We start from the raw sequence: 129240 nt of genomic DNA, 5'->3' as shown, positions 1-129240 counted from the left end.
AACTTACATTACATTCTTTTACCAGTCAGTTATAGGCCTAATTAATATAGGCTATTAAATTTTTTGTTTTAATGTATTTTGTTTTGCTCAATTTTATATTAAGTTGTATTGTATTTTATTGAAAAGCAAGACAAATTTTTAAAAGCAAATTTTGACTATTCAGTTTGTGCAATAGTGAAAAAAATAGCTTAATAAATAGAAGAAATGCAAAAACCATGTTCGGTGTTCGGTATTATTCGGCCTTCGGCCAAGTGTTTCACATCATGTTCGGCTTCGACTTCGGCCAAGAATGTTAGATTCGGTGCATCCCGAATTGTTGTCCCTTTGGTTGCTAGAAATGCGCTTCATCCATTTTTCAGGTGCGTTGTCACCTGCGTCTTAGCATCTTTCCCCCTTTCAGTGATATATGTTTATCTTTTTCTCTACTTAAAAGAAAGTGAAGGGGTGAAATAATTAACACAAATGTTGCCTTTGTAGCACTATACATCTCTCTTTATAACTTTTACAGTCCTAAATAGAAAAAAGGTCACTTTGAAATCGGTTAACTAACAGAGCTTTAGTCTGTGTTTTAATGTACAGTAACCATGTTACATTTCATTTGTTTTATTTTCATGTTTTCATAAAGGTCATTTTGTAATTTGTAAGTCTTACCTCAGATATTCGAGCATTTCATCTCAGTTCCTGCGCTCGCGCAGCAGAGTTTGTAACGGTTTTGAGCTGGGCCACGGGCGCGAGAGACATTTGAAAGCAAGACTTCGTTCGAGGGGAAGTCGAGTTGAAATATCCCACTTCCGACCTCGTAGCGTTCCAGTCAAATACTTTACAGTTTCTTAACGTTTCGCATAAGTTAGCTCTATAATGTCACTACAAGCATTTTGGATCATGTAACGCGTCTCCCTGCGCTCGTGCTTGATTGATCTGCCCTGAGTTCATAAATCGTATGTTCGATTATGAGCGCAGTTTCCGATGTTATTTCCAAGTAGTATTTGGGAAGAAGCATTGCTTGAACGTAGCACTGGCTCTTGAACTCATAAGTCTATGTCATTTTTGATGTTTGAAATAAGTTAAAACGATTGGAGAGGTTTTTCCTCTGTGTTTTTCATAGGGAAATGACATGTTTATTGTTTGAGATGGTGGTGTCCACCTCTCAAATTGTTTGTGTATTTTAATTTTTTATATATTAATCTTTAAATATGACTAATGTAAATGTAAACTAAAGTAGGCTAAAATGATTATAATAAAATTATATTAATAAGGATAATAATAACATCAACAACTAAACAGCAGAAAATCTAGTCCATCTCAGAAAAGGTTCAAAAAGGAACCTTGGTAACAGGCCAGGTTCTAATTTGAACCCTTTTGCCACAACAGAGGTTCTAAAAAGAACTTCTAACAGTATACCAAATAACAAAGGTTACTTATAGAACTTATAAGTTCAACTTTGAACCTTTTTAATTATTAGAAGTTCATATTTGAACTTTAAAGTTCTTTTTCTAACTCTAAAGGTTCAATCTCTTCTAAGACTTCAACTTGGCATGGCGCTATACTGTATGTTAAGATCAAGTGTTTGGTTTCCAGAGAACGTATGCACAACATCTATACTTGAATGCACTCTCGCTTTCAATAAAGCATCTGCCAAATGTAACAGATTTAAAAATAAATTGCTTTTATGCTCACATTGATTCCCTATTGGGGTGATGTTGAATATGAAACTCCGGATGTTATTTGAGATAAACTTCTGCCTTTTAAGAAGCGGAAGTGTTGATAAAGACTCATAGCAGTGCATGTAATGAATCAGCCAGCCCTGTCATCTTAATGCTTCAATGTTAGCAGCCATGCAGATTGATGTGACCTTTGTTTAACCAAGCCATGATAGAAAGCATTTCAGCCTTTTCTCAGAGATATTATCCAGCCATTACACAGCTGTTCCCCGGCACATTTAATAGCAGCAGTATGTGGGAGAAAGAGAGTGATATAGACACAAGCAATTCGATAAGAGACGAGCAATTTGGCATTCTAGAAAAAGACTTCAGGTTAAGATTTGACAAAACATAATTTTAATGAATGACATGTAGACACAACAACCTTATATTGAATTGTTTTATATTGAACTTAATGCACATCAATGTTTTTTGTTAAAGCTTATCTCGGTGCTTCTGTTTCTGCTGCTGTCTTTTGTAGACCCTGTAGAAAATGATTTTTTGTCTAAATTGTTTCAGTTCCTCCTGTGGTTGAGAGTATCAACATATCTCGAAACTAATCTCACAATAGTGACAAAAACTAAATACAGAGTTTCGACTGACCGTCACACTTTTGACTGGTAATTTTTCTGTGGTTATATCTTACCAAAAGTTGAGCCCATGCAACAATAACATTGTCAGAATCAGCTTTATTAGGCAAACAAAGAAACATTTATAGGCCCATGATTCATACATGCTCAATACATTGTGTCATGGGTGCATTGCATTATTATTATTCTAGTCAAACATACTGTGTACATAGCCTACATACCAGTTTGCTTGCTTCATCTTCCTGTTCCGGTGCCACCTGTGGGCAGAGATCACTATGAAGTCATTGTTTGAAATATTTTAAAGGAACTTGGTGTGCATTCCATTCATTCAATAGTTCCCCTCAAATTCTCGTTTCAATATCTGAGTTCAGGCATCACAGAGAATGCCTGAGAAGCAAGTTTATTCAAAGAGCTTTTGCAAAAAGAGAAAACTGAAACTACTATGATGAATGCTGTCTTTGTTGCCATACTTCAGTTGTTTACTTCTCTGGTTGAAAGAAAAGGTTTGATTAGAGGATATCAGATGCTCCTCAGATGCTGCTATCAGATTTCCATAAATAAAAATATAATGGCCAGTTTGCTCCATTAGCAGGAGATGATAAAAAATGTTTTGTGGAGTAGGGTTTTTCTTTCTCTAAAATTGTAAAAATTGTACAAAAAACTAGTGAACAGCATTTGAGAGGCATTTACTGGAGAGAGTCTGCCACCTCGTGGCTGTTTAGAAGAGATGCTGGAGCTATGACATCATCAAGCGAAAGTGGACAAAGGTCATTGCAGCACGGTAGGGGAGATTGCTAACCAAAACAGGATTAGGCATGTACTCAAAATATCTTTATGAATCAGATCAAAACATGAACTCATGTGTGCAGATATGCATTCAGCTTTATGCGAGCCATCCTAAACCCTATTTGTCAAAGGAAGCAAGACGAGAGACGCCCATCGGAAGGGTGCCTCTCTCTGTGTTCCTTAGCGAGTATAAATAGTCACTTCCTCTCAGGCAATTCCATCGCCAGTTCTGTCAGGGAGGGTGTGCTTGTAGTCGGACAGAGTCCCACCCAGAGTTGTGGGGTCAGAGAGCTTCAAACAGTCAGAAACATCTTAGTGACAGGCCACTCATCCTCATAATGCACACAATGTAGTTCACTTCCTGTGTCAGTAACAAACCTCCCAAATCACTGCTTCAAAATACATCTTATCTACTAAGAAACCTTCTTTTACCTAAGCTTTTGCATTTTTTTCTGATAAATGTTGGCCCATGCATTGCTAGAGTGGGGAATGCTTTACAATAAGGTTGTATTTGTTAGCATTAGTTAATGCATTAGCTAACTTGAACCAACAATACTTATACAGCATTTATTTATCAAAGATCCAGTTTATGAAATTTAGTGACATCCATTGGTGAAGTTGCGAATTGCAACCAACGGCTCACTCCCCCCACCCCTTCCCCATCCCTTTCGAAGCACCACAGCGGCTCTCACAGAACAAAGATGTTGTCAGTTTTTCGCTTCTTTGCCGAAGGCGATAACATCTTTACGAAACACGCTCTGTAAAGCAGTTTGTCTATTTAGGGCTACTGTAGAAACAACATGTTTCCATGTAAGGAATTCCATGTAAGGGGACCTGCGCGGCGTATGTAGATAAAAATAGCATATTCTAAGATAATAAAAACTTTTTTCATTATGTAAGGTTTTATACACATCTGAAGACATAGTTATGTACAGTATATTATATTGCATTTCTGTCACTAGATCCTGCAAAAAAGTACACACAGCACCTTACTGTCAACTGCTCATTTCTCAACAAACTGCTGAGGTGCAATTTCAGTCATACCGTGACTCACATATCTGGACAAGCTCTTGTTCCTCTGCAGTGCAGCCATAGCGTCCTCTGTCTAGCTGTGGTGTTTTTGAGCCAGAGAGAGCAAACATCCCACTCCCAGCCTCAGGCTGGGCTCCAGCTGAGAGTGTAGGATGTTTACACTCCCTGATGCTCACAGGCTTACCAAGACATGCTGTCCATGACCATGAATCGATAGGAAAAAATCTCTCGGGTTACGAACACCTTAATGTCCAGTTTCTATCAATGAATATTCAGTCATGGTTTGTGAATTACAGTGTGGAGGCGATGTGTCTATTGACAGTGACAGAAGCAAAATGATACACCTTCGAAACTACAGTACAACAACAGATGTGAGGCTCAGCAACGGGGGCCCGATGGCCCGGGTCCAACGTGAGAGACTTTCAGGCCAGTTGACAGAACTGTGACTTGCCCGTATATTGGCAAATGTTTACGCTCTTGTTTCAGTGGTCATGCATTTGTTCATTGTGTGCATGCTTTGGATTTCTGTGATGTCTTGACAATGTTGTTGCGACTTCTGCTGGTGACAAATGTTTGAAGTTGTGAGAGTGTTTTGTGGGAGTTTTGGAAGCTTTAGTTAGAATGGGTTGAAAATGATAAACAAATCATGTTTTGCACCATTTGTTATTTTCCAGCAGTGTTTATAACGTTTGTAGCTGTCATGGAGTTATGTTATAGCTGGAAAAACGTCCAGCTATTGTTGCAAATTAAAAGAATACTACATTTTGTCTTGAAAGATGTATCTTGTCTAAAAGACATTGTTTCAAATCACTTTTTTGTTGTGTAGCAAACTGGTGCTATGTAGTAATGTGCTCAATAGCAAACCACTTTTATATTCTTACATTGAATTAACATTAGAGCCGATGAATGAAAGGCATCGGAGGAAGGTACATCACTGGCGTGCCTTTCAGGAATCTGGTCATGCTGGTCATTACACTTCGAGATAATCTGACCGCTCTATTTATAGAGACACATTCCTCAAATATGCCGACTACTGACTGGTTCCACTCGGGGGGTAGAATGACCGCTGGGAGAGTTTGTTTGTGTGAGTAAACAGAAGTCAAGAGGTTCAAGAGTCGATGTCCTATGGGATAGCGGAGAGGTGGGGGCACTAGACGCTCCCACGGATCAGCGTCATCCGAGCAGCCTCTGCGTCACTGCTGGCTCTGGTCCAGCTTACCCCTCCTCCCTCCTAAAGGATGTGACCGCTCCCAGCCTCTGTGAACTGGCTTGAATGAGAGCTTTTCACATTCTTCAGTGCTCTTTCCTCTCATTGGACAAGATGACGGTCTCCTTCTGCCCCCTTCACTTAATCTTCTGGGTAAAGTCATCAGACTTGGTGGCAGCCTATAGGCATAAAGAAGGGAGGAGGGAAAAAAAACACAGAGAAAGAAAGAGTGATTGAGTTTACACGGAAGGGGAACAACATGGGACAGAGTGATTAAACTGGTGGGACTGGAAAAAGAAAAGAATGATAAAAGTCTAGTGCTTAGTGAAGGCAGGCACAAGGGTTTAAGTATTGCAACAGATATTATTGTAATAAATCTTAATTAAATAAATGTTTCAATGTGAGAATTTTGATGTGAATAATATAGAAGTCATTACAAATATTTGGACACTTATTTTGTTAAATAGTAAGTGACTGTGGCTTTCTAGAATGTATTACACCATGGCCAACCAAACATGATGTGATAAGATTCAAGCAGCAAACAACAGAATCACAGACTCTCAGTGCATATTTAATATATGTGAAGGTTTTTGGACCAATGAGATTTTGTTGGAACTACAGCATAACGTTCTTTTGAGTCGTGTTTGGTTAATATTAGATGTAATTCGAATGGAAACGTAATACAATTTTTCTGGCACATCAACAATTGTAGTTTACAGTAAATAGGAAAATCTTTGACCATCTTTTATAAATGTTTGGAATATTTTATCAAGGTTAAACTCTAAGAATTGTCAGTTTCAATTTTTAGTCCAAGACGACTGATGACTTTTGTGCACACTCAAGCTTTGTTGGTGCACTTGTGTATTTCATCATTTGCTTTGACAATTTTCCATTGTTTTGTATAGATCCTGGACTTTAAATGTATATGGTGTACAGCGTTTTGTTAAACCTCAATTTATAGCCAGCAATACAATTCCAAATGTAGCTATTACCATATAGTTCTTTACAGCATTTCAACAATATGTAACAATTATTATTAGTTTAATCTTAATGAAGTACCTACTCTTTCTTTCTATTTCATATGTACTAATTGGTTTTGTAACTCTGTCTCCTCGCCACCAATAAGCTGGTGTGTGGTGGGCGTTCTGGCACAATATGACCGTCAAATCATCCAGGTTGATGCTGCACATTGGTGGTGCTTGATGAGATTCCCCTTTCCATGTAAAGCGCTTTGAGTACCCAGAAAAGCGCTATATAAATGTAACAAATTATTATTATTATTTTATGAACTCTTATAAATTTATAAAAACATTCCAGTTGCTCACTTACGTAATACAACTTACAACTTAATTTCAATGAAAAGTTTGTTTTCAGCCAATCACTATAAAGAAACAATACAAGGAATATATTTAGATATATATGTCATTTAGATATATTTTGTATGTTAGATATATTAGAGTGTTGTTGTTATATTAGGCCACATTAAAGATTTCCCAGAGGACTGTCTCATCCCAGGACAGGGTAAGAGAGCTGTCCAGAGTGCTGAAACTGGGTGCTCATTAAATCTGTCACCTTGACATACTAGTGATCACCAAGCCCCATATATTTTCATTATCAGTGGAATTACATAAATCTGGGATAAACATGTTTTTACGGAACAACAAATGTATCAGAGTGAAGCAAAACAATAGAGTAGTCAAAGTATTCGCTCTGTGAATGGACTCCGAAAGCTTGAAAGTTTTTCCTGTGCTGACCCAAGCTGTTCATCAGTATCATGTTTCCATGCTTTCATCGCAGGCCCTGTGGGATCTTTCATGCAGGAGGTGGGAAAGCGAGATTCCCGCGCTCTCTGGATCTGCGTTACAGGCCTTTGAAACTCTAAGAAGGAGTGACCTGGAGCTGGGCGGCTCGGCTAATCTGGGTTTTAGCGCTCCGCAGGTGTCGGGGTGGAATGTGATTTACATGATTGAAAGTGTTAATCTGACACAAATGGCAACCGTGGATTTCTGATTTTGACATTCGGCCTCTAGAGACAGCATTGGTCTTGCCTAATCTTGTAGGTCAGAGACTCATCCCTGTCGGCTCTCGAACCACTGTTTGCTTTTGACGTACCACAGAGGGATCCATTTCAGCCTGACTTAGTTCACACCGCTACACTATTGCAGCTGCTTTAGATGGAAATCAACATGGCTGAAACAGTCCACTGTTGGTGTGGTTCACTGTTTTAGATCATTTAAATGACAAATAAACTCTGGATGGTGAAAACATTTTGATGTTGACTCATCTGTGTATGCAGGCTACAATCTCAGGTAGACAGATTTTTTACCTTATTGAAACAAATCATGGGTTTGTTTGAAACAGATGACATTTATGGATTGGGTATGCCTGTGTATATCCATGTTCTCGAGGTTCCAGGTGAGAGTAACAGCAGTTGGCTGCTGCAAACATCCGACTGAAAGCTCCATCTTAAGCATCAGCTTCCAGTCAAGGATGTTTACAGTAGCCTGTACTGCCAACTGTTCGTACATACACATAGCGATGACTTCAACCTCCTGACATACTAAAACGTTTATCATAAAAAGAAATTAGGATTTACTCCAATCCAACTGGACATTAATTCATACAAGTCATATTTTGCATAGGGATGCACCGAAATGAAAATTCTTGGCCGAAGCCGAACATGATGTGAAACACTTCGAATAATACCGAACACCGAACATGTTTTTTTGCATTTCTTCTATTTATTAAGCTATTTTTTTCACTATTGCACAAACTGAATAGTCAAAATGTGCTTTTTATAATTTGTCTGGCTTTTCAATAAAATACAATACAACTTAATATAAAATTGAGCAAAACAAAGTAAATTCAAACAAAAAATTGAGCCCTCTCCCTTCATGAATAGCCTATATTAATTAGGCCTATAACTGACTGTTAAAAGAATGTAATGTAAGTTACTCTGTACCCCTACAACAAAACAGTTCATTAAAAACTGTTATTCCACATTAGGCCTATAAGCTAAAAATACACATGTCTGGTTTATTATCTCCGTGGGGACAGTCCATAGACGTAATGAGTTGTATACTGTACAAACTGTATATCCCCTACCCCTAACCCTAAAGATCATAGAAAACTTTTTACACTTTAGATTTTAAAAAAATATCGTTCTGCACAATTTATAAGCTTTTTTGCCCATGGGGACCTCAATTTTGGTCCCCACAGTGACACGAGTCTCCATGTGTTGGTGTGCATTCAGGTTTAGGTCCCCACCGGGATATAAAAACATGAACATGCACACACACACATACATGCGCACACACACACACACACACACACAGCCAAAATGTTTGTGGCAGTAATAAAGCGCACGCATGTCTCTGTCTCTCTCTCTCTGCGCTGGTTGCTGCTTGATCGTATCACGAGTCATGTTCGGTAAAATTTATTCGGCCACTTCACACATTCTTGCGTTTTTTGCTATTTTCGGCCGAACATTTTCGGTGGCCGAACATTCGGTGCATCCCTAATTTGCACTGTAATGCCCAGGAAAAGGTGATTGGCCCTATTAACTATGAGGTGCGGCTTTAAAATCTCTTCGTGTTTATGGAGATACAGTCATTCAGGCTAGGTTTAGTCCACCTTATGTCCGTGTGACACTGGTTACCATGACAGAAGAAAAATGTTGTATTTACTTTGAAAACAGTGAAAGTCAGCGGGTGCCATTTGTTTTGCCACAACACTCCCACAAAGGGCCAATCTGATGAAGCTTCACACGCAACGAACCCTGCTGACTGCAAACGTCCCCTAAACACAAACAGCAGACCAGCTTCCTGCCAACCCCCTCCAATCACAAAGCATCCATCTCTGTGTTTACTCTCTAAACGTAGCCGTTAGGAGCCCTGTGTTGTGAGGGCTGAGACAGCAAATTTCCTCAAGACGGTCTCAACTCCCTTTATTGCTGGTCACAATAATCAAAATGACCTCTGTAAGGACATCGTCAGGAATGCAGACCTGCACTCAAAATCGATAAATAAACTATTTTCTGTCATCAGTTTTACTTTCCTTTCAACAGTCTTCCAAAACTAGAAATGTGTGGGTTTGTGATCTACGTATGTGTGACAATGAGTTTTTGAACTCACTCTCTAATTCTTTTTTTTTTTTACTTTAGTTCAGTTTCCAGAGTTACGAAAATGTTTTTTGTTTGTTAAAAATTTGGGATTTACTACATGCAATCAATTGCAACTCATTTACAACATCAAGTCTGTTTCCTATGCTTAAATATTCCAAGAATATTTTTAAAAATATTTAATCCAAAAATTATTTTGAAAGAATATGCAGGTGTCCAAAAGTCTGAAACTGTATTGAAATAGAAAAAATTCAATGTATTCAATGTTCAATTGTAAATGGTAATATCATTTGTAATGACTTGCAATGCAATGTGTTCCTTATGACACCCTACCGAATCAGCGGCGTCAGTCAGTAGCATGTGCTGCCGGCTAATTAACTGGATGTTAATGAGAATTGTGTGTGTACATTTAACAGTGTGTTGAGATTGTGTATAGGGTCTGCCCTCCAATGCAAAGACTCCCAGGGTTCCATATCCCTCCCAGTGTTCAGGTCACGACGGGAACAAAGCAAACTTTATCAGAGCACTGCAATCCCACATTCCGCAGATTCTTAGCACTTGGCAACCACATAGCATGTAGTAAGGCAGAGACATACAGAGAGAGGGAATGGGGGAAGGGGTCGAGAGAAAGGAAAGAGGCCGAGACTAACAAAAAAAGCAAGAGATCTGGCTAGGAGTCTGAAGACCTCCACCCAAACAAGGCCTCTGATCATATCAATTGTTGGCAACGGTTGTTGTGTCACTGACGCTAAGCGGTTTCACAGTTAACAGCCGTTTTGACACTAAAAACAACTTAAGTCCTAAGTTAAGTTTCTTGTGACGAGGACATAATGTCATAATTAACAATACTTTAATGTTCAAAACTCTCATGACAACTCTTTGATCATTCTGTCTGTGTGGTTCATCCTAGGCTTTGATTGGATCAAATCTGGCTGCATAACCCTACTATGCTCTTCAAATGCAATGCATTCCAATGCAGGGCAAAGTTACATGAAGGTCATGAGGATAAGGCTCTACAATTTCATACATTCCATAACATCTTCATCACTCCCTTCTCTTCATCCTCTTGTTACTCTTACTTTGCCAGAATGCAATGCATCAAATAGATCAAATAGATGCAGACATCAAAGGAGTCAATGTGGACAATAAAGTAGAAACCTCAAAATAGGGATGAATATATAGATCCTGATGGTTGAAATTTTGTGATCTTCCTGTGAGAGCCACTTCGGTTTCCAGATCAACCACCTCATAAAAGCATTCTTCTCTAATGCAGACTCAATCTACATTTCTCATGATGGCAGATGCCCTATGGGACAGATTTCTTGCCTGCATAAGTCAACATCTAGAATCCTGTTTTGACTTTAACAGGCCACAACTTACTTTTAAAAACGTTAAAAAAGATAAATGGCATTGGTCCTACAATGTCCTACAAACTCAAGTTTATGCTAATAGCCACATACAGTAAATCTATGGATAACAACTACAGAACAAGTATGGATCTCCCTTGTTGTTTTTATAAAGTTCCTCACCGTTCTTCACTTTATCTGGTTATGATCTTAATCCTAAACTTCAATCAAATTTACTTGTTGATCTTCCCTTTCAGGTGTTTCTGGTATGCACTGTCCTATTGCCATTCTTTCGGGATGCACTTGGGATGAGCGAAAAACATTTTTGACCCAAATTGTGTTCCTTTATGATTATTTCATACAGGCTCACTCGTTTCCGTTCTCTCACGTTTCTCTAACTTTCTCTCCTTTATTTTCTTCTTTCCAGGAACCAAAAACCGCCTGAAGCCGAATCAGCTGTGCAGTGGCCTCTCTGACATTGCTGAAGGTCACACTCCTTTGCACTCGCCAGGCAGATAAACACAGTTCCTAGATTCCAGGCACGAAACACACAGCAAGAGAACAAGTCATCTGTGTCGCCAGAACACTGATTAACAGAAAAAGCTAACTCTCAGAGGTCAACAGGAAGTCATGCCACCCCAACACTTACACCCTACTGCCTGCTTTGCGTCATAGACCTATTTCACAGTGTGACGTGTACAAACCGGAAGTAGGGTCAACGCTTGTCCGGTCAATGCTCTAGCTCCATTCACTACACAGAACAGTTGCGGAGACCAGAAGAAGTTAGGCATGTAGCGCTCCCTTTATGCTGATTTGTCTAACATATATCAGACCTTGATAATAAATAAATCGCTCAAAAAACAATGTTTTTGTCATTTTTGTTTTCCCTATTTTTACATCTCCCAGTAAACCACGAATAAATCAGACAACATATGCTACTTTTGTTTTTGGTAAATAAAATAAATGCCTGTGAGAAAACAAGTTGAATGAATGAATGAACGAATGGCTATGGCAGCAGTGCGGCCGGAAAAAGTATTTCCCTACTTCCGGTCGCCGCCGCCATATTGTGAAAGAGGCGTATTGAAGATGTGAGGGAACAGTAATGAAATCTAGACTGAGGACGGCTTCCTTAATAAGTCAGGTGTAAGCAAAAAATAAAGCGTCTAAAAATGCGTTTTAACATATTTTCACTGTGCCATCTATATGGGTGTATGCCAACCAAACCAACTACAATACCAGCACATAGTGAGAGTACAATCTTCATAGTTAACAGACACAAAAACTCATAATTTTAGGAGGTAATAAAAACATGTTAACTAATGAAGTTATTTTATTGTTAGAGATAAATTAACTAATATAAAGTAACGTACTGTTGCACTGGTGTATTAGTGAGATATGAAGAAAATGTTGGCCCACACATTCCTGCATCTGTTCAAAGACAAAACGTTACAACCCACACCACAAAATCTGTATGTTTTGGAAATTTGACATGAAAGGCTTTTTTCCAAATAAACCCACCGGATTTTAGTATCACCACATGCCCATCAACAGAAATCTATACTTTCAAAACTTCTTTCAAAAAACGTTAACCATGTTTTAAGCTTATTCTGATTTAAAATGATTCAAATAAACTCAAATGCACAGTAGCTTACAGTTAAACCAGTTCGTTTATAATTGGGTCATTTCCTGAACACAGCTGTGCAGACTCGAATTGCCCTTTTTTAAAACAGTTTTGTTTTTGTTTTGTTTAAATAAATGAAAAGTTAGCAATATAAACACACACAACTGCATATGGACTGTCACTGACCACTTACCAAAGTTAAAAGTAAATGCGTGTGTTTCTGTGAAAAGTCCGTCCGTCGATCAAACTTGGTCTTCGCAGATGTCTGTGACTCTTTCATCAGCGCTGGCGGCGCACACATGCCGCAGTTTAACAAAGTTAACATTTAAACGTCCAGAAAGGATGCCATATTCACTTCGACTGATCCTCGTCCTGCTCCTTGACCTTTTAACGTGACAGTGTTTTCACGACAGTCTTTTTCGTGTGTTTTACACTTCTTCAAAACAAGTAGCCTACGTTGTATCGAGATCTACTACATGCGCGTCCTTTTTCGCGGCGACGGGACAAACTAGAAAGCGAGCGATATAACCGAAGCTGTACAAACAGCTGTCTACACACCTGAGATTAAAACGAAGCTTTTTAGGTCCTAAATGTCGTTTCTAAATTCCCGTTTAGATGCGGCTTTGGAGGCAATAATAAAGCTTTTCAAGATGACAATTTTGAGAATGGGGTTCTTGACTTCGTCGTCCGAGCAGCCCGTAAATCTGTCACCCACTCCGGACAATCTGTCACCTCTGACTTTTTCTATGCGGATTGCTGAGTGTCGCCCCGCCCCTTTTGTCATCGCTGTTTCTTGCTGACCAATGGGCGAGCGCAGCGCTCTCATCGATGATCGTGCCAGCGTTCGCATGCACCGCCTTTGACCCTTTGACCGCTGAGCTTTTCAATTTTCCTAGATTTTAGTTTGTCAAATTAGCTTTATGTAGACATGCTTAAGTTTAGAGCTTTATTTTCATATAAATTGTGTGGATATATGCATAGGTTTTTTTCAGAATTGTATACATTCATTATTCTGCACACACCTGCATTTTCTTAAATCTTTCTAGAAATTATTCTGTTTGTAGTTTGCTCTTTTTATAAATTAATATCTGTATGGAAAAAATAAAATCAAACCATGATAAATATAGTTTTATTAAATCTATAAAATAAAAAATCATTTGGTAAATTAAATGACAATGGACAGAGGTCAAATATTTCTGACGTGTCTCTGAGAGGACAAAAGTTTATGCTGTTTTGCATGCTCCCATCATGCTAAATATTTTGATCACAAACTGACCGCCAAGGGCAGAAAAACAGTTTTTTAGCATGTAGATCATTATAAAGACAATACCGTTGGAACTTGCAAGCTGGCTTATGTGTTGACACAATAAGCAGGAGCTTGTGTACTTAAACTGTCATGAGGGTCAGGGCATTTCCATGACAACACAACACTGATGTTATCAATATCTGGGCTGTCAACGTAAAATAGCTCAAGAACGACATTCACCCAAAAATATATATTTTCTGCAAATTTGAACCTTCTAACAGATATTTCTTGCTTTGATTGTGTCAACCATCACAATCGTTTTAAAATGTGTGATGATGTTAACATTTTACAACACTTAAAAGTGTTACGAGTTACAAAGTTTCTTCTGACACAGTTCCAAAAAAAATAGATAATTATGAAATGTGTCCTGATATCAAAATGATTTATTTAATAAACACAATAACATAGCAAGACAACAAACACAGTTCTCTTTAAGGATAAATATGGAAAGATACGCTGCACCACTTCAGGAATGATTCATGATTTCTGTTCTTTAAATCAGGTATGAAAGCAATTCAGTTCAGGTCTGGCAAGAAATTATTACAAAACAGTTGTTAAATAAATATTTTAGTAAATACGAAAATCGTATTTTCTAACTTTGATTACATTTTGTAGAGTTATGTGATTACAGAACACTCCCACTTACTGTACCTTACAAATTACCCGTTTACTAAAAAATATGATTTACCGCCATCTAGTGGAGAACAAGCAATGCTACAACTAAGGAGTGTCTAATTTACCTGTATTTTACGTTTTTAACATTGCACTTAATTCCTTAAAATCTGCTCCTCAAAAACTCACAATAAGGCATATGCAAATACAGATTTTCTTGTATGCATATTTAATTGTGTATTCCATATTGATTGTAGAAAAATATTGCGTTATTATGGTGTTTGAGGATGGATTTGTTCATTGTGTATTGTTCTGTTCTTATACACATATAGGCTCAATGAAGTCCTCCCCATGGTACAATCCATAGTGGAGTTGGTCCTGCTGAGCAGCTGCCCATACCATCTGTAAACTGCTGAATCGAGCTGCCCAGGTCCCTTTCAGATCTACCACTACCACCCCGCCCAGACCATTCACCCGCTCCTTCATATACTCAAGGGCCAAGTCACTTGCTTCCTGTGGGCTTTTACCTAGAGAACAGGAAAAAAACACTTAATTCAACCATAAAGGTGTGTGTAAAATAATTGTTAGCAAATTGCATAATGCATGATAATACAGAACGTTTCTGTAAACATTCCAGATAATCAAATTTCAGGAAGTGAAGTGCATAACAAGGAAGTTGATGATTTAAGAGCTGTGGATTGTATATACTTAATCACAGGTGAGGCACAATAAATCTTATCAACACCTTTTCCATATCAACATACACTTACATCTGCTGCTTGAGCACAACAAATGCCTCTGTCTTTCCACACACTCGAGACAAAAACATGCCCACACAGAAAAGAAACAAATTCAATGGATTTCACATACTGGCTACCATGACACCTGGGTTAAAGAGAAGCCATGTTGTATTCTTTTTTGGGTTACACAGGAATGTTCTTTGCCTTCTCAAAAGAACATTTCTGGGCTCAAAATGTTCAAACAGCAGAGACAGGTTAATCTTTACTTTATGAGCACTATGTTTTACATAATGCATTGTGTCAGTCTGACCAAACTTGTTTTAGTTAGTCCCATGAGGGGAGCAAATGTTCACCTAAACCAGACTTGAGGTCAAGCGTTTTAATGAGGTCCTCGATCTCCAGTTAATGTGTAGCTGCAGTAATTTAAGCCATTTATTCACAGACTAAAGTGCTGTCGGGCAAACATTGTCTTACAGCTAATCATAAACACAACAAACAATCTACAGGATTTATCTGTTGCTGCAATGTCACTGTTTAAAAATCACATTTTTATTACAAATGCACCTATTGTGACATATTAATTACCTGTGTGGCCAGTTAAACTATTTTGCTTCTATAAGACATATGATATCATTACTGTAATTTTCACCCCAAAAAACCCACAACAAACTAAAATGTGATCAGGACACAAAGCAAAGCTTTTGCTCATGATATTTTTTAATGACATATTATTAATATGCAATCTTTTAAATGGACTAGTTAGATTACATATTAAATACCTTCATTCTCCCGGATCTCTCGCAAACCCTCCTCCACCCCGTCTCCTCTCCATACCTCTACAGCTCAGCACCGGGGGATAGCCCGGATCAGGGCTCACTCCGGGCCCGGGACCCTTTCCCCGTTCAAGGGGCGGGCGTTCCGAGCTCGGTAGTATTTGGAGAGCTCGGAACCCTCACCCCGGGACAGCTCGCCAAATACGCATACTATCCGTCCCACCTTAATTATCTGTGAGGCGAACTCGTGAACTACAATTTAAAAGCTTCTTTCCAATTATAAAAAGTCTCATGCTCACAATCCAGACATCCTCCAAGCTCATTTTTAATACAGTTGATTGCTACCCATTCTGTGACACATGACTTGGCCAATGAGCTACTCTAACTTGCCAAGATATAAAAAGAAGAGAACTCAGTGGTTGTAGGGTTAGGACGCACAGACTTGTGCTGTTCTTGTAACATGCCTTGCTCCATGTGGAAGAGAATGAGTCTAGACAGAGTGACCTTCATGATGGCCTCCCCATGGCCTGTGGTTGAGACAGCCCCAATCAGGTTATCTGCATAACCCCCACACCCTGAGAAACAGAAACAGAGAAACAGACCCTGAGAGACATCTTTCCTATACACGTACACACTGCAGAATTTTATCAGCAACAAACCTGTTGCTCCAGAAAAACCTGCACCTGTTGGAAGCAAAAAGTGATGTGTGTACAAGAATAAAGCAGCTCTAATAACATTACTATTATGTTCCAACAGCAAAAAATATAGCTTTTATATACTGAACTTAATACATACATACTTGAGTTCAACACTTTAATATATTTATTAAATTGAGTAACATCAATGGTTAACAATAGGTCCTATTAGTAGCTTTTTTGTGTTTTACTCACTTAATACCAGCAAACTCTGTTCGCCCTGTTCTATTTTTATCATTAACTACTTTGTGTATGTGATTCCCACAGGTTAAAGTGTGTCCCGAGAGAATGTGTATGTGGAGAGTGATGCAGTTGTGTGCTGTACTGGGGATTAGATCTGTGGTTTGAATATTAACTCAGCAGGCAACAAGCTCTCACGAGCAGCTGAACATTACACACATTCTTTCTTGTCCAAAGGTCCAAGTTCAAAGTCTGTCACATCAACTGCTGAAGTGTATTAGTAAAATAAAAGACCCTTCAGACACACTACAAAGAATTACGAACTTACCAACAGACGGTGTGTCTCCTACACGACCTTCCATTTGATTTATCAGTCCACCAGTGGATGTGGCACAGGCAGTATTTCCCTCTTTGTCCACGGCCACTGCACCCACTGTTCCCATCTTGCCTCTGAAAAAAACACATGCAAACAAATTCACAAACGTAATTGTAAAAAATGTAATTAAATTACATTACGGGCTCTACAACAATGCAACAACATGAGGGTAAGTAAATTAATTTTGGAATTTTCATTTTGTTTATATTTACATTTTTGCATTTGGCAGACGCTTTTAGCCTAAGCAACATGTAGTGCAAACACACAAACTTTTGTTACAGGAACATTTGCGTATTCTTTTTATCCATGACATTTTGATGGTTGAATATCCTATGCTAAAGTTAAAGGAATAGTTCACTTTCAAAATGAAAATTCTGTCATCATTTACTCACCCTGTCCTCATTTTAAACCTGTGTGATTTTCTTTCTTCTTCAAAACACAAAAGAAGATATTTTGAAAAATGTTGAAATGACTAGAGGGTGAGTAAATAACGACAGATTTTTACATTTTGTAGGTGAACTATTCCTTTAAACACTAATGAAATGTTCCCACGTCTTACATAATGTATTATTAACTATATGAAATGCCCAAAACAATATCTGCAGCACTTTGTTAAAAGTTTTCATTACAGCTTCATTACATAAAAGCTTTACATTTGGCATTCCACAGGGTTGGCATCTGGCTGCAGGTTCTTCTTCCAGCGCATTCTGGCATAGTCTGTGATGAGTGACTCTTCAGGCACTTCCGGTACACCCATGGCTCTAGCAAACTTAGAAGCTCCTTCAGCTGTCAGGCACAAGTGATTGGTCTCCAGAGAAAAGACAGACGTCATCAGATCAAGTATTTGTCCCATTGTCCCATATTTGTCTGATTTTTTATCTTACAAGCGTAACTGTTTTGCATTTGAGAAGTCATAATTAGTCATAAGTAATAATTCTTATTACAATAATACCTTCTCCATGACAAGCCTGGCCAGTTGCACTGGGTTAGCCACCCTCCTGACTGCTGACACAGAACCACTGGCTAGAGTTCTCCCATCCATCACAAGAGCATCCATCTCCACCTCCCCCTTCACATTTAGGTCTGACCCTCGACCTGTGTTGTATAGACAAAGAATGACAGGTTGCATGTAATGAATTATAACATTTTATTTTATATATAATGAAGTAAGATATTATGTTAAATATAATAAAAGTGTACCTGCATTATACACTGGATTATTCTCCAGCAGGGTCACGGTTTCTACCACAGCATCCATGGCACTACCACCCGCCTGGAGGATGGCATACCCAGCTCTAACCGCATCCCTCACCCCGACAGAGGAGAGATCAGCCCTGTCCTTAGGAACATGACCAGCGCCTCCATGCACTACTATCACAGGCAGCATATCTGACCTGTCAATTCAGCGTTGAGACACCATTCAAGGATAGGATTTTAGACAGTGTGGTGAAGTTAGTTCAAGCATTCAGTATAATGTTTGTTAAAATTCTAGCAAAGTCTTTTATGGTTGACTTGACATATTCACGTCAAACTGACCGTCTTGCGTTAAGAGATTTTTTTAAAGTGGTGTAATAATCTAATAAATGGATTGATGATGCGGGATTAAAATTGTCTTCAGAAATGTAATCTATGTGCTATGCAAAGGATAGGTTCTGTAAAAATGTGTCGTGTAGTTGTTTGTATTCTTGATGTGAAATAGGTGCCAAACATTAAACACACTCAATTTCAGTTACAATCTGAACGTTTATACTACAGTTCCAGCGTCTAAACGATGCCATTGTCACAGCTGAACTGACAACAAATCGTGAAACAAACCGATGCGGAACTGTTAAAATGTAACAATTTATAATTTCGTGCAAGGTTTATAATAAACGTCTATATCACGTCTAAAGATGCGTTTGCTTTTAAAATGAAAATGCATTAGTGAACAAAATTTTCCTCACCGGATTAACGATAGAATATCACATCAACAAATAAAGCGCAAAGTAGCATGTCCTTATGTGATGTTGTATCACAAAAACGAGATTTGCGGCGCCGCAAGATCCTACTGGTGGATGACATCAAAGTACCGCGAGAGCGATTCGAAAAATTACAAAAAGTTTGGTTTCGAAACGCTCTCGCGGTACTTTGATGTCATCCGTCTGTCGGATCTTCAATTCGAACAAGCCTATCATCATGGACCCATATAGGCCTACGTAATTTCAACCGCAAGCCAAAATAAAAGTCGTCTCGTCAGACGAATGATGTGGTTGTTGCCACTAGAATTTATTGGGCTGGAAGTAGGCCTAATGAAAGAACGAATGTATACAATAATTAACGTTTTATATGTCAACACAGATTAAATGCTATTTTAAATTTAGTCAAAGACAAGATATTTTTAATGCATAACGTTAGTTCACTTTTCTCATGAAACATGTTTTGACGACATGCTAAGAACTCATTTTCCATGTTATGTTACATATGCATCTTTGTTTGAGTTATCAAAAAATTACAGGCGCTGTAAATTGATCCTAAAATCACAGTTTGCTGTGTTTAAGCGCCTGATTTATTTCTTATCCGCTACATGCCTTGGGATATTTATGTAAATTCAAGTAGAGTGGCACGTTTTGTAACAAGTTTAGTTTCAAGTTTTTGATGTACATGATCATTCCTTAATCAAACTAGTTTGAACAACATTCCTTTCACATGTTTAACCACCCTTACGAAAATTAACCATGGTTTTTTTTGTGGTACAAGTGTTTTTTTTTGGTACATTGATTACTTAGGGCAAAGCCATGGTTTTACTACAGTAACCATCGTTTACTATGGTTTTTACAAAAAACATGGTTTTCGTTATTTTGTGATAACCATTGTTTTACTACAGTAACCATGTTTTTTGTTTTTGTTTTAACTGTAGTATAACCATTTAATTTTCGTAAGGGCATGTTGTGTCATGAATTAACACGATTCTTGTAACCTACTGTAGTTTAAATATACTGCCCTCATCCACGGGCTTTGGAATCTAAAAGCGTCAGCTGCAGGTATGGCACGCGCGTCACCAACTCTCTGTGATTGGAGAGAGAAAATAGGATGCTCTGTGCTCGTACACCAAGCCCCCATTCTCAAATGAGAGTGCGCGTCTCCGTCTAGAGGAAGCGTGCGCGCGCTTGAGGGGCTGCGGTCCCATTGACTATTCCGTCTCCCTGACACCGGCAGCATCAGCACCAGCACCAGCACCGCGGACTCGGTAAACACAGCGCCGCACGGACTCCGCCTTTGCTCCCATCATCCCGCCAAGAGTCCAAGCTCCGAGGCAGCTTCATCTCTCGCCGGAGAACAAAGGCAGGACCCTCGTCGATTTATATATCCTTCGGATCAGATATGGACTACCCTTAACTGGAACTGGAGGGGAGAGGCAGGCGGGCGGGCGGGGGGTGGGGGGGAGACAGAGAGGAGAAAAAGCCGTATAGGAAGAGAAGCACAACCGTGGGTGCCCGCAACGATGAAAGGTTCGCCACGCTTGCGAGAACCGCAGATAAGCCATCGGACTATGTCCTGAATAGCGGTTTACATAGCTGGGATTGTGTACCGATCATACGAGCCGCCAAGCAGGGGTAAAATATGTCCGCCTCGGTGGGGCCCCGCGGCGGCCCTCGCCCACCCACCAAGCAAAGCTCAATTTCCGAGCTCCCGGACCTCAGTCACCTTACCGAGGAGGAGAGGGAAATTATCATGGCTGTGATGGTTCGGCAAAAGGAAGAAGAGGCGAAGGATGAGGCCATGTTAAAGTAAGGCATCATTCTTTATTGGGATACTCATTCAAGCCAGTGGTAGGCTAGCCGTGTGGCTTAATGAAGACTGTAGGAAAACAGGTTGTGCTTGTTTTCGTAGGTATTTTGACATACCCTACTAATAAAGCTAGCAGGCTGTACACTTGCACCTGAGCCCCTGTATGTGTGTGTGTGTGTGTGTGGGGGGGGGGGGATGTGTATGTAAGTTTGGGTATGTACATTATAGCATTTCTATCTGTACGGTATCTCCCATTTCTCTTCTTATGAAGATCGTGGTACTGTCACGGATGAGCACCGCTTAATACTGTATATCAAAGATGTACGTTAGACCGTTAGACTTCTGCGATATAAAACTATAATAACTTAAGCCGTAAAGTCCTGCTCATTGCTGCGTGGAGAGATACATTGCCAGGTGACCGGTCACAGGTGTAACGCTGTTAAAGGGAGAGAGGGGCGTGTCGACACGCGAGAACTAACCAGCATCCCACGATTGCTACAGAATGAACTTGCTTCGCAGTGTTAGTTCTATTTAGCAGTCACGTTTTGAATGACGTTTTGTCACGCCACGTGTTGACACGTTTTAGGTTATTCGATTGATCGTGCTATTAAACCAGGTTATTGGATGCTGTGTAGCATACGGCTCACGGTATATGTCGGGATTCTCGCCTGGTCACGACAATATTTCCATGCCTCGATCGTCATCGTTACCGTCAGCATCCTTAACCCGTTCAATGAAAGTTGCTTCGATAGTAGTGTTAACGTCACCCACAGAAGCTTGTGTAAAAGCATCGCTCATGGACATGATGTTTTCTCTCGATCATTTGTCTTTCCGCCCTAAATCCATCTTGATCGTTTATTACACCGTCGACTTTACACTGCACACTGATTCGACTGGGTTTTCTCTTCACGATCTTTCAAACGTTCAGGGATTTCTTAGCAAACGGAGGTTATTTTTAATGTCCAGCTGTGGTTTATCAATGCCGTTTCTGGATCTTGAGTGTGAAGATTGGTTCTGGGCTTCCTGTCCACCTGCCATTAAATGACATCATTGCTCAGATTACATTAGTTATGATCCACCTTGAGATTTGAAATCAGATTTAAGTGCTTAAATTGGTTCACTCAGCATCTACAATCAATAACTTAACCACTTGTTTTCCCATAGTGCACATATGAATTAGAGTGCATTTATTTAATTTCTATTTTAGTCTTTGTGTTTACATATTTGCATTAAGTATGTTCAGAGATAGGATTGATCAAATGATCACTGAAGATATTATTGTGTGTTTCTTAAAGGCCATACAGGTCACCATAAAATAATTCTCAATATGGAAAAAGCAGGTGCACATGTGGACAACCTCTCACTTTCATTTGTTCTTGTCTGACGTTAGCTTTGGTGAACATTTGCTCTCTATAACAGAACCTCTGTCCTGCAGTCAAAGCTAGAGGTCAGACGATAATATGTCTACTATATAATAATGGGTGTGCTAGTTTAATATGCTTAAGAGTTGTTTACAAAAAAAAGATGTTATGATGTTATGAAAACAAGATAGAAGTTAACCCCTATAACTTGCACAGGACCCAGGATGGAAAATTGTTTTTAATCGTGTCTTTGTTTTACTTTATTATTCAATCAACTATCACAAACTATGCATCATTGAAAAGCTGAAACATTTGACATTTATGTTCTGAATTAGTTTTTGTAATCAATAGAATGTTCTAACATGTGGCGCTTATATAAGAGGTTAATAAGTTACGCTTTATTTCAGAAAGAATCACTGTCTAACTAGGGTCTTTTGCTTGTTTTGCAGAGAGGAGATGCCCATACAAGCTAAAACTGTAAACTTGGTTGGGAACAAGAAACCGCCTCAGCAGAATGACATCAGGTAAAAAACTCAAGTTTACCTGCAGAAGTTAAAAACTCCCTTGTGGTCTAATGTAAATAATTGATGAACATCATAAAGCTGGTGCTTGTATTCCTCAGTCTTATTTCTGTTTATGTATGTAATAGGTTGCTTATTGATTTCTTTAGCACATGTGTATTAGTTATCCTATGTTCTGTTCAGGCTGTTTTAAATGTTACTATAAGACTGTGGTCTTGACAATGTGCCTCAAAATGAAGGAGTTACACATGATATTGAAAGAGAGAAAGGTCAAGCTTTACCTCAAGGAGGTGCTCTATGCTGTAGGGTTTGTCATGAATCAAGATGGATAGACCTGTTTGAAAATGAGGGTGGTGAGCATCGTTGTGTCGTGAATGCTGTCAGCTGTAGTGACCTTGTTGTGTAACCGTGTTATGAATGAAAACCTTTTTCTCAGCCACATTATTATTTTCCTGAATAAACAAATACTGGTACCTGGTACTGATACTGTGATGCTGCTTTAAAGTGTTGCTGACTGACATATTTATGCACGCTAGTATTTCCTTGTTTGGGATAACTGTGGTATACAGTATAAAAAGAGAATTGAGAATATCTCTCACTCTTTGGTATCTGGAGGGGTCAGAGGATCTGAAAGGCTTAGGATTAGGGGGCAAGTTGGCCAAAGCACATCTGTTCTCTGTGGAATCCCTGGATGTGGTCATTTGTGATGTCATCATACATTTCTTGTCCCAATCAGTCTGAGGCAAAATGCATTTGTGTTTATTATAAAAACGGAGAAAGAACGATCTGGATTACTGTTGTACCACAAAGCAAACACATACAGGTTTTCCTGGTTAAATTTACTTGATCAACTGCCAGACTTCTGGCCTAGAAAGGTTGTTCACGATCGAGGATGGGATTTAGTACATTGAGTGAATCTGAGTCAGGTCTATTCTTCAAAAGATCAAAGAAAGAGTTGCTCTTATTGTGACGTTCTCTTGAGTCCCACTCCTCCTCCAGCCTGTACTTCTGTCTTAAACAGACGAATTGACAAAATCCCTTAAAATAAGAAGAGGAACGTAATAATAGATACATAAATAAATGCAAAGGCATATCACACAGTAGTGCCTTTCAATAGCACCCTAGTCCATACATTAGCACCCACCGGAGAAAAAGCTTTCCGAATCCATTTGCTTTCACCCACCAGCAGATCTCAGAAGGATGAGCGTGAGCTCATGGGTTGGCATGTGCTAAAGTCATGCTCCTAATGCTCAATCTCGCACTCAATTACTCTCCCAGTTGTTCAGTCTATCCCTTTAACTATCCCTTTAAGACCTATCTAATTTCATTACATTGTAAATTATTACTTATTATTTAGGTTCATTCATACTGCTTCCGCAAAAACTCAATCTGAGATTATCTGAGGTATAAACAGAGCAAGAAGGACACTGGAATAGAAATTAACTGAGGCCTAATATGGCATGAATGAAGATTACGTGAATAAAAATGAGTGCATTGAAACAAATGTTGTTTGGACATTTTAATTAAATGTATGAACAGGCCCACACGAACATGTCAGCATATCCCGTTTAGAGATGCACGCTCCTCTGAGGTGTGTGTGTGAACGCTGTTTCTTCACAACAAGGAGAGTGGGGAGTCCATCTGTTCCTCCAGTTGGTTAGCTGTGTTAGGACACACACACATTTCCTCGTCAACTCACAAAAATATGCACTCAAGCCGACAGGGACCCCTCACCATGCACTGCAATAATATACCCATCCTTGCGCCGTGATATCAGCGACCCGGGGTGAACCGCAGGCTGGTTTAAGTGTTTTGGTGTATAATGGCTCTGCTAGGGAAGTATGACATTTTAACACAGAAACACACAGTGAAGTAAAGGGAATTACAGCCAGCATCTGTCATCGCATCGCTTGGGAGGATGTTGGGAGCTGTTTACACATAAACACACACACACACACACACACACACACACACACACACACACACACACACACACACACACACAGGGCAGCAGGACTTTCCCATAGCATGGCACAGGGTCCGCGGGCACTCTTTTATAACTAACATTATGTCCTAACCAGGTGTGATACAACCAGGTTCCATTCATAGTCATTTATCTGTCCACACTGAACATGAGTATGCGTATACGCTTTGAGATGTGTAGGGTACCCAGTGGGATGCAATATAAACAGAACCAAGCGGTAAAGAAAATGTCTTGTCACTGATACAGTCTTAGTTGGTTAGGATTAAAACTTTAATTTACATGTAAGCTTTTAGTCTGTGTTGCTTCATTGCATCATGCCAGTTTAGACCTGTGTTGGGTTATGTGATACCAGCAAAACCTTTCCTTAGATACTTAGCGCTGCACATGGCATTAGTTGGGTGAGACTGGCACAACTAATCCAACTGGAGGTGTGACAGGCAAAATCAGCATTATGAGTCATTGTTTTGCGCATCTGTCTTAAGGAAGCCACACAGTGGATTTAAGTTGGTGGTTTCCAGATCAACAGCATGTCATGATCATTACCGTCAACCCTCCTGTGGGAATTTCTTCTGAGGATAAGCAAATTCGTAGCGTGTGCAGGCATGCTGGGACACTTACTGTGCCCAACACCTCCACTTTTCTTTTAGTAATTTGTCAAATGTTGTCAGTGACAAAAAAAAGTGTAAAAAGTGAGCTGGTAAGAGCGAAGATGGGGTCGGATCCAACAGTACAATCCCAGAATGCATAGCAATTCAAGTTCAGTGAAAATTTTAATTCAAGCTGGGGAACATACAGCCTATGTCTCAATCAGCTCCCTTGTTCAGTAGTCAAGGCACTGACCAGGGAGTCTCATTCTCTGCTGGATTTTGTCTCATTCTCAAAATCCAGCAGTGCACTGAAACGATCGTTCCCTAAAAATTTCCACAATGCACTGCTAAGACCAGAGAGCATCGATGCTCCCTATGTTCCCTTACCGGAAATCACGTGACAAGTTTTGAAGACGTTTAACCAAAATCGCAGGAGCCAACTCGATTAACTTTAATTTAACGCGATATAACTTTTGAAAAGACAAATGCCTATTTTATGATATGTATAAACAAACGTTGCTAGACAGGCAGGCAACACAACAGTTAAATTTAATAATCGGCCAAATTTGTGCACTGATATTTAACAGAATAATGAAAGTGTTTCTCATACAGTATGTACTTCAACCAGTATTTAAAAAAATAAAGTCAGAGAGATGTCGGTTTTGCATGTTGTTGATTAATACCAGCTGTGAAGTATCACAACGTGCTTAAGCAGTCATGTCACAGGAAAATAAGTGAACGGTGTCCCAATGAGAGGGAGCCAGGGTCCTTAACAGTGCCCGGACCCGTGTACACGATATACTGATTCACGATCTCGGGAGCTGATCGAGACACAGGGACAGTAATAATAAGAAATGTTAAGTATAATAATTATTATTATTTTGAACTATATTATTATAATTGTTATTTTGTATATTTTACTTGTATCTGATCTGTTTTCCTTTTATATTTTAGGTTTGGCAAGCAACAAATAGTAAAAGTATTAAGAAAAATGTCAGGATAGGTGGAAGAACCCAAGTGCAGGCAGCAGTTAAGGGGTTAATGAAATAATATTTATTTAAACGCAAAACAAAGACCCACGAGGGGGTAAAATAACAAGAACAAAGGGATTAATAATCAGAGAACGTAGACTAACTAAAACTGGACTAAACAACACTTGACAAACACTTACACTAGACTCGACTGGGATAAACTCTCGTGCAGGAACTAGACGTAATGTCATCCACAACAAGGAACGAAATGAACTCGCACAGGATAGAAGACACAAGGGCATTATATAAGGGCATTATATAAGGGAACTAACAAAGGAAAATTAAGAAGGGACAGGTGTCGGGGATGAAACACTGATGGAAAGCTAAACGAGAGAATGAGAGGGGCGGGGCCAAAGACGAGACCGGAGAGACCGCACATTATGTCATAACAGACAATAATGTGCTTCTCTCCACACTAAACAAGAGGTTCTGCCATGATCCTGCCACAAGACCAAGAAAGACATGACATGAAGCAGAATCATGAGTCAAAATCTGTAACTGTAACAAAGTAGCTGAATATAATGATCATTTTAAACTATTTTCATTGTAGGCTTACCAAGCAGTACAGCTGCTTGAGCATTCTGGTTGTTGTTTACCTTTGATCTTAAAGTGACAGTTCACCCAAAAATAAAAATTCTGTCATCATTTACTCACCCTCGAGTTGTTACACAAATCTGTATAAATGTCTTTGTTCTGATGAACACAAAGAAAGATATTTGGACGAATGCTTATAAACAAACAGTTCTAGGGCACTATTGGCCATAGTAGGAAAAACGGCAATGGTAGTCAAAAGTTCCCCAGAATTGTTTGCTTTCCTATATTCTTTAAAATATCATCTTTTGTGTTCAACAGAACAAATTTACAAAGACATTTTTCCAACTATGGTAGTCAATGGTGGCCAAGAACTGTTTGGTTACAAGCATTCTTCCAAATATCTTTCTCTGTGTTCATCAGAACAAAGAAATTTATACAGATTTGGAACAACTTGAGGGTGAGTAAAAGATGACAGAATTTTCATTTTTGGGTGATCTGTCCCTTTAACTTCAAATGTATCTGCTTATTTGGATTTTTGTCTCTGAATATTTACTGTAGTGTACACAGATAAAGTGTACATTATTTTATTAATTTTATTGCATCTCATAAGCTTTGTGGCGAGCCGTCAGCCTTCAGTATGTCCTCTCATAACTGTCGTCTTTTTCTGTCTGTTGTATGGTTTTAATTAGCTAACTCTTCACTTAGTCAGTCAGACAGACAGACAGTCACGCAGTGAAGTGTGGCCTCAACACCTGGAGCTTCAGATACACAGCATTCCCGTGGAGAAATGTGTTTCTCGGGATCTTGTGTAGTCACTGTTCTCTCTCTTTTTTCCACAGCAGAGTGTCACTTTCCTCAGGCATCATCAGTTTTACTCCTGAGCTGGACAAAAAGCTATGGCTCTGTGTTCATTTTGCACCAATGATTTTTTTAATCGCCCAGAGAGGAGATGCGTGTATATGCATCCATTTATGGAGAACAGCACATAATGCGTGGCCTTATAGTAGTAAGTAACGTAATTGGTGTGTGAGGTGATCTGATTTTTAGTCCTACGGCCATTAAGTTTCAGAGGGATTTATGATCACCATTATGTCTTGGATGAACAGAGAGATTTTCAGCTCTCTGTTTGCCTATTTATAGACGTGTTTTGTCTTAATGACATGGCTGCCATGCGTGTGGATAGGCATATGGTGGTTTTTCCATTTTTTTTTCTCTTTGCTTATTTTTGCTCGGCCTCATGGGACGACTCCATCTGAGAGTGGATTCTGTCAGAGATTTGCAGGCAGTCTAAGCTGCTCTGCTATTGAAAAGTGTCCATTCCAGCCTTCACACATTACTCGTGCGCTACTGCCCATACACTTAGAGCAGGGTTTTTCCTGCATAGAGAAATTGGAGGCGGCCGCCTCCGTCAAATGTTGTGCCGCCTCAGGCTCTCGCCAAAATTATGTTGTAAAAGAAATGCTGCGTGCATTTAACAGACTGTCATTTGTAACTGCAGTTGCGACATTACGCCACAGTGGAGGCGCTGTTTCGTTATCAGCACACTGAGGCGCTAAAAAGAGTTGCAGAACAAGAGCCAGCCTGTGTTTAACGGCTGTTTGTTTTGCATCCAACTGCGTTTAATTTCTTGAAATTTATTAAATTAACATGACGTACATCATTGTAATGTTTTTAGCTGTGCAGTTGGATCGTTGGATCATTGAATCATCGTATACTGTATGCAGCGAGTTCGCCAGTATGAACGCACATTGCGTTCAGAACGACTCTCACACGAATTACTCATTTGAACCGATTCATTTAAACTATTGAACTTTTCAGTCACTAGCGAATATAAGAGATCCTTGAATCATTTCAAGTGAACCACAGAGAATGCAAGATGTGAATGAGCTTTGCTCATTTAGAAAGACTGGTTAATTCAGTTGGCTATTGTGGGCTGAAAAGTTAGTTGTCAAACTCAAAGTCACTTTGGTTAAGCCACTTAAAGGTACGGTAGGCTTACGTGTGTGTGTACAAGATCAGGATGGCACCACCTCCGCCTCCTTTTGAGCCAGGAAAAACCCTGACTTAGAGGGACCAAGGTTGTAAGAGGAAATATTAAAGTGATACACACAGACCTTATTTAGGGATTGACTATCCTTTTAAATGTGTTAAATAAGACTGAGTGGAATTGTCATGATCATTAAACTTTTTTTAAGTTAAAGCATCCTTGGAACAAAACAAGACAGAACTGCATGCCCTCATAGAATGCCGACAATAAGAGACTTAATAATATTACAAAAATTATATATTATACATATTATAGACAGTACATATATTATATGTATATATATACGCTCTGAAAACGAACAACGTCTTGTGGTGCCATCCCAAAAAGGTAAAAAATCTCTCTTGTGTACCTTCTCGGGATCGGTTCCACTGCCCGCTGCTACAAGATCAGCAGATTCTGTAGCCATCTTTAAGAACCGTCTGAAAACACATCTCTTCCATCAACACCTGACTGATCAGTTCTGACTTCTATCTCTTTTCTACTCTTTCAAAAAAAAAAAAAAACGTAGCTCTGTATACTGTGATGGGCTATATGAGACCAGTTTTCTTTTATTGCACTTATGCTTTTTGTTGTCCTTATGTTGTTCCAATTGCTTCCATTGTTTCCCTCATCTGTAAGTCGCTTTGGATAAAAGCATCTGCTAAATGACTAAATGTAAATGTAAATATATAATATATATAGCATATATAATAAATATACATTGCTTACAGATATAAAGTAGCTAATTCTCTTAAATTTTAGAATGCATTTGTCTTTGCATCTGCATTTGATTGTCAGAGCATCCAGCAGTGGAACATCCGTGACGTCCCTCTCATATCTTCCTTCCTGTGTCTCTCAGCACTAGCAGGAGAAAATGTCATTAGCGAGGCCCGAAGGCTCCTCCTGCCCGCTCACAGACTCTCTTCTTTGTAATGTCCTCTTCCTGCTCCACAGCGTTAGAGCTAGGACTCATGGGATTGCTTGGGTGACAACCAGACTCAGAGAGGAAAGCTCTGGGAAGTGGGTTGTTCTTAGGGGCTGGTAACCGTGGTGCCAAGTGCCCAGGGAACACTCCCAAGCACATAAGACTGTATTTAGATCCACATCTTTTTTCAAGGGGTCAGTCATGGCCTAATGGTTAGAGAGTCGGACTCGTGACCAGAAGGGCCGGCGGGTAACGACTGAGGTGCCCTTGAGCAAGGCACCAACCCCTACTTGCTCCCCGGGCGCTGCAGTGATAGCTGCCCACTGCTCCGGGTGTACGTGTGTTCACCACTTGCTGTGCGTGTGTTCACTACTCTCTGGATGGGTTAAATGCAGAGGTCACATTTCGGGTATGGGTTACCATATCTGACTAATAGGTCACTTTCACTTCACTTTTTCACTTCACTTTCACTTTTCACTTTTTGTCTGTTTGCTTAGGATTTCTGTATTTGAAATGTATCTGTATATGAAATTGAAGCCTGAGGGATATGGTGGTGGTGTGTTAAAACGTAATTTGACATCTCTACCGACTCCGAGCTCATCAGGAAAGCCTACATATACTTTTCGTTAAAAGGGCCAGTTGTGTTGTGTAATTAAGCAATTGCAAATCTTATAAAACAGAAAAATTGTAGCATGGTTGCATATGACAATGCGGTGCAATATGCTGTGATTGATGCACGTAATATACTACAAAAGAGCAACACAATAATGGAGAACAGCAAAAAATAAAGCGGGAGAAGAGAATCAAGTTTACAATTAGTTTGTAGTTTATGTTGGTGCATGAAAGAAAACAAGAAGTTGTGAGTTTTTAAACACGCAATTTGCATATACTGTATAAGTATCTGTTGTGTGCACTGACACCGGATTCCACTCCAACTGTTTGTAGCCTGCACTCCCTGTGATGACTGGTGCCTAATGTGTGTTTGTGTGTATTTGCACAGCTTGTGTTTGTGTGTATGTATATGTGTTTTTAGCATCATGGCATGCTATAGCCTGTTGTGTGTTTAATCCCGAGCCTCCGCTGGACAGCGTTGGTCCTGTAGATGCACAGCTAGGCCATATGGACACCTTTACCAGGAGAGCCCAGCATTCACCGCTCCACTTCTACCACCACTGCACATATTCTCCATCTGTTTCCTCCCACCTCTCTCTCTTTCTCTCCCCCCTCTGCATCCCTCCATCTCACACCCCTCCCTCCCACTCAAATCTATTTGTAAATGGGTAATTCACAGCAGGGTAAAAATAGACATCATCATCTCATGTACAGTCTAATTAATTATGGGTCTCTATTTTGCTGAGGGGTATTAAAGGCCGACAGGTTTATTAAGTGTTTTCATGAGGTTTGTTAAGTGAAACAGTAGCCGGTCAAAGCAAAGGAAACAAGTAATCATTTGGATTATTGACAGAGCGGAGTGGCCACTTGAGGAGATGTCTCGGTAAACTTTACACACACACTCTCTCTGTGTTCCTTAAAGCAATATCCCAAATTTAAATTTGTTCATTTAATAAATATAATAACATTTAATTAAGTATAAATATTTAATATAAATCCCATTTCTATTCACATTGTTGTACCCTCCTTGACTAGTACAATGTTCACATGTTCTTTCTTGCATTGCTGTAACCATTTTTCTAATACTTTCATATCTTTATTCCTTTCTGCTCACCTTTTCTCTCTCTACCTCTCTCACTCATGGATTTTAAGCTTGGCTCCATTCATTATTAAAGGGCCGCTGTCTAATCAGCGCAGAGTTGCTGCCGTCACCAGGGGGTTCTGGGAAATGTTATTGTCCTGGCACTGTGCAACTCCTCCACTCTGTGCTGTGTATGAGAAGGTCTGTTGTTCTTGGAATGAAAGCATCCTGGAAAAAGTTAGTCTATTTTAAAAGAAACAAATAAAAATGTTTTGGACTGAATCCTCTTACAGCCTATACGGTGTATCTTTACACAATGCTGCTATAATGGCACATTATTCCGTTTTTATGGAACTGTAGACTTAAATGGTTAGTTCAGCTATAAACACTATGCACCCTCAGATTTCACTCTGTTTTTCACCCAGAAATGTTTTATGACTTGCAATGTGGAATATGAGTCATATGGACTTATATGGATACATTTATGGTGTTGCAGGCTCTTTCTGGTTATAACCCAGCTATTCCTTAATATACATTAAATCACAGCAGTTTGTTTATATAGCATCTTTGGATTTCCCCAAATTTTTCTTGGGGGAAAAATGACCAAAAGACAGAAGAGCACTGGCGTTAACTGGGTCTTATTTACGGACATTGGTGTTACTGTATCTTTAAGAGAGGCCCTCTCTGAGTTTATGGAGGAACCAGCATCCTCCCCCCCCCCCTACTCTCTGCTGCATCTCCAGTTTGGCATAATGAGGACACCACTGTACACTTGCTTCTCTCCACCTGTCCTCTGGGAGGCAGCGGCTAGTCACGTGACATGCACAACACTCCTCTGCGTGCTCATCATATTTGTCATGTGACCTCTGTATTCTGTGCTATCATCTCTAGTGGTCATGTGAATAAGAGCTCATATTTCATAATGCTGAAAAAACGGTGCTTTGCTTTTTAATGCCAGTGAGGTTTCTTTAACTACAGGCAATTTTGGCCCTTTGGAATATTTAGGAAACAAACTTTTAATTCACCATGCACCAACATTGTCAAAGAGGGCATGTATCACAGGGAAATTCTGCAATTTTTTTAAATTATGCATTTTTGTTTTGTGATAACAATGACATTTTGAACATCTTTGGAATGTAATTGCAGACTCCTTTATCGTGCAGTGATTGTTTTCAAATGTATCATATGTTTCAAAAGTATTTTATGTGTTCCTTAAACAAGCAAGTATTATTTACACCCTTTTCAATAAATCTACATAATTACAGCTTAACTGGTAATAGCACTAAATGAAAACATATTCTCTTGATTTACCTTGATTTTTTTATTTTTATTTACAAACTTCATTGAGGAAAAATGTTGGTTGTAATAGAAATGACCACAATTTGAGTAAATACTGATGTAAATCATTTTCAGACACATACATACAAATTAGTTTAGTTATTTCGGTCTATGTTGACGTGATCATACTTTTTAAAGTGTTTTATTATTTTATGACTTAAGATGAAATATGAGTCTTAGACAAGGGTAAAAAAACAACCATAACATCTATACATTAAAAGGCATTTTAGTAACAAAAATAATTGGCAAACAAAATTGAATGTGAACTCCAAAGTAACGGAACCATAAATTATACCACGTAATATCTCAGCAAAACGTGTACAAGAATCCACGAAACTGAATGAATGCACGAACATGCACAAAGACTTACAGATAACAAACCCTACCCTCATATCGATTAAAATGTGCTTTTTAAAGCTCAAATTTCTGCAGCAAAAGGGATACTCCAACAAAATACCTACTAAACCATCATCTGCCATTTATACTGTGTGTGACAATCGCTTCAAACCCACAGCCAGATGTTTTCGTTCACAGATAATGTAACAAATATTATTAATCTTGCAATATTTATACATCTGGCTTGGGCAGATGAGATTATTATGTGACTGTTAAAATAAAAATTAATAATTGCCAATTTATTGGCATATGTCGATAATAAAGACCTCCCTACTACCATTTACCTTACCATACGCTTTATTATTAAACACCTGTTAGGCATTTTTTTAAATGGTTTCTTCATTTTGTTGAAAATAAATGCCTGTATGATCTAATATGTGATGTGAAAATATAGACAAGCTAAAGGTGGATTCGAACCTGCAACGCGATAGTGTCAAAAATTACTAGTTATGCGTCTCACCCACTACACCATTGAAGGTTATGATGACTGAGTGTCGTTTTTACACTTTAAAATATACATGCTTGTGACGCCCATGCTAAAAATATACAGTGGTCTAAAATATTTTGATTATCTTTAATAAGCATCAATATGCACACTTTGTTTCCATTGTTTTGTCTGAATAGCGCCACCCCTGCTTTTATCCATAGCGACTTACAGTGCATTATATTTACAGGCTATATATTTTTTATCAGTATGTGTGTTCCCTAGGAAACAAACCCACAACATTTTAAGAAAAAAAGGAAATAAAAAACAGAGTTAATAGAGACACAATGCTATAGAAACTATTGAGAGGGGGAATGTGGGAGGGAACCGGCACCATAGTCTTGCCACATGGCTGGTCTGCAGTGTTAGCAGGGGGCAGTATACTGTCAACACACTCCACAGTGGGAAAGTTCCGGTAGAGGCAGGGCTCAACCGTGGCACTGTTGCTGGTGCCATATGGTGCCACTCAGACAGGATGGCAACCCCCATCCTCAGCTTCAGTGCCTTGGTGATTAGAAATAATGCGTTGGCAAACTGTACTGGAGCCCAGTCTGAAAAGCCAGAGCCAACACACACTTTGAGGCCGGACCTTGGGCATCCATGCCGTTATCTGGAGAATGGTCAGAACCGGATATTTTAGCAGTACGAGACAGAGTGGTAGGAAACTGTGAGGCGGAAACTAATACTATAAAATAATTGGATGAAATAACTTGTTTGAAGTGAGTGTCACTCACAATCTCGCTCCAAACAATGTTAATACAAAATGTGTCACTGTCTTAAAGGGATAATTCATTATTTATTCACCTTCATGTCATTTCAAACCTGTATGAATTTCTTCTGCAAAACACAAAAGAAGACATTTTAAAGAATGCTGGTACCCAAACAAAACTGAGGGCCATTGACTTCCATTGTATAGACACAACCATTCTCAAAATATCTTCTTTTGTGTTTCACAGAAGAGAGAGTTATATAGGCTACAAGTTTGAACCACATGATGGTGATGATTTGAAATTTTATTTTTGAGTACTACCTAAAACATTAAAAACGTAAATTATAATATTTAAAGCAATATTCTAATAAATAATATGAGAAACTAATATAACAGAGTCTGTAAGAAGAAAGTGTGAGATTAAATATGTGTGAAGAAAAATATAACATGAACATTTTTATTGTGTGTCATTTAATTTCCATTCCAGCTTTAATTTTGTCAAATTTCAATTCAAACACTGTAAAATAGTATTTAATTGTGATTGAAACATGCAATACAAGTATTATGACAGTACTGGTTAAAAACAAGCTACTGTATTAAAAGCTTTTACAGAGTTTGACAATCTTTTTAGAGACTCTTGCATGCAGAGTCATTCTTAAGACATGGAGTAACATTTGTTTTTGTCAGCTCTCCCGAATGATTGTTTCCTTGTCAACCCCTCACTGGGCTCAACAATACCATTTCCAAATCAGTTACTGGCACTGCTTGTATGTATGGAAGTAGGGATGCACCGAATGTACCGAATATAGCAAAAAACGCAAGTTCGGTATTCGGCCGAATGTGTGAAGTGGCCGAATAAATTTTACCGAACATGACTCGTGATACGATCAAGCAGCAACCAGCGCAGAGAGAGAGAGAGAGAGAGAGAGAGAGAGAGAGAGAGAGAGAGAGAGAGAGAGAGAGAAACGCGTGCAAACATTTTGGCTGTGTGTGTGCGTGGAGCATTTTAAGGTGTCAGAGAAAGACACAGCACGGGACTTGCCGCACCGAAGTAAATTTCCGAATGAAAGCGTCTTTACCGGTCGGTAACTTTACTTCAGACGGGAGCGGGCTGTCTGACAGTAGCCCCGCCGTTCGCGACATCATTTGACATCATACAGTGGTCGCGTGCACACAGTTCCCTGTACTAAACAACTTGTCAAAGTATGTTCTGTGCACCTTCTGAGAGAACAGTGACAGTCAGCTTTTGTGGGCGGAGTTTGGAGGAGAGACGTGATCTGAAATGGTTGTCAGTCAGCATCCGTCAGAATTGCTTGCATTGGATGTTTTTTTTCTCAAATCATTTTGCAATGTAGCCTATAATAATCCAACAGTTTTAGTTCATTCGTATTTTTATTTTATGGCCTAATGTGGAATGACACTTTTTAAAGAACTGTTTTGTTGTAGGGGTACAGAGTAACGTACATTACATTCTTTTAGTAATCAGTTATAGGCCTAATTAATATAGGCTATTCATGAAGGGAGAGGGCTCAATTTTTTGTTTGAATTTACTTTGTTTTGCTCAATTTTATATTAAGTTGTATTGTATTTTATTGAAAAGCCAGACAAATTATAAAAAGCACATTTTGACTATTCAGTTTGTGCAATAGTGAAAAAAATGGCTTAATAAATAGAAGAAATGCAAAAAACCATGTTCGGTGTTCGGTATTATTCGAAGTGTTTCACATCATGTTCGGCTTCGGCCAAGAATTTTCGTTTCGGAGCATCCCTAGAAGTAAGCACTGCTAAAACATAACCCCAAATAATTCAGTTCTTTTAAACCCCATTTATTTGAAGGCGTCTGCCTGCAGAAATCAATCATGCATGACGCTGCCTCTGTCTGGAAGGTGGGCTTAATTTCTAAATTGGACGGGAGTGATTTTCTCACTGCCTTCCTGGCTCTTTCACACGTACTTTGATGTATTTCCGCTCCCTTTCAAACATTGATCTCCAGGTGAGGGGATAAATAATTCCACTTTGGCCTCTCTCTTTTGGCCCATTTGAAAAGGGGAATTTACCCGCGGCTGGATTTATGAGCCAAAGCCTTTTAAAACATGGAGTTTACCAGCAGCTGTTTAATGCAAAACATGTGTAGCTGCCATATCATAAAAGTACTGCATTCATTTATGGGGCTAAATTTAGCTAGTTTTTTTCAAGGGTAATGAGACCATTTTCTTTCTTATAGGTGTTTAATGTAAGTGAGGTTCAAGGGATAGTTCACCCCCCCAAAAAAACTGTCATCATTTATTCACCCTCATGTCATTCAAAACCTGTATATGAGTCTTTCTTCTGTAGAACACAAAAGAAGAGGTTCTGAGAAATGTCACAGCGGTTTTGTCAATACAATCGAAGTCAATGGGGGCCAGTGTGGTTTGGTTACCAACGTTCTTCAAAATATCTTCTTTTGTGTTCTGCAGAAGAAAGAAAGTCATACAGGTTTGAAAGGACAAAATGATAAAAGATGTTTCATTTTTGGGTAAACTATCACTTTAAGTGACAGAATAAGATGCTGTCACTCTGTATTGTTCAATATACTTTGAGCTTTTCCTGTTAAACATATCACCACTGGAAAATCCAGGTTTGGAACATGGTGGCTGGTTTCTAGTATCCTTGATTAGCAACCATGTACCAAAAACCAGGTTGACCACCTTAAGATGACCAGTTAGTTGGTGTGTTGCTGGTCCAAGCTACAGTATGAGCTACCATGTTTTTAACATGTGTGCCATCTTAAACTGGATTTTCCAGCGGGAATAGTAGACTGCAGTAACTGAGAATAATGTATTGTGGAACTTTTTTGTATTGGCTTCAGAATTGTCCTCTTGTGTTAGAGGATAAGTGGAGCTGCTAGCAAGAGCTTGTGAGCTGCATTTACGGCTTCATCTCCAGCTGCCAGCTTGCGTTGTTCCCTCATAAATGCACATTTGTCCCAACATTCACTATAAATGAAGCTTCATTTAAACTGATTCAACCACAGCAGAACTTTCACTACTTCTCTGTCTTTCATACAACATTCTGACACACAAACTGAATTTAGGCCTGTGTAGGTAGCTGTGGTGCCCAGCAAACATGATAAATGGGTCACTGTGTGAAGTGTGTGGGCCTTTCTGACACTTCCTCAAAAATACATTGAGTTACGGTTTTAGGTTATTATGAGTGACTGACATTTGTTTAATTTCAAACGTTTCCATGTGTTTGCACTGTCACAGGCAGACAATGTCACTCCTCAGATGTTGTTGTCACAGAGGCCAGCGCTGTGTCCGAGTACTTCATAGGTGAACAGTGTGCACAGTATGCTAAATAAGTAGGATGTCAGAATACTCGTAATTCCTGATAGCAAAATATTCACATATTATCTGAATTGAAAACTTCATCTGTTTGCTATCCCACAGGAACTGAGAAACTGTCAGATTTAAAAAGCTGACTAAAAAAATTGTGGACAGCTGTGAGCATGTGACTGTTTAAGTGTAAATGCTGTAGTTATCAAGATCTGGTTAAATTGTGCTTTTTTAACATTAACCATGTAAATATTTGTAGTTGTTATAAAAGATATGGATCATAGGACAATGCCAGTGACAGATGTAGTATGTATTTATGCCACACACTGCATACATAAATATTTTCGCTGTTGGGCAAAAACATTGTAAATGAATGTAATTTTTTTATTTATATATTTTTATTTACAATTGTTCACCCTTTATGTCTGTGCCTTCATTGGTCACCCTTCATGTTTTGCCAGTATTCAACTTATGAAAATGAGCTTGTCAATTTTGACAATGTAGTATTTCATTATTAAAAAATATTTGTATAATTATTTTTATATTTTACTATTTTAATTATAAAAAAAGTTTTTTTTCCCATTTTCTGAAAGTAGCTGTTTTGGAAATGTTTCTGCCTGACGGTCAAGAAGTTCCTTATTATACATTTAATACATATAATGAAAGTATATTGGGATGCAGCCCTGGTGTCATCATTTTGGGAAAACCCTATAAAATTTGTTCCATGATGCCCCTCCTCTACCATCTTAATTAGAGCTTCCACATACCTTAATTACACCAAGTTCTATGCTAATGCACGAGTCCTGTGTGAATTGCTTGCCGTTTCTTGCAGACTCTGTGCCTGATTTGCATTTCACAAAAGGTTTACTTCTATTCCTGGACAAGAGAGAGCGAGAGAGAAAGGGAGAGAGAGAAGTAAATGATTTGTGATGGGGAAGAGGGGTTTGTTTAAGTAAAGTAAAGCTGTGGTTCACTTTCGTGTAACCTTGTGCTTCACTCATGAGTCTTTGTTCTTATGTGCTGTCTCAATTATGGTGAGGCTGGGCTGCCTTCCTGAATATGATTTCCTGCTCAGAATATAAAGCACTTTCATATTTTCCTTTACAACGCCAAGCTCAATGTATGTCTCAGTTTGTGCTGAAAATTTGCTGCTCTGTCTCTCAGAAGTTTGTTAACTGAAGTTTTGTGTTTTGTTGCTGTGCTTTAATTAGCATGTTGACAGCACGCAGTGTTTTAGCTGTCTTACAGTTTGTAAGGAAAACGTCTTGGTTACGTATGTAACCTCAGTTCCCTGATGGAGGGAACGTGACGTTGTGTCGAACCGACAGAATGGGGTTTGGACTTGAGAACCTATCATCTCAGATTGTACTTTTAAAAGGTCAATGAACTTGTCTCCGCCCCGTACATACGGGCATAAAAGGAAGATGGCGTGCCCATTCATTCACCTTTTGGGCTGAGGAACCTGAGAAGCATTCTCGGTCGCTGCAGCAGACGGCGAAGCATTGTGGCATGAAGGACACAACGTCTCGTTCCCTCCATCAGGGAACTGAGGTTACATACGTAACCAAGACATTCCCTTTCTGTCGGTCTCTCCCGACAGATGTTGTGTCGAACAGAATGGGGTTCCTATACGAAACGCCATGGCGCTGCGCCACATAACGACTTCCAGCGGAGTGACACTGACTGTGGTGTAGTAAGGCATCAGTTGCGTGAGTCACGATGAGAGGCTCTTACTAACGGCCGTACAGGCAGAGGCCTTTGCTACTCTAGAGCCGAGATAGCTGCCCGGCACCATAAGGAACACTGGGAAGCACTACCCCCTCGCCTGAGGGGGACCACTACGGAGACCACATCTGCCGTAGGGAGATAATATGTGGAAAACCTACATGGTCTCACCAGTGGGGAGATCTCTTGGGAGTAGTAGTGCGAGGCACCAACTAGGGGTTGCACAGATGCGGTGGAGTCCACCGAGGGGAGGTCACAGGTTCGCCAACAGGGGAAGCAAGAGTGAGGAAACGTCAGACGGACTACCCAAGGAGGGGGAGTCACTACGTGTGGATACTAGCTCAGGTATAGGGGTTCACCCCTTCTGCTGTCCTCCAAAACAGACAAAGAGCTGCTCAGAGCTTCTGAAGCTCTGCGTGCGATCCAAGTAGAGGCACAGGGCACGTACTGGACACAACACAGTAGGGGTTGGGTCTTCCTCCCCAGGGGGGAGCACCTGCAAGTTCACCACCTGGTCCCTGAAGGGAGTGGTGGGAACTTTGGGCACGTAGCCAGGCCGGGGTCTCAGCACCACGTGGGAGGGAGATAGATTGCTCTCTAACCTTTCCTGAAGGAGGGACAGCACGACACCGATCTCACAATTCTGTGGGCTTCACTCGCCTAGTGGCTGGGGTTCTTGCCTGAGTGATCGTGCTCACGACTGCGGGAGGCAGGTCACTCAGGATCTCCTCGTCCCGTCCAGGAGCCAGACGTGGAGGTTCCAGGGGTCTGGTCTCGGTTGCCAGACCGTGCCCTTCCCCTGAGAAAGAAGGTCCTTCATCATGGGAATTGGCCAGGGGAGAGTTGTCGTCAGAAGCGTTAGCTCTGAGAACCAAGTCTAGTTGGGCCAGTAGGGCGCAACTAACAGACCTTGGTGCTCCTCTTCCCTGACCATGCACAGGACCTCTTGGACCACCAGAGTTGACATCGTTCGACCCAGCGTGCGCAGTTCCTGCATAACCGCTGGGTCGGGTTTTCCCTCGTCCAGCTGTTTCAATGCCTTAGCCTGCAGGATGGCCATGGCATGAAGTGCGGAGGCAGCTTGACCCACAGCAGTGTAAGCTTTCGACACCAGAGATGAAGAAAACTCACACGCTTTGGGAGAGAACCTTGGTCAGTCCCTCCAGGGTGCGGCCGTGTGCAGGCACAAATGTACCACGATGGCACGCTCAACCTGGGGTACATCGACGTAGCCCTTAACTGCTCTGGTGTCGAGGGAAGTCAGGGCAACCGAGCTTGTTTTCCGTGAATGCGCCGAAAATGGGCGGCCACTACACTCCGTATCCAGGTACCAAGACTCCATCCGTGATTGCTGCGGGGAAGGCAGTGCAACCCGAGGCTCGTGGCGGCCCGGGTAAGCATGGCTGACATCTCCGCGTCAGACTCATCCTGGGCTCGACCGACTGAAGCCGGGAGCTCCAGGGAGTCATCAGCGTCTGATGCCAGGAAGTCGCCATCCGATGCTGTGACGGAAATCTCATCCTCTGCACGCTGATGTGTGGATCCGCTATGGGACGGTCTACTGCCGCCCATCGGAGACAGGTTAGGTAGGTGAGCGCAACGGAGCCTGGACGGTCCGCGGCATTGCTGCGACGGGTTAACGTCCATGGGAACACTGATATCACCATCGCCGCTGCAGACGGCTTGGCAGCTGTCGCGGAACTGGAAGCAAAGATGTTGTGGCCAAAAAGAACACAGCCAACTGTGACCGCAATGCCTTGATAGACATGTGCTCGCAGTGCAGACATGCCGTATCCATGAACGCTACAAGCATGCTGGTGACCCAGGCATGTGATGCAGGTATCATGCCTGTCAGGCTCGAGTACGAGGTGGTCACATCCAAGATTACAGCGGCGAGACATGCCTGGCGACAAGCTGTAAGAAATTTCAGTTCTTTTAGAAATTTGCTCTAATAGACACCTTCGGCTCGCTACCGAAACGCCCAGGGGAATCCAGTAGTACTCAGAGATAATTCGCTCAGCATTAGCTTCGCAGGTTCCGAAGAACAAAAAGAGAATGAATGGGCATGCCATCTTCCTTTTATACCCGTATGTACGGGGCGGAGACTGGCATGCCATGCCATTCGCCAAGTTCATTGGCCTTTTAAAAGTACAATCAGAGATGATAAGTTCTCAAGTTCAAACCCCATTCTGTCGGTTCGACACAACGTCAAGAGACCGACAGAAAGGGAACATCATTTAAAGGAGCAATGTGGAGATTTTAGCGGCATATGGTGGTGAAGGTTGTGAATTGCAACCAACAGCTCACTCCACCCCCCTTTTGGAAGCACTACGGCAGATCTCACAGGAGGACAAAGATGTTATTGCATTTTCGCTTCTTTGCCGAAGGAGATAACATATTTACGACACGCGCTCTGTAGAGCAGTTTGTCCATTTAGGGCTACTGTAGAAACAACATGGCGAATTCCATGCAAGGGGACCCGCAGTATTTAGCTTATTTTAAGGTAATAAAAACATTACACTTCATTATGTAAGGTCTTTATACACCTCTGAAGACATAGTTATGGATACTATATTGCATTTCTGTCAATAGATCCTCCAAAAAATTACACACAGCACCTATAAGAAGTTTAGCATCTTCTGAGATATGTTTCTCAAGCAAACATCTAATGGGTCATATGCTGAGATCTGCCAATATACCAAAAAATAGAATAAAAAAATCAGAGATTTCAATATAAACTCATTTCATAAAAACATTTCATATTGAATTCTTGTAAGACCTACATTTTTCTAATTCATATAAATTATACGGTCCTTTACTTTTGTGGCATTAACAATGGTTTTAATTGTGTTGGCCCTATCATCCACTTTGAATACATTCTGTCTCCTAAAATTCCTATGAATAAAAAAAACAGCTTTTTATCTTTTGACACACTGGAAATGTTTGCTGGTGATGATGTTGAGGAGCAGGAGAGCAGTAGGGTGCACAGGGGGAGGGAGACCTGGGTTAGGACTGCAGGCAGGTAGGATCTGGTTGTCTTTCTCTTGAGCAAATTCTGTTTGGCTGGTCGCACGTTCATCACTTCCGTAGGTAGAGTTTTCTTTTAACACCATGTAGGTTGCTTATTTTAATATACAGTACGTCATAAGGTATCGTCATGGCGGGGGAGTCTGTGAAGAAGAGCACATTAGTGTAAGTAAAGCTGTGGATAGATTAATGCATGATTAACACTTCAGTGAAGAGGTCTGTGGTAGTGCCAAATGTTTTACTGTAGATTGTTTAAGTGTAGAATTTTGTTGCTTAAGTTAAAGCATGAATCCAATTTCCTGTGAGCTTTATTCAGTTATTGTAAAGCATATTGATCGACTATTGATCTGAAGTCTTGGGGGACGTCTCACCCTCAATGTCCTTGCTGTTTACAGCCTTGATTGTAGCTGCTTCTTAATGGTGTTCTTGTTTGCTTAAGACCTTTTTCTTCGACAGTGAACTTATCACTGCTGAGTTTTACTTTTGTCATTTTGTGTCAAAATAAAGGTTCAGTTCAACTTAAGTTTGAATGTTTTTACAGTAGTGGTTCTTAACCTTTTTTACTGTAAGTCTCCCCCCTTTTTGAAGCCCCCCACATTTACAATTTCTACCCAATGTATTATTCTAGAGAGCTTGGGATGACTTGAAAGTTGTATGTACATTTTAGAAGTAACGAAACACCAAGAAATACCTTGATTTTTTTGCCTTATTCTATTGCATGATATTATGCCTTATTTGAAAACATTCAAGTCGCCTTGAGGCCCCCTTGAAAAGCTTCCTGGTTGAGAAACACATGTACATTACAGTAAAACGTTATTATAATAATATGTCCTTCATTCCTTTCCAGTTTGCACCAGCAGTTTGCCACCTACAAAGAGCAGGTGAGGCAGATTGGGCAGGAGCCCCAGCAGAGGCAGCCGAGTCAACACAAGGATGACGCCCCCACCTGTGGCATCTGCCACAAGACCAAGTTTGCTAATGGCTGCGGTAACCTGTGCTCCTACTGCCAGACGAAGTTCTGTGCCCGGTGCGGGGGAAGAGTCTCTCTGCGTTCCAATAACGTAAGTAACGCCTGTATACTATCAGCACTCCACTTCCTCGACCTGTGTCCATCTGATTCCCAGACATTTAAGCAGGGACGAGGAGAGAAAAGCAAGCCGGTCGCAGATCATTGAGTGCATGTGAAAAAGGTTAATTGGGCATTAGTCAGAGGAAATGATGCTGCTGGTCAGCGGGGGGTCGCCATACAGACACACTCTGGGATGCTCGGGTCGGTGCTGAGTCTCCACAGGGGTGACGTACCACGCAAAGGGAAGCACCTGAACTGGTGGCCCACCTCCTGGAGAGTGATATTTACCTTCACTTTCTGTTCTCTCTGCTGAGTCCAGAGAGCTAATTAGTGTTCAGTCATTATAAGTGCAGTGTGGGGAGTCAACAGAAGGAGAGAATAAGCTCACAGACAGTGGTGCTAGATTAGGAGGTGAGGTCAGTGAGCCAGAAATGGGGTAAATGTAATTAATATAAAACACACACATTTAGTTAATAAATGTATTACACCTGGGCATTGAGAGTAAATGTGTAACGTTTTAAGCTACACATACTGTTTATATGAACATTTTCAGAACACTTGAGTATACAAAAATATAATTTTACAAATTTAAACCTTTTTCTTTACAATCTAAATTGAAATTTATTTTAAAAAATGTGTTTGAAATGGATGACTTTGACTGAAAAATTTAAAAAGAAGCAACCAATAGGAGCACAGAATATATGTGAACTTCAGCATTGTTTACTGTAAAAAGCGTCATAGGGTGAAACCCAAAAAGCTGCTTGATAAAATGCCAAGAAAACATTTCTTCAAATTCTAAGCAAAAGCGGACTACACTGAAGATGCTAAAATATAACAAGTTTCATTTGTTTCATTTCGATTTTTATAGTCGCAACACAATTCTCGCTGTTCGACCTGATCTCACGGAATTTGTAACTATTTTAGGAGGTGGCTTATTCATATGAATTTGTACGTTGTGAATCGTACAAAAAACGTGCGATTACTAGAAAAAAAACATTCTGAAACCCCGCCCCCTTAACGTCACTGGCGTGAAAGCAAATCATACTAAAATGTACGAATGACATCGTATGAATTCATGCTAATTAGCCAATATTAGCCACATGGAAAAATAGTTACAGTACGTTTTTGCCATGAGATTGTATAGAATTGTTCCCTTTGTGTTATTCCACAGTTTTGATGAGCTTACTATTTTTCTATATTTTCTATATTTCGTTCTAAAACTTTTTACCGTTGCTTACAGAGAGAGAAAGCGAGAGAGTCACGATACCGTAAGATGAACCACATTAAAGATGAATTTGACTGGTAGTGTATTTTCAACAGATATCACAATAATATCGGTACCAATTGTGTGGTGAAAAATCTAATGTTGCGACAGCCCATAGATAATGGCGATGTAATGGAGAGAATCAGAGATGACGTATTTTTGTAGGCTAACCCGGAAGTAAGTGCTAGCGCTGGTTTCCTCAACCAAAAGCCTATGCATTTTTCCCATAGACTTTTGGAAGATTGCAAAAAACAAGCTCCGTGGTTAAGTGACCTATTTGTCGAGTATGATGACCCACACCCGAAATGTGACCTCTGCATTTAACCCATCCAGAGAGTAGTGAACACACGTACACCCAGAGCAATGGGCAGCTATCACTGCAGCGCCCGGGGAGCAAGTAGGGGTAAGGTGCCTTGCTCAAGGGCACCTTAGTCGTTACCCGCCGGCCCTGAGGATCGAACCAGCAACCTTCTGGTCACAAGTCTGACTCTCTAACCATTACTGCCCTTTTAGTAAAGGATTTTGTCTATCAAGATAATCTTTACAAATTAACACAACATTCATTACTTTTGAACCCAAAATACAATCGGCAGAAGTAAAAAGCTAACACGATGCAATAAACAGACTACACTTAAGGTCGCTCGATATCAACGTCACCTCCACCAAGCCTCCGACAACTCCTTCAAACTTTATTAAAAATGTGTTCCCTAGTAAGTAATTACTCCGTGAATGAATCCGCATCTACGTTTTAAGACATTTGTGCCCATGTTGCATTATTTGTGAACTTTACTGTATATGCGCGATGACGTCTAACGTCCTTGGCAAAGGAAGTAGTTGCTTTTAGCAACTTGTTAGCAACCGCCGTTTTTAAGACACAATAAGGCTTTAAAAATCACAAGGGGGTTAAAATTTGTGTGGTTTATGACAGAATAAAACGTGAAAATATTTAGATGTTTTGTCACAGACCTTCGGTCGACTTATCAAAAACTCATTCAAAAAACCTATAGACTTTGGAGCGATAGACTCGCTCCAAACTCGCTTCCGGGTTTTGCATACAAAAATACGTCATCTCTTAGCCTCCCTATGTCTCTTGATTGTGGATAGGTGCTGCCCTCAGGTTAGTTTCACAGAAATGAGCAGATGTTGTTCATCTGAGCCCTTTGGCGTGTGCTATTAATGAGAGTGGCACACTTGATAATGGAGTTGCTGGATGCCTATACGTTAAACATAGAGCTATACCGACTCTGGTGGACTGGAAACAGTATACCTAACACCAATGGAATGCATTTAATAGCTCCGTTGTTTGAGTAGCCTGAGACCCGTCTAAAGTGAACAGACCTGCATTTTTTAGTGCAGCTTTTGAGAAATCACAACAACATCTCATCCCATTCCATTTCCTGATGTTGTATTACGGAAGGTGGACATTTTTATATGATTTTGCCATCTGATACATATTGTGAAGATCATTGTTAGTTCTTCTGTAGTATGAAAATCTTCATCTTTTGTCTACTCATGCTCACGAGTCATCATAACGTACCTTCCCTTACTTTTTTTTTGCTTATATCCTTAAGATTTACTTACAGTATGATCTTATAAGAACCAATTGGAGAAAAGTGACTGTTGACAATATGACAAGAAGCAAACAAAAAAATGGCACAGTGTATACCAAGTGTTTCTGTGTGCTTTTTGTTTGCATTGGACAGGTGTGTCTGTAATTATAGTAACATTTTTGCGTCTGTGTGTATTCTTAGTGTGGTGACTCAGAAGAAATAAGACCTACTAAGTGAAGTCTAATGTTCTCGTTTTCAGCGATCCATTAGCTACCTTTATTTCCACTGAGAATTTTTCAGTAAAACACAAGCTGCACCTCCCTGCTTTGCCCTGTGGGTGGCAACATACCTGCAGATTTACACCACCATATGGTGCAGGTGCATAGTCATACAGGCGTGATCTGTGCTTAAAGATGAGCAAGGGAATAGAAAAAATAGTTTTAAAATACACTGGACACTAACTGGGCAATCTTTGTTGCTGTTAATACCTGTGTGAGCACTTCTGTTATTTGTCCTTGTGTTTTTTGCATATATTCCAATGTGCATCTAAATGGCTTCATGTTTTCTTATCTGATTATAATTTCATAAGTCTCTCTCTCTCTCTTTGTGTTCTTCTTCACCAACTACCCATCCACCATACTTTTCTGTGTCCTGCTGTGCTGCCCTGTGATGCTGGAGAAGAAGGAGGACAAAGTGGTTAGCATTTTCTATTCTCTTAATGTCACTGAAGTGTGAACCCTGATGGGAAACTGTTGTTTTACTCACTCTTCTCATATTCACATCTACAAGCTCTTCATCTGAGAATGAGCTTTTCTCCCGAGGACAAACGGATCGGTCTATAAAGAGCTCACTTATGTGTGTTTTTGGGGCTTATTAGTTAATAATTATTTTTTTCCCCTATGTTGTGTTTCATTGTTCTGTTATTTATTAATTCATTGTTCGTTGAACTGTTGTGTTTGTCAGGTTTATGTGAAAATTAATAGTCTAAATTTCTCATGTCATTGTGAACTTTTTTCTCACATGATCACAAAAAGAACAACTACTTGTGTTGTTGAATGTCCAATATGTTCTTTTTCATATAATTAATTCAATAAAAACAAAAATGTCTTTTTGTGTTTTATGAGAAGAAAAGATACATTTCTATGGGTTTAAATAACAGGGTTAGAAAGTAATGAATAAATACTGCAGAAATCTGCAGTAGTGCATATTGTTCTGGCTTTTGTTGAAACTAGTAACTTGGTATTAGCACCTATTGTATTATTGCTCCTGTATGACATATCGCTTTATTGCTCCCTGAACTCTCTGTAAGTCGCTTTGGATAAAAGTTGCTAAATGTAAATGTAATGACAGAATTTCGATTTTTGGGTCAATTATCTTTGTAAAACAAAAAAAAGATTTACTTCAAGAGTCACGATTCTCTGAGAGCATTATAAGCTTGTATTATATTATGCAATATTATGCAATTGGCTTATTTTGCAATTTGCTATAAGTATCTGTCTTGTGTTAAAGACATTTCTCCTGGAAAGCCAGAAAAAGTATTTAGAAACGGATTTAAATTTTTTATGGAGCAAATGATCATACTTTCAAACCCTGGTACATGAGAATCTCAAGTTAGCTGCATATCTATGGTTGTCATGTCTAACCTATTAGCAGCTTAAACTATTGACTGTTTGCACACTTTTTCTTAGTAGGCTTACCCATAATACGTACACAAATCAGTGTCCTTTGCTTGGGGGCTTAGTAAATCAGGGCCTAAGAATATAGTAAATATACAGTGCAGGTTGTAACAGAAGCACTGTAATATATGTGCACTCTCTGATTCTCCCAGGAGCTTCATTGGTTGATCAGAACAGCGCCATACATTTCAGCACTGCAAAGAGATCCCTGTAAATGCAATTCAGAGCTCATTATCCCAGCGATCATCAGGCTTCTTGGTTTTCTGTGTTGCTCTTCTTTCACCAAGCAAAGTTTCTCTCTGCTGTTTTTGAAGTCAGATTCTTTTCCCTAGGCATTACACTTGCATTTCGATCTCTTGTTCTCCGTTTGTGTTTATTTTCCAAAGATCCATTTCAGACTACGGTTAACCGTGCTGGGCTTTTGCACTGTGCATTTTTTTACACCAGAATTTCTGTTACGGGAAGAAATATGTGATGTGTCATTCCACCTCCCACCCCACCAAAGCGACAACGTGAAATGATTAGTATTGATCTTGCTGCTCTTCCTTTGCATCCGGATGTTTCATTGACTGGCACTTTAGGCCCGTGTCTCTCTGTGAGATGTCTGTCTTTCTTAACAGGACTTTTTGTAGTGAAAATGCAACACACAGATCTGGTTTGAAGACACTTGGGAATCAGCTTAGGTCTTCTGGAAGAAATAATGTGATGCACATATACACAAATAGCCAGAGGCACCATGGGAAGCGTGAAGCCGCTTTATTCATAGATCTCGTCAGTCTGCTTAATTTACAGAAGGTCCAGTGTTTGGAGCGGGAGTGGAGCTAAACTTATCACACTATTGATCTGCCGACGGCTTGTCAAGCAAGAGATATATGCCTCGGTGACGGAAGGGTGAGAGTTGGTTTTGTAACATCAGCAGGGAGCTGTAATATATTATTTACACTATCGATCCGGTATTTAACAATTGGAACAGTCTGTGTACGACGGACAGGTGAATGAGCGTTTCACAAGAAGGCCGGTGGGTGACCGTCTCCGGGTGCTGATGTACTAGCTCATTAGATAAAATGGACAGTAATGTCTTTTGCGGCAGTCTTTCATCCTTATCCAGGATTTATAACATGCTGAATTATGGGTCCAGCTCTGCCTGTTGCCGCCCCAATTCATCAAGCTGTCAGAGGTGGAAGCGTAAACCGCGTTCTCCTTCTTCCCTCCACTCACAGAGCTCAAGCACTCCATTTATCCACCCTGTTTGCGTGGACCAGACACAGGGCGGAAGACCCTGCCTGTCCGCGTCTCACCGAGTGATGGAAATGAAATCAACGAGATGGAGGAAGGGACGGAGGTTGGTGATGAATGACGGACCTTAGGTGCCAGAAAGCAGAATGAGATGATGGGTTGTTGTTAAGTTGCAAACATACAGGAGTTGTTTCAGGATTTGTTATTTTGAGGGTATTGAGACATATCTGTTTCTCTAGCAGCAGTTATTGTTTGATCTGAAGTTAAAATCAGTCGAGACATACGTTAGAGAGATGATGGAAAGTGCGTAATGTTGTCAGGGCCCATATATCCTTCCGCTGGCTCACAGGCAACAGGGCCTTTACTGATCATTAGCAGATGTTAATTAGTTTGATAATGAGCCCATCATTGGGCCTGCAGGAGTTTGATGAGTATACTGCAAGGGGTGAGACTGACCCTCTATACTGCACCTCTTTACTTCCGCTTCTGTCACATGTCCCTCGCAAACCCATGGGATGCTTAGATGCATGAAGCCCATGTACTGGATTGAGGTTTGGCTGCTATACAGTAGCTTGTTTTATTGTCACAGCAGAAAACAGATTTTTTTCAATGTAAAACGTTTCAATGTTCCACAAATTTGTTCTAAATTTGAAATAATCTATTGCCACACATATGGTAATGGCACACACATTGTTTGTGTTCTAGTTGTTGTACTTACTTTAATGGGCTGTCTTATTTCTGTTGAGGTGGTCTGGGTGCCAGAAACATTTCTTTTGTATTTTGTATGAATTTTGTATAGCAAGCTAAAAAAAATCCTTTAACTGATTCTGCCAGACATTAGAGGAAAGTCCAAGGTTAGCAGCAGATTCCATCACAAACACTTAAACATAATAACTATAAAATGTGTTATTTTTGACGATTGTTTGGCTATCATTATAAATATTGACCTTCTTCTTGGACCATTAATCATTAAACTGAGCTAATTCACCATAAAAACACCTCATTCACAGTTGTTTTTAAATCATTTTGCTTTAAACATTCTTGCATTGAACATCTATAGGCCTATGACATTTTTAATATCCAACTTCAAATTGCATATAAGTGCCCTTCAAGTGGAAGGGCAGTTCTTGGAGAAATCTCTGTCAGAGATAACATTTTTAATTTAAAGTGTTAAATTAACACATTTTGTAAAAAGTGGAATAGCCTGTGAAGTCTATTACTGTCTGTTAACACAGTCAGATTTCCTCAACCAGTTTGTTTAAACTTATTAAAACTGCAGCCTCATAATGTCTTGTCGTCTGTGACCTGATTGAAAATCTCTCTCTCATTCTGTCTACAGTACTGGACAGTAGGACAATGTTGTGGGTTGTGGATAGGGGTTGGTATCAGAGGGTTGTAATCCGTGTGAGGAGGGTCAGGTCTGTGCCTGACAGCTGGGGATTCTGCTGTTGATTTAGTTACGATTAGTTTGGATCTCAGCCAGCCGTGTTCAATCCCAACATAATGCTTTTTCATTGTAAGTGACCTGCCCCTCTCGCCCTCTCTGTACTATATAGAACAATGCCACCTCTGAATATGCACCAGTCATCCTTACAACGTGAACAGCCAGCAGTCTGTCTTTCTTTTTGCGCCACATGAAAGTAAAAAAAATTCTTGCATCACTGATAGAGACAAATCTCATTTCACTGGTGTTTCAAATAGAGGCAAAAAACCCAGTTGTAAAATCCTCTGTTGTCTGTCTGTAATCTAACATTTGATATGCATAATTGTCTCCCCTTATCTAGTTATGCGCATCCACAAATAAAATCTGCTGACTTTTTTGGCTTTTCATATGCTGGTTTTGAGGAAAAAGTCTGGATAATTCTGCAGAATGAATTTGCTAATTTGTGTAAAAGGAGCTGAGTGCTACACTCCTATTTCTGGAAAAAGCTTATAGTTAACAGTAATATTTGTACAAATATTTAGGAAAAGTAAAAAAAAATATGGGATAACCTCAATTTTTATCACAGTTTTCATGTGTCTTGTCATGCTGTCAGTCTTTCACATTGCTGTTGGATGACTTTGTCACTCCTGAGGTTTAATTTTGTTGAAATTCAACAGACACTGGACTGGAATGGACACAATACATCTAGAAATGCTGATTAAATGAAAATTTTGAATGGTCTCTTATTTTCCCCTTAATATTTATTTATAATATATTATTAATATTTATAACATAAAATAGCATAAGAGCAATTTATTAGGGCAGATAGGTCATGTCGTAAGGCGGATCTGAACCCGCATCATCCATGTGCGCACTTAAGCTCCATGGTTATTTTAATGAATCTGCCAAAAGACTCACCAACTCCCAAGTTATTGGTTTGGATCGTTTTCATCCACCACTGAGCAAGGTTAATTTCCTCTCTACAAAAATAGAAATCTGTAGGAAATGTTTTGGAATGAAGCCTTTCTAGTGTACTGGAACTAATGTCCCTTCAAGAAAAAGTTTTACTACTTATTCAAAGTTTGGATGGGGGAAATAATCCAAAATATATTGGTTAGATCAGAAAGAGAAAAGATGAAAGTGAGAAGTAAACGGAAAGTAGGACAGGAGTTCTGGTGGCAGGTGGTACATGTGAACATTTCGTTTTCCGACTATAACGCTGAGTGTGTTTGTCTGGCATGGGCATGAGCACCAGAAGGCTGTGTGTGTACGTAAGCTTATACGTGCGTGTGTGTGTATATTTGCGTGTTTGCGTGTAAGATCATTTGCTTGGCCTTGCATCTGCGGGATCAACGGTACGGTAGTCTTTGCTCAGTTATGCGGCGAGCTGGGGAATTTTTTTAACATATCCCCATTGGTGCTGGGCGGCTGCCTGGATAAATATAGAAGTGTTGATGCGTGTCTCTCCCTCACTCACTCTCTCTCCTCTCACAACCTCCCAAGCTTTTAATCAAAAGCAATCTGGAGGAGGAAAGTGGAAAAAAGGAAAAAATATTTGGAATGTGCCAAGGTCTTTTGTGTTCCTCGCTCCTGATTCTCCTACTGAAGAAGGCAGCAGGCAGGCTATCTGTGGATGTGGGTGTGGAGGAGGGTTATGAAGGATAGCATCACTAATGCTTGCATGTAGCAGGGCACGACCCTCCATGTTTTTCCCCACAGTTCCTGCAAATCTTCCCACAGTGACCACGGTTAATGCGTTCGTGCTGTGGGCATGTGATTACAACCCACGACCCTTACAATTTCGAGTCACAACCTCTGTTTCAACAACACCGACCATCTGTCAGCTAGCATTATTATCTTATGTGCATTGTTTTCCGCATTAATCCCTGTGAGCACAACAGTTTTGTTTCTGTCTACACAATTTCGTCTATTTTTTTCAGTTTTTTTCAAGTTCACACCTCCTCCTGCCTACATTATCAGTTTTGTCTGTCAGACCTGAGTCATGTATCGCAGGCTTGCAGCATCTCTGTGAGATTAGCTTGTTTTAGAGCACCTCGGGTTTTATTTTTGATGATGAAGAATACCTCCTTCCTGGATGAATAAGAGAAGTTTAGCTGACAATTTTGGACGTCTAGGGATAGTCCACGAAAAAGAAACATTCTGTCATTATTTGCTACCCTTATTTTATTATTTTACAAAGTTCTTCACACTGATAGAACTAAAAACTATTTACTCAAAGATTCTTTTAAGAACAATTTCTGTATTTTTTATAATCTAAAGAACCTTTGGACACTACAAAGAACCTTTTGTAACCCTTATTCTTCTTCAAATCTGAAAGGTTCTTCAGATGTAAAAGGTTCGGGCAAAAATGGTTCTTGTATGACATCACGAAGGACCTTTTTTGTTAAGAGTGTACAGACTGATGTCACTAAAACGATTATTTAAAAAAATTAGAAATCTGTCTTTTACTCACCATCGTGTGACAAGTGATATCAAGTGTGAATCCAGAACACAAAAGAAGGTCATTGAATTGAATTGAATTTGTTAAAATATAAAAAATAATACTAATAAATTATATTAGTACCAGGTATTCATTATATTATCTTTTATCTTTTTTAATATATTATAATTTTTTATATTATAATTTTTTGTATAAAAAAGTAATACCAGTTTGGAAGGAAGTGAGGGTGAATATATGACTTTCAGTTTTATTTTGCGGTGAACTGCTTCTTTAAGGTGTTATTGTATTATAGAAACCTAGTAATTTGTAATTTATAATTTGTATGACTATAGTAATTTGTATTTATTTCTGGGCAGGTAATGTGGGTATGTAACCAGTGCCGTCGGCAACAGGATATGCTCACTAAATCAGGAGACTGGTTTTCCAGCCAAGGACCCAAGCCTGCAGAGCTGGGGTTAGCGGTAAGTGAACCAGCCATGTGTGGAGACCCCGCTGGGGTGAAGAAGGTGCGCTCTCGGTCTCAGAACCCTCTCGGCTCTTCCGTTTCCACTGCCCATGACACCCAACGTCCTGCCCTGACTGACCCCAGCAAAGGCCCCTCTACTGGAGCAACCGATACATCACGCTCGCGCAGTGAGCCTCCACAAGATAGGTACTCTTCAGCCTCTCTCACTCAATACAATGCATTAGTAATATTACAGTGAAATGCTTTTTTAGATTGATTTTAAAGTGAACTTTATAGACCAAAAACAACTGAAATTTATTTTTTAGATTAATTTGTTTAATGGTTTAAACCAAAACCAAAAAAATGTTGTTACTATAGCAAAAAACTATGATTATCATAAAGTAACCATTACTGTAATAAATGCGAATTTGATTGTTTCTTAGAAAAAAGCCACCAGCAACCTCTGACCAGAATGGCAAGTCAGGTCCAAGAGGTGAAAGGCGGCGAGGCCTATCCAAACTTCAATCCCAGGTCTCCGAAGATGGGAATCCTGGAGAAAACCGAAGGGAAAGTCGGAGACTGGTAAAGGCTCGATCTCAGGAGCACGGTGATACTGACAAGGGAAGGGCTGAGCCCAGGAGAACTGAAGGGGAACATAGAACACCCAGGGAAAAATGCAGGAGTGACCCAAATGCTCTAAATCACCCGTCCAAGCTCCGACCGGCGGAGTCTGAAAGACGTCTTCAGCCTAAGGCAAGAGAAGCAGGGGAGATGGGGCAGGAGAACAGGGGTGCACGAAAATGGGCGGATGGGCGGCAGGCCTCGTTGGATAGCCAGCAACAGTCCTACGTGCCAGAGAGGACCGTGGGGGGTATAGGTATGCAGGGCACACCTGCCGTGCAGGGTCCTCCCTCTAAAACGAACCACACCCCTCAGCCGCCTGCTCCGGGCTTCCGGGTGGGCCCTGCCATGCCTGCCGGTCCCTCAGAGCTCAGGGAGCCCCAGGAATGGGACAGAAAGTTGCAGCCGAGTCACTTGGACCCCGGCTCGGCTGCGCTGTTGCGCAAATCGAAGCGGCAGAAAGCCGAGAGCATGCTGCGCAATGATTCACTCAGCTCCGACCAATCAGAGTCTCTACGACCGCCCCCGCCCCGCCCCTACAAGAGCAAACGAGGCGGCAACAAGAGGCAAATGTCCGTCAGCAGCTCAGAGGAAGAAGCCGGTTCCACGCCAGAGTACACCAGCTGTGAGGATGTGGAGATTGAGAGCGTAAGCGAGCGAGGTGGCTCAGGTGAATATCTCACACTTACTTTATGCTCTATAGACTATGTGTTTACATCAACACAAACCTCATCAGTAGAGGTTTTACACATCTGTGTTTGGTAAAAATCTTTATCCTTTATCAATAAAGTGAAATGATTGTTGATTCGTGAAACAAAGACAAATGATTTCATTGTATTGAACTGGCGTTAATGCAATGCAAACAAGAATACACTACAACATTTGAAAGCAAAATTAGAGCAAAACAAGGTTAAAAAAGAAAAACAACTGTACAGAACAAAAATGACGTTAAAAATAATAACAATGAGCAGTTCATCTACATGTTTGTTCACAGGTCTTTTTTAAAGAAGAAATTCGTTATAATTGTCAATAAAAAAAAATACTAATGAATTAGATAATATTTGTAGTGTTTATGAACAAATAATATAAAAAATGGATGTTGCCAATTGGTTGCATAACTTCTTATAAAAATTACAAAGTACTGGCATAACACTGAGCTCAAAACAGCAGTTTAACATAACAGTTACTAAAAATGAGTCGTCCAAAACTTCAGAAGTGTACATTTGATCGTTTTTGTCTATTATGACTAATACTGTCCTCACAAACCAAGTTCCAGACATAGTCACCCATCATCTCTTAATCCCACCTTCCCTGTGCTACAGAAATTTCTAGAATTTTCTGTCAGTGACAATTGAAAAATATTTTTTTAAATATATGAAAATTTGTACAGTTTTTATTTATTTGCAATATACCGATATATCGTAATTAATGATACTGTCAAGGATGAGGTGTGGAGAGAACCCAAGCGCAGGCAGGCGGTGGTGAAGGGGTTAACAAGGATTTTATTAAACAAACAAAAACACCCACGATGGGGAAAACTATAACAAAACACGAACTATGAACTTAGGAACAAAAAGGATGAATACAAAACAAAACACTTCCCACGAGGGGGCAAAAGACTAACAAAATAAACTCGACACAACGTCTTACAAAACAACGGATGGGTAAATTAGGCAGGGCACAAAACTCACAAATGACGGACGATGCAAGCAACAGGATCTTGGACAAGAACATGGGAGCACGACCACGGTACAAGAACACACACGTAAACGTAGTACACGCATACACAACGAATCCACGAACACAGGACAAAGAAACAAGAGGGTACATATAGGAAAGACAAACGAGGGATAACGACACGGGCAGGTGTAGAACATCAAACACTCAGGGAAACATAACGAGGAAACGAGATGGCGGGAACAGAGACGAGACACTGGAAAAACACATGAGAGGTAAAAACATAAACATCTCATGGCCTTCCCACATAAAACCCAAGGACTCTGCCCCGATCCCACCACACGACTAGAATTTCATAAACAAGACGGTGGGACCGTGACAGATACGAGCTCAAAATTTACTTGAGCTAAATGTACACTAAAACATTGATGCTACATGAAAATGAATACTCAGAATAAAAACTATAAAAAGGTCGGGCGAAACCAAAATTGTTATCATATACATATTCATATAAATATGCAGTATATCCATATATTTACGAAGTATGAATTATTCTTGACTGGTTGACCAAACCGGTAAGAAGCTTGGTTTATGTGTTTGTGTGGCACTAAGCTGTTAGCTTGGCAAAGTGATTGAAGACAGACTTAAAAGGTCAGTGTATTAACACAAGCCAGGGGTGAAATGTAAACATTTTAGGGTGAACAGGAGAGACAGAGTTAGAGAGAAGGAATGAGAGACTGAAGAGAGGAAAGGAGATTAGGAGGAGCGTAAGCAGTACACAAGCTCACTCTTATCAGAGGAACAGCAGCTGATCAGCTTCAACAATCTCACCTGAATCTTCTTTCTAAAGGACATATTACCAGTAAGTGATTCATTGTATTACTGACCGGTTAATAATATGAAAGATAATCCTAACATTATAGGAAATGATAAAAGCACATATGTGGGTTGGTGTTGATGATGGTGTACTTGATGGAGATGTGTGGTTATCTAGAACAAAAACACCAAGTACAAAGAAATTAGGAAACATTGTCTGTTTATGCATTTATTTGTTCAGACTAAACAATTGATAATTTTTAAACATAATTTTACGCAACTAGAATTCAGAGTACATTACAAATGACATTATATTTTATAGTTTTAATTCATTATAGTATAAAATGTGTTAAGTAGACTAACTTCATGTTATAGCTTTATTATATATTGAGTATTATAGTTGAGCCGCCTCTATATTTACAGTATAGGTCATGGAATGATGTAGTGTTAAGACACTTCAGTAAAAGTCTAAAGAATAATAGCCCTCCCATGAGGCCAGTCCATAACACAACGGGCACTATATTAAACATTTATACCTTGAGACACCTACTTAATATTGATGTATGCAGACCAGTGGCTTTTTATGATTTGCACATGTTTCTCATATGTGCATTAGATGTGTTTCTTCAGGGTGACTTCGTATAATTAGAACTTCCAGGAGTGATAGTTACGTTTTGTTGAATTTTAGAGTGTAGGTTTTTATTTAGAGTAACGTTTTATGGGACAACCCCGAACTAGGTTAGAGAGTTAAAAGTTGAAAAAAGATGTAGCTTATGTAGGTTCTTTGGCATACTTGTAAATAAGCTATTGAGGTCTTTCTGTTCTTCCAGGTAAGTGTTAGTTGTAAGTGCAGGTGCTTCACAACGCCACAAGAGGACACAAGGAAAAAGTTATATTTCCCAGCATGTATGCATGCATTACTAATTATTCATACTATTTTCATTTACATTCATCTGTGCCTTTTATCACATTCCACACATTGTTTCGAACGTACTGTATATAAATAGTCTTAAGGTTAAAATTTCATCATGCTTTCTGTGCATCATGCTTATTTTATAACTCCAGACACTCCAGGTTCTTAGAAAGAACTGGATGGAACCCCGGAAACCTGTATGCACAAGGCACTCATCCATATAACATGCCAACAGTAAATTGAAGGCCAACGTCATGGAAAGCATTGAGACTGCCCATGTGTGTGTGTGTGTGTGTGTGTGTATGCTCAAGCTGTGTGTGTCATCATCTCTTCGTCTGTCCAGGGACTAAATGTAGCTCTTAAGCACAGTGCAAACACACATTGACAGACATAGAGGCCACATCCATCCCCGTCCTCTCTGCTGCTCTGCAGATGGGACGGAGCACAACATATTTTAGAGTGAGATCTTGGCTGCAGGTGCCCCTCTGGAGCCCAAATATTCAATAAGCTGAGTTGTGTGAATGTAAACAAAGCAGATTTGGAGTGTGTTTAGCAGGATACTCTGGGTATTGTAAGGTGGCAGCTCGGTCGGCATACTGTATAAGAACATTTGTGTGTGTGTGTGTTTTAGGTGACTGGGAGTGCTGTCCACTGGACCCCACCCACTGGCATGTAAGTGTTTTTCCATTGCTGTTTGCATTCTATTTTATTTCAATATAGTGTACATTATTTTATTTTTATTACAAAAACACAAACTAAAACATGCACTGATTAATTATTCCTAATACGACTGGGAAATCTGGACTTTTAAGTGACAAAGATTACTCATGAGATTAAAGGTTTAGATCTGAGAAAGTGATTTTGAGCTTGATCGAAATGTATTTGTTTTGCGTGTGTGTGAAGGTGAGGTAAGGGTTAGATGTAATGGGATGGTTCTTTCTCCGATGTGATTAATCTCCGGCTTGTTCTCTTCAGCATCCGGTTACATGGCAGCCCTCCAAGGAAGGTGATCATTTAATTGGCCGAATCACGTTGAGTAAGAGGACGGCCATGCCAAAAGAGGCTGGGGCTATGCTGGGGCTAAAGGTGAGGGGAGAGCCACACACATACATCAAACTCAACGTTACTTCTCTAAAGTGATGTGAGGCCACTGGCTACACCGTATCGGGAACTTCATGCACCAATTCCGCGAATCAAAAATTGTTTACCATTACCTTCAAATTAATACATAAAATATATATTTTATTGTATTTTTGTATGCTGGAAATAGATGTTTTATATTCCACATGCAGAAGCAATTAAATTAACAATAAGTGAAATAGCTATATTAAAGATAAGGTGGTTAGGAAGAATGTGTAATGCAATGAGATGCAATAGTGACCCATGTACAAATGTGGCATATTAATACTTTATACACTGTAAAATGATTTGTTTTTTAAACTTAAAAAATTAAGTTACATGGCTTCCTTAAAATTTATAGTTAATTCAACTTAAAAATATTAGCTAACAATTTTGCATCAAATTCATGTAATAACTAGTATTTTTACTTGAATTTACTCAAACTTTTAAGGCAGCCAGGTAACTTAATTTTTAAGTTGAAACAACTTACTTAATATTTTTTAATAAACTATAGGTGTATTATATATATATATATATATATATTAATATATATATATACACTATAGTAATAGTTTATATATTTATATAAATATATACATATATATATATATATATTATATATATATATATATTAATTCACTGGTTTGAGAGGAATATGTGTAGAAACCGTCTCGGTTACGGATGTAACCTCGGTTCCCTGATGGAGGGAACGAGACGTTGTGTCGAACCGACAGATGGGGTTCGTCCCTGAGAACCAATCACTTCCGACTACTTAGAAAAGGCCAATGAAAATTGGCGAATGAAATTTGCATGCCGGACTCCGCCCCCGGAAAACCGGGTATAAAAGGGAGACGGCGTGCTTCATTCATTCACCTTTGTTCTGAGGAGCCTGAGACCTCTCACGACTGCTGCAGTGGACAGCACGTGTTGTGGCAAGGAGGACACAACGTCTCGTTCCCTCCATCAGGAAACTGAGGTTACATCCGTAACCGAGACGTTCCCTTTCTGTCGGTCTCTCGACGTTGTGTCGAACCGACAGATGGGGTTCCTATGGAAAACGCCATAACACTGTGCCCTGTCACAATCTCTAGCGAAGCGACGGTGACTGGCCTGGGCGTGTCAGCCGTGAGCGCTACCGCGAAATTGTAACCTACCAGTGGGTAGGTAGGGGGTCCCAGAGCTTTCTTGAAAGGTGGGAAGGCCCCTGCCTTCGGCCTCACAGGCGGCGGCCTTGTTTCTCTAACAGCTAGAAGCTTCCTTGTACCGTAAGGCCACTGGGTAAGCGCTACTTCCTCAAGTGGGGGATGCGCTACAGAGACCACTTCCTACCGCAGGGAGGAGTCTAGTGGAGATACCAAAATGGTCTCACCGTAGGGGAGAGCTCGTGGGAAGAATGTGCGGACTGAAGGAGTTAACCGCGAGATGGAGGTCCACCTAGGGACGGTCATGGGTTTCCAAGGTGGGAACCAGCATGAGGATAGATCAGACGGAACCGCCCTGCTGGGGGGGTTGCAACGTCTGGTAGTACTACGTCTGGTTAGAGCTATGTTGCGAAAAACTCAGGTGATACCCTGCCTAAGGGGCAGGGCTGCTCTGCCCAGCCCGCCCGCAGGAGGTGCTTGCTTAGTGATGGATGGAGTGCCTGTTCTTCACCCAGTGGGGGAAGAAGGGAGGCTAGTTTAGTACACCAACCCCCCTAGAAGAAAGGGGGGGAAGGTACTGTCATAGGCGTACACCCTACCGGCCGCCGGTCTTGCCTGATGCCCGCAAGACTTGAGCTGACCGGTTTTACGCGGAGGCTGTAGGACCTCGCGAAGGTGATGGCTGTAGCCCAACCCGAAGCTCTGCAGATGTCTGCCAGAGAGGCGCCTCGAGCCAGTGCCCACGAGGAGGCTATACTCCGTGTGGAGAGAGCTCTCACCCAGTGGGCGCGGGCGATCTTAGGACAGGTACGCCATAGTGATGGCGTCCATGATCCAGTGCGCCAATCTCTGTTTGAGCCGGGCCGGGGTCTCAAGATAGCGTGAGAATGACCGGGCCCGAGTTCTAGGCAATCTGTGGACTCAGAGAATGCTTGTAGTTCCGCTACCCGCTTGAGCGTCCTCCCGAGAGCCGTCTTCATCGTGAAGTGAGAAAGAGCGGCATCTCCGAGGGGCTCCAGGACCACATCAAGGTCGTAAGAGGGTACTGAGCGTGTGTGAGTTGGTAGCCTTCCCGCGCCCCTTAGGAACCAAATGATCAGGTTGTGCTGTCCTAGAGACTACCAGCAACTGGGTCGTGATGAGCGGCAATAGCGGCTACATACACGTTCAGTGTGGAAGGGGAGAGATTACTCTCGAGTCTCAGGAAGGAAAGCACGTTCCCGATCGAGCAACTCCGCGGGACTTCTCTTCGAGAAGAGCACCAGGATGAGAAGAGGCACCACTTATAGGCGTATAGTCGCCTAGTGACCAGGGCCCTAGCCTGAGTGGTGGTCTTAACCGCCGCAGGGGGTAGGCCACTCAGGATCTCCTCGTCCCATCCAGGGGCCAGACATGGGGGTTCCAGAGGTCTGGCCTGGGATGCAATAACGTGCCCTTCCCCTGGGAAAGCAGGTCCTTCGTCAGGGGAATCGGCCGGGGGGAGCTGTCGTCAAGAGCATTAGCTCCGAGAACCAAGTCCAGTTGGGCCAGTATGGCGCAACTAGTACACTTGATGCTCCTCTTCCCTGACCTTGCACAGGGTCTGTGCAATGAGGCTCACTGGGGGGAAGGCGTACTTCCGCTTGTCCCACGGCCAGCTGTGCGCTAGAGCATCCGTGCCGAGGGGGCCTCGGACAGGGAGACTTTAGCGGGCAATGGGTGGTGTCCAGGGAGGCGAAGGGGTCTACCTGAGCCCCCCCGAACTGTATCCAATGAGCTGGACTGCGCGGGGGGTGGAGTTGCCACTCTCCGCGAGGCGTCAACTGACGAGAGAGCACATCGGCTGTCTGGTTCAGGTCGCCTGGGATACGTGTGGCTCGCAGGGAACTGATCACCTGCGGACTCCACAGGAGGAGGCGTCGGGCGAGTCGTGTTAGCTGCCGTGAACGAACGCCACCCTGGCGGTTGATACGCTATGGCAGTTGTGCTGTCCGACCGGGCCAGCAAGTGCTTGTCCTGCATGAGAGGTAGTAGCCCCTCCAGTGCAGGTCGCATATCCAACAACTCTAGGCAATTGATATGCCCGCGCAGGCGGGGGCCCGTCCACCCCCGACATTGCGTGCCCATTGCATACGGCTCCCCCCGTCCGTAGAAAAGGTCATAGAAGACCAAGGGGTTAGGGTGCGTCGGCGGAGGGGCGTAATCACCATCCGCCTGCTGCCGGTGTGCCACGCTCTCCAGGGAACTCGACTCTGTGGCCAGTGTTAGAGCGGTCGCATGTGCATCAACTCGAGGGGTAACACCACCGTCGAGGATGCCATGTGCCCAGGAGCCTCTGAAATTGTTTCAGGGGGACCGCTGACTGCTTGAATTGTTCCAGGCAGTTCAACACTGACTGAGCGCGCTCTGCCGCGCTGTAATGGAGCTGTAATCCTTCCTCTCCAGAGGGGTGGCGACCTCGTCCCGAAGCACGGGAGCATCCTTGCCTCTGACTGTGAGGATGCCCCGAACTTGGGCGGGCATCTTGGGAGTGACCGCATAGCCGAGACGAATCGTATCCCATAGTCACCGTGGCGGTTTGGGGAGCTCTTGTCAGGCTCCCAGGGACCGAGACAGGTAGGCTAGGGGTACGTTCTGCTTCATCGACCTCCCGGGGGTGGTTCAATGGCTGGCAGTGCGGATCCCTCATCGTTGGGGGGCCCCCGGAAAGGAGATCGGCTCTACAGTTTTTCCTGCCTGGCGATGATGTAGCACAACGCACCGTCAATTGAGAGTGCTTAGGCTGATGATTATCCTCGACATTGGGTCTCGCCACAACGTCGAGTAGCCGAACACCGTAGTGTAGAGGGTGAGAGCGGCTGTGATAATATCCAGACGATGATGTTGCACAACGCACCGTCGATTGAGAGTGCTTAGGCTGCTGATTATACTCGACATTGGGTCTCGCCATGACGCAACGTCGAGTTGCCGAACACCGTCATGTAGAGGGTGAGAGCGGCTGTGATAAACACCCAGAGAGAGAGAGAAAAACCTTTAGAAGTGGGTAGTTGGGACGGGGCAGGAACCGTCCCGGATCGACCAACCAGCAACGGAATGGCTGGGGTCAGGGCCAAAAGGTGTTCTCGATCTCCCTGGGGTCTTCCCATGAGGGCCGCTATGGCTTCCGCCGCGGCTGCTGATGGGGTGGTGGTCTCCAGAGGACCAGGGCTGCTGGGAAGCAGAGGGATCTCAACGGCCAGGGGGCGGCCGAGTCGCGGCGGGGGAGGATATGCTTGATATCCTCTGTCTGCTCCTTTTACTGTCGAGAACTGTGGCTCGGCAGTATCACCAATCAGCCCCCCCTTGCGAGATGGGTGCGTCGAGAAAGCAGACTTTCTCGCATTACCCATCTGTGCAAGGTTTGGCCAGAGGTGTCTCTCCTGGACCAGTAAGTCTCTCCAGTAAGTCACCCTCTGATGCTGCAACGGACCTCTCATCATCACGCACCGTTTCCGAATACGTGGTTGAGGAACGAGACGGTGGGACCGTCTCATGGGGAACGGTTAGACGAGCAAGGCGAGGTGCGAATGGTCCGCGAGCCGGTGGCTGACGGATTAGCGCTCACAGTAATCCTCCTATCACCCTCGCTGCTCGTCGTAGCGGGCGGCAGGGCCGTAGTCCTGCCGTCACGGAACGGGAAGCAGACAAGGTGGTGGCTGAGCCCCGTGGGAACACAGCCACCCGTGACGCAACGTCTGAATCGTCAACCGCCCGCAGTGCAGGCAGGACGTATCCACAAGGGCTGCCCCAGCGTACTGGAAGCAGACCTCATGTCCGTCCCCCTCCTCGATGAGTGTGTTGCACCCACGAGAACAGCGGGACATGCCACGCTGGAGAAATTTGCTCTTTTAGAATGCAGACAGTGTGGCACCGTCTGCTAGCTCGAACACCTCTGGAACCGCCGAGATGCCCAGGGGAAGTCGCCGCAGGAAGGGACCGTCCGCTGCACCACGTCGTAGAACCGGCAATCTGGAGTTGCTAAGTAGTAGCGAGAGTTGATCTTCATAAGCGATGGCTCCAAAGAACAAAAGGTGAATGAATGAAGCACGCCGTCTCCCTTTTATACCCGGTTTTCCGGGGGCAGAGTCCAGCATGCAAATTTCATTCGGCAATTTTCATTGGCCTTTTCTAAGTAGTCGGAAGTGATTGGTTCTCAGGGACGAACCCCATCTGTCGGTTCGACACAACGTCGAGAGACCGACAGAAAGGGAACTGAATTTGACCTGAACAGCTTAACATGTGTATTCAAGAAATTAGACAATATGTGACTGCATATATTGTATAGTGTATAAAAACTTGTAGACTTTACCCTTCTTTACTTTATTTGTGTTGGTGCAGGTGGTGGGAGGAAAGGTTACAGAAACTGGGAGACTTGGGGCCTTCATCACCAAAGTCAAAAAAGGAAGTCTAGCTGATGTGGTTGGACATCTACGTTCTGGTGAGACCCACTGTTGTACACTTTTGGAACCACAGAGCAATTGTTTTACAATATCACTTATTATTATTCATAAGGAAGGTGATCCTCAATTTATTTATAATAATGATGTATGAATTATTTTCCACCCCTCACAACACATTCTTTCTGTTTGTAGGTGATGAGGTGCTTCAATGGAATGGTAAAACATTACCAGGATTGACCAAGAAAGAAGTTTACAATATCATTCTGGATTCCCAAACAGAATCACAAGTCGAATTAATAGTTTCAAGGCCAATTGGGTAAGTTTTCCAACACTTACCTGCTCACCCAAACTTATACAGTAGAGTAAGGTTTCCGACTCCCCTAGAAATAACAGGCCTCACTGAAACAGCAAGTAAGCTCAAGGGTTTTTCAAGAACAGAGCTTGATCTCAGTCAGAATGATGTCCATTCACTAAACTAGAGAGAAGACTAGAGGCAATGCTGTAGCTGTGAAATAGATGTTTGTATTGTGTTTAGTTTTCACTGTAAGCCATTATCTCTCTGGCTCTGTTCTCCTGCCTCTTTAAAAAGATATATTCATTGATTTCTCTCCAAACTCTTGCGAAGGGTGTATAAATCTTACCAGTAAGTAAAACAAAGTCTAAGAAGTGGTTTTAGGGCCTCATCCCTGAATTCTCTTCTCATTCACATTTGTCAGCTGTCCCTTAAGCCCTTAGAAAGTGAAGCTTGTGATGTACTGTACACACCTCCCAACTGTCTTCTCTATATAATCCACAAAGTTTGACTAGTTTTTGCTTGTGTGTCATGTGTGAATATCATAATGTTGACAACTGATGTATGGATATTCTTTTTTTTCTTGCAGTGATATTCCACGAATACCAGAAACATCACATCCTCCATTAGAATCTAGTATGTATTGAATCAAACATCATGTTTATATTGGTGTAGTCAGAAAATGGGAACAAATATTCAGCCTGATCACGGAATTTTCATGTTTGGTTCAGTTGTTCCTTTTTTTTTCATTTTCTGCATGTAAACATTATTTTAATAATATGTGATGTTTGCATTGTCTTTCTGTAGCAGGTTCAAGTTCCTTTGAGTCACAGAAGATGGAAAGACCTTCTATATCTGTCCTGTCCCCATCCAGTCCAAGTGGTCTTAGAGATGCCCCTCAGCTACTGCCTGGACAGCTATCGGTCAGTATAGCTACACAAAAGCAATCACATCTTCAGGTTGATTCAACTGTTTGTTTTCCACGGGCTGTTTATAGGTTATCTGTTTATTTGTGTCTTCTAGGTGAAAATGTGGTATGATAAGGTAGGCCATCAGCTGATAGTGAACGTACTACATGCCATAGACCTGCAGCCCAGACAGGATGGACGTCCCAGAAACCCCTACGTTAAAATGTACTTCCTGCCGGATAGAAGGTATTCAGACTTTACAAAAAAGTCCATGATAATTATAAATGGACGATAGGTTACGGTTACGGTAAGGTTTACGGTACAGTGTGTAATTTTTTGGAGGATCTATTAGCAGAAATGCAATATAATATACATAACTATGTCTTAAGAGGTGTATAAATACCTTACATAATGAAGCGTTATGTTTTTATTACCTTAGAATGAACTATTTCTATCTACATACACCGCGGGTCCCCTTACATGGAATTCTCCATGTTGTTTCTACAGTAGCCCTAAACGGACAAACTGCTCTACAGAGTGTATTTTCGTAAATATGTTATCTCCTTCACTAAGCCAAAACGTGACGACATCTTAGTCCTGTGTCAACCACCGTCGTGCTTCGAAAAGGAGGCAGGAGGGGTGGAGTGAGCCGTTGGTTGCATTTCACAACCTCACCACTAGATGCTGCTAAATTTCATACACTGGACCTTTACTTGGTTTTAAAGGGGTCATATGGCGGAAGTACGTGTTTTTCTGTGTTTTTGGTGTGTTATAAGTTGCCCATGCATGTATTATACACGTAAAATTGCACAAATGAAAGTGTGGGAACAAAAGATGCATTCTATCTAAAAGCGAATGCTCAACCAGACTTGCCTGAAACGCCTCGTGTAACCACACCCCGGTGAATCAACGTAACTTCGTAACATGATTTGACTAAGACCGCCCAGATCTACATGTAGATACGGTGGACGTAATTGTAAATCTCATTGTATCGTCTATCAGTACAATTGCTTTGGAATCTGATGTTCCGAATATGGTAAGAGGCGTTACATTTCCGTGAAATGCTTGCAGTATTTGACCAATCACTACGCACTGGTGAACTGGCCAATCATAGCACACCTCGCTTTTCAGAGCGATGAGCTTTGTAAAAAATCAGCGCGTTTCAGAGAGGCGGGGCAAAGAGGAGATACAAACATGCACGGTATGTGGAAAATACAACGTTTTTTAAACTGTAAATGGTGTATACACATTGCGTTACATCTAAAACAAACAATAATATTCGTTTTAGCCGTGCAATATGACTCCTTTAATTCACGGTTTAATATTACCCAACAATGTCATTGTATCACTATGCCTTCTACAACAAATGTTGTTGTTCATAATGTTTTTTAATTAGTGATAAAAGCAAAAGACGGACAAAAACAGTGAAGAAAAGTCTGGAGCCCAAGTGGAACCAGACGTTTGTGTATTCTCACGTGCACAGGCGAGATTTCAGGGAGCACATGTTGGAGATCACTGTGTGGGACCAACCCAAAATTCTGGAGGAGGAGAGCGACTTTCTAGGAGAAGTGTGTAGCATGTGTTACCATTTTACATTTCCTCACACCATAAATTGAGCTCTATAATTGATATTTCAAATATATGTAAGCATTGCATTGTGTCTATTGAGTTATATCTTGTGTATTACTCGCAGCTTTGTTTTTACATTTCTTTGAAAAATGAAAATTACTTTACTTGAAATTATCATCATAAATGGGTGACTCTGTATAATAAGAAATATGGTCAAAAAAACTAATTTCTCCCTCAAATATTTCAGTTTGATGCAATGATCATTTCTGACGCTTCCTGACTTAACATTTTTTACTGTCTGTGAATGTAGATCTTGATCGAGCTGGAGACTGCCCTACTGGATGATAAACCTCACTGGTACAAGCTGCAGACCCATGATGTCTCTTCCATTCCTCTGCCACGCCCCTCGCCATACCTGCCCCGCCGACACACCCACACGGACACGCCCACCAAAAAGCTTCAGCGTAAGTGAAGGGTGTTAAAGGTGGTCAGAAAGTTGAGAATTCACTAAGAATGAATTGTGTCCACACACACCACTGTTTACGTGCATATTGTGCTGTTTTTAGACCCAATTTATACAAAAATGAAGCGGAAGCGTCATTGTAGCGGAAATTTACTGTGGTAATTTTCAGCATTAAAGTAGCATAAGCTGTAGGTCTTGGAATGTGTCCAATCACATTAGTTTTCTTTTAATAACATCAACTACAGTATGATCAGCAGCTCAGCACTGCCTTGTAATATTATTATATTGTAATATTCATGTCTGTTTTGCCTATATGTTTGTGCGGAGGTATGTTTTTGAACAATGTTGCTTTTCAGTCAGTGTGTAGGAGTGTAGCCCATGGGTACGTCCACAACAAGCAACAAGTTATTTCTGTATGCCTTTATACGTGGTTGCTTTTCTAACCGTGGACTGTTTTGTGTGTGCAGTGGTTCACGTCTGTATCTCTGTCTGTTTGTCTCTCTATCTGTCCATCTATCCTTGTGTGTATCTGTCTGTGCAGGCTCTCAGCGTATTACAGAAACAGATTATGATGATGCTATTGGTGTAGGCGCCACAGGTGGGTGAGAGGGGCCGAGGCACTGGCAACCTCGGCACTTCTCTGTGCTTTGTGCTGTAGAATTCTTCAAAAGAGAGAAGCAACCAATAGCTGGCTTTCTGATCCTTTGGAAGTCACCGCTGTTGTCCTGGAGACAATGCACCAGTCATTATGCATCTGGAATATTCATTCATCCCATGTGCTGATGGACTGTTTAAGTCACTGTTACGTGGCATATGAAAATACAAATATTTTTACATAGGGACATTGACTATTTTCAGTATTCTGTCTCCAGTGCTTGTCTCTGTAGTATAGTAGAGTAGACTTGACACACAGTATAACACATTTGCATGGGGAATATGACAAAAGCAGGAAAGTATATGCATAAAAGGACTGCTTCCTTTTTGTGCTACACACTTTATTTTCTCTATGCATGGTAGAAGGTAGAACATGACGTGTTTGTGTTTACCTTGACTTCATTCTCCAACCCATACATAGTCATATACATATATAGTCTCATTTTGGTTTTGGACACCACTGTACTGCCCCCCCATCACCACAATCACATCATTTACATTTGATATATACTTTTAATCAACTTACAAATAAAGAAAAACACAAACAATTCAACAAAAAGGAGACACCAATATTTTAGCATGGAATGTATTCGTTTTTATTGGAAAAACTGCTGTTTTAACCACAATTATGATAAGAACCACAATTATTGACTAAATCAAATAAGAACTAAATGTATAATCTTTGTACGACATTATTGTAACATCTGTCTTGTAAAAATACAGAACATATTTATTATAGAAAACATTACATGAACAATCAAAACTTTATATTATATTGCTGTGCAAGAACAAAAGTCGCCTGAGAGCCAAAGCATATATTTCAATCATCATATATACACCCTCATGTTCTTTCAATAGTCATGAAGAGATTTAATGGTGGGAAATTCGGGAAAACTTACAGATGTGTGATCTCAAGCCTTGTGAGACTGAGTTGAGCTGCAGGGATCAAAAAGAGGCTTTTCTTTATTCTATTATGTGATTTTCAACCAAAAAGGAGAATGAACAAGGTATTTTAGTTGTCTGGCATGTTTTGTTAGACATGATCTAACAACTTGTGTCTATCCTTTTCATTTTGGATGGGTTCTAACATGGGGAATGTAATATGGCAAGCCAAATTTACATTTATCATTACATTTATGCATTTGGCAGACGCTTTTATCCAAAGCGACTTATATAGCATTGTACTATACATTTGTTTCTGACTATGTGCAATCCCCTGGGATCGAACCCATGACCTTGGCGTTGCTAACGCCATGCTCTAACCACTGAGCCACAGGAAAGCTGACAAATGACATTTGTTACGTTTTTGTGTGTGTGTAATCACAGCTATGGAGAACCGATCAAGAGAGAGAGACAGAGACAGAGAGAGGGATCGGGCAACAACGTTAGAGGTTCCTGAGGAGCAGAGACCGACCCAGTATCGCTCGCGGTCAGTGTCCCCACACAGAGAGGAAGAGAGCAGGGCACGGTCCCGCCCACCCAACGTCCCCGCACAGAGGTATGACATCTACCACTGTTAAGAGTGCAGAAACTATACCATTACATACTATATAGTACTTTTGCTGTGTATTTTAACATAAATGTGAAGTTCATTACTTTAAAGTGATAGTTCACCGAAAAATGAAAATTCTGTCATCGTTTACTCACCCTCTTGGTATTTCAAACCGTATGACTTTCTGTCTTCAAAACATCTTCTTTTGTGTTCTGCGGGAAAAAAGAAAGTCATGACAAATGACGATGATGATGACAGAATTTAAATTTTTGGGTGAACAATCAGTTTAAGTTTATTTATCCTTTTCTGATCATATTTGAAAATGCATAATAAAAACCTTTCAGCTTTGAATAATGCTTCTAAATTGATTCATCTCTTCCATGCATCTCTCTACTTTCTTTTTTTAATTTGAGTTATTTATCCATTACTATGGAAAGAATTAATATTTCAGTATTGCATTATAACTTCTCTCTCTTTCTCTCTCTGTAAGGAGTCTGGATGAGGTCCAGCACAGCCGTAGATCACGATCCCCAACACGCTACCATGATCGTGCCCGTGTGCAGGAGAGGGATTATGTAGATGACAGGTAAATTGTGAGAAATGTGTGTACATGTCAAATTAAAAGTGATCTTTTGCTTCCATTACATTATTACTTCTCATCTGTCATTCATACTGAGGGTAAAAACTGATGCTTTTGTGACTTGCGAACCTTCCTAAGGGGCGATTTACATTTCACATTTCGGCGCCACATCGAGATGAAAATAGTTCAACTTTTCAGAGTGCTGCACGCGCACCGCGAGTCATTTGACTAGAGAAAGCGACCCGGTGCGGTTTTAGACGCGAAATGTGAATCGTCCCTATAGCACCATTTTCACATAAGGTGGGTTAGAGCCGATCCATGTTCCTCAAAGTGCTTCATGAAAGCCATTGAATAGAACGTCATCAGAGGGTTTGGTTGGATATAAATTACTCGTATGGCATCTTGTGAAACTTGTATTGTGTTCTTACTGTTCTGGCTTTGAAAGTTGTTACCCTTCCTCTTCTAACATACCCGTTCTGTCCTTTATGTTGCTTGTTTATTGTTTTTTATTTGTTTATTTTCCTGTGTCATCCATCTCCATGGTAATTGCAGTGAGGTCATCTTGATACACAGATCAGTGCGGGGTAGAAGCGCAGAGTGTCTGGACACCCAAAGGTAAAGATAAAGGCCAAAATTGGACCACCTATCCGTGAATCACAGTATTATTGTATTCGGTTTATCGTTGGTGTCATAATCACAATGAATATCATATTCGCTCACCTCATAATCTTAAAACGCTGCATGAATAATCTTGCATCTGTTTTATTTGTCTGACCTTTGGAGTTTAAAATAATTACAATATCCGTGAGTGTTGATGTCTTCTTTCTTGTCAAACCCTTCGCCTTCTAGTCTAAGATTATAGTTGAAAGCAGCTCACTGATGAGAAACATTACAAGTGGAACTTTCCACTTGCTTTTGGCGTACAGCCCAAACGACCAATACCAGCAGTCTCTTCACAACAACAGTTTGGATTCTCAAAATAACAGTCTCATTCTACTCATGTGTTATTTTGACACATTTATTTTTATTCCGCTCGTCACTGACCTCAATAGGAAATTATGAGCTAGCTTAGAAGGACTATCTTCAGTAAATTATTTAAAATGAGGGAGTTGCTTTTTGCTTGCATAAGTGACCTGTGACATGTCCCACTGCTTTTTTGAGTAAGCTAATCGCAGCTGTGATTTTGATCCTTTTTGTTTCCCTTTTGCATGCTTGCATGCTAATGTTGCATTGCCAGGAGTTTATCTAAGTACAGCAGCACACTTCCACCTAAGATGCCTTTATTAGTCAATGGAATTCATAAGGATATTTACAGGTAAGGCACTTTGAAAAAGAATGGCACTTGCAAAGGCATCCTTTCAGACTGATGGGTGTTTTATCCTTTCTGTGAAGCTAAAACACACAGAGTGCTTTTGTTACAAACTAGCTAATGTAATGCAGTATCTCACAGAAGTGAGTACACCCCTCACATTTTTGTAAATATTTTATTATATCTTTTCATGTGACAACACTGAAGAAATGACACCTTAATACAATGTAAAGTAGGGAGTGTACAGCTTGTATAACAGTGCAAATTTGCTGTCCCCTCAAAATTCTCAACTCAACTAGTTTCAACTCAGCTTTTGAGTCAACTCAAAAAACTCAACACACAGCGTTAATGTCTAAACCGCTGGCAACAAAAGTGAGTACACCCCTAAGTGAAAATGTCCAAATTGGGCCCAAAGTAGGGACAGGTACCGAAACCCAGTATTAAACGGGCCCTGGGGCAAAATTATGAAAGACCGGAGCATCGATAAGCTCCGCCCTTATCGGTTCTGCTTTCGGTCCTCAGGAAAAAAAATATTATGTGTTATTGCTACATTAACGTTGTCTTGCACATTTTATCTCAACAATAGTTTCTAATTTTCTAATTTTCAATAACACCAAGAATTTAGTCTTTGGCGCATGCATATTCGTTATTCCCAGCAGAGCGCACGAGGCAGCACGTCGCGTGTCTCTCACGCAGTTTGTGTCTACACAGCGCGCACACACTCGAACCGCCGTACAGAAGAAAGACGCTCTTAATTCGTGACGATGGCAGAGAGAACTAAACGTTCAAAAGTGTGGTTACACTTCACTAAAGTTGATGCTGACAGTGACAACGCTCATTGCCACAAATGCAACAAAACCTTTGCTTGTAAGGGTGGAAACACAAGTTATCTGTCAATGCACATGTCAAAAGTGCATCATGTACAGACAGAGAGATGCACTGTTTTTGACTGCTTAGCCCTTACTTATGCCCCATCTACGTCAGGTATGTATGCTGAATGCTAACAGACATTACTTGAACTCTGACATTCTTTATATATGCTAATGCCCATTCACCCTATTTAAAACAACTGTAAATTCGATCTAACTGGTTTCCATAACCTTAAAATTATGCTAATTCCACATGGGTGAAAGGAAATTACACATTTAATCCATTTTCTATTAACTACTTAAAAAATAAATCAGCCTATATGTGTAATCATTTATTATTACACTGAGAACGTCTCGGATACGACTGTAACCTCCGTTCCCTGATGGAGGGAACGAGACGTTGGGTTTAGAGACAGACTGGGATTTGATCTTGACAACCTATCATCTCCGAGAGGAATTTTAAAACACCAATGGGCTTGGCCAATGGCACACACACGCCAGTCCCCGCCCCGTGCGTACGGGTATAAAGGGGAGGTGGCGGTGGCCATTCACTCATTTTTTGGACTGAGGAACCAAACTCTATTAGTGAGATGCCACCCGGCTCCGTGAGAAACACTGGGGAAACACTGCTCTCCTCGTTGAAGAGTATGCTACGGAGGCCACATCCTACCACAAGGGTAGGTTACATGCGGAGACACCAACATGGTCTCACTGGTGGGGAGAACAACATGTGAAAAATGCGCCAGCCCGAGTAGGGGGAACAGAACCCAGGTGGGGTAACCCACCGGAGAAGAGGTCACAGGTCCTCACAAGAGTGAGGAATTCAACATATGGGATGACCCTGCAGGGGAGTCACTACGTATGGGGCAACAGTCTGAGTTTAGGGGTCCACCTGAGCAGGGGTGACTCTACCAGTACTGGACTTGGTTACAACAGACTGCTCCGCCCGTTCTGTTACCACAATTGCCAGTGCTTAGTGATGGATGGAATGCCTTCACTTCGCCCTAAGGGGGAAGAAGGGAGGCTAAAATAGTGCACTAGACTTGCCTGGAGAGAGGAGAAGGCACTTTCACAGGCATACGCACAACCCAGTTGCCGACCTCACACGCCAGCAGCGTGTAAGACACGGGCTGACACTGGTTCCACGCGGAGGTTGTAAAACCTTGCGAAGGTACTGGGCATAGCCCAACCCGCAGCACTACATATGTCTGCCAGAGAGGCGCCCTGAGCCAGTGCCCATGAGGAGGCTATACCCCGGGTGGAGTGGGCTCTCACTGCAAGCCGGCACGGGTGATCTTGGGACTGGTATGCCAAAGCAATGGCATCCACAATCCAGTGCGCCAATCTCTGTTTGGAGACAGCCCTTCCCTTGTGCTGTCCCCCAAAACAGACAAAGAGCTGCTCAGAGCTTCTAAGGCTCTGCGTGTGGTCCAAGTAGAGGCGCAGTGCGCATACTGGACACAACACATTGGAGGTTGGGTCTTCCTCCCCAGAGGGGAGCGCCTGCAGGTTCGTAACCTGGCCGGGGTCTCAGGATAACGTGAGAACTACCGGGCCGAATTCTAGGCACCCATGGGACACGGAGACTGCCTGGAGGTCCCCACCCTCTTGATAGAAGCATGTGCCAGCAAGAGTGCCGTCTTCATTCTTAGATGAGGGAGACTGGCGTCTCTGAGGGGCTTGAAATGAGCCGTACAAAGGCCCTGTAAGTCCACATTAAGGTCCCAAGAGGGTATGGAGTGCGATCGAGGTGGATTCATCCTTCTCGCGCCCCTAAGGAACCTGGTGACCAGGTCATGTTGGCCGAGAGACTTACCCTCCACGAGATCGTGATGAGCAGCAATAGCGGCTGCATACACTTTCAGCGTGGATGGGGAGAGGTTGCACTCGAGTCTCTCCTGTAGAAAGGCCAACGCTGACCCGATCGGGCAACTCCATGGATTCTCCCCACAGGAAGAACACCAGGACGAAAAGAGATGCCACTTATAAGCGTATAAACGCCTAGTGGCGGGGGCAAAAATGAAAAATGATATATGAGCCCGCCAAATCACAGAGATGCCGATTCGCACAGGACTAATATTATCACAGGACCTCGGTGTCCATCAAAATATAGTAGGTAATTTGTGGGGGAATTTTTACTTTACAAATTACAGACATGGCCGATTCGCACGGGATTGAGATCACAGACAACCTCTGCAATTATTACAAATGACTAGAGTTCCCCAGGTAATACTTATCCCGTGCGAATAGGGCATATCAAGCGATCTCTAACAAAGCAATAGTGACGTATAGTACAAAAATTTTGTACTCACATAAGATTGCTGTGCCATTCCTATCAAATACAATATTGATGGCACAGCACTGCTTTTTAATTTTAGTCTCTCCGCAAATCCAGCGTCGACCTCTGCCTTGTTCACAAAGGAATCCGCAGTGAAATGAATCAAACAAATGCTCAATGTTGTACCCACGTGAGCTGGGACGTCTTTAAAAATAAACTTCAACCACGCATTACTAATGTCGGAATCAGAAGGAAGGTTATACAGCGACTGTATTCTTCCACAACCAGGCGCTGACTGCACAATATTTTGCGATCTTTTTTTTTATGTTCTGCTTTTTTTTATTTTTATATATATGATTTATTTATTGAGTTTTCAACAAAAAGAACAGACACAGACCCTTATATACATCTGAGTGGGTAATATACAACAGCCCAATGAATGAGGTGAGGTAAGCACTAATAACAGAAAGTGGTGTTACTTAGGACAAGAGGATAAAGTTTGTCAATACCCACACAGAATCACAAACCTGTAAACACATTATACCAATGGGGGAAAAGAAACCCCCCCCAAAAAAAGAACGCAAAACAGAACGCAAGACACTTAAAAGACACTAACAAACGAGACATACTGTGTGCTGCTAGAACAGGGAGAGAACGTGAGCCAGCCAGGAGCCACAAGGAGGTGCAATTCAGGGGGCTGTTTAGCCAGTGGGGGGAGCATCCAGCCAGAGGGACCGGACATGCTCTTGAAAGGGTTGCCAAATCTTCACAAATTTTTCATTGGAGCCACGGAGGGAGTGTTTGATTTTCTCTAATTTCATAAAGGATAAGGCATCCCTAATCCAATGGGTGTGGGAGGGGGGAGACGGGTTCTTCCAGTGCATCAGAATGACACGCCTCGCTAATAATGTGAGAAAAGCCACCAGTTCAGTGAAGTAGGATGGGCCTACTAAGGGTGATTGGAGGACTTTGGTAGATGTGATGGCTGAGAGGGAGTCAAATACAGAATTCCAGAACCGAGAGAGAGCTGGGCAGGTCCAAAACATGTGACTAAGGTTAGCTGGTCCTAAGTGACACTTATCGCAATTTGGATCGGTGCCCGGATAAATGTGAGCTAGTTTACTTTTAGACCAGTGGACTTTGCACTGCAAAACCCCATGCCAGGCGCAAAGAGATGATGCATGGACCCACTTCAGAGCGCACTGCCAGACCTCAGGCTCTATCTCTATATTAATGTCCTCGGACCAAATAGTGCACAGTTTATCAGAGGACGAGGATTGGTGTGTAAGGAGAGTGTGGTATAGCTCTGAGATGGTACCTTTAAGGTAGGGGTTAATATTTAAAATAGTGTCAATCAGAGTAGAAGGAGGAATAGCAGGGAAGCCGGGGAAGCGATTGCGAGCAAAGTCTCTGACTTGTAAATACCTGAAGAAGTGGGATTTCTGCAATTTGAATACACCCACTAGTTGGTCAAAGGATGCAAATATTCCCTCAATGTAAAGATGTTTGACAGATACAATCCCACGATCCTCCCAGGCTGCGAAAGCCCGATCATTGATAGAGGGAGTAAACAGAGGGTTAGAATGCACAGGAGATAAAAGAGAAATTGACTGTAACCCCAAATGGCGTTTCAATTCAGTCCAGATCTTGAGACAGTTTTTTACTGTAATATTACTGGAATAAGATAATGGTGATAATGTCAGGGGGAGGCACAAAAGGGACATTAGAGAGGAAGGAGCCACATAGCAACCTCAATCTGCAGCCATGGTGTAGGCTGATTGTTAATGTGATACCAGTGTAGAATAGATCGAATATTAGCGGCCCAGTAATAACATAAAAAGTTTGGTAGTGCTAGTCCACCCATTTCTTTGGGTTTTTGTAGAGTGTCTTTCCGAATTCTGGGAGGTTTTTTGTTCCATATGAACTGAGAGTTCAAGCTGTCGAGTGAGTGGAAAAAATGTTTTGGAATAAAGAGGGGTATAGATTGAAAGAGATAGAGGAATTTGGGAAGCACATTCATTTTAATACAGTTTATCCTGCCAGCGAGAGATAAAGGTATGAGAGACCAACGGTGGCAGTCCTGAGTCAGTCGAGCAAGCAGAGGGGAGAAATTACATTTGAACAAATCAGAGTAATTTCTGGTTACACAGATGCCTAAATATTTGAAATGACTTAAAGACGTCTTAAATGGCAAGTCTGAAAGGGGATAGGCTGCGGCTGCAGCATTGATGGGCATGAGCTCACTTTTCTGAAGATTTAGTTTGATTCAGAGGGCAGCAACCCACAACTCTCTGATACATAGATCAGCATATCTTAATACTTCCATAAACCTATCGCTCCATTCCCACAACTTAACGTTAGTAAACTTTAAGAACAAAAGTTCGAGCAAACATTATAACAATCATAGTAGTCACACATTAAGGCTCAGCTAATGTAATGGCCAGCTGAACATGAGCCTTCAGCCGTAATAGCCTTGCAGTCAAACCGTTGCAAAATATACACAGTGGTAATGTTGATTCCTTCCACTTCCAGTTAGTCAGGCTAGTCAGATGTGAAAGAAAAATAAAATAATAAAATATATATATCCACATATACCCCCACACAACTATATATACCTGGGACAGAAGAGTGAGAGGAGAGATGAAGAAAAACGTATTATATAATATAGATGTATATATAATAAATCATCTATATATATTATATAAATGGGGGTGTGGGGTGTAAATATGTTAACATCGGCCAAAACAATAGATACAGCATAGTCATAAAATATATATATTAAAAGTACAATAATGAGCCGGAGGGCAAGGCCACATAACTTGGTAAGAATGTTAAACGGATGGGATCAGTTAGCCTATATGGCGAGTTTCAGGGGCAGAAAAACAAAGTTTACGGATCGAGACGAAGCACAAAAAAAAAAACTCGCCACGAAGCCATAGACTGCACTGAAAAAATAGTAAGAGGATAAAATAACAAGAGGAAGATATGCCAGATCACGTGCTTATGGCTTTTTGTGTAAACCCTGGACAAACTTGACCGCCGCTGAAGCAGAAAGGAGCCAGGTCTTCTCCCCGTCAGGCATGGTGATGCGCAGCTTCGCTGGGTAAAGGAGAGCCGGCTTGTAGCCGCGCTGAAACAGTTCGGCCATGGAAGTCTTGTACTCGGCGCGCTGCTTTAGCACGTCGGGGCTGTAGTCATCGTAGAAGCGGACCTTATGGCCTTTGTAGGACAGATCACCTAGTCTGCAAGCCTCGCGGATCACCAAGTCTTTAGTTTGGAAGCGATGAAAGCGCAGTATGACGGGCCGTGGTCTCCCTCCTGGCTCAGGCTTTGGTGCGAGGCTCCGGTGCGCCCGGTCCAGCTCAGGGGGTGAAGTGAGGGTCTCTGTTCCGAGGACATCAACGAGGAACTGAGAGAAGAAAGCCGATGGACGAGGGCCCTCGATCGATTCAGGCAGGCCGATGATGCAGATGTTTTGGTGCCTGCTGCGCCCCTCCAGGTCCGCCACTTTGACTGCGAGAGCCTTGTTGTCTCCCTGCAACGCGGCGCAGGCAGTCTCAAGTTGTTGAAGCCGCTGGTCAATCTCGGTGGTGTTAACCTCCAGAGAGCTGACCCGCTGTTCGTGATCTGTCACAGTGGAGTGGATGTTGGAACAATGCACATTGTGAAAAGCGCTATATAAATAAAATTGAATTGAATTGAATTGAATGTTATCCAGCGTAGATGTCAGCGAGTCGAAGGATGACTTGAAATCAGCCGACAGAGCTGCCCTGTGCTCCTCCAGTAACATGCTAATCTCGGACAAAGTTATGCTAGCAGCCGGCGAAGTTTCTTTGTCTTTTTCAGCGGTTTTTCCTTTAGACTTGGACATTGCTAAGTAGTCAGTACAGCTCTATAAGCCTGTTATCAACAGTTTAGAAAAAAAATACTGAAAAATTCAAGGTTTAAAAAGGTAATTAAAAGTGCGTTAGTGGGAGCAAATTGAGCGCGCGTCTACCCTGTGCGTCTCATACCGGAAGTCCAGGTATGTTCTGCTTCTATTTTGCGATCTTTAACGGCATGTTTATTGCTTGCTCGCTCTACCTGGTTCCGTGCAACTTGTGTTACTTCAGTACTGTCAGTGGGTGGGGCTAGAGAAGTAGTCATTAATATTATTCTGTGGAGTCGTTGTTCAACCTATCAATAGATAGGTGCATTCCAGGACGTGGCGTTCACTGGGCCTGGTGTCAATAACAGTTTCAGTAACAAGGGAGTTTTCAGTTCTGACACTTACAGGATGTTCGCTTGAATATGATTCCCTCCCAAATAAAATTGATGTCTTAATTCATGACTCCTTTAATGGCTGTGTTTTGAGTTATTTTGAGGGGACAGCAAATTTACACTGTTATACAAGCTGTACACTCACTACTTTATACTGTAGCAAAGTTTCATTTCTTCAGTGTGGTTTCATGAAAAGATATAATAAAATATTTACAAAAACGTGAGGGGTGTACTCACTTCTGTGAGAACATCGTCACTGTATTTTGTTCTTCCAAAACAAACTGAATGTTTAAAATAATGCAAATGTAAATATAAAAGATGCTGTAGTGGTATTGGATTTGTAAACTTTATAACTTCCCAGGATTTACAATTATAATTTACAAACAGATTGGCAGATATTATAGTTCTTTAACTAGAGATGCCAATAGAGCCAATGGGAATCAGCTGTTAGTAGGTGATAGGGGTAAGGAGTGAGAATCTTGAAGTGATAGTTCACCCAAAAATGAAAATTCTGTCATCATTTACTCACCCTATTGTCGATTTAAAACTTTATGAGTTTATTTTGTCCGCAGAACACAAAAGAAGATATTTTGAAGAGTTGGTAACAGAACTGCACTGGCCCCTATTCACTTCTATTGTATGGACACAAAACCAATGGGTGAATGGGGGCCAGACATTCTTCCAAATATCGTCTTTTGTGTTCTGTGGAAGAAAGTCATATAGGTTTGAAATGACAAGAAGATAAGTAAATGATGACAGAATTTTTTTTTCGAGTGCTATCGCTTTAATGTTAAAGGCGAAATATGTCATTTCTACAACACTAGCTGCACCAAACACAACTGTAATCTGTTTTTTGAAGTGTCATGAATGGACATAACAACACTGACTCAAACAAGTACTTGAGTCTGGGGGTGGGACTACCAGTTTTTTTGACCAATTACAAACAGATGGTATTGAAAAAGTCTTTTTGTGTGTTTGATGGTTCTAGTGGTGCAGAAATTGCAAACTTCAGTGTGATTTCATCAAGTAGATAAAGATAAATCACTGTTCATTGTAAATAGCCATCTTGGCGTATCCTATAGAAAGGTTGTCTAATCTTTTTTGCACAGGGATATCTTTTTTGCCTCTCATTTTCTGTAACTTGTGATTCCTTTTGTTTGCACTTGTTACATTTTTGTTTGTTCAGCTCAACACTACCTGCATGCCTTAAGTCAAAACCACGGCTGTCTGTAGTCACTGCTACTCAACGTTCGGTCACACGAGTTTTTAAGTTCACAGACAAGATCAATTTTAGGTAAGGGGTCGAACATATAAACCCCATTTCATAAATTGAAAACAACACTGAATATCCAAAAGTCCTCAAGAGGCATTAGCTCCCTGTTTAGTGCTTTAAAAAGAAAAAAAATCCCTCGACACATTTAAGCATATCTTCCAACTAAACTTCCTTTCCTTCAAGTGATTGTACAGGTTAAGACTTGCTTTTCACTTTATGTTGAGCCTAACATTTTTGCCTTTTGTCATTTCCCTGTCCACTTTTCTTTCTCCTTCCTACTTCATTGGATGGCATATTGTGACGCTAGGGATCTACAGCCCTCTCTTGACAGGGTTAGAAGTGCTAGTACCAACTGTCTGAGACCAGAATCTAATTCCAATTCACCCGAACGTGACAGGTACATGTTTGTTTAGAAATGGATTATACCAATTTTGTTTAATCTGTCAATGAATAGTTCACCAAATCTGAAAATTCTGCAATTTTTTACCCGCCCTTATGCCAATTCCATGTTTGAAAAGTATAAAGATGTACATTTTAGTATTCTTTTTATGCAACCCTATCAAGCTGACTTCAGAAGATATCCATTGTATGTTTTTTTTACAGTTAAAATAGGAGCATATGGTTTCGGATAGACTTTTCTTTTGGGTGAACTATTCTATTCTATTCTTTTTATTTTGTTTTGTTTCCTTTAATGTTGCACCTTTATTATAACACTCATTGTGTTATGTTAGACAGTAGGAAATCACCTTTGTGTCACACTACTCTGTCATGTTAGTGTCCAGTCTCTCCTGATGTTCACAGCTGTATTTTGTGTTTTTGGTGGCAAGCATTTTTCTAGATTTACTTCGACTATGTAGATGAAAAGGTTTAATTAGCAAATGAGTCCCCTGAATCTGTAACCAATATCAGATTCTCAATATTGACCTCCCGTGTTTCTTCCATCTCCACTTTAAACTCTTTGGGTGTTTGTGGATCACACACACACTCACGCAGGAGCACGCAGTCTCTGCCCCGTACCAGACCCACCAGCCCCAGGATCCTAATTCAGCATGCCTCCCCAGAAGATGACAGGTATCGCTCCTGTCCTCCTTCAGTTCTGTTGCTAACCCTTTCTGCTCTTCTAACCTGTCCGTATAGCCCTACTGCCATTCGGCTCAGTTTTGTAGCTAACCCTCCAGCCCTCTGCTCCCTGTTGCTTCTGACCTATAACTTGTTGTTACCCAGCCCCATGGTTGTAGTGCTCACCTGTGTATTTTGTAGCTCTTAGGCTGCTTGAAAGCTTTAATAAAATGTGGTGTGGCTTTTGTGGTGTGGTTTGTAGTGTAGTGTGCTGTGGATTTGCTTGGTTTTCTGAGGTTGTGCGTTCTTGTTTCTAAATACTTTCTGCAGTTTTTATACTGCGTTCTTTGATATTAGCTTTAGAGGAACTATAAAAATACAGGGACCTCAAAAAGTACAACTGGTCAAAAGTTTAGGATCACTTAACAAAAATGTTTCTCATGATCTTAAAAATCTTTTAATCTGAAGGTTTCAATGTTTGAAATTACCTTTGTAGGCAAAAATATAATTCTGCCAACATTAATTTCTTGCATTTTTTTCTTTATTAAAAACATATTTTTGTAATTTACAACTTGAACCAAATTAATAAAAAGCAGCCAATAAGAGTCCAGCATAGATGAAAATTCTTTCAATACTGTTTAAAAAGCTTCACATGGGTAATAAAATGCCAAGAGTTCAATTTTGTAAATTCTAGTGAAAGGGTGACTACTTTGAAGAAGCTAAAATACAACAGAGTTAATATAGTTTGGACGGTACTAGTTACAACATAGCTGTGCAAATAAACTCATTTATATTTTTTCCATATTTTAGAATAATAGTAAACTCATCAAACCCATGGAATAATACAGTTGTAACTGTATTATTGTATTATTGTAACTGTGTTATGTTGTGACTAAAAGCATTCAAAATAACTGAACTCGTTCTATTTTAGCACCTTCAAAGTATTCACCATTTGACTAGAATTTGCAAAATCGTTCTCTTGGCATTTTTTAAGCCAGCTGCTTGATGTCTCAATCTGGGATGCTTTTTAAACAGTTTTGAAGGCATTTTCATCTATGCTAGACTCTTCTTGGCTGCTTTTTATTCATTATTTTGTCCAAGTAATCCATTAACAAAAAAAATGTAGTCTAGAAAGAAATGAATATGTTGGCAAAATTATATTTTTGTCCACACAAGTAATTTCAAACATTGATTTTTAACAGCATGAGAAACATTTTTTGTCAATTGATCCCAAACTTTTGACCGGTAGTGTAGGCCTACTCCTTAAATGTGGCTTACACCTTAAAATACTTTTTGAGGCTTCTGTATGCATATTGCTCCAGTTCTTGCTATACAGACATTTAACAAACCCTCTTTATTTCTGTTATCACTTATTGACTTATGTTTACCTGTATTCACACCTGAATACTGATTTAAGAGGTTTTGGACAAATTGCATTTAAAGTCAAGAGTCATATCTTTGTGTCCCATATCACTCACTGTGTGTCACATGTATGCGTCTTATATATCATTTTCTTTTGTAGTGAGGATTTTTAAGTGGCACAATTCTGTATTGTTAACATCAGCCCATGCTGTGTCATTGTGTGTGTGTGTGTGTGTGTGTGTGTGTGTGTGTGTGTGTGTGTGTGTGTGTGTGTGTGTGTGTGTGTGTGTGTGTGTGTGTGTGTGTGTGTGTGTGTGTGTGTGTGCGCGTCTGTCCATGTGCCGTCCTCTCCATGCCAATCACATGTGTTTGACCTGATCTTATGAATCAGCTGGGTTTTGGAGGCTATGTTTCCTGCACAGGAGACTGTGCACCACCTCAGTGCAAAGCCAGACGCACAGAGGTACACACGCACACAGAGTTCTAGAGCACATATACAAACAACACGTCCATCTCCATTGTGCCATTTTATTAGGCAGCAGTTTCTTTCAATGTCTGTTGAGTCCTGAGTGAAGTCACTCCTCATTCTTTTATTTTGTGTCTCGCCTAAATCATTTCCATGTTGCAGGCAGTCGAGAACTCTGGACAAGCCGAGCTGTCAGAAACTTGGCAAGAAAATATCTGACAGTGAGCGGTAAGACTCAAAAAACCATGTCATGTCACATTTGTTTCGTCGGCTCGTTGAAAGTCCAGTGTTTTCGGACGATATCTGTGTTAGGGACTGTTTTCTTCGCTTGCTGATTTGATCTGTGGAGGAGGTTTTTTTATTGGGTTTAATTGTTCTGGACTATTTTTACATTTTATGTGTTGCTGAACTTTTACAGGAAAATATTTCACTGCACTTGCGAGAAACATATTTAATGATCCACACGTTCACAGTTTGTTTTCACAAATATTGTGTCACTTCTCTGTTTTCATTGTTTTTAATTCCACGGTTTTTCACATGTATTTTATTATTCTATCTTGTATGCTGCTTTTCTTACTGGCCTGCAGAATAAAGCCAACCTCCATTTTAAAGGGCTCACACGGGAAGAGGGTATTTCTTCCGCCATTGGGTAAGGTGACCCAGGGGGAGGGTCAACCCCAGGCTCACTCCGAATGGAAAGGTGGTGACCCTGATCTGGGCTGAGAATCCTGTGGTTAACCTATCCCTTATTCACACTCACACTCAAACCTATGTGTCACGTATTCAATAAGAATAATCCTTTCCTATTTTGTCATTCTTATAATCTGCTCCTTACTTTCAAAGCTCAGTGTGGTTGCTGCTTTTGTACTGAAATTCCACAACCTCTCCACCACCTACCCACAGCTTACTGTTCACAGCAAGCTTGCCTTTCACAGTTGATCACTTTTTTCATGAATTTCACACCTTTCACTATTGTGCTTGTTTTGCTTTCCTTATGGCTCTTAGCAATAACAGATTAAGATTCAGAGGTGTAAATGTACAGAGAAACTATATTTAACTAAAGATATGGATACTGTGTGGATAAAGTCATTTGTCAAAGTTTTAGCCAAAATCTTGAGTGTATTTCCATATTTTATTATCATGAAGGTGCTAAAGAGAGAGATTTTTTCCTTAACCTTAAGAATATTGTGATAAAGCAGGGTGCTGTTTAAAGTTTCTGTGTCTTGATTATGTCTTTAGGACACAGATATCCAAACCGAAACCTTTATATGTAAGTGTTTTCTGACTGGTCAATGACTGAGTCAGCGGTCTTTATAATTAAAATGTATTGCTTTAGGTCTAATACTGTCTCTGCATAATGACAATTGTGACTAAATATACTTTACGATTAAGTGAATGTCACTGGCTATACATTTTTAGCATCGTAATTCGAGGAGAAAATGTATTTTATTTGATGCTGTTTGCCAAACAGTTGCTCAGTATGTCTTCCAGGCTGGTTATAGATCATCTTTGCACTAGATGATACATGTATGCTAAAGTTTCCATTGCTTTTCTTTCTCTCTTTCTCTCTCTTTCTCTCAACTCTACTCTATCAGGGTGCAACCACACTCTGGCCCCTCATTTTCCTCTTCAGCAGCGGCTTCATCTTCCTCGCGCAAGGTCAGACAGTTACCCCAAGTCCCCGCCAAAAGCAGCAATGTAGAACAAGGTACAGTCTTTTTTACTGCTAAATTGCATTTTGCCTTCTTTTAGTGACATTCTAGTTGGAAACATAGAACTTATTCTTCATTCATAAGCCGTGACAATGCCAGAACACTTTAAATATGAGAATTGTCATCTTACTGGGGTGTTATATGTCAGCTCTTGCCTCAGAGGAGCGAACGCGGCAAATGAAAGTACGCACCTTCCGAACACCAGCTCCCTCCAGTACCAGCCAGGACATGGAGAGGACGCTGAAGAATAAACGAGAGGTAAGTGGTACTCTGTCTTCTCTCTCGGTTCAGACTTTGGATTGGTATATAAATGATATATTATTTGAATATTCTGCCTCTAAGTGTGTATGTTTTTTAATATGTGGTACTTTACTTTTTAAAAGCTTTATAAGGAGCAGCGACGGAGCTGTGACAATGTGTCCCATAAGTCCTCAGACAGTGATGTCAGTGACGTGTCAGCCATCTCTCGCGCCAGCAGTGCCTCGCGGATCAGTAGCACCAGCTACATGTCCATTCAATCAGAACGGCCAAGAGGTCGCTTCAGGTGAGACGCATAAACATAATCACAGTTTATTGAGTGCATTTAAGTGTCTTCACCCAGCATAACATACATGAGTGTATGAGTTTTTTTCCATTTGACAAAGTAAGGTTTAGTGTTGTTATTTGTTAAAGATTGTGTAAATAATTTAATGTTGTATTTGTTCAATGTGAAAATATTTTCACAGTTTAACATGGTTAAATATTCAGTATAAAGGGCAGTTGTCAATCTTCAAACTAATAAGGGGCCATATTCTATACATTTGTAACAGTTCCTTACCACTTATAATTGGTTTCTTGGACCAAAAGGTCCCAATTTAGGTTTTACTAAATCATCCCCCCCTTCTCTGACCTTTGGAATTAATCAGGTTGTTTTTGCTACATTTAAAGCTTATGTATGTGTGTGACCTACATGTAATATTCGGCACAATATGTCCACACTGCCGCTCTTTTGCAAAAAAAAGCTATTTATAAAATCAAACCTTTAATAGCAAATTTTAAGGAAAATAAAAGAGCAGGAGAAAGTAAAAACAGCACAGAAAATTAGATTGATCAATTTTAGGTGCATGATTTGCATATCATGTTATTTGGGTTGCTGACATTCAGCACCCATCATGTCTTCTTCAGCCGTCACATTCATCCGTCCAGCCGCAGCATGCTGAAGAGTGCAAGCGGGGAGATCTACTCTCTGGAGCGCACAGACGGCAGCCAGTCAGACACGGCTCTCGGAACACTGGGAGCAGGAGGAAAAAAGCGCAGATCCAGCCTTAGTGCCCGTGTAGTCGCCATTGTGGGCATTCCCTCTCGCCGCAGCAGGAGCACCTCTCAGCTAAGTCAGACAGGTCAGACTCTTCCAGCCAATCATTTGCATTCATCATTGCCTTGTGTCTTCCTGAATTCAATCAGATTAAAATCTTAGGTTTGGGCTTACACACTACACAGTATGTTTTTTTTTAACAATTAGCATATGGCTTGCCAGCAGAGTCTGAAATGTACAAAATGACTTAAATGAAACAGAGTTACCCGCTATGAAATAGAAAGAATATTCTGAATAGTCCCTTGCTGTTTGCAACAAAAACATAATATTCTCTTTGGTTATTTTTATTATAAGAATAGAAAATAAAATATTATGACCTGTATGAACTGTGGCTAGTTTTCTCACGTCATCTCACCAATGGCTGGTGTGGCTAAATGTTCATTTTGAAGCCTGGCAAAAAAATCAAACAGGCACATACAGTAGATTGTTTATTGTTCTTAAACAAACCCAAGAACAAGCAGTCCTTACAACTATTTACAACTGTTTACATCAAGACATCCAACACTAACAGATGACACTGAACATTACAACAATAAAGTTTTAAATATAACTTTTACACACTGTTAAACCATTTTAAAAAGCAGTGAAAGAGATAGACAAGTTTCGTGTTCTTGCTCTGTTAGCCTGAGGTGCCCTCTACTGGAGCAGAATGTAAAATCAACTGTGAATATACCATAGCCAAGAAAAAGTCTTGTGCTTTGTATTATCAGTAACAGTAGGTGACATTCACCAAGTACTGCATTGTTGTCATTAAAGCCAAACATAGAAGGACATGGTCACCAAAATAAAAACTGAAATGTTATGTGAACCAATTCCACACTGTTTAAACCGACTTCGTACATCGGCCAGACCATTTGGCCAAGACTGCGGGACATCTTTTTGCTTAAAAGTAAAGTGTGTAATTTTTGCACCAAACAAACTTGCAAAAATATTATGAAATTAAAGATTTTCTTAAAACCAGAATGATTCAATCAATTAGACTGACTGATTGATTTATAATTACGTAGTGTCTATTTACACTGAGTACAAATAGCCCGCCTTGCTGGCAGAGACTATTTACACTAGCTCCGCCCACCAATATGTGATTGGAATAGAGAAAGTGTAAGATTGATGCCATTTCAAACAGCGATTTGAGTGGCATGAAGGGTACAGTCTGTATAGCGTGGCAGGGGAGACGGGGGTTCTAATTCTGCTGAAAACCTTCTTTAACCTTTTTTATTACTTTACAGATCATAAAGGCATTTGTTTTCAATAAAATTGATTTAAGACTTAAAATTAATTTTTATTCATATACTTTACAGTAGGTTTAGGGTAAGGTTAGGGGTAGGTATAGGGCTTTAATATCTCAATAAGTTGCCATCATTTTAATATTTATTATAAATATAATGATTTACTGTCTGTTATTATTGCATAATGTTTAATGCACAACAATACTGAGGTGCAAATAGTAACGTTATCTGCCACTATTTATAAGTAAAAAGCATCTAACTACTATTTCTGCTTAATCCAAAGAAAATAGGCCCTACAGCTATTTTTAGTTAGTGTAAATAGCATATCACTAAGAAATGCTTCTAAACTTGCAAATAGCCGCTGCCTTATAATTATCTGTAAATAATAACTTAATAATAAAAAAAATTAAATAAAAAAAATAAAAAAATTTGAGTACATAATGAAAACGTTCTCCTTACCTTATTATTTAATCCTTCGAACAGAACATTTATAACCTATATGATATAACCAAAATGTTACACGAATATCTTAGATTTAATTATATACACTCTTAAAAATAAAGATGCTTTAAAGGTTCTTCACAGCGATGCCATAGAAGAACCATTTTTGGTTCCACAAAGTACCATTCAGTCAAAGGTTCTTTAAAGAACCATCTCTTTCGTACCTTTTTATAATCTGAAGAACTTTATTTCGCCACAAAAAACCTTTTGTGAAACAGAAAGCCTCTTTGGATGTTAAAGGTTCTTTATGGTTTGTTTTCAACAAGATAAGAATGTAAAGTAAACTGCAATTTTACGTTTAAAACTGAGATGCCTAGCAAACTAAAATGAGAAGTTAAGCTACAGATTGCTGCATTATTCATTACACTTCTCCTTTTGTGTTCTTTTAAACAAAGAACCCTTTAAACGTGTAAAGAACAGATTTGGAATGATCTGGTGGGTAAATAAGTTTTATTTAGTGAGAATTATTGCTGTTTATCAGTGGGTGCTGAAGACTCAGAATAGAAATATGAATGGCAGCATGTTAGCACTGGCAGGAGTTCACACTGTCAGTTGCAGATTAACCCCGGATTGTTATCAGATGTAATGTAGACAAATGCCTTTGAAGTTGGATCTGATATCCTCTAAAATTCCATATTTTAAGCAGTGTCTGTTTATAGTTTAATAAATGGTGTGCTGAAAAAAGAAACAAATTCAAAAACCACTCATTGCCAAGCTCCTGGATAATATCTTAAAAGGCCTATCAGATGATAAATCACAAAGAGTAGCAAAGCTAAGATAAATCAGCCTTTTAAAGAGCTCTGTTGCACTGTAACAGCTGCTTCATGCTTTGCTCATTGCACCTTCATCTTCCTCCATTCACAAAGATTGCAAAATTAGAAATGGGATTAACAGTACTTTTTATTAAGATACAAATGCATAATACTGCTTATAAAACGGTCAGTTCTGGGGCTTAATTCTGATTGGTTGAGCCGAGTTCTAAGCCGTTATAAAAAAAAAACATTCATAACTGCTGACCGCATTAAATAGCCTAAATATCACTTTATTTACTTTATTTTATGAAACCTTGCTACGCATATGGAATAATCGTTTTATAAAAGCAATAAGCTCCATGAAGCAGTGGGTTACAGTGCATTTTATAACAGCTAAGGGGGTTTTAGGCAGTCCGCGAAGCTTTATTTTAGAACAGAATACATTAAACACAGAGCTGATTTCATCATTGCATTGGTTACCAAACATATGAAAAAAGTAACATGACATTCCTAAAAATGTAGTTGTTAAGCAATCATTTTAACCTAAAGTACATTATATCTAAAAAGAACAGTTAAGAGGTAAATTCAAACGTACATTTATGAATATCACGTATCATTCATCATTTTCAGAATTAGCCAGTAATGAGGGTTTGATAAAAGTGGACACTTTGAGTGGAGTGATAAATCTCTCTGCAGCATTTTTACTCAAACAACTGGCACAATCTGGCCACTTTATAGTGGCTGACATTTTCAAAGGAACTGTAATCCATCAGAAGGCCATAAATAGTAAGGCTAGTGCCCCATGACGTCTAGCAGGAGATGTTACTTTCAACAGGGGTGAAGAGTGTCTCAGATGCAATATTTTCTTTTGAGTGACAGCTGTAAGAATAGCACTAACCTAAATGTCCAGTGTATGTATTTAGTGGCATCTAGTGGTGAGGTTGCAACTAACGGCTCACTCCACTCCTCCTCTATTTCGAAGCACTTCGGTTGCTAAGATCAGATGTTGTTTTTGCTTCTTTTTTTCGAAGGAGATAACGTATTTACGAAACACGCTCTGTAGACCAGTCTGTCCGTTTAGGGCTACTATAGAAACAACATCGAGAATTCCATGTAAGGGGACCCACGACGTATGTAGATAGAAATTGCTCATTCTAAGGCAATAAAAACTTAACGCTTCATTATGTTAGGTCTGTATACACCTCTGAACACATAGTTATGTATATTATATTGCATTTCCGTCAATAGATCCTCCAAAAAATTACACACTGGTCCTTTAATGTATACACACATGATGCAGCGCCAAAATGTGCGCCGTATTGGTTACACTTAATTAACACTTCTTTTTGTCAAAATGAATGTATTTCAATGATATATTGTTGTTATTTTTAAAGGGAAATATAAAAACACTTTGACAGCCATGTGTATGGTAATGCATCTTTGCCTTCCGTCCACAGAAGCAGCCAACAAGAAAGCAAAGGGATCCAGTCAGATCCAGCGCAGTCAGGAGACGGGTATGGCAGTGGAGTATCCCCGCAACGTCATGGCCCGCCAGGCCAGCCGAGAATCCACAGACGGCAGCATGAACAGTTACAGCTCTGAGGGCAAGTTAGTATCCAGCACAGCGTAACCCCTTATTTGTCTACCTATACAACTTTCCAAATAAATTCTGCTTTTTTTGCAGCAAGATTCACTTTTAGGTTGCCTCGAAAATGTTCCGTCTCGATTTTCGTGCATCTGCTACAAAATTATAATTTATACATAAGTGCACGCTCAGCAGGCTGTGTGTCATGTACACATGAGCATCGTCCATCTCGATTTATGTGGAAAAACGCTAGATAAGATAAGCAAATAAAGAGCATTCTGCTGAGAAACACACACATGAGCGCTGATTAAAAGAGTTAATGCTGTGTCCACTTTGTTCCCAACTCCATTTTAGGAGCCAGATGGCAAGCGATACTCCTCTATAATAATTACAATATCCATCATCTGCAGAACGGGTCTTGGCTGAGTCTTGCGGCTATGCAAAACGGGTCAGCCGCGCTTCCCTTCGCAGCAACAGTCAGTTGTGTCATATCACAGAGTGTGAAATAACCAGTAATTCTGTGATTTAAAGGTTATTTCACCTGAATATGTTTTAAAACGCATCTGAAATCAAATTAGGCCGTTCATATGGAAGCATGACACGGGCTGGCACGTCCCTCAGACATTCCTGCAGGAGTTAGGTCATGGAAATTGTGCTGGCCTCAAAGGAAATATTGAGTGTATTATTGAGGGGCCTTAACCCAGGACAGGGTTTACATACCATAAGTCTGCTCTGGGAGGAGATGGGAGGGATTTCAGGAGTTGTTTGAACTCTATGGGCAGGCTGCATACACAGATTTAATGGAAACAAATCCAGAACCATGAAGGATTTCAATGACAATATTACACATATGCTTTTCTCAAAATTGGGATTGAGAGATGTGTCTGTATATTTGTCTATATTCATTGAAACAACTTGTTTGTGTTGTGATGTGGTACGAAATCACCTCTGTGTATGTGTCTCAGTCTGATCTTCTCAGGGATGAGGTTGGGGGCCGACAGCCAGTTCAGCGACTTCTTAGATGGTCTCGGTCCTGCTCAGTTAGTGGGTAGGCAAACACTTGCAACACCTGCTATGGGTAAGTTGGACTGTATAGAGTTAGGTTGTTGAATTTGCACTAGAATAATGGTTATAATATAACAATTTATTTTATATTTAATTCATATTCATTTATATCAATATTGTATTGTATTCATTGTATTAATTGCGGAGGTCTACCGGAAGTTAAGTTTGGGCCACATAATGTTTGTTTATGTTGTTGCCGTTGAAACCGTTTATACCAGCTGTAATTTGATGGATTTTTCAACTATTTAGATTAGTTTGAGCAAATGTCACTTACATCTTCTCTTGTATGCACTTCAGGTGATGTTCAGATTGGAATGATGGATAAAAAAGGGAAGCTGGAGGTAGAGGTTATCAGGGCCCGTGGTCTTACACCTAAACCAGGTTCCAAATCGCTGCCGGGTAAGAGTGTGTTCTAAGATTTTCTCCTTTGTCTTTATTTAATATGTCTCCCACTCATTATGGTAACATTGTTATCAGTGATTTTTAAGCATTAAGCATGTTGGTAAAACTACAATAATGTTGAGTTAATTCACAATGAACAAATTCTATTTGTATGAACTACCATTATCAAAAATGTATAAATGTTAAAAAACTATATTGTTCATTGTTAGTTCATGTTAGTTAATGCACGTGGTAATGATATTTTGCAAACACTTTTTTTTTAACCAAATCTGACAGTACATTGCCTCTGGATTAACTGTGAGGACAATAATAATTTCATGTAAATTTCACATTGCAGTTATTTTAGACTATAATGAAGACATTTGGCCGGCCCAGCTCAGACAATTCCATCCCCAACCGAGAGCAAAAACGGACTACCTGTCACATAAATGCTAAATTTACAATACTTGGTATTTAATGCTAAACTTACATCACATGACAGCAGTTTGAAGTTATGGCTGCACTCAGTGACTTTGATTGGAGGTAGCTGGGTGGGTGTTGTAGGGAGTGGGGGGGCTTGTTGGTTGTGGTTCGGGGCGTTTCATTTGTTGGGACTGTGTGGGTCTGGTCTGGTTGGTCTTGTTTTGTGGTCGATGTCGGAGAACAGAGGAATAAAGTTAATTATGCCATTACTACTTTTCCCTGGTTGTTCCTCTGTTGTCTGTTGTTGATCGCGGAATGGGACCGGGTTGGACCTGCACGGTTTCGGCGGGTGGGGCTTCCTGGGTCGCGGCTCGTGGGCTCTCCCTGTTCTTCGTGGACGTTGCTCGGTGGCTTTGGTCGGGGTCACTGAGTGCAGCTATGACACGTCAGAGGAGATCTGGCCCTCCCGGCTGAGCCTGGTTTCTCCCGATGTTTTTTTTTCTCCATTATTCATCATTGGAGTTTGGGTTCCTCGCCACAGCAGAGCAGTGCAGTGTTGGCTTGCTCACCGGGAGACTGCATTTATTTATTTATTTATTCATTTATTTATTAGATATTATTTATTATAATGATCTTGCTTGGTCTATAAACACCATGCACTGTGCTGTGTTTTACCTTTCTGTGTTTTTCTTAATTGCTCCTGTAAAGCTGCTTTGGAACAATGCACATTGTGAAAAGCACTATATAAATAAAATTGAATTGAATTGAATTGAATTGAATTTGGCACAGCCAAGTGCTGTAACTGCCTTTTCAAAATGCAGTGACCCCTGAAAGTTTATGAACACTTAAGACACACTTAAAAGTGTACACATGTCTTTGAATTATATAACAATTTTTGGGGGGGAAACTTTACTGCTTTTCCAAAGCATATATTACATTTCCAAATATTTTAAGACCATTGAAGTTATATTTCATTGTGACTGGAACTTTGTGAGCTATGTGTCTGGTCTTCACAGCTCCCTACGTCAAGGTCTACTTGCTGGAAAATGGTGTGTGCAAAGCCAAAAAGAAAACCAAGATTGCACGTAAAACGCTGGATCCTCTGTATCAACAAGCGCTGCTGTTCGAGGAAAGTCCGCAGGGTAAAGTTCTCCAGGTAGGAAGCAAGTTTGACCCATTTGTCTCTACTTGCACAGTCCCCTGTTTGTTGCTATCTAAACAGTGCGTTTTAAATGTGCCTTCAGATCATAGTCTGGGGAGATTATGGCCGTATGGACCACAAATGTTTCATGGGAGTTGCACAGATTCTTTTAGAAGAGCTGGATCTTTCTAGCACGGTGATCGGTTGGTACAAACTGTTCCCCCCCTCATCACTGGTCGACCCGACTTTAGCTCCTCTCACTCGTCGCGCTTCCCAAACATCGCTGGACTCTTCAGTGCCGCCAGGCGTCAGGTCCTAGTAAACAGACGAGGGCGCAACGCAGAACACGACCTAGCGGACCAAGGACAAGAGGCAACAATCAGAAGCAGAGTGGCAGATAAAAAGACAGATGGAAAGAAATCTCGATCAAAGCTTTGCTGAAGCCTGACAATCACTTCTCTCTTTTCCTTTTGATCTTTGGGTTGTAGAGATTTCCTTTGATCCACTCTGCTCCTTACTGCATGTTGTGTTGCTGAGACGATGGTGACAATTCAACCCAAATAAAAGAGAGCGGCAAGAATTGTGATGGTGCTGGTACCCTAGATGGCTCTGGTCAGTCAGCGCATACGTTTTCTATCCGTTTACAGAGTGTAGGCGATTCAGAGAGGCAGTGATATGACAGAGAACGAGTGAGAGGAAAGAAAACACTCAAACTGGTTTAGCTTGGTCTTCCAGCATGATGACAGATCAGAGACCAAGTGATAGTTCACCCAAAAATAAAAATGCTGTCATCATTTACACACCCTCTTGTCATTTCAAACTTGTATGACTTTCTTTCTTCTGCAGAACACAAAAGAAGATATTTTGAAGAATGTTGTCAAGTGGCCCCCATTCACTTGCATTGGTTTTGTGTACATACAATAGAAGTCAATGGGGACCATCAGTTTTTGGTTACCAACATTTTTCAAAATATAAAGAAAATAGTAACTGTTTGAAATGACAAGAGGGTGAGTAAATGATGACAGAATTTTCGTTTTTGGATTAACTTTTACTTTAAGGCCAGCAAATCCGTTTATGCTGGTTTAAGATGCTTTTTTTATAGCAGGGACAGCACTGCCCCTCCTCTATATTGCACTTACAGGAAGTCACTCCACTGAGAGAGACCAGAAGTCAATCTATAAAGGTCAAGAAATAGTCTTCTTTGAGAGTTTTCTCTCGACATCGTGGATGCTGCGTCTGAGACCTCACCTTGTGCCGATCGGGCATGAACTCAGATTGTGTGAGTGTGTGTGAGAGAGAGTGCACGTGTTTGTGTCTAGGAAGGCAGGGACGCCTGAAAACCTTTTAAGTCTGTTTACAGCAGTCGGCACCGACTGCTTTGCCTTTTCACTTTACTGTCGGTAAATAGGCACACTTTGTAGAATGTGAAAACATGCTTCATGTTTTCTGGCATTTGTGTCATACGAGCTTCATGGAAAACGCGAACCACTTGTATTTGAACACCGGAACTGTACGACGCTGCCACCATAGTTTCTTTTCTTTTCAGCCCTAACAGGAAATGCATTCATTCACTAACACGTTTGACTTCTTGGAGTTCTTCCCATCACGAAACGCATCACTGGCATTTGACAGCATTTTTTTTTTTTTCGATTCTGTTCGGACCTGTACATACCGATATTAGAATTTCTACCCGACTAGAGTTTACATTATTTTAATGCAAGCACAATTGCTTGGTTTTTTTAACAAAAAAGGGGAAAAACAGAAGAGGCCAAATTATTGTAAGCTTCCTATTTTTAGCTGTTTGTCATTTGAGTTTAGTTTCGAATCAAATGAATCTCACAGATCCCCTGAGCATTTGAATGAATGTGACAGTAGGTGAGAGGTGGTCTTAAAAGACCGCCTTTCGTCACCAATAAGGGGAACAGCATGAATCTGGAACTGTTCCAAGTTGCATGCACATTTTGTAAAACAAGACAGATGAGAAAAAAGAGACTACAATAAGTGTGTGTTAGTTCCACAAACTGTAGGTCAGCTTGTATGTTGCATGTACTTGTACAGTTTGCTTGTACTTGATATAAATAGATTATCAAATAAAATTAAGCCATTCATTCCATGTGTGGGCATTTGGCCAGGTTCAGCCATACACACAGGCCTTATTTGGGGCTGAATGTCTATAAGAAGTTTTGAAATGGTTTTATTGTTTTTACCCAATGGATGAATAAATGCTGTACTGTAGTACCGAACAAACACAAGGCCCTGTTTTATTGAAGATATTGGTGTTCACTGTAGTCTGTACTACTGTGGGACTATAACTAAGGTAGATAACAAATAAAAAATTTAGAGCTATCTGTATATGGAGTATGATTATACAAAACCACAAAGACTTAGAGATATATCGATATTGAAAAAATAGTGTATCACTTGCGTACATGCATATATTGTAAATATGAGTCTGCAAAGTTTACTTATATTTACAAAGCTGCCCTGTTCAAGTTACTGGATCAGTGATCTGTCTCTTGGTTCTGCTGAGCGGAAGAAGGGATGCGTCAAAAAAAATATTTTTATTCGCTAAATTATGCCCACACTCACCAGAGAAATTTGGACCTCTACTGACCTGTTGCTTTATCATAAATGCTCATGGTTCCTTCCTTGTTTCATTGAGAAGTTTACTTTTTATGCCTGTCACGGCAGACTTATTTACTTTGTCAGTATTATTCAAGATACTGATTGTTTACAGTTCACGTGTTCCACTGAAACAAAATTGAAAGTATTCACTGCAACATTACTTTGTACAGCAGACGTGGCTCAAATAATGTGTATGTTTTATATTCAAGAGTTCATTTTTATTATTTACAAATAAAAGACTGTGTGGAAGAAAACTTGTATGCATTTGTTATATGCTACCTTTTAAAATCGTATTCAATAAAATAAAATGTTTGTAATAAGGGGTTGGCCTATTGAACCCTGTCCGCCAACTGCAATTAATTGTAATCCACTTTCTCCACCCCGTGGAGACAAACAGCATTACACTGTCCCATCCTTTTGATACATTTTTACATTAATTTATATAGTTTAGTTAATGACAGCGTGTGTTTAGGTGTAAAAAAGCTAGTGTGAAGTCAGTGGCACATATGACTTCAAGGAATAACTGCTGGTTTTCTAATATTTAGCCTTGCACTTGGATTTTGTTCTATTTTTAATATTATGAGTAACAGGTTTGGCATTACTTTTTTTATTCAGCACACACACGCTATTGCACTGCTGATGCAATTCACAATGCCACAACAGCACAATAGAAACCAATTGTGTTGATAGGTCAAAAAGTCACAAATGCTTTATCAGTACTAAAAATAAAAGCAGCAGGATTAATCAGTGGCCAGGAAATCTTCACATCATTGCTTGCCACTTTGCTGGAATGTTTTTTCCATAAGCCCAAATCCTAAATGAAAACCTAAATAAGAAACAGGCAATGACATTGAAGAGAGTAATGAGGATAATGTGGAAATTAGAATACATAAACAGAAGTTCAGGTCTGAAGAAGTTCTAAGTGCCAAATAGAATAAATAAAAATAGGATTAATAATAAAGACAGTAAATAATTAGTGCTGTCAATCGATTAAAAAAAATTATCAGATTAATCACACATTTTCTGTGATTAATCACGATTAATCACACATAATAATAATATTTTAAAATATACTTTTACATTTTAATAATTTCACATTTAATCTTCAAATTGATGTAGAAACAACATATTTCTTTAACAGCGTCATTTTATGAATGAAAGAAAACATTTTGATATTAGTACTGTAACTGATGTCTCTATTAAATTGATTATTTTAACATTAATTATAGCCATTCAACAATATAATTGAGAGCTATCATGAAATATACAGAAATTGAAGGAAGTTCTCAAACACTTTACAGTCTTTAATGCTAAATTATAAATTAAATGCAGAAGAATTCTCATTAAAGCTACAAAATCACATTGATTTCTTCTTTTATTTTGTTCTTTGATTAACATTAGTGACAGGAGTCACAGCAGCACGTTTAAGAACGTGGCCCCTTTAGGAGCTGTCTCAGTACGCAGATCTGACCATCACCGCACTCCCATTTTCACAACTCTTTGCATTCATTTAAGATTTTATTTTACACTTTGAAGTCTTGCTTAAGAAAATGCTAGACAAAACGGGCTTTCTGACATAATCTTGTATGGTTTTATCCATTCAAGCACGAAAGAGAATTTAACACGGATGCGCTGTCTGACAGAGATTCACCGACGCAGCCCTTAGCAGGTGACTGGACCTCCCGTTGCGTTTTGCCGCGTCCCACAGTTCAGAAGCTGTCTATCTTCATTGAACGCGTCAAAGCAACTGTTTAAAATCGCGCTTAAGTGGTTTAAAAGCCTGTACACCAGGGGTCTTCAACTACTTTTCTTTGAGGGCCAGACTCTAAAAGTATAAATAGGATGCGGGCCAGTTTTTTTACCATATCCTCATTTCTTCTGTTATTTTGAATTTCTGTTATTTATTTCGTTTTGTTCCTTTTATACTGTATTTGTTGCTGTTACTTATAGGCCATATATTAAAACATGCACACAAATATTGCATCCAGTATTTGTGCCTTTTCATGATATTAAATTAAAAAGGAATTTTTTTAACTGTATTTTATATTCCTTAATGCATTACTTTAGCCAAAAATTGCTACTAATTTACTCACCCACAGTTCTCCAGTACGTCCAAGATGTGGGTGGCATTTTTTTTTCAAGAAGATATTTGGTTGAATTAATTAAAGTTAAATCAATAAAAGTAAAAAACGCAAATACATTCAACACAAAAGTAATCCCTGCCCCTTGTGACGTTAAATAAGCGTCTTATAAATCAGTCAATTGATCTGTGCAAGAACTGAACGCTATTATCACATCCTCGGGTGAATTCCAATCGCATTCATGTGCCCCACGCACTTATAGGGCAGAGCCTATGTATAGTGCGAGTTCTGGGGGGAGATGAACAGCTGTTTTTCGTAAATATAGCCATTATTCATAATGAATGCAGTAATAAAAACAACACAGTTTTCCCCTTATCTGAGACAACCGTTCACGTGGTGTACCCTTCCTACAGTTAGCCTACTTTCAAGGGCAGAAAACGCGTTTTAGCACACGACCTATCGCGTGCGCAAACCGATTGCCTGTGGCTGTGCAATGCATTGCTGATTATAACGTTGTAAATAACATTACGTTTCTTCGACTGACCGATCAAATCGCTTTATAAGACTTAAATCATTATGAGCCGCGGGAATTATGTAGCAGCGTTTTGGGCTTTTAAAGATGTGGCGTCTCAGCAGGACGTGCATTTAAAGCACACCGTTCTTAAAGTCTCTCCACTTATTTGAAATGTTAAGGCGGGCCAGGTAAAGATGATTGACGGGCCGCATTTGGCCCGCGGGCCGCCAGTTGACTAGCCCTGCTGTACACGAATAAGAGCGTGATTACATGTAACGCTAGACAAAGAATGTCAAAACAAACTGATGCTGCGTTAATTGCGTTAAATATTTTTCACGCGTTAATTTGAAAAAATTAATCGCATGCGTTAACGCGTTAACGTTGACAGCCCTATAAATAATACAATGATTTTGAAAGGAATGCAGACAATTGATCTGGAGTGCCAAATACAGTAGCCTACTAATGGGTAACATTCCTGCAGCAAGAGGCAAACTTTGACCTTTATTTGAATTAACTTGATTGTCTAGAAAGGTAATTGTTTGCTTAGATTATTTGACCTTAAAATCTAAGCACAAGTATGATAAACAATATGGCTAATCTAGGTACAGTACTCTATGCATAAAAATGTGAATACTGTGCATGCTATACCCACTAACTGCAGAAGCAGTATGATTAGTATGCTGTTTGGGACAGACTTGAGTCTTTATTCACCCCACAACAGTAAATCTTCATCTCTCCAGGAGAGGGCAGGATTCTAATGGGACTGCGTCCTCCAAAATGATGGTTTGATTTTCAGGAGAACATGAAGTGAAAGGAGTCACTTATTATGATGCATTCTATACTTAATGTTTTATTCTGTTCTACGAACCATGCATCCGAAGTTTAAACAAAAAAACATTTGAAGGTTCAAACTTGGACAAATAGTCAGTGTAGGCCTATTAGAGGTACAACAAAAATACACAAAGACATTTTAGTTAAGAAAACACCAAATTTATCAAGGGAAAATACAAGACAGCTGTTACAGAGAGCATAATACAGTACACTAAACCGAGCTATGAGTTAAACAGGTAGCCTAATAGTCTTCTGTAAATGTGATCTTTAAGGTATTTAATGAAATTTAATAAAAAGGCATATCAATGCTGTATCCTTGGTTCAAATTCTTCTTTATGTGTCAAATAAGCAAGCAATTTACAATAGCCTACTGTAACACAGGCTTATAGCTAGTACATTCATTAACTTGCACTGCCATTCAGATTGTCTGTAACAGTCTGCTTTTGTCTGGTTTCAGGCAGCATTGGAAGTAAAACCAGGGCTGTAAAAATATTTCAAACTTTTTTTAAATGGGTTGATTTATGACCGGTCTTGGAAATATGTAAGAAGCATATTTTGCGCTCCATTCCTCAAATTAATCTATTGCTAATATTTTAAGACTCATTACTCATTTCTCTTTGCCTTGATCCCGATTGCCATATAATGCTCATAGATTTTATGACTGCGCTTATTGGAGAGCTCAGATGGATTGGAGAGCCCATCTTTCACTACCATAGCAAACTCACAGTCTGCAGAAATGTTTTAGTTTGACGGATTCTGTAGAGGAGGCCCAAACATTTAAAGCTATTCACAGAGATGGTCAACTTGTGCAACGTGAGTGTCATTTGGTCACGCGACGCGCGTGAACCAATGGCGTTTTAGCGTGAACTGACGCGTCCCAAAGGCGCCATTTTAAAATGATTTAACTGAAAATAACATTTGAAAACAAAGACCGCGTGGAATATTTTTTCCCAGTAGTTACGGTGTGACTTTACCAGGCATTTTAAATAATATTTTTGTAATTTGATTAATTCGAATGAACAGCACTGAGTTGTAAGAGGGGTGAGTAAATTCATTTTAGATTAACTATTCATGTTCAAACACAGTGACATGCAGTGAAGTGAGTGGTTTCTTTGCTCGTTTTAGTTGCGTCTAGGAAGGGTGGTGATTAGAAAGTCTTTGTCAATCGACACTCTTCTTCTAGCATTTTCTTAGAGTGGACGTACAAGGGACCACCCCTACACATCTTGACAAGCGATGGACGTTTCAAACGAAAGAAAAAAATGTATTCACGCAGTTTCTTCAAAAGCGTAAGCACACGTCGCTACACAGGTAACATATGGTCGGGGAAGACCTTATTAGAATTAGTCTGAAATGTTATACGGATTTGTAACAGAAAGAAATTTCGTAAACATCTTCAAAAAAATATCAGAGGCACGTCAGTACTGGCTGTTGATAAATCGTGTCACAGTGATGGCAGGACATACATTAACGTTACCTGGCCAGGTGGGGTTGCTGATGTTTCTCCCGGTGTAGATCTTTGTTCTTTTGTCTGGTGGAAGTAACTGACTAAAACTTGGTAGCGTAATCCCTTGTGGTGAAATATCTGTGTATTACTACTTTTTAGGTGGGCGTGGGGTTTAATGGCACGTTTTACTTTTATTTATAAGAGGATACATACAGCATTAATTATGTCTAACCAAACGGTGATAACTGGCTCACACCACTAGAGAGCGTTGTCAGTAGCTGAGCTACTACAATTCACATCTAATAAAAATCTACACAGCTGCACTTTGTCATCATGAAGTTCATAAAGTGGGCTCCTTTGAAATAAAACATATGTTCATGACATAATTTGCCCCTGAAGAATAAAATGTGTGAATCTTGATATACCCTTAATATAATGATGACTACATAAATGTGAGAATGTTCTGTCAAGTATTCATATTCTTTATTTATTTACAGACACTTTTATAATTCTTGTAAAAGTTATCATTCTGAACGACACTGGCTATCTGAAATGTATATCTGCTAAATTTGTGTAGCTACAATGTGATATTCTTGTTTATTTAGCATATTTATTTGCGTTTCTCTTACCTTTTTAGCATTTTCGTAAATGAAAGCTCAAACATTTTTTTTGCAGCTGAAAGAAAACCATTCTTTATAATAAATTGGCTCCGGATTATATTTCCGACTACTTTCATGAAATACTTTTTCAGCAATGTGGAATGAAAATCTTCCTTTTTTTCTAAAATTTCAAGCATAATCACATATTTTTGAAACAATGTAAAGTTGTTGAGAAAAATACTAAAACTGGTACAGTATTTGTAAGCCAGAGCCTGATGGTCTCATGCAATAACTGCTTTAAGCATATTTGTAACTATATGCTGAATAATTAAGATGATTTCTTTTTATGTTGGGTTAAGAGCTTTGCATTCATGGAGACACACTTTATAACCATGAAAGTGTGGTTCTAATGATGATGTAGTCCTGGATGATTTTCCTGAATTACCAATGCAATTAGGAAAGAGCTGTGCAGCTGCTTTTGGCATCTTACCCCCTGCCCTAACACATACACACAGAGATGCATATGTAGTGCTCCTTTAATGTATCTGCATTTCATATAATGCCTTTTCAAAAGTCAGCATTTCAGCAGTTTTAAACTCTTTTTTTTAGTGTAATGTAACTAGTATGACAAAAAAATAAACAGATTAGTTATGCAGTTATACAGATATATGGACTATAATTAAATAGCATTTACATAATCATTAATTGTTCACAGGTTAGTGAAACTTGCACCGTTCAGCAGTGCTTGTATTTTGTTCCTTTTGGAATCACGTGATGTGTCTGGCTGAACCTCTGCGCCCATGATACGGCTCCGCTAGATCCGTGGACTGCGTGGTTAGGGAACGGATCTGACTGACTGAGGCCATTTCAAATCGGAAAGACACGCGCACCTTATGTTTGAATGAAGTTGTGTCTAACGGTTTTGTGTGTACAGTTTAAAGTGTCTTTTGGGGGAAATAATCGACCACCAGCGAGTAGAGAATATAACAGCATACAGTTAGTCCTACTACTAATAAACAAAATAATGGGTTAATATTTGCTTAAATTAATTACACTTTGCATTCGCTAACATGTACTGTTAGTTGATTCAAGGAGATATAGGGACGGATTAAATGTTTGTTGGGACGAGTCATGAGATTGCGCCGCAGGCTAAATTTCCCCTTGTGTATAATTCTTTTAAGCAGTTTGTCAGGTATTTCTTAACGAGCAACGTAAATTGTCTGATGATGTAACCCAAAGAGACGCACAGAAGAGAATGAACGCTCATGATCGCTGTCTCTTTGGTCGACATAAATGGCCATGCAGAGGGAGCGAATGGCGATTCCAGAACATATAGAGTAATTTACAGTTCCAGTTTTATTAATCGCGTTTCATGTAACACAAAATTACCGATTTCGCGGTCACTTTCCTTGCTTGTTTTACTTTTCAATCGCATTATTTCATCGAAATGTTTTGGGCATAAACCAATCCAACAATTTGCCCACAAATAAAGCCTATCGGATTATTACATTAGATGTGGTCAGGACATCTGGACTGGAATACAGTAGCCTATGGTTTACAGTCAGTGACAGTGGGAGGGAGAGTGTTACGTTAATATCGGGTGATGCCCTCCCCTCGCCAAATCTCCGTTTAGTTGGTGACGCTCCTTCAAAACTCCAGTCTCGCGGCGGAGAGTGCAGAGTCATCTGGAGGATCACAACTTTACCAAATCTTTCATAGCCTATCTGCAAATTACCTGAGTGTCCGCAGTAATCTGTAGATTAAGCACAACATAGATTCAGTTGTTAAATATTTCAAAAACACGAGAAACAAGAACAAAAACAAAGTTTTAAATATAAGACTGGGAAGCTCTTGTTTATGTGAGAGTTCAGCGTTACAGCATCTGCATATGTGCGCACCGCTGGTGCCAGACGCGCGTTTCCAGCCCGCGCTTGTGATGCGATGCCCCGCAACCACAGCGGCGATGAGGGCGGAACTGGTCTCTGGATGAAGACCTCTCAGCAGTATGGAATGAAAGATGTTGAAGCCGGTCGTGGAACGATGAACAACGCGACCAAGACAGTCGACAGTCTGCTGTCGGCGCCCGGCACAGCAGGTGCAGGAGGTTCGGAGAACCTGAGGAGAAAGCAGGGTGCCCGGCTGAGCCTGCTCGGGAAACCGCTCACCTACAGTGCGCAAAGCGGCCGGCGAAACGCGCGCTACAGGAAGCTCCAGAACTATCTCTACAATGTCCTGGAACGACCGCGTGCCTGGGCATTCGTTTACCATGCCTTTGTGTAAGTGAAAATCTTCTTTAACTCTGTATACTGTTCATAAAGGCGTGAACATCATATTTTTACGCTTAGACTGGAGTTCACCTGTTACTTCAGGCTGAACAGAGGATTGCCGGGGCTCAGTTATTAAGGTTGAGATATTTTTCCATACATTTAAAATGATCTTTAACACATTAATCTATATTTTTTAATTCAGTGCATTTTTCTCATTTTTGCAAATGCTTCTGTTTTAGCATTTTTAATGTCATATTGATCATTGAATAAAATGGGGATGAGAGTTGTAGTGCACTGTTCTAAATTCATATGCCACTTAAACCATAACGCATGTTTAGAAATCATGTTCATAGGCTACTGATATGAATGCATGCATGATAGCTGTTAATAGGCAATTTTGATAAATAAACACTGTTAAGGTAAGAACTGGATTATTAATTAGAAACTAAAAATAGTTTCATAGATTTAATGTATTTATGTAGATTTAACATTTAATGTTTGATAGACTGTGATAGCTATTTGTCATGCACCAATTCAAAAGGATTGTGTAATGGTGCTTTTCTCAATAATATTACTTGTTGGTTTATTATCATGCAAGTTTCCTGTAAAGGATGCTCTTTCTAATTTAAGGGGAAAGGCATTAATTTAGAGATATTGTTTATGCTCAGAATGTGTTTGTTGACATTTCGTGAGTAGCACTTGCGTAGGGAGGAAGTCAAGCTGTTGAATTGCAAGACTGGAGCGTTGCACTGTGCTTGTGAGACAGGATGTTGTTGTTTTATTTGTGCTGAGAGGACATATGAGGTCTTGGAGGTTAAGTTGTTACATCTGCAACTACCTCTTTGTCCCATACCGGTCAGAAATAGAAACGGCACACTTGGACTGTTCTGCTTGCTTTCACAAAAAAATGTTGCTACTTGGTTTGTCAGCAATTAGTGTTAGACAAGCTTTCAAAAAAAATTTGTTCTGTGACCCTTGATTCACATAATTATAATGGGCATTGTGTTAAAATGTGAAAACTGTATTTCATACTCTTTTATGTGTATGAAGAAAATCAAAGAGTGTAAAGAGCTCTAAATGTGGTAAGATGTTTAGATAGAAACTGAAACAAATCCTTTTAGGCAGATGGTTGTAAAAGCCATACAAAAGAATAAGGGTACAGTCAATCCAGAACAAATGGGGTGTTCACTGATTAGTGAGTTTGTAATCTTGCTTAATCATTATACTTTGCAAAGCAAAGAGCAAACCTCTGCGTCAAAAGCTAGTCTACTGAATAAAATAATGAAGCAATTTACATTTTGTTCTGTGTCAGTATTCTTGAGAGACAAGGGGATTGACAGTTGGTCTCTACATTGTTGTATACTGTAAATCTCCAATCCTGAGGTGGTTTGGGATGCATCTGGTTGTTCAAACAACATGTGAAAAATTGTCTCCTCTGGAAATGAAGCTATAACATAATTTCCCACTAATGCCAACTCCGCTTTTTTATTGTGATCTCTGATTTAAAAAATGATTTCTGATAATAAACAAAATGGCATAGCCTTACATCTGTTACTTTTGTATTGCAGTTACAATATGCGATTGAATGTAACAAGGTCATTAAAAGTGACACTTAGACATAGAGACAAATAAATTCATTTTAAGCTAATATTCTCTTAAATGCTCTTAAAACCAGAATATCTTTGTGTAATGGATCCTCAAAGTTTTTTTAAAACATTAGGCAGTATGCAAAGTTTTTTAAAAACACCCATAATGCCTAATACATGTATAGTATACTAACACTGTGGTTCACATGTGAGACTACAGTGCAATATACTTTTGTTAGCAATGATATCCTGTTCAATGGGTTCTTTAAATGGACAGGGTTTTCAATGGTCATATCAATACCTCAGTTGTCTGCTCATCCTAGCAAATGTTTTACAGTGCATCAAAGCAAACTCATTTTTCTCTTTGTGATGGGCAGACTACAGAGGAAGGTTAAAGCTTGACGTAACGCCCCGGAGCCACACCTCAATTTCAACATCAGCAAGATGTTTTTATTACCAGAGCGAAGGAAGAGATCACAGAGTTGAATAAAATGTATGTTATTATATTATATTAGCCCTCATGCTGAGATTGACTTTTATTCTGAAGGTTCCAGAGTCACCAAGTCTATGTAAACATTTAAAAAATATTTAACATTTAAAATATTTAAACATGTTTCTTTACTACCCCAAACAGTGCATGGTGGATAGTTGGGGATGGATAATTTTAATAAATCGTTTTGCAAAGACTTATCAAAATATGCTGTATTATGTGGTTTCAGTAGCACAGAAACACAGAAAAAAATACAAATACATTCTTTGAGAATGCCAAAGGAAATCGCAAAGTAGTTGAGCACTGTCATGTAGGCTTATTCTGGTTTTAGCTACAAGTTCACAGAGTTTGCAATTCTACTTAGATGGCTGAAATTGACTTAATACTATTAAGGGTGATTTGTACAGTGCTTTGTTTTTTAATTGTAACTAAATATTTCAAAGTTCCCACCTTTAATAGTGTCTTCCCTCAGCAGACAGAAATAAAAGAGGTGCTTCTGGTGCCCTAATTTACCGCTGACCGAAAGGGAGAATTGATATACATGTATATGTGAATTTGCCAACTAACATTAGAGATTTCTCTACTTTGGCTGAAGAAGTCAGTTGGGATTTAATATAATTTTACATAATAATTCTTTTACATTAGTAATTCCAGTAATTAGTAATTCTCTAGGAATTAGGTCTTTTAAAAACCAAGAAATGTCAGTCTCTAGATTCCATCTGTTTTTTAACCTTATGAATATACAGAATCAATACTTGAGTTAATTACCAATTTCCCTTTAATTTAAATTATTATGTAACCATGTCTGCTTAAAGTGCTGTTATTTTGTATCATGCTGTATAATGATAATCTTTCAGGGATTTGTTTTTGTGGATGAACAATTTTAGAGTGTGCTTTCATTAAATGCATCATTACTGCTGGATGCAGCAGACCATAGACAGGCACTGGTCCAGACATGTTCACTCTTAACTTAAGAGTTCCCGTCATAATCAAAACGGAAGCTGCTCTTGCTCACGTTTGGAAGGACTATTGAAAAAGATTTGGCTCTCGCTTAATGGAAAAGGGTTTTAGACAAACTCAAACAAATTATAGATCTTGAAAAAGTGCAAAGAGGAGGCAATAAACAGGGTGTCATGTCTGTGTTCCAGTAGGAATATGAATGGTGGAGGGAAAGGTGTTTGAAAAGGACACTGTTTGATCGAGTCGGGGCTTCTGACACTAGACAGACCTCGAGGAAGAGCTGAAGCCCTCACTTTGAACATGTTGAGCTCCCAGTCGTGCAGTATAGTGGAACGTGGATCTAAGCGTTTGGACGTCTCTCTTCTACTATCTATCATTGTTGCAGATGGGCCAATCGATCATTGGAGACTTCAGCCTCCTTTGTTTATGAAGTATCCTAAATTGTCGCTGAGCTTAAAGGTGTTATGAAATAGTATTTTGTAACGTGTTTCTTTTATGTAAGCTGCCAGAATCTGTGCCTGCGGAACTAGATTTCTACAGGAGTGGAATGATGTCATTTTTTTAGTAAAGCTGGCATTTAATCATTTATTGAATTATTTCATTTCTAATTCTTGCCTATTGCGAGAGGTTTTAAAAAAATATATGTTAGCAAATGTAAATTATTTTTTGTGTAGTATCTTGGTTTAACACATTGTTTAAATCTATTCTACAGATTTTTGCCTCAAAATCAACTAACATCCTATCCTATAAAACATCCTATAAGGTCGCCACCAATACATTTTTTGTGGTGAATGAAATTAGAACTCTCATTCAAATTAATGTTGGCATTGAATTTAACAGGGCGACCATTAGCCAATAGCAATTTCTCACAGCAACACTACTGCTTTGTCGCTGTAATAGGATCTTGTGATATGGATGGTGAATCAATAGAAGCATCGTTCGCTGCAGTTAACACACAACGTGATTCCATTCTGATGATTGAATCATTTTGACTGGGTGCAGGCAGGGTAGTAAAATTTTAGAAAGTGGTCTAATGTTAGTTCCTCTTGCTGACAGGGAGCTGACTGATAGAGGCAGCCGGCTTCCCCTTATAGCAAGTTCTGCAATATAAGTAGCCTATGTGGCTGGGCATAACCCACAGGGGCTTCCCTGCCCCAGGAAACGGGTAGAAAGAATAATTGCCTTGCCAGGAAATGCACGTGTGTGCTCCATTCCTTATCATTCTTTGGCTTTCATCTTGCTTTTATCATGACGGAATTCCCCTGATAAAGTGGTATTAGGGTGTACTGGACCTGGTTTAGTTCTGGTTTAACTATGCTCTGTGTGATTTTTACTGATTATGACGAACGTGTTAATCATGATTCATGACATTACACAGGGTATATTTCTTGACATGGTCTTCTGAATCACTGCTCATGTTTGCCTCCCACGCACATTAGCATAAAAACTCTGTCTTTTCTCTGTTTAGTGTCACCTTTAGATTTAGATTAGGTTATGGAAAGGTTATAGAAATTTGTCTAGAATAGAAGCAATTTCTCATAATATATATACACTTTCTACTTTAGTTTGAACAATGAGTGTGGTCTGATGCACATAGCCAGTTTGTCTTCCATTTTAAAAATGACCTGAACCTTTTCTCCCTGTTTCTTTTAATGCATTAGGATCACTTTAGTCATGTGCTAAATTTTGTGCCAGTAATTGGATTTTGCTCTTTGCCTATTGATGAGTTAAAGCGATATTTCAGAGGCAAAACTAAATGTCCCCATGTTTTTTTACTCACCCTCAAGGCATCCTGACGGAATCCATAGCTTCCGTTATCCCTCTGGTTCTGCTGTGCGTGAACCAGAAGCTTGTCTTTCTGGCAAATGACGCAGGCATTCCAGTGACGAACGTAGAATTTTTCGTTTTGTTCCAGTAGGATATCGTCTACTCTGTGCGGGAGCTTTCGTCACCGTCATTTGCTGGAAAAACAAGCCTCTGGTTCATGCACAGCCGAGAGATTACGGAAGCAAGACATTAATGTTAATAGTGCTGCCAGTATGGATATTTCTCTTAAGCAAATGCATCTATTCGCTTCAGAAGACTTTTGTTAAGACCACAGAGCCGTGTCGAGCAGTTCTTTGATCGATGGATGCACTTTTTGGAGCTTCAAAAATTTGCCCCCCCATTCAACCCCATTCTACCACTTGGAAGAAAAATGATTAATGGTATTATAACTCTGACTGCATTATTCTTCAAGAAGAAAGTCATATTCAGTCAGTATGCCTTGAGGGTAAGTAAAACATGGAGAAATTTTGTTTTGCCTCTGAAATATCTTCAAGTGTTGAAGAGCTATTGTAGCATTTCAATTGTCTTATCTTTTGTATAATAGTAAGTAATCATAATGTGCTTACCCCAGATTAGTAGGGGTGTAACGATACTTCGTATTACGATATTTCGCGATGCAAAAATGTTACGATGCGCATCGTAGAGAGATGGGGATATTTTACGATATGTTTAATTCTATTCGTTCAGCGGTCAAGACGCTACCTACTCTGCGCCAGCGCGTCACATGTTCTTATCTCACATATGCGGTAGAGAGAGAAGCACAAGACATAATCTGTGTCTCCAAGTGGTTTACAAAGCGTCATATTTTCCTTCACATTCGCCGTTAAAACACAGCAAACTTGAAGCGTGACTGCAGGCGAGTCACCCCGAAACTCATTACAAAGGCAGCACAAATGTTTTTAAATGCCAATGTTAATTTATCCGCTAACGTGAGCTGCTGCATAACGTGATATGCAACATAAAGTAAGCCAAAATAAACCAGCGCTGTTCCGATCAGAGAAGCGATGAAGTGAGTCGTACTGTATATTAAAAGATCGAATGACATGCTAAAAAACAAGTATGTGATTTGCATGATTGAAGAAATGTAATACAGTTTATGTAATATGTCTTTTTGAAAGATTTTTCTCATTCATTACTGTCTCAAGCAAAGACAGCGCAGCTTCAAAGAGACACGAGCCAATAGCGCTTGAGCGTGAGCTCTGTCAGAGCGTTTCATTGGTTGAATGTACTGAATGAACACGCCCTTCATTGAACGAACGAGTCAATTGAGTCAAAATGAGACTGAATGAACTGCTACATGTCATTCATGGTCTAATATTCTCTGTGTTACAACAATGCATATCCAGTAGTTATTCAACTTTTCTGAAAAATAAAGGTAATGACCTGGTTTAATTTAATTCCAAGGTAAGGTAAATTATGTCAAAACAGTTAAATCTTTGTATGGAACATTTAATTACACCAATTAAATGAGTTAATCCAGATAGATTTTAGTAGATTAATATAATGTAGATTTTGTCGACTAAAAATAGACTAAAACTATGATAAATTGGGATGTCTAAAACTAAATTGCATTTTAGTCAAAAGACTATGACTAAAACTAAATCAATATTTGCTGTCAAAATTGACACCGATCTTAATTCTAATTTCAGTTAATCCTTAAAATGTTAAAATTCTTTATTAAGTTGTATGTGCAACAAAATAAGTTACTGAAATTGTTAATATTTTGAAAATAAATGTTATTTGAATTTCAGTTTCATTTTTGAATTTTGTTCAAAATATCGAGATGTGTATCGTATCGTGAACCCAGCATCGAGATATGTACCGAATCGTGAGCTGAGTGTATCGTTACACCCCTACAGATTAGCTTTCTGGAGTTTGTTAAATGGAATTTTTATGTTAAATCAAATGTCAAACTCTTTTGGGTCTTGCTGTAGCAGGCTGGGGAGAATAAAAAAGCAGTCTCGGCAAGCGTTTATTGGAGTTTAAAGATTCTGGTTTTGTTGTGGCAATTTTGCATGGATCTTCTTTGAAGTCTTGTGCACATGTGTTAGTGGCTAATGAAATCAATTTAACTATGCTAATTTTTCCATATGCCATCAGACACATAAGGGACAGCTTATTTGTTCTCGTGGGTGATCCATTCAGATGTCTGATGTAGTGCTGTTGGATAATATGAGGCAGCTAATGCTGGATGCCCTGCATCAGCCTAAACGTGCCTATAGACTTGTGACACCTAACCTGTGTTGTGCTCTTCTGGAGGCAGGTTTGAGTCTTGTGTGATATCCTGTAGCCATCACCCCTTTTCTGTCTTGCAAATAAATCAAGCATCGCATTAGTTCTGGTAAGCCACGTCAGTCAAGCTTGCAACAGCTGACCAATCCAATTTCGATACACATCATAGCGGTTCATTTAAATCCCCATTCATTCTGCCACCAATCTATTGCTTAGCGGCACGATAAATTTAACTGCCCCTCCATCCCCAATTCCAACTTTTATCTATTTTATCTATTCTGTCTGTGGATTAAGCTGATTTGTCTCGTGATTGTTTTTGTTATAGCACTAGTTATTTTATTCAGTTATTTGTTTGTGTAATTACTGGATCTGTTCTGTTACCCCAGGTTTTTTTTGTCTTGCTGCTCTCCCCGCTCTGTCCAGGAATAAATGCATGGATGGGCGAGTGGAGTTTGCTCAGAACAGAACCATACCACCAACACCAACTAGATGCATTATTATTTAATAAAAAATGTATTTGATAAAATTGGTCCTGACTAAAATGGTAATTTAGTTCAATTAAATTTAAATTATTTAAACGATTATTATCATTCTATACAATTATTAAAAGGGAATTTAATTAAACTATACGTTTTGATGCATGTACATATCTCACAGACAGCTGTGCCGTTCTTTAGAAGTTCTTTAGAAGTTCTTTCCCCCTAGTCTCTATGGTTTAATGACAGAAGAAGGCATCATGTGAAGTAATCCCCTGCAGATCTTGAAGTTCCCAACTCAAATTGGGCAGGAAGCTGGTGCTAGGCTTCCCCGTTTAAAAGAAAGTATTTTCTTTTAATTAACCGATCAATATTGCCAATATAATAGCCTAGAGAAGCTGAAAAATGATGTGCATTCACTCCTCCTTTTACTGTCTTTTGTAGAGATCAGTCAATCTTAGGTTCCTAGTCCAGTCCCATGTTGTTAAACAATCCTGAGAGAGCCGTTTTCCTTGGCAACCAAAGGCCAGAGACTTTATTACTGTGTGAAATGAAGAGCGTTCTGTGTTTTGAGACTAAAGGCCAACAATAGGAAAGGCTTTGCTAAATAAACATGCCCGTAGAAACTTCTCAATGTAGAACTTGTCTGCCTTCTTAAACTGACATCAAGACTCTGGAGTTACAACAGTTATTGCTTCTTGCCTAGTTGACTTTTTCATAATACTAGCTGCTTCAATAAGCACTTCAATAGATGGAATAACATCTAATTTTAGAGATGGTCAGAGATTTGCTTGAGCTACTTGGTAGCACTCCAAAATATCAATAGGCATTGCTGCATATTGTCTGTTTTCAGAGTAATTCATGTGAAAATATTGGTATTACTTTTGCAGGAAAAGAAATTCAGATAACAAATTGTACACACATTTTCATTAAGTTCTTTAGTGACGTCAGCCATTTACAAAGACAGATGCACTGTTTTTTTTCACACTGGCATATTATTGGGCACTCCTAAATGTCACATAAAAACAAACTAAACTGTCAGACGGCCTCTTAAAAACAAGTTATGGCCCGATTAAACCACAAAGTGGACTTTAAACAAGATTAGGTGAACACAGATTTGAATAGATATTTAATAAACATGCTGAAATAGATTTTTGGGAGTTGAATTTCCAGCCTGTATAAGTGGAGTATCCATGTTAGAACTCCCACACTAACATGCTAACAGCTCGTTCACTTCAACTCTCTGTTCTAAAAAACCCCAGGCATTCCTCAAGCTGATAAACTCGTACTCCACAGGCCAAACAAAACCAGCTCATATTTGTCTTCTAAAAACGTGGAAAAGTTAAAACAACCGAATTCCTCATTTGATAAGCTGTGACCTCTCAACCAAGACTGAAACTCCCTTACAGCCTCTTTTCTAGGACTGGTCAGGGATGTAGCCTACAGCTCTTAGTAAATGTACTTATAAGTTATAACCAGTGTTGGGCAAGTTACTCTAAAGTAGGGATGCACCGAATGTTCGGCCACCGAATATATTCGGCCGAAAATAGCAAAAAACGCATGTTCGGTATTCGGCCGAATATGTGAAATGNCATTGCTGCATATTGTCTGTTTTCAGAGTAATTCATGTGAAAATATTGGTATTACTTTTGCAGGAAAAGAAATTCAGATAACAAATTGTACACACATTTTCATTAAGTTCTTTAGTGACGTCAGCCATTTACAAAGACAGATGCACTGTTTTTTTTCACACTGGCATATTATTGGGCACTCCTAAATGTCACATAAAAACAAACTAAACTGTCAGACGGCCTCTTAAAAACAAGTTATGGCCCGATTAAACCACAAAGTGGACTTTAAACAAGATTAGGTGAACACAGATTTGAATAGATATTTAATAAACATGCTGAAATAGATTTTTGGGAGTTGAATTTCCAGCCTGTATAAGTGGAGTATCCATGTTAGAACTCCCACACTAACATGCTAACAGCTCGTTCACTTCAACTCTCTGTTCTAAAAAACCCCAGGCATTCCTCAAGCTGATAAACTCGTACTCCACAGGCCAAACAAAACCAGCTCATATTTGTCTTCTAAAAACGTGGAAAAGTTAAAACAACCGAATTCCTCATTTGATAAGCTGTGACCTCTCAACCAAGACTGAAACTCCCTTACAGCCTCTTTTCTAGGACTGGTCAGGGATGTAGCCTACAGCTCTTAGTAAATGTACTTATAAGTTATAACCAGTGTTGGGCAAGTTACTCTGAAAAAGTAATTAATTACTAGTTGATAATTACATATTCAAAAGTGTAATTAGATTACTGTACAAATTACTCTCTCCAAAAAGTATTTAATTACTAATTACTTTCCATATCCTATCAGGGCTCTAGACTTATTTTTCCCAGTGTGACCCACTTTCTCAAATTGGTCGCACCAACTTACAATTTGGTCACACGCTTTTTTATAGTAATCATAATGACCTTGCATAATGACCTCAGTTGATGAATCGTTCTTTTAATTTGTCACTCAGTCTTTTAAAATAGTCGGCTATAGACCGCTTCATATTTACGCTTTAACATTTGCGAGCCCAATAAATCCATTTTACACAGTTGTTATTATTTAGTTTAATATTCAAGTTATATATTGGCTATGAATTGATCTGACACAAATATAACCTGTCACTCTTCACAATCCTCCTTTATTGCCCTCTTTGCAAAAAGCTGTAATTTTGCCATTGGCCTTCTTTATTTTTAAAATAAAATAGTATTAAATTAGCAAGCTCAAAACTCAATAGTAAGTCAGAACTAAATTATTATATACAGTGGCTTGCAAAAGTATTCATCCCCCTTCATTTTATTCACATTTTGTTATGCTGCTGCCTTATCTTAAACTACTTTAAATGATTATTTTTTTACATTAATCTACACTCCATGCTAAATCATAGGAATCTACTATGAACCGCTCTATTGTTAATGTATGGAGCGGGACAACAGCACGTTTGAATGTTTGCGAGGGAATGCAAATATCTTTGCGAGAGAATGCAAAGGTTTTACGAGGTAACGCAATGTTTCTCAGGGGAACGCCAAGTTTTGCGAGATAACGCAAAAGTTTTAAAAAATATTTTTGTTTTCCCTCTCATTTTTTTCCACCACCATGTCCCTAAAAGGGCTCCGTAAATTCCACTATTGCACACACACATATATTACACAAAGTAATTAGTTTAATTACATCAGAAGTAACTGTAATTAAATTACAGGAAAAATTAGAGTAATCCCTTACTTTACTTTTTCAAGGAAAAGTAATTCAATTACAATAACTAATTACTTAGTAACTAGTTACACCCAACACTGCTTATAACAACAGCCTAGAGCTCTTCAGAAAAGCACGAAATATCACTGGACCCATGTTGATGTATACACACACACGCGCGTGCACACGCACACACACACACGCACACACACACACACACACGTTTTATTATCTCCGTGGGGACAGTCTATAGGCGTAATGAGTTGTATACTGTACAAACTGTATATTTTATCCCCTACCCCTAACCCAACCCCGAAACCTAAAGATCATAGAAAACTTTTTGCATTATTAGATTTTCAAAAATTATTGTTCTGTGCAATTTATAAGCTTTTGTGCCTGTGGGGACCTCAATTTTGGTCCCCACAGTGACACGGGTCCCCATGAGTTGGTGTGCATTCAGGTTTAGGTCCCCACTAACATATAAAAACCAAGTCCACACACACACACAGTTCTGTGAAGTTGTTCTTTTTAGGCTCCATTTGTGCACTTCAGCCACTGTGTATATCGTTCTCTAGAGAGGAAAGAGTTTGTATGTATGTGTACGTGTGTGTTTGAGTTTGATGCCACTTTTAATACCAGTACTGTAATGGTTAGGATGCCCCACTTCTACAGGAACACCCTCACAAACAAACAGATGACATTGATGGACTAACCAACAACATATCATTTAAAGGGAAAGTTCACCCAAAATTGTAAATTCTGTCATGAATTATTCACCCTCATGTCATACAAAATCTGAATGACTTTCTTTCTTCTGCAGAACACAAACAAAAAGACATTGACGTGATTTGTTACAATATGAACAGAACACGCTAAATTGTTCCCAAAGATGCATTGAACACTGACATCAAAGTAGGGTATAATGTAAATGCAATATTTCTTGTGTGCTTTACAACCCAAATTGAAGACCTGAGAGGTTTTTGACCTTTACCTGATATCAAATCATGCAAAAGGCAAGGCTTTTAAACTAGATTGCTTTTAAACAAGACATAAAGGCAGCCGTCTAGAGAAAAGCTTTCTTCGTGGTATGGTCAAAGAAAGCCTAACGATGGTTGATAAATGAAGTCTGAGTGACTGTTGTTTCAGAAAGAACTTTATCATAAGCTGGGGGGCAGGCAGCTCTGACAAAACATGACAGCTGTTTGTTGCAATGACAGCGTGCCCTCTCATGTGTGTAAGTGTTTAAAAGTTGTTTGTTAAACCCCTGGGGCAAAAGCTTTATCTATATCACTACATTATTTTAGTTTACTACACAGAAAACCGAGAGGATATTTTCATCTAGAGCTCAGTTGCATGCCAGTCTTATCAATTTAATGCTCATGGTGATGCCTTCAGTCTTTGCTCCAGTCATTTCTAGCTCAAGTTTGTTTTGTGCACTTTCTCAGCCATATGGTTTTGGATACAGACAAAATTGGATTTTGAAAATTTGGATTACGTTTGTTTGGCTCTGATGCGGTTTGTGAAATAGAATTATTGTTTTTGGCAGCTTACAGAGAACGGAAAATTAATCATTGAAATACAAATATTGGAATATGTTAATTTCATTTTCTCACAAGAGATTTATATACAATATGTACCTATAATTTATTTATAATCCCTACAAAATGAGGAACATCATATCTACTTCTTACATCTTGCTAGGCCTGGGTAATCTCATTGTTGCAGAGAAACTTCACATTCCTCCATCTGTTTGTGTTGGGACAGTGTTAGGTTATGAGTGAAGCTTGCCATGAACTCAAATCCTTATTTGTGGCTCCCGGTCTGATTGACAGACCACCCAGTCCAACAAGCAAACCTTCGTTTGAGGACACTGTCATGACCCCAGGCCTGGATCCAGTTCCTGGTGCAAGTGGATGAGTTTCCATGACAAAAACGCAATTTAGATTTTTATGAAAACAGTCTAAATCCAAGGACTGCAGATTGGTTTAAACAGACGTGAAAGTTCAAGGCCACAGTTTTTGACATGCAGGAAAAACAATGACACATTCTCTGCTGCCAATTCTGTCCTTGGCGAGATCTGACGTCCATCTTGTTCTTTGAAGGAACACTATATAGTTAGAAAATTCAAGCGTGAAGCATTAAAGGATAAAGAAAACATAAAGCCATTAATAGCGGTACCTCAGATCAGATAAAAGCCAAAGCCAGACATGGGGGTGTTTGGGGCTAAGCGAGAGGATGTACTTTTTCGAGCTTGACAACACTGGCATTGACCATATGCAGCACGTCATCTTCCTCCCAGATGCTGCCCGTGCAGGCCAACAGGAAGCCAAGAGTGGCCACATGTCACATGTGCAGTGGCCACATGTCACAACCTTCTGTGAATGAGTGAAATGCTCTACATACTCCCACCATGCCAAATGTTAGGTTCAGCTTAGCCCAGAGGAAAAAGTTGTTTTCCAGAGCTATGCCTTAAAAGCACTAAAAGTCATTATTTGCTCACCCACTTCTTTTTCTAAGCCACGTGGGACATAAATTGTCACTTTAACCTGTTGTCTGGAAAAAAGAGACATTTCTCTTGTGTAATTGGGAAATAAAACACAGCATTGGTTTGGAACAACATGCAGTTGAGTATGCTAAATGATGACCGTTTTCATTTTAGGAAAAATTAGGAAATTAAATGTTGAAATGTTTTGCTGCTTTTCTGAGGCTTAACATGAATGATGTCTTAGACTTGGGTGAGACTAAATTTAATCTTTGTTCTGATTTTCTCTCCCTTTTTTCCGTTCCATTTGCCATAACTAAACTACAGTCCATATGGACAACCGCTGGCTGCTACATATGTTCAGAGTGTTTTTCAAAGACGGCAAATCTGGAAAATATCTGTTGGTATGCAGTTCTTTTTTAACTTAAATTTTTCTTCTTTATCTGAAATTAGTTACTGGTGTTATGACTCTAGCATTAACTAGTGTGTGTAAACATACTGTAAATCATTAGATGCCCTTTAATGCTGACACAGGAATCAAAGTAGATGATTTTGCACTGTCTGTGTTTGCATGGGGGTCAGACCACCTTGTTAATTGGAATGGTAGATTGGGCAATTCAGGGGGTGGCCCACAATCTGTATACAGTATGTGTTTAGTGATGAGATGCAGTCATGTTATGTGTGAAGTTCTTAGCATGTTTACTTTTCCATAACTCTCTGCTTGAGATGTCAAAATGGTATTGTGGAACAAAGTCAATTCTTGTTTAAAACAGCCTAGTCTATTATATCATTAATACTAAGTGAACAACAATACTGAACCACTCACTGCTCAATTAATTATTCTCTTTCTTCTTTATTCACCGTTTACTTGAATAATCACGTAAAACTTGAAGTCATTGACAATTACTTGAAGGCAAAGTTCCATTGTTTCGAGTAATTCTGTTAATATTTATATTAACAACTTTATAATGAAGTAGTGTCTTCAAATAATGTATTCATTCGACAGTCTACTAAACCACATCGGTGACTGTGGCATAAGTACACATAACAGTGCCTCTGTAATCTTTCATAACATTTGCTGGTGCTGTCGTACATCAAAGGCAAGCCACTAGTGCTTTATTAGCTCTGGTGGAGAAGTTCCTCTGCCAAATGATTCTTTTACTCTTCTTTGCACTTGTTATGACACCTCACTTCAAGAGGATGAGAGCTTTATTTGAATGATTATTCTCGCAGCTCCATAGAGCACTTTAATAAGCTGTGAAGCGGGAAATTTAGCACTAAGGAGGGCAGGTTTTCTCGTGGTTCATTCTATAAGTCAATATAGAATAAACAGCAGATTGGCTGGTTTAGTTGCTGGGTAATTTCTGTGAGGCAGATCAGGTTGATATTATTAGGCACCTGCCATATTCAGCACAGTGTGTCGACTTTATACAATCAGCCTCCTTCAATAGTACAAACAAACTCTTCAGTGTTTACGATATGTTATTCTAATAGCTGTGTGCATATGCGTGCCTGGTGTTTGTTATGTATTGTCAGATCATCACAAAATGTTTATACACTTATATTTATATTTTTATGATTGACTGGACTGCTTTTTCGCAGTAATATTGTGTTTGTTCTACGCACCTTATGCTTTGCGTGTATGCCAGTCTCTCTCTCTCTCTCTCTCTCTCTCTGATTGTTTTGTTGTTTTTCCTTTGACAGTGTGAGTAAAGTTGAACCACACAGCTGGCTTCTGACCCAGTGACATAATAACGTGAGTGTACTCATGAGTTTAGTTTTAAAAACTTCAAGGCAGTTACCAATGAATAGGGTCTAATGTGAGTAATAGAGTAATATAGTTGGGTTGGATGTTATTTTATTAATCATTCTTTTTTTCCTGTATAATAATGTTTTACCTTTGTGAGACAACAGGAAATGTTTTGCAGAATTTCATTTTTTTGTGACAAAAGGCTCAGAAATATATCCTGTAACTTGCTTTGGGGGCACAGTATTGATATCTATGAGATCAGCACAGGGTTGAACCTACAACCTATTCTTGAGACATGGGACAAAACACATCTAGCAATTATAACTGATATTTGGTTTAAAAATGAAAATATTTTAAATTGTAAATGTTATAAGGGATTAATAAATGAATGTATTTAACACAATTATCCCCTTCAATTTAATTATATTATTGTTATATATAAAATCTATGACTCTTATTGTTTTCTCACTACATCTAAAACAGTGAAGGGTTCAATCATTCATATGCAAAAAAATGGATCAAACTGCTTGTTTTATCATAAGCAATACTTAATAATATCTCATATCAAAGTAAGGTTGACACGCGTGTTTCATAAGCTTTCAAAGTTTTGTTCCCAGACTCTACTTTTCGTCAACACTGTCAGACATTCAATAAAATTTAATAAAATCAGTGAATATCAGGGGCAGCTATCACTCTAAAGGACCCCCTTTCCACCTCTGCAAAGGACATTAATGTCAGACAGGCTCTGGTAAGTTTTATAGTTTTAGAATATTTTAAATCCTGATTACAATATTTCCTATGTCACAACCATGACACCATCTTCCAATTTCGGAGAAAATGATTGTAAATATTTAGCAGGTTCTATTAGCTTACAGAATTAACAGAGAAAACAAAATGGCTACTACATGAATTCCATTTGTTTTGTGAAATGCCTTGTGTGTCAACACCGTCAGATGTTACCACCATACGATTTTCTGTCTGACGTCATCCGATTTTTGTGGTTTTCAAGTAATTTTTCATTTTATTATATATAAAATATTGTTTAATTTTCTAATAATGTATAAATTCTAAAATGTGACTGGCAGCATATATTGTTTTTGTGGATTTATTGGCATCATTTCTAGCAGAGTTGGGGTTGAGGAAACATAAGATGCAGGGAACATAAGGCTGAGGGAACACAGGGCTTTAGGAACATTGCATAGTATAGGCAAATACGATACAGATGGTCTTGTGCTCTTTTTGTGTATTTTAGTCCAGGATGGCTAGACAACATCTTTCATTGGAGGAGCGTAGAAGGAGGAATGGAGAGTATCAGAAAAAGCGAAGAGAGAAAATGAGTACACAGCCAGAATTAAAAGAGAAATTTCCTAGACAGGAGAGACAAAGGTGGAAACAGTTGAGTTGAGGAAGAAAAAATAAAGCAAATCAAGGATTTGAGTAAAAGACAACTTGATTGCTGTTAAAGTTAAAATAGTACACAACCCAATTTAAGAGAGACGTAAATCTTCATAATAAATAAATAGATATATACACACATTGTAAGGATTTTTTTGTGGCCTCTGTCAGCCTTGGTAAATATTAGTGTTTACTATACTTTATGCATAATGTGAGTGAAAATTAATTTGTGTTTTTGGTGTCTGATGGTGTTGACACAAAACAAGTGATGGCAAGTTAAAAAGCACATTTTGATAAATAAAGAGAAAAATTGGGAGGTTGTATCAAAACAAAGCCCAGTAGCTTAGTACATGTAAGATATATAAATGTAGTTTAATTTGTCTGAGTACAAGGTTTTTTTTTTCAATACTGAACCCTGTTTTGTCCCACTTCTCAAGAATCAGTGTAATATTACAGCATTTGTTGTGTGTTATTAGTTTTATCTGAGGAATAGCTATGGCATCTACTGTATAATGTATTACAAAACACAAGCACAAACTGCCCTTGCTCTTTCTAGACTTCTAAAGGACCATGGAAAGTTCAAAGTTTACCAACATTAACAGTGTCCAGTCTCGCTTTTTAATGAAACGCAATCTGATTCTGAGATGTACTGAAGATGTTAGTCATGTCAAGAGAAAATATAATATACCCTCAGAAGGGTTTTGTATCTTGTCTTAAGGCCTTTTAAATTATCCACAAGCAAAGGGTTCAATGAGGGTGTTAGTGATACTGTATGTCACTCTTTAAGATTACTTTGATACATGATCAGCCCCTTGAGAATCAGTTCGCAGTCGAAGGACGTTGTCATCTTGTAGTGAATTTATCCAGAAGCCGTGCATATGATGTGCCAGCCTGTCCATTCGCGCCAGCCAGATGTTTGACCCTGTTAAAAGCTAAAATCTAATCTCTAACTTGTGGTCTTAACAGTGCTATCTGATTTATAGATTTTGCTTACCCATTGGATTTTCTCTCTCATTTTTCATAACACCTCTCAAACCTCCCCTCTCCCCCAGTATGTTCTTGTTATCTCTTTTCCCTCTTCATGTTTGTGGGTGTTTCTGGTCCATATGTGGTGTTTTGTAGCCAGCGTATATTATTCTGCCATCTGGTTTGGAGATAGAAGCCTGTTAAAGCCCAATATGAACACGCCCTCACTTAGACTCCATCAGCTAACACGCTTTCACAACTATGTCATTAAAGAAGTTGTGAACTCTGAGCAACTTTTGTTCCCTGTCAAACTGATGTCATCATTGAGTGCTGCAGAATTGCATTTAGGAGTTTAAATATTTAATGAATTTCAATATCTTTGTGTCCTTGCCTGGAATATAATGATTGGTTTAAAAAAAGGAACAGTATTATTATAATATTATTATATTTTAAATTATGACAATTATTGGGAGATTTTAGCACGCTAGATTGTCATTCTGTTGCTCTTTATGTTTTGAGACATAAAGAGACCCACAAGTCTACAAGGCATATAAAACGGGCTTCTTTTTCCAGAATAAATGGCTGTGTGATCATGTTAGAACTGCTGGTTGGCCATCAATGGTCAGAATGTAAAGCAGCTTAAAGATAAACAGATATTTATAGACACGTTTTGTCTTTACACATGCTAGTTACCACGTTACAATGTAGAGCACAAATTTGTTTACTTTTTTTTGTGGCGTCATAAAATGTTTTTACCACTTTCTGTTTTGTAGGTCTCAAACAATGACAAATGAAAGTTTGCCCGCATTAAAGAAAATGAAGTCACACGTTTTTTCCATCTTGAAGTAATTGCTGGATTTTTGTGTGTGTGGTGGCCAGGCCGTAAAGCTGTGATGCTTTTATTCCCTCTCTCTGGCAGCCACAGAAAAACCGTGTGATGTTCTCAGTCTCGCTTTCCATTTATAAATCACTTCTTTTATTTTCATAATTAAGAAAAAGGCACGAGCTAATAGTGTAAACTAAAAGGAAAGCACCACATTGCACATCGCGCAGCTGTTTTCTAATCCTCTCTATAATTGAAATTCAATTACGGAGTGAGATCAAAACCTCCCTGCCTTGAAAGCAGCATTCTCTGCACTTTGTCTTACCATTATTACCATTGCCCTTAACACGGTCAGAATGAAGCAGAGCCACGTGCCGGGTGTTAGCATCACTTGAATGTTAAAATGCTGTGCTGTAAGGAGTTGATGGAAATGTTTGGCACTAAACAGCCTTCACAGCAAAATGTGTTTGGATTAATAAAGGACAGCTGATGTCTAGACACATTAGGAAATATTGGTTGCTATAATTCAATACACGAAAAAGCCATCATTAACATCTTTACAATACCACACGGAAGTGGAAGACTGCATTTATTCAGTTTTTTGTTCACTGATGGTGAAGGAAAGTTTGCACTATGCAGATCTGACGTTTTGTAGCAATACACCATGCAATTCAACAAATTGAAGAGTTAAAGAGTTTTTTTGTTGATTTGCTAGAGGACTCTCTCCTTACAGGCCTAATTAGACTACGCTGTGTATTGAAGCGTTTCGATTCAAGGCCGCTGATGAACTGAAGTGTTGTTTTTCAAAGACAAGAATGCAGATCAGAGCGCCCTATGGCCACTCTCCTATACACGTTACATTTTCATCCTTGAACGAAGCCACGCACATTCGCTGTCACGGTTGTCTTGGAAACAAGATATTAAAGTCTAGATGAGTAATAAAGCAGTTCCCTTTTTCCATGAATATGTGCCAGCACCCTCATGCTTGCTTGATGTAATAATGTGACTTTGACTCTAAACACATTTTTTCAACGTATTTATAGTGAAATTCAGTCCGTGCGTGTTTAGAGGAAGCAACACAGCGTCAGGCAACAACATCGATCCTTCATTATACCTTTGATAGGATAATTAGACATGCTTTGAACCCTGAGGTTCACTCGTGTAATACAGTAGTTCTGATATGCCCCACCCAGTCTCATGTCACACCTGCTGACTCCAACACACACGGGCGAATGGTGCACACATCTCTGGGTGTGTCCATGGAAACTGATGCTGTCAAATCTGTGCAGAGCGCTGCCGCGAGAGGAAAGGTGTCTGCTTAATGAAACAGATACCATGTATTGGTTTGATTGATGGTGTGCAAAAAGATCAGACTTTGGAAACACTTTGCTGGTCACATAACAGCAGTGGTTCTTGTGTAATATATCAGGCATGTCACATATGGGCTGCTAGATCAATAACTGATTGGATTTGTTCCTCATTGCTTTTGCATTTATGATCTCCATATGGCGTGCATTTTCTGTAGGAGAGCCGCACATTTAATTGAATAAATTGTCAGGTTTATGAGTATGGCTGCCACAATTAACTATTCATAGAAAATGCGGATTACAGCATTTTATTTATGCTTAGTTCTGTTAAATCAATACTTTCTATTCATAATGTGATTTCCTTTTGTTATATTGTTGATACCTTACTCGATTGTACAGTTAAGTTTAAATGTGAATATATGTAATCGCGATTAATTGCATCCAGAATAAAAGTTTGTGTATACACAGGGGCGGATTTAGTGATTTGGGGGCCCTAGGCAAATCCATGGATGGGGGCCCCATCTATGCACCATTTTACTTTACTGCAACCCTTATTTTTCTTCCTCCTCAAAGCACACAACTTTTCACCCCCAGTCAAAGTGACAGGGGAAAACTAAGCTTAATAAACACAGATACTGACTCACTAAAGACTTTGGCCACCCTAAGGTTTAGTTCTTATTCTCCAACAGTGCTGAATATCCAGAAGCACAATAACTGTATGGCCAGTCACCTGACACCGGCTATATATGCCAAGCTGTGTGATAAATACACTTTGGACGAAGCCATCCAAACAGGCGTGGACAATCCAGGCCACCCCTTTATAAAAACAGTAGGTATGGTGGCAGGAGATGAGGAGTCATATGAGGTAAGATGATATTAATCATGGATATTAAATAAGAGATATCATATGAACTACTGAAATTCATCAAACATGTTTCATGTAGGTCTGACTAATTAAAAAATATATAATAATGAATTCCCAAATGAAAAACATGGGATAAGTGTCTTAACAAAACACTTATATTAAAGTTCTAAAAAAAATTGATGAAATGAAAACTAATAAGTTATATAAAGCATTAAATTTATTCAATCAAACAGAAAAGTTGAAAATTTTAATATAAGACTTTTTAGCCCATAAGTAACCAGTCTAACTAAATGAGCAAAGCTCATTCACACCCTACGTTCTCTTGTAGTTCACTGAGCTTTGAACGATTCACTGATCTCTTACATTCTGTGTAAACGAATTGGTTCAAAGGAGTCATTTTTTTGCGAGTCGTTCTGATAGCAATGTGCGTTCATACTGGCGAACTCGCTGTGTACAGAATAACGCTGATTCAACGAGCCAACTTCACAGCTAAAAACATTATAATGATGTACAGCAAGTTAATTTAGGAAATCTTTTCAAGAAATTCAAGAAAATGTAAATTGAACATAAAACTCCTGAACAGCTGTGAAACACTGCTAATACAGCTCCTAATATAGCTCTTTTACTGAACTCTTCAGCGTCTCACTGCTGGTAACGAAACAGCGCCTCCATTGTTTCGTAACTGCAGTTACAAATGACAATCTGTTTAATAATACACGCAGTGTTTTTTGTGAAGACACTCGACATATTTTTGACGAGAGTCTAAGGCGGCACAAAATTTGACTGAGGCAGCCACCTCCAATTTCTTTATGCGGGAAAAACCCTGATCTGGGATTACTATATACAAAGTGTGTCCTCTCAGTGTTTTTTTTTGTGGTTAACGACCTTTCATGCATTTAAATGTGACCAAATTTCTGTACTAGTGCGTACAGTATGAATCGTTAGCACTGTACTGACGTTATTATATTATGTCTTTATGTGCCCATCGGTCTGCGCAGCGGAGTCAAACAACCTTTCTACCCTTCAACTGGCCCTCTCCTACCAAGCGCACAGCGCTCTTTGTTTGACAGATGTTTTGGTCGTCAGTCATTATAACTGTGTTGTCAGTGTTCGTGACGAAATACTCACCGGCACATTATCGTTGCTCATGGCCGGGAGAGTGCTGTGTATGGCGGGAGAGAGATGCGCTACTGCTGTAGGAACAGCGGTGGAGTTTGTGTGGGGAAAAAGTAGAGACTTTGGCAACAATCTTTTGTAAATCGTCTTTTTTCCTCTCCGCTGGTGTAGCTGCGTTCTTTGTTGTTTTTTCCCTGTGACTTTTACTTCGTTTTGCAGCTACTGTACCACACAGTGACACTCTCGCTGTGGGCAGTTCTACTAATTCCGCCACTGCGTTAAGTTTCTCTAGCTGGTGTCGAACTCGTCTCGCGCATATACGGTGCTAATGGAATGGTCCACTCTAATCTATAATGGGGGAGTGCCTTCGTACATATGTAATAACGTAAAACGTTGACAGGGATATACCGACAATTTTGATGATTACTTGGGGCTCTACGTGGCTGCTGACATGGCTTATTGGTTAAGTCCACCCATTCCTTTTGGGGGCCCCTGGTAGCTCAGGGCCCCAGGCGATTGCCTACCTTTGCCTAATGGTAAGTCCGCCCCTGTGTATACATAATATACTGTATGTGTACTGTGCATTACACACATACACATACATGCATATATTTGAGAAAAATATAAAATTAAAAAAAAGTTTATATATAATTTCAATCATTGGTAAATATAAATAAATATTTCCTAATATACATTAAGTGCATGTGTTTATAAATACAAAATTAATATGCACAGTACACAGATTATGTAAACACAAACTTTTATTCTGAGGCCTATTGCACAAAGCCGGTCTTGGTTTTTCCCAGTTTTTCTCTGAGTTTTCGGGCTCAAGAAGGTGGATTGGTTTGGAGAGGGTTTTGTCGCCATGGTAACTTACGCTATACGCTAACCTGCTCCGGAGCAGGTTATATTCTGGGTTAGAGATCACAAACCAAAGCTGGACCAATCCGCTCATGAGCAAAGTGACATATCTGATAAGATGTTAGAGGGAAATCTTTCGCTGCTAATTGTTTATTATATTTATATTTGTTTGATAATTATGTATAATTCATATTACTCATAATTATTATGAGTTGATAAATATTAATCAATTAATAATAAACGAAGCATTTAAATTAATATAACAATATACTGTACGTATAAATACAAGCTTCAGTATATAAAGCTTTTTAAACCTATATAAAATATTTTAATTCAGTTGATTCACTTGGATTGATATACCTAGTAGTTGTCTTCTCAAACTTTCACTGAAATTTCTTTCGCGATTTCTTAATTTTCAACAGAAAAGTGAATTTCGCCGAGACATGCGAGAAGTCATCCAAACTGATGATGCTTTCTGTGTTCCGTGTGATTGGCTGTTTCCCGCACGTGTCACACTTTCAGGTGCATGCGCCTCACGAAGTCTGGATCAAACCTGAGTTGACAGAGAACGTTTATACCGAACGTTGTGCAACAGCTGAACCTGATCTAAACCAGGTTGGGTTTGTCTGGTTAGGTTTGCCTCTGGATGGATTAATCACAGTTAATCGTTTGACAACCCTAAAAAATAAACAATATAGTGGCACTGCTGCATTCTTTATCTTGGTCTAAAATATTTAAACCGTTATGAAATAAACAACATTTGCATTTCAGCACCGTGTGTATGATGGTGCCAGATCAAGAGAGCGCTCCATATCTGTTTATTTGCTTTCTATAAGTTGGCAATCCAGTAAAGCTTGAAATCAAAGTCAATAAAAGCAATTAGAAATAAAACTCTTGCCATTCTGCGATGATTTCTTGGTGGAAATATGCTGATTTGTTGCATGTGGTTGATCTACTGATTGTCAGTGGAGTCAGTGGAAACTTGTGGGTTTGTTTATGTCCAAACCAGTGTTCCCCTTGTTTAACGCTTTGCGTGGCGTAAAATATTGCTAATAGCAAATTGTTGCGATTTCATGTGGTAGTGATGATTGTTTGGACAGACTAACCTCATACGGGTTGTTTGCTGTGCATTATTTATATTGCCTCCTCAATTTGAGGTAAAAATAGCAACATTTCCAAATAAATCATGTGCTTTGTGTGGGATGGATTCTGTAACCTGTGACCAGCCCTATGAAAAGCAGCCCTACTTGTTTACAAAGCTTAGCTGCTGTGGCATTTTGAAAACCACCATACCAGATTGTTTGTTGGTGTTTGTCAGTGATCACCTGCTCTTACATGAAGATCAAGACAATGGATGCTGAAATGTTTCATATACTCGGATAGCTGTGCATCCAACAATTTACACACATGTGAGAAAGTTTTTGAAATAGTTTCATTTTGCAAGCATGCATTTTATTTTATTTGCATATATAAACATTACCTATTTTTACCTTTTGACACATTTCTAAAAATGTGTTGACACTCATCATGCCACTCAAGATGCCATCTAGCCCATTCCTTATAGATCAGATGGCTTCAGATAAGTACTTTCACCAAACTGATATCTTTTTCTTTTTGATAACAGTATTAGTTAGATACTGCTACACTTAATTTCTGCACAGCTTATAAAGTGCTGACCTACACGTATTGTGTATTCTCTTAGCAGGGACCCCACAGCAATGTGGAGTATAGGATGAATACATGGAGATGATTAATAACTTGATGTCAAGGATGTACTCATTATTTCAGTAGTTTGTTGGCTGGTTTAATTTATATACAGATAAAATATTTCCTTAAAGGGATAGTTCACCCAAAAATGAAAATTCTGTCACCACTTACTCACCCTCAAGTTGTTGCAAACTTCTTTGCGTTCTTGTTGCGTATACATTTCTTTGTTCTGTTCAACACAAAGAAAGATTTTTGAAAGTATGTTAGTAATTTTCAGTTCTGGGGCACCATTGACTACCATGGTAGAAAAAAGTATTTTATATTTTTTGGGTTCTGTTAAACACAAAAGGATATATTTTAAAGATTTTAGGAAAGCAAACAGTTCTAGGGCACTTTTGACTACCATTGTCATTTTTCCTACTATGGTAGTCAGTGATGTCCCAGAACTGAAAATTACTAACATTCTTCCAAATATCTTCTTTTGTGTTTAGCAGAATTAAAATTTTTAGGTGAACGATCACTTTAAATTCCTCTCTGCTGAGTCCTGTAAACAAGAAGCCCTGCAGGTATTATAATGAACTGTCATTATAATGTAGATACGTGTCACAGTCCTGTGATTTATAGCTTCTCAGACTTCTTACTTCTGGGGAGTTTAAAATTGGATTGTTGATCAGTCTCTGTCATCTGGGTGTGTTTAATGTGAAAACCTATCCTGCAATAAACTCTTTAAATGGCAGTGCCATCATTTGCTCTGTAGGTTTTGCAATGGCTGTTTGAATCTGTGTGTGTGGGACACAAGAGTCGCTGACAGTAAAAACTACTTTGTTTTTTTTAATGTGAAGTTAAACTTGCTTACATTTTGTTTGAGTCACACAGATTTGTTGCATGAGAGGCTTTCACGGTACTGCATATGCTGTATGAGTGCAATTTGATAGGTGCTTGATATGAAATAAATGTGCTTTAAAAAAGTCTGTATCTGTCTAAAAGAATCCCTTGTCTCCTTGTTCGTTTTCTTATTAAATATGTTGGCTAATTGTATCATTCTATTAGGTCCTGATAATAGTATCATACTATAATACATTTTCCATGTTTTAATCCATTCTTCATATCTCATATTATTGTTAAAATATCTATCTAGCACCACAAACAAGTCATATAGGTGAAGTGGCTTTATGCATGTTAGCATCAGCCATGGAAATCACAGCAGAATGTTTAACAGAATGTTTCTGCTTTCCAATTCACACTATTAATTTGGAAAAAGACTGGTTTACAGTAAGTAAACACCTTTACTTCTATTTCGTAAGAGCTAGTGCCAGGGAGGGGCTCAGAGCTAAAGCTGGCAACTTGTTGCATGACATGAGTGTGTGTTTTTAAAGAGACCCTGATGGGACGGGCTGTGACATAAAATACTGTTGACCGTGAAGGCCAGAGTGTGTTGTGTTGTTCACCCCTCTATGCTGCTTAGCGAATGTT

The 129240-nt window shown here is 39.7% G+C and overlaps 3 protein-coding genes across 17 annotated transcripts in view; 2 read left to right on the top strand and 1 right to left on the bottom strand.

Moving 5' to 3' along the window:
- Positions 1-14075: 14075 nt before the first annotated feature.
- asrgl1 (asparaginase and isoaspartyl peptidase 1) lies at positions 14076-19132 on the bottom strand. Of its 2 annotated transcripts, none has more exons than XM_057341923.1 (7): positions 19028-19132; positions 18285-18478; positions 18037-18179; positions 17738-17892; positions 17037-17158; positions 16298-16408; positions 14076-14847 (listed from the first exon to the last, which is right to left on the bottom strand). In XM_057341923.1, the coding sequence occupies exons 2-7, from the start codon at positions 18469-18471 to the stop codon at positions 14639-14641; spliced, it is 927 nt and encodes a 308-aa protein (XP_057197906.1). In that variant the 5' UTR covers positions 18472-18478; positions 19028-19132; the 3' UTR covers positions 14076-14638. The 2 variants fall into 2 exon arrangements, with proteins under 2 accessions (XP_057197906.1, XP_057197907.1); XM_057341924.1 differs by having other exon boundaries at positions 14689-14847; positions 16272-16408.
- A 1045-nt stretch (positions 19133-20177) lies between these two features.
- rims1b (regulating synaptic membrane exocytosis 1b) lies at positions 20178-96221 on the top strand. 5 transcript variants are annotated; one of them, XM_057342815.1, is made up of 33 exons: positions 20178-20851; positions 22663-22737; positions 43355-43568; positions 47072-47086; positions 53543-53838; positions 54075-54922; positions 58290-58330; positions 58634-58744; positions 64276-64375; positions 64530-64653; positions 65219-65265; positions 65437-65552; positions 65653-65783; positions 66934-67105; positions 67417-67570; positions 68111-68167; positions 69550-69721; positions 70206-70301; positions 70848-70910; positions 71533-71610; positions 80198-80305; positions 80592-80681; positions 81278-81355; positions 83334-83399; positions 84767-84879; positions 85032-85141; positions 85267-85427; positions 86027-86262; positions 90177-90327; positions 91270-91382; positions 91667-91768; positions 93190-93329; positions 93418-96221. In XM_057342815.1, the coding sequence occupies exons 1-33, from the start codon at positions 20685-20687 to the stop codon at positions 93631-93633; spliced, it is 4761 nt and encodes a 1586-aa protein (XP_057198798.1). In that variant the 5' UTR covers positions 20178-20684; the 3' UTR covers positions 93634-96221. The 5 variants fall into 5 exon arrangements, with proteins under 5 accessions (XP_057198798.1, XP_057198799.1, XP_057198800.1 ...); XM_057342816.1 differs by lacking the exons at positions 71533-71610; positions 80198-80305 and having other exon boundaries at positions 20180-20851; positions 86048-86262; XM_057342817.1 differs by lacking the exons at positions 71533-71610; positions 80198-80305; positions 83334-83399 and having other exon boundaries at positions 20180-20851.
- Positions 96222-103073: 6852 nt separating this feature from the next.
- The window catches only part of kcnq5a (potassium voltage-gated channel, KQT-like subfamily, member 5a), a 104918-nt gene continuing 78751 nt past the window's right edge, over positions 103074-129240 (top strand). For all 10 annotated transcript variants that reach the window (XM_057341857.1, XM_057341855.1, XM_057341858.1 and 7 more), the window contains exon 1: positions 103074-103687. In XM_057341857.1, coding sequence (XP_057197840.1) covers positions 103353-103687 — 335 coding nt within the window. In that variant the 5' untranslated portion in view covers positions 103074-103352. The remainder of the gene's footprint in view (positions 103688-129240) is intronic.

Source organism: Triplophysa rosa, linkage group LG9, assembly GCF_024868665.1.
Source record: "Triplophysa rosa linkage group LG9, Trosa_1v2, whole genome shotgun sequence".
NCBI classification, from domain to species: Eukaryota; Metazoa; Chordata; class Actinopteri; order Cypriniformes; family Nemacheilidae; genus Triplophysa; species Triplophysa rosa.
This window is presented reverse-complemented; position numbering and strand designations above follow the sequence as displayed.

Coding starts and splice junctions, on each gene's coding strand:
- rims1b (XM_057342815.1), top strand. CDS start 20,685: ATGTCCGCCTCGGTGGGGCCCCGCGGCGGCCCTCGCCCACCCACCAAG. Junction 53,839..54,074: donor AGTGAGCCTCCACAAGATAG/GTACTCTTCAGC, acceptor ATTGTTTCTTAG/AAAAAAGCCACCAGCAACCT. Junction 80,306..80,591: donor ACAGACAAGATCAATTTTAG/GTAAGGGGTCGA, acceptor TTGTGACGCTAG/GGATCTACAGCCCTCTCTTG.
- asrgl1 (XM_057341923.1), bottom strand. CDS start 18,471: ATGCTGCCTGTGATAGTAGTGCATGGAGGCGCTGGTCATGTTCCTAAG. Junction 18,180..18,284: donor TAATCCAGTGTATAATGCAG/GTACACTTTTAT, acceptor TATACAACACAG/GTCGAGGGTCAGACCTAAAT. Junction 17,893..18,036: donor CCAGGCTTGTCATGGAGAAG/GTATTATTGTAA, acceptor TTTTCTCTGGAG/ACCAATCACTTGTGCCTGAC.